Source organism: Eutrema salsugineum, unplaced genomic scaffold (assembly GCF_000478725.1).
Source record: "Eutrema salsugineum unplaced genomic scaffold, Eutsalg1_0 scaffold_6, whole genome shotgun sequence".
Lineage (NCBI taxonomy): Eukaryota > Viridiplantae > Streptophyta > Magnoliopsida > Brassicales > Brassicaceae > Eutrema > Eutrema salsugineum.
The window spans coordinates 10,976,166-11,120,344 of NW_006256547.1; the positions used below are offsets into that span (position 1 = coordinate 10,976,166).

Sequence of the window (144,179 nt, forward strand, 5' to 3'; positions counted from 1 at the left end):
CTATAACTGGACACAGAATGTGTATAGATTACAGGAAACTGAATGCAGCTTCTAGGAAATACCATTTCCCTCTCCCTTTTATTGATCAGATGTTAGAGAGACTAGCCAACCATCCCTTCTTTTTTTTCTAGATGGTTACTCTGGATTCTTTCAAATCCCAATAGATCCAAGAGACCAGGAGAAAACCACATTCACCTGTCCATATGGGACATTTGCTTATAGGCGCATGCCATTTGGGCTGTGCAATGCTCCTACTACTTTCCAACGTTGTATGATGTCTATTTTTCGGATCTGATTGAGGAGAAAGTAGAAGTCTTCATGGATGACTTCTCAGTCTATAGACACTCTTTCTCCTCTTGTTTATCTAACTTGTCTCAGGTCCTAGAGAGGTGTGAGGAGCACAGCTTGGTTCTTAACTGGGAGAAGTGCCATTTTATGGTACAAGCAGGCATTGTGCTGGGTCACAAGGTCTCAGAAGCTGGAATAGAAGTGGATAGAGCAAAGGTGGAAGTGATGGTGAATCTGCAAGCTTCAAATTCATTCAAGGGGATAAGAAGCTTTCTAGGCCATGCAGGGTTTTACAGAAGGTTCATTAAAGACTTTTCAAAGATAGCTAGACCTTTGACAAGGCTGTTGTGCAAGGAGGTTGAATTTGTCTTTGATGCTGAGTGTGAGGAAGCTTTCAAGAAGATCAAGGAGGCATTGATCAGTGCACCCATTGTTCGGGCTCTAGATTGGTCTCTCCCCTTTGAGGTGATGACTGACGCCTCAGACTATGCAGTTGGAGCTGTGCTTGGCCAGAGGAAGGACAGGAAACTTCATGTGATTTACTATGCCAGTAGGACCCTTGATTCTGCTCAAGAAAAGTATGCAACTACTGAGAAAGAGATGGTGGCCATAGTATTTGCATTTGACAAGTTTAGGAGCTATCTTGTGGGATCTAAGGTGATAGTTTATACTGATCATGCTGCACTCAGATACCTGATGACCAAAAAGGATGCTTAGCCAAGGTTGCTGAGGTGGGTTCTCCTTCTTCAAGAGTTTGATATGGAGGTCCAAGAAAAGAAAGGAATAGAAAATGGAGCTGCTGACCATCTTTCTAGATTAAGAGTGGATTCTGAGATCCCTCTTAACGACTCTCTTCCTGAGGAACAACTGATGGTGCTCAACCATTACTTGAATTTTGAAGAGGCTGAAAGCATAAGAGAGAGAAGGATGCCATGGTTTGCAGATATTGTAAACTTTCTGTCTTGTGGAGTTGAGCTACCTGAGCTAAGTGGCTATCAAAAGAAGAAATTTTTCAGGAAGATCAAGAGGTATTACTGGGATGAGCCATTTCTCTTTTTGCTCAACAATGATCACCTGACAGAAGGTGTTTGGCTGAAGAGGAAGTACAACCTGTGTTGCAAGAGTGTCATGGTTCTTCTTATGGAGGACACTTAGGTGTTTTAAAACGGTTGCCAAGGTGTTACAGTCAGGTTTCTGGTGGCCAAGTATGTTTAAAGATGCTCAGGGTGTTGTGTCAAGCTGTGATCAATGCCAAAGACAAGGATGTACAAGGATGTACTGATCATTCTTGAAGTGGAACTCTTTGACTGTTGGGGCATAGACTTCATGGGGCCTTTTGTGACTTCATATGGGAATCAGTACATCCTTGTAGCAGTTGATTATGTTTCAAAATGGGTTGAGGCTGTTGCTTCCCAAACCAATGACTCTAAGGTGGTGGTCAAGCTTTTCAAAAGCATCATCTTCCCAAGGTTTGGAGTTCCTAGAGTAGTGATAAGTGATGGGGGTTCTTATTTTGTGAACAAGACTCTAGAGGAGCTGCTAAGGAAGCATGGTGTCAAACACAAGATAGCTAGTCCATACCATCCCCAAACAAGTATGCAAGTAGAGATTTCTAATAGATAGATCAACGCCATCTTGGAAAGAACAGTTAGCAACTCAAGAAAGGATTGGAGCAAGAAGTTAGATGATGCTCTTTGGGCCTATAGGACTGCTTACAAGACTCCCATTGGAATCTCACCTTTTAATCTGTTGTATGGGAAGAGCTGCCATTTTCCAGTAGAACTTGAGTACAAAGCTCTTTGGACTGTTAAGATGTTGAACTTTGACATTAAAACAGCTCAAGAGAAAAAGGTACTTCAGTTGCATGAACTTGAAGAGATCAGACTCAATGCTTTTGAGAGTGCAAGGATATACAAGGAGAAGACCAAGATCTTGCATGATCAGAAAATTCCTAAAGGGGAGTTCAATGTGGGAGACCTGGTTCTTTTGTTTAACTCTAGGCTCAAACTCTTTCCTGAAAAGTTAAGGTCAAGATGGTCAGGACCATTCAGGGTTCTAAAGGTTAGAAGTTATGGAGCATTGGTCTTGGAAGGAAAGGATGGAAAGGGTTTTGTTGTGAATGGACAAAGGGTCAAGCATTACCTGGTTTCAGAAAAGAGAGAGGAAGCTACTACAGTTCCTCTTGATGATCCACCAGCCTGTTAAACAGGTTCTCAAAGTCAAACTTAGAGACTTTAAACAAAGTGCTCTTGGGAGACACCCCAAGCTTATCCTTTGTAAATACTCTTTTTAATGCTTTCTTTTGTTGTTTTTAGGATGTTTTGATGCTCTGCTCAAGTTTGTACAGGTTCTAAGGTGATTAGAGAGCTGTCTAAGAGGAATGTGGGTAGAAGGGAAAACGACTTGGTTCTGAGGAAATATCGACTTGCAACCAACTCGATATTCTGGTCGATAAAATGAAATTCTAAAGCCGAAGGAATATCGACCAAAATATCGAGTTGTTGAACCTCGGTATGGAGCTGGGTGGACAAAACTTAACAACGTACCGAGGTGGTTTTGGTCGATAAAATGAGAAAGAATCCCGAAATAATATCAACCAAAATATCGACCTATTGCATGTCGATAAAACCTCACGCGCACACATTACCCAGCGGTTCATAGCTAGTCTCGCTTCGATCGACCTAATCGGATGTTAGTTCTTGCGGATGAATTTGTAAGTTTTGGAGGTTTGAAAAGATTTACCGTATATATGTTTTAGGAATATATTTCTTAATTATTAATTTTTATAAACTGTGTAGGACAATCGCATCATGTCTACTATTCAATATGATATAATGGACAAATTCGAGTATGAATTGGTTGAAGGAGATTGGATTTTTCTTGGTAATTTTGAAGTTACTGACAGAGTGATTCGTCCAAGTATATCATCAAACAACTATCATATACAATTTCTCGAGGATACCATTGTTGAGAAAACCGATCCGAAGTCTTCCACAGAAATATACTCTTTTTGTGCATTCATGAATATTTTATAAAGATTTATTCATACAGATAGATATCTTGGTATGTTTCTTACAACTTTTTATTATCGTTTATCTAAAGAACTCCAACATGTATTTAAAGGCAGTCTTTTATTTTTGCAGTTGATCTTCTCGGTGTTGTCACATTTGTTCAGAAATTTCAGTTAGGAGTTCCTATGTCCAATACATCGGACACACCCACGCAACGTCCACTTATTCGTTTTAAAATTCAAAATTTCAGGTCTGTACAACTTATCCTCAAAACATATGTTATGTGTATATTGTTTACAAATTTTAAAGTATATTAATATTGTTATAAATGATTTAAATATACAGTGGAGAATCTTTGAAATGTATTGCTTGGGATAACTTGGCAAGAAAATTTGAAGAACTTTGGAGGAATCGTGAAAGGTCTTTTAGGCATATATTGCAATTTTTCTCTTTCACTAGATGGAGAGGTAACTAACTACCTCATTATTTGATATTTTTAATTAATTACAAGTTTTACATATATATTTTTTCCATATACTGAGGATGTCTATGTATTTAGATGAATGGATAGTTGAATCGGAAAGATTCATATATGATATTCTCAAGGATCTTCCTACCCCAGAAGTGGAAATAACAAGGTTGAGGTATGTTTATTCCATTTTGATATTGTATCCTATATTTTAATATTTATAAATATATATATATATATATATGTATAATGATAAAAAATCCTAATATTATTTCAGGTTTGCAACTTCAATTGATTTTCCTCCAGTCCACGATAAATATGAAGACCATTCTCTGTAAAAGAGATTGTTGTTTCCTATTTCTTATTTTTATAGTGTTAAACTTAAAAATCTTAACTTCTATATTATTCTGATTGAGATAACTTATCCAATGACAATATATATATAAATATATATATATATATATATATATATATATTTAAAACAATTTAATTGTGTTAGCATTTTTTCATGAATCGTACTCTATTTGTTTTCAACAAAAAATAACTATGATATTTAAAATTTGTATGGTCTGTGATTTGTGTCTGTATTAAAAAATAGAGTACATAAATTCCGGGATTGTACTCTCATTAGTTATTTGTAATTAATGAAATCAAGTAATTGACTTAAATAAAGAGAAGTAGTCAGTACAAGATATGACATTTTTCTACCATCTTTACATATTTTTCTATATATATTTAATCAATATAAAAGTCAAATTTACCTATGAATTGAATGTAACCAATTTGGTTTGTTCGTAAGTCACTTAGTGCAACAAATGTCAAAGGTTGCAATTTATTCTAATTTTACAAAACGACACAACCTTTCAAACCCTATACTTGCTTTGTTATACATATAAAGGACCAAGTAAAAAAACGTCTCGCCATCTTAACTAAAAAAAAAACCTAAAGACCCAGAAAACAACCACTTTCCTCAAACATGCCTCGCTATTGTACCCTTGAGTATCTTTCTCCCACAAAATCTGACTCCATAATTCTTATAAAAGTTCTACGAGTTGGGGAACACTTCAACTACCGTAATCAACGCCAGGAATTGCATCTTATCCTTGGTGACGAAAATGTAAATTCATCTTTTTGAATTTTTTTATTCTGTTGCATGTTATGAACATTTAAACACATGAATATCTGAAATGATTATTTGGTTCACGAATATAGGGCTACAAAATAAAGGCATCGATAGATTATGATCTTATCCCTTTGCTCGGTCCAAAGTTTAAAGAAGGAGAATGGAATTATGTCAAATTCTTCAACGTTGTCATTGCGTTCGGATCATTCAGAAATACTATAAAACTACCACTTCATCAACATGAACGCCGATACTGTTGTAGACAAGACCTTTCAAGTCAATCCTAAGCATATGATGAATTTTATGCCATTTCATGCCATTATCCGAGGGAACTTCCCTACTGAGTACTCTATCGGTTAGGCTTCTCACCTTTATTCAATTTAAGAATTATTATAAATATTGTGTAATGAAATTTTTTCTTTGTAGACTTGATCGGCGTAATCATCTATGTTGATGATGAACTAAGTACTGACATTGATGATCCGTACGAGATGATTTTTGGACCTTCTCACAAATTGGACATTCAGATAAGGGACATGAAGTAAGATGTTTTATATTATCATCTATATATGTAAAGGCCAATAATTTGTCTTATATTGTACATATGTATTTTTGTTAATGTTGTTGTATTATAATTTTTTAGTTATGTTGATATGGATATCGAACTCATTGGAAAGACTGCTCTGGATTTCTGGAAGAAGTGGGAAGACGTAGGTACTTATGAAACAGTCTTGACTTTGTGCATGTTTGTCTGACCTATGATTATGAAGGTTAGTAATTAAATTTTATAATCGAGTGGGAACATTCAATTCCACTTTGTTAATATGATAATTTGGCTTCTAACATGTGTGCCCTTTATATTTTAAAATCATACAGGGAGATATCACATAAGGAATGCTGGAGAACATTCTGAAATACTTTTCAATCCTCACATAAAAGAGGTTTCTGATTTTCTTGACTGGTAATTTTTCTAATTGGTTTTAATATATATAATATATTTTATGGTTTATTTTAATCTTTTTTCAATTGTTAACTTGAAATTATTTTTGGTCAGACTTTCTTTTATCGATATCCATGGAGATCCGAGCTGGCCATAAGTTTAATCCCTCTTATGTACTTACATTTTCTCGTAACTGTTAAACATTCCCATTATGTAATATTTTCCCATAAAACTGGGATGAATTTGAACCTACTTTCGTATATTTGTAATGAATTATTTAGTATTTATTTATGGTAATGTTTAATTTCTAATTTACTTATGTTATTTAATATCATTGTATTTATTATTTATATATTTTACATGTATATATGTATAGTTTTGGATATAACATATACCATCTATATAGAGAATCCATTTGATTTTAGAAAGGTTACTTCCTTTATAGATATTTTCTTCCATCGAATATTGCACATTTCCATAATAATAAGACATTGCCAAATTATACTACCACAATATAGTAACGGCCATTTTTCATATTATGCCAATTTTAGTACCATAACAATTTATGTAAGTAAACTTTGACATTACATTTATTGTGAACCTTTATGAATTTGCTTATATATAATTATGCCAAACGATGCAACTATAACGCTTCTTAGGGAATTTCATCCAATGCTCACTACTGATCTTTTCTTTCGTCCAATGCTCACTATTGATCTATTAACAACTTTACGTGTAAGAGTAAACTGAAATTAATTCCGATTGACGTTTTCATTTCAGTGCTGACAACTGACGTTAAGTTTGTCTCATAACATTTAGAGTTGGGTGTAAAATATTATATAAATTATCGATGTTTTAATGTTTGTGGATTATAATCAATGTAGCAGATGAGCTTATAATCTTACGAATCAATACACATATATGAGAAAGTGATTTGGGAAAATAAATATTTTTTTATTTGAATCAAGATAATACAATTTATTGTAGCAAACATGCTTAGATAATTCCAATAAAGAGAGATAATTAAAGTACAAAAAAAAACTGAGATAATTTTAGCTAAACTCCAAAGTTTCTCCTTCCACATTTATTCTTATGTGCCTATAAGATTCAAAAACATATAATGTTGTTAACTTCAAACATATTAGTTAAACAAATCAATGTATTAATGGAATATTAACAACTTACCCACGGAGATGTATCTAGGTAGTGGATCTCTGTCTTAACGAAGCAGCATTCTATACATTTCAAACCTATCTTCAGATCTAGATGGAGATCGTGTTTTCCGTTCTTGCAACGTTCCTTTGGATCATCAGTCGATATTTCTTCATCAGGCTGCAGATATTACATATTGATATAAACATCCAATAATACAGAAATCATCAATTAAACCAAATAATTTAAAGTTTAAATTACCTCAGAGGGAACCTTGATGGCATTCGCAGTTGATTTGCTCAGAAAGTCATTCATCTCTTCCCACATATCAGTTTCCTCCATCTCTGATTCAGAAATTGGAGGAGGTGATGGTGTTTCTTTCACACCAAATCTCATGTTCAATGGTGGTGGATTAATTTTCAGTAATCCGTTTTCATCATAACGTTTTTTTTTGTGATTCTCCATTTTTGTCTAATCTCTTATCAGGCGTTGAAGGTGGAAGAGAAAATTTAAGAAGTATGCTTATAATCGAAACAACTCTTATTTTATATAGGATAGGATAGTTATAAAATATTCAATGTCACCAAATTTCTATGTTATATTGGGAATACTGTTTCAACCAACCAGTTTGACTGTCTAACTTTTGCTTTTGATATATGGACATAATATTTACACAAGTCTTCTTCGTCCAATTCACACAAATTAACTCTTACAAAAATATTGAAAATTTTGAATTTTCTTCTTTACAATTTGATTTAAACCGCAATATATGGTAACATAATCTCAAATTTTGGAAATCTCTAATAAAATTAAACAACTTTTTAAATTTCAATTTTAACTGAAATACATAATATAGAAAAATGCGATATTTTGTTAGTTTAGATAATTGCAAATGAGAAATAATAATTCTAACAATCCTAGAAATTAGGAAAATCGTTATAGTTCAAATTAAAAAATCTCAATTAAAAAGTTTGTATTTCTTACACAATATTGGATCTCATTCGAGGTAAATAACAATTTTCTACATAATTAGAGTTTTTTCTAAAAATTCAAGTGAATAATAAAAAACTACAATATCAAAAACTTATAGAAAACGATATACATTTCTGTTTACCTACTGAGCAAAATTACTTGTATCTCACTCTACAAGAAGTACACCGTTAATACTTTATCCAGAATTTGGTATAAAGTACTAACAGTATACTTCCTGTCGAAAGTGAGCATTCACAAGTAATATAATTACAATAACTCTGTGGCGACACAATGAATAAAACTACTTCTTCTGATGTGATTCTTCACAAATGCACAAGAAATATTATGCAGGAAAAAATGTATTTTTTTCATGTAAACATATTTTTTGTACGTCTATGAGAGGATCACATCAGAAGAATAATTGTAGTATGGGTTGTGTTTGAGTGAGTAATTGTTTGCTTGGTTAGTTGATCAAAATTCTCTTCAGGTATATATTTATAGAATTCTTAGAGAGTGACTCCTCATTTTTCTTCCATGTGTTTCATATTCTCCAAAAGTCGTTTATAATTAAAACATATTAAATAACATTTGATTGATTTATCACAAATTCCGAAAGAAGATACATTTTGAAATAAATGAATAAATCTTATCATATAATCTATAAAAATATGTTCATAAATATCACATTTCGATGAATAACTTAAAATATAAAATTAATGTATGTATTCATAATTATATGTATTCTTCATCTACACTTTCTACGTAGAATTTATAACTGCAAATATGAGCCAATTTTAAGACACAATCCAATTCTTAAACTAATAACATATCATTTGGCCCAAAATTAAAATTGTACCCACACACACTGTCAATTATCAATATTGTAAAATTCGACCCAATAAACTTAACAATATACCCAATAAAATTAAAATATTAAAAAACATTCAAACGTTTAATTTAAATCACCTTGAAATAAATAAGTCTCATTTATCATACAGTATAATTATCCCTATTAAGTAGTTTAATTGTTCATCACATTTCTAACTGACAAAGCATATTCTCTTATATTTATGTTTGATAATGTTTCGTTTTTCGATATCAAAAACTATATTGATATCACTACTTAAGTAAAACAATGTACCTATATATTTGGTAGCTGTTTATATTTCCTATTTTAAATTGAAACAACGATTTTGTTAAATGAACAATATTAATTAGATTTGGTTCTTCATATTTATAACTACCGAAGTTAATGGTGTCATATATTTGTTTCCAACTTCTCCCACTTATTTTTATAGTTTTTTTATTAGGATATATTCGTATACAGTAAACAAATATTTCTTAACTAGTTGGTATTGTAGTTTCAAAACACTAGATAATACTAACTATATATAGGTATCAGACTGTGGACAAATGTTTATCATATTACTTCTTAATACAGTCCATTTGCTCAATCGTTTGTTTTGAAAACTAACATGCCAAGTTTTTTAGTTTTTCTCGATAATTTTAGTTTTACTAATTAAGGTTTACACTTACATATATTTTGTTTTTTGGGGTTTTTGCTAAAAATAACCTAAAACTTGACTTTGAATACAAAAGTAGACCTCTGAAAAATCATTTGGCAGAAATAAACAAAAGGAGTAGTGAAAAGACCATTTAATCATGTATGACTAAACAAAAAATGGATGTCCTAATTACCGTTTACACCCTGACGAAGTCTACTAAGTAATTAAATCTGGAAATTTAATTTTAAAATTTTAAAAAAATTATTTTGGTATCAAAATTACATTCATAAATTCTGTAATTGTAACCCAAATATACATAAATTATTTTTTCATATTGATAAATGGAAATTTATGTTTTTAAATTAAGAAGAATAAAATCTATTATTTAGGTTTTAAAATTTGTAGACTTCTATATTGAAGTCTGCTAAACCGAATAAATTAACCTAATTAAACCGGAAATAACTTCTCCTAACCAAGAAAAACTGCATGTAACCGGGTAAATTTACCTAGTCCCTGTAAAATTATTAACCCTAACCGAAAAAGACTTACCTGAACCAAACGGAATTACCAGACTAGACTATATAAAGGAATTTTACAGATCCCGTAAAAAAAAATCCGTCGAAAGTTCCTGTTTAAAAAAAAACGACGAAGGCGGTTTCTGTTTCTCTTCTCCGGCGCCGCCGACTTACACAACCGCCGCCGATAAACCCGTTCAGGCAAGTTTTCTTCCTCCACCATCACCCCCATGCTTCCCTACTCCTCCGTGTTCATCACCTTTCCGTTTTCGTAAGCACCAGTGTCCAGATCTGAAATTAGGGTTTTTTTTTTTTTTACAGATCTGCTTTCGCCGCTGGGGGTTAACGTCATTTCCTGCTTCGAAACAGTTAGTAGTTGTCCTTCCAAAGATATATACTTAGCTATTCCTCTATTTCTTCTATCTTCCTGTAATTTTGTCTGTCGGGTTTGAGAACATAGGTGTTTTTTTACAGATCTGGTTGCATTTTCTCGACGCCGGCTTTATCTAATCACGGCTGTAAACACTATTAACTTTGTAGATTCCATTTGGATGATTGGTTTTAGTAGACTTCATATACAATATTTATCATGTATTGATTGCTTCGGTTGGCTTCAGTAGACTTCATATGCAGTATTTATGATGTTTTGATTGCTTCATGTGGCTTCCGTAGACTTCATATACTGTATTTTTGATGTTTTGATTGCTTCGGTTGGTTTCAGTAGACTTCTCGAGTCGGATTGTACTTAGAATGTGAAAGTAGACTTCCTTTTGCAAAAGTAGACTTCATTTTGCAAAAAGTAGACTTCATTTTGCAAACGTAGACTTCATTCTGTAAAAATAGACTTCATGTTGCAAAAGTGGACTTCATGTTGTAAAAGTAGACTTCATGTTGCAAAAGTAGACTTCATTTTGTAAAAGTAGACTTCATTTTGTAAAAGTAGACTTCATTTGTAAAAGTATACTTCATGTTGCAAAAAGTAGACTTCATTTTGTAAAGTACACTTCATTCTTGTATACTTTCAAACCGTTAGTTATAACTAGTTTTCTCATTAGAGCTTTGTTACCGTTGATGCAGAAATCTGTGTTAGATAATGGTGGCCTCTGAATTCCCTAGAAGATTGTACACCAAAGGCGGTGAGCCAGCTCTGGATAAAAGCATCGGCTATTATGCTGATGATTATAGGCTGGTACCTGCACTACGGTCAGCTCTACAAGAGGACGAATGGGAAGAGATTTACGAGTCACCGTTGGGTGTCTTCTTAAAGTTCCACGACTTGCTTGGATTTTGGTTGGGCTTCTAGGCTGGTGCACCACATGCTGACCTTTCAGATAGTTTGCAAGCAGAGGTACGAGATATGGAGCCTGATTGGTACTACTCCAGTTCGGTTTTCATTGCATGAGTTTAAGGAGATCACCGGACTCAACTGCGGGTACGTGGATGACTTGGCTCTAGCTGATCTTGAGCTTTCTAATGAGATGCGGGCATTTTGGGAGCAAATTGGGGTCGATGTCGAGTCGGGCCCAAGCACTATCAAAATTATTGAAGCCTGCTCCAACTGCTCATCATGGTCTCGGGATGATAGGCTGTGTTTGGGATATCTTGGGATCTATGCTGGTTTCATAGTGGCAACGAGACCAGGCTTATTCACAAATGTCAACCATGACAGACTAGTGTTAGATCTCGAAGGTTTTAAGGAGTTCCCATGGGGAAGAATTTCTTTTCAGCATCTGATCAAGTCTGTTAAGGAGAAAGATCTCAGCAAAAACATTAATATAGAAGGATTTGTGCAAGCTCTTCAAGTGTGGGTGTATTATGCTCTGCCGGATTTTGCTGCTGAATTTGGCTAATCATTGCCATATGACCCTACACCTCTTCTGCTAGCTTACAAAGGATCAAGAGGACGAAAGAACTTCAAAGCCAACATGCTAAAACAGGTATTATTCATTCTCATTTAGCAGTCTTGTTCCGTAGTAGACTTCTATATAGTAATTAATTTACGAAGTAGACTTCAGGGGTAGACTTCATGTGTAGACTTCTATATAATAATCCTGTTAAAAGAAGACTTCAGTGGTAGACTTCAGTGGTAGACTTCAGTGGTAGACTTCAGTGGTAGACTTCTATATAGTAATTCATTTACGAATTGTGTTTTTCCAGGCTCGCATACAGTGCTGCGTGGCTAAGGACTCGGCGGATATGTTTCCAGTTTGGGATGATGAGCAACAGGATCCGGATATTGTCAAGATTGTCGATGCAATCCATGACCCCCAATTCAAGTTCTCAAAAAACCGCTGGCCTTTGGAAGGTGTTCTGGGTGCACACATCGTCAAGGCAGAAGCAGGAAAAAAGAGCCTTCCCTCAGATGACAAGTCGCAAGAGAACCTGCACAGCCTCTGCCTCTGCCGCCTCTTTCTTCGGTGATGAAGGGGTCGGAGTTGTCGCTACTATGAAAGCGCACTTCGACCAATGCTTCAAAAGCTTTTCAACCAAGATGCTGGTCTTGGTAGCTGTGAAAAGCAGATCAAACTTCTCACCGACAAGGTTGAATCTGTAGAAGGCGCGGTAGAGGAGTTGACTACTGGGTCGGCGAAGCAAACTGAGGAAGAGGTTAAAGACAATGTAGAGCCGACCCAGCAGCAGGTCACTGGATCCAAGAAGCATGAAGGGGTTAGTACCAAAAACCCTCCGCCTATACGAAAACATTTCATGCGAACAAGATCACGCAAAGATAGGAACACTTAATACTAATGTCATTTGAATTCAAATATGTTTAATAATGCTATGTACCGTGTGAGATTATTTACTTATGTTTTAAAAAATTGTGTTTCCATTTTCCAGACTATGATGAAACATGTTACTAAATTATAGCAATGGTGTTGTTATTTGTATATTCATGCCTGTTTGTGACAATAAACTGCAGAGTAATTCAGAGAAAGAAGATGCTCCGATGAAAGATTAATGTGAACGTTGGTGCGAGTGAGAGTGTTAATGCACCCGGGGATGCAAAAGGAAAGAAGGTTGCCTTGAAGGAAGAAGAGGACCCCAAGGCAAGCTTTTATGAAGTTGACCCGAAGACGTGTGATGCTGACTTCGACGCAGTTGCACTTGCCAAAAATACCAAAGCCAGAGCAGCGGCTCAGATAGTTGCCCGAGCAACGAGTGCCAAAAACCGACAGCTAGCTGCGACACAGAAGAGTCTTTTCTTAGGAAATAGCACCGCAAAGGCTATCATTCCAACGTCGGCCTCTCGTTCCGGCCGTGTCCGTGGATATGATCCTTTCGATCAAACCGGTGTTAAGGAGAAGCATACTACTCTAATGAACTTTTTGAAATCAAACCCGTAAGTAGACTTCTATACTTATGTAAGTATACTTCATCATATTCTTATTTTCCTGTCTGACTTGTTCACTTATATAGTGCTTATCCAAGACGTCCAAGAAACTCTTCGATCGAATGGTATTACACTCTACGGACACCGAAGAAATGGCTAGCTGATGCGGTTTGTGTTTTAATCTTTAATAGTAGACTTCATAGATAGACTTCATACGTAGAACTAATATGTAGACTTATGTAGTAGACTTCGTTTGCAGACTTCGCTCATGTCTTATTTTCATCAATGTGCAGCACATGGAAGCTTATATTAACTTACTCAGGCTGCGATTATCCAAGCATCCGGAGTGGTTTGTATCCGATCGGATTTGCTTCCTCAAATCCATGTTTGCTACGGTTTGGAGGCGTGACTACAATGACTTCAAAAAATCTGCCCCGAATGAAGATGGTTCTGGAAAACTTCTACCACCTAGCGTATCGTACTTCACAGGCGAATTACCTATCTACTCCCAGACTAAAAAGATGTGGGCCTATGAAGTCAACTATTTGTACTCAATGTTGCACATCAGGGGGGACCATTGGGTAGCTATCTGGGTTTCATTTCTGACAAAGCATATCACGATATGGGATAGTCATGCGGGAACCAAATATGCATCTGACGACCAAATTGATGAAGTGTGGAGCCTCTGACTGTTATGATACCCTACCTTCTTCAGATCTGTGCACCTAATGAAGACAAGTGGAGATTCCCCTACACGCCTTTCACACATTCGCGAGTACCAGGTACGGAGATACCTCAAAACCATCAGAGTGGTGATTGTGGAGTCTACTGCCTGAAGTACATTGAGTGTCATGCTTTGGATTTGCCATTTCCTCCGCAACTTTGTGATAAAAACATGCGACTAATCAGGAAGAAAATGGCTGCAGAGATCTTTGACGAAATAGGTGCTAAGGGCCATGATAAGTTAGATGCAACCGGGCTGGATCTCTATGATAGCAAAGTTTAGGGTATCCGTATTTAAAACTAACTTTTTTTTATGGAAAGTTTTGGGCTACTTGCATAAATGACCTTCAATGTGATTGCAGGTCATTTTAGCAATTGGTAGATGATAGGTGTGGAAGTTTTTTGGCCACCTATCATATAATTAAAATGCCAAATATGTTGTAATTTCATTTAGGATATTGTAATTGTACTGAATTCTACGACTGAAGTCTATGACTGAAGTCTACTAAGTTGTAATTGTAATTGTACTGAAGCCTACTAAGTAATTAACATGTTTGTATTTATAACTTTTGATTCTCTACGTAACACTGAATCCTGTAAAATATTATTGAATATGGACTACTGATAGTGTCTACAGAAAAAGTTTAGTAGAACTCATAAATATATTGCTTACAATAAATATGTCTACAAACGAAGTCTACTACATAAGTCTACTAATATCAATTAAACATAGAAGTAAACACAAAAACATAAAAAAAGGAGTCAACTAATTTCAACGCGGCCATTCATTTGCAAATCCAGTAATTGTTTTCCAGAATATGGCACATTCCAACTTCCAGAAGTAAGGACTGCATAGTTTGTCACCATATGAGTCGACAAGGCTCTCATCATTCATCCAGCACTGGTTTGGCAGATTCATACAAGCACAACTCCTTGATTGTGCCTTAGAAAAACCCTGGAAGACTGGTTCGTGAAACTCGTGAGGCTTCTTATAAGTATACGGAGACCTGTTGATATGCTGCATAGTCTTCCTCATCTCTGTTGCCTCTCCCGGAAGTAGACCATGAATGTGGTTAAATACATCATGGCTGCCATCCATGGTTAAAGAGAACATAACCATGGAGTAAGTAGCCATGAGGCATCCTCCATTTGATGACACCTTTATTAAATCAAACCCTGCTTGGATGCTGGATTCATACAAGATTAGAGAAACGCCTCGAAGGAATTGCGATGTAGGATTCCTACATGATAACACCGTATTTTGACCACTTTTATGGATCATTTTGAAATACTTTTTCTATGTTTTTAATTGCTTTTAAGTACTTTTATCACGTTTTTCTATTATTTGTAGTTCCAAGACTCTTTTCAGGTAACTTAGGGAAAAGCTTAACAAAATGGATAGAAAACCAGATTTTAGCTCAGAGTCAAACCGTCAGAAGTTCACCCCTGATTGAAGGCCTTCTCACCGTCTGATCCAGCTCAAATTTGGAGACCTTAAAGATGGAAGTATCAGCTTTCCAGCACACTTTACAGCTTGGCAATCCAACGGTTGAATCTAAAGATACGCGAAGAGCAAGATGTCCCGTAAACCAGCCGGCGAGCATTTCCACCAGCGGCCAACAGGCCATTTCCCGCGGTCAGAAGCATCCCGACCGCGGCAAACCACTCATTCTCCGCGGTCACAGCACTCCCGACCGCGGCAAGCCAACTCCGAGCCCAAAAGCCCATTTCTGAAACCCACAATGATTCCCTCATTTGGAGAAACCCTAAGTGACGTCCAGAGCACTATAAATACATGTTTTAGGAGCCCTAATCGATGAACCATCATAGAGAACCGAAATATTTTACTTCATATTTTTATTGTTTTTGCTTTAGCTTTTAGGGAGAGAGAGATTTGTTCTCTTGAACCCTTGTTCTTTCTTTTTCAATTTCGGTTTCTATTCTACTTCTTAATACTATGTCTTTGATTTCGTTCATCATGTCTGAGTAGTTTTATTGTTGGGATTAAGGGATTTTCGATGGGGATTTATATGTTCGATGAGGATTCCATGAGCTTTTGAGCTGTATCTTAGAACTTTTACTTCTGAATTCGTTTTTACTGCATGAGAGTAGCGTCATGAACTACAATCTGATCCAGATGCTTGGTGACACGAAAGTGTTCATCAGGTATCAGATCTAGTTTGGGAGAGCAAAACAAACATAGGAGTGGAAACCTACCTATGGGCGATTTGTGAATTAGGACGAGTCTTAAACATAATGCATCTCTTCTCTTCCAGGGCCAGAGTGGAAACCTACTGGTCAGGGTTGAGAGAGATAGTTGTCTATGATCACGACAGTGGCGTATTCATATGTCCGTGACTCCAGTTCGAAAAGTTTAAGCTAAGATTTTATCAATTTACTCTCTAGCAATGTTTTGAATCGTTCGTACCCCTGAGAAAACTTCCCTGAACCCCAACGCCTTCTTTCTCATTGATTTACACCGTTTTTTCTTTCAAGCTTTAGTTCAATATTGTCTTTCCTTTTTAGTTCATTTTCATTTAAGCAATTAGATATCCGTTTTTCTCATTTTTAGTCATTTTCATTAAGTTTAGTTATTACGCCATTTAATTCCCGTATTTTCTTTTAAGATTTCGTTTTTACATTTTAAACACACTACCAAACCCCCACAAAACCGTTTTGGTTCTAGACTTCCTTACTTAATACTTATTTCAAAGGCTTTTTGCAGGAAAAGATCCTCTTTTCCTGTGGATTCGATCCCTAAGTACTACAATTGATCAGTTGTGCACTTGCGGCTATTGATTTCATTTAGGGTAAAACTTGACAACACTCGACACACCAAGTCCACATCAAGTTTTTGGCGCCGTTGCCGGGGAAGGCACGCGTTTTCTTTTCTGCAAAACCCCGAGAAAGGTTAGTAAATCGACTCTAGAACCCCCTTTTCTGTAACTTTCCATTTTTTGGTTATTTTTTTTCCATTTCAGAAGATATGGATCCTATAAATCGAAATATACACTATGAGGAAGGTTTCTATAACACTCCTCAAGCCACCAGACGCAGAGAGAAGCATCTACGCGATCTCTACGAAGAAATTCAACCCGAAGACTACATAACGTTCCAGAAGGAGCCCTACGCACCTCAAATGGCAAACCCTAGATACTCTATGTATCGCCTACCTCACCAGGTTCTCCAGCAAGATGAGAACGTCCAGCTCAGCAACAGACTGAGTCAGCTCGAAGGCGTGATCAGACAGTTCATAGAAGCTCAAGCAACCGCAACAACTGCTCTAAACGAAAGGATTGATGGGATATCAAAACTTTTCAATGAAAAAATCGATAACCTAGCCTCACAAGTCAATTCAATAGAAGAACGTGCAACCAAGGATGCAGCTATGATTGCTAACAGGTTCAACAGCATGGAGGAAGAGCAAGCAAAGCACAACTTTGAGCTTCGCAACACCAAAAACAAAGTCATGGCCCTGGATTTCAAACTCGATGATGTGGAAAAAGCCCTAAACGAAGCTAAGAACGAGTCTTATGACTTTACAGTCGAAGTTTCAGAGAAGGTTTACAAAGTCATCGACAAAACCGAAGAGCTTGACTCAACCATGGACAAAGTAGTCTATGCTCTTGATGAAGTTGAAGAAAAGGTTAAGGAGATCATGCAAGGACTTGGAGAGCAGATTCCAGCAACCAAAACTAAAGACTCAAGTCCAGAGAGGAAGTACATCGAGCCAGAAGACCCAGGAGACCATTCAGGAAGCAACAGCAGCAGAGCAGCTCGGAGGCAAACTCCCGTGGTCGCGTTGGCTCCGACCGCGGCCAACAAGCGTTCTCCCGTGGTCGTGATGGGTCTACCCGCGGCCCATGGTCGTTTCCCCGCGGTCGCGTCACCTGCAGTCAAGGCCAACCGTAAAAACGTTCCAAAACAGCCCCGTTCAGCTCATACAAGCGTCTGTACGTCTGGTACACCTCCTGGGATGACTAAACCACTCCATCAACAACTGGTTTGCTCCATAAGCATCCAAAGATCTGAAGAAGAGGACAAGTCATGGCCTTGAAACATGGCTTTGTCTTGTGAAGATGAGTATGAAGAGCAATACTCTGAAGATGAAGAGTATGGGTTGTTTGTAGAAGATCCAAACGCAGGATATTCCTCAGAAGACGACTCAGGAGAAATTCAATGGATCACCAACAACATCAGTAGAGAGAAGCTAATGGAGTTCAACAACGTAGTCAGGTCATTCCCTGCTCATTTAAGCTTTGATGAAATCTGGAAACTTGGTCGTTTGCAAGTCTTTTTCAGGTACTGCAAGGAGTCTAAAGAGGATATCCATTGATACTTTATGAGAGCTCGATACATGACAACACCAGAAGCAGCTGTCTATGCGATTCACCTCAAAAATTCGGAAGAGGGCAGCCACTACACCAACAAAATCAGCAAAGAAAACCTCGATGAATTCAATGATGTGGTTCGAAATTTGCCTGAAGGAATCACGTTTGCCAGAGCTTGCAAGGACTTTATAATAGACCACTACTTCTGTGAGAGCAAAGAATCAATCCCTGAGATAGAAGACTTGTTCAATCATGTCAGAAAAGGTAAACCTGTTTGAACACTTCACAAAATCGATGGTGTAGGTCAGTTTCTTATCTCTTGTTCTATTAGAGGAGAAATGTTTAAAAACGTGCTTTGTGATTCTGGAGCTTGTCTTAACATGATGTCCAAGGCAATTGCTTTGAGACTTGGTATTAAACACCTACGCAGGACTAGAGCAAAGATTTGCCTAGCTGATGATTCAAATGCAACACCTCAAGGAATAGCTCATGAAATTCCTTTGAGAATAGGAGATTGCATAGTGCCTGTCGACTTCTACATTATCGAAACGAAATATGCAACATATCCAGTGATTCTCGGATGGTCTTTTCTAGCAACTTCCGGAGCTATAATGGACTGGCCAAACCGGAGGATTTCATTTGCTAATATCGACAAAGATGTCTTCACAGAAGCTGTCCCATACAACAGCAAAGCAGAAAAACGTTCTGCAGCAGAAGAGTTTGAAGAAGAACTTTGGAGTGACGAAGAACCTGCTAAGCAAAGCAAGGAGATGTCGAAAAAGACTTGTCTCAGGACAAGGTCTTCTTCATTGGAATAAGTCACGTCCAACACCCAAAGTCGAGCTAAACGACTTAAAACAGAAGCGCTTAATGGGAGGCAACCCATTTAGGTATTGCTTTCTTTAGAATTTTACTTTCTTTTTCTTTTGATCTTTTTCTTTTTATTAGTTTCAGGTGTTTCTTATAAAACAAAAAAGCCAAAAAAATCAAAAAACCAGAAAAAACCAAAAAGAAGGATGGTACCTGACTGCTCGGCCCAGCAGGAACCAAGGAGAAGCAGGAAGAGGCCGCGATGTAAGCCCCCGCGGACGCAGATGTTCTGACCACGGGAAACATACCGTCGGCCGCGGTCGCGTAATCCTGACCGCGGCCAAGTGCTTGTTTGCCGCGGTCGTGCAGCCCCTGACCGCGGCACTTGGTCGTTGACATCCAAACCCGACCCAAACCACCCCTTTCACCTCATTTGACCTCACCAATCACCCCCCACCTCATTCATCACCCTCCACCACCTTCATCACCACCTAATCACCTTCCCAAACCCCTTCGAATGAATCCGGTTCATCTCCACCAGCATCCCGGATCCAGGTAAGTTCTCTTTGTCCTTACCAATTATCTATGCATTTTTCTCATCTAATCTCGACTTGTTTCACACTGAGGACAGTGTGATTTAAGTCTGGGGGAGGATTTCATCCCTTTCTAACCACTTTTCTTTCATGAGTCTTGCATTATCTACACTTTTTGCATTTTCCTTAAAGTTTTTCAAAATCGGTTTTCAAAACAAAATACGTTTTAAAGGGAATGGTGAACATGAATCAATGATAGTTGACTGTATGCTTTTAGACTGTTCCTAGTGACATGCTCATTCATGATTCAGGACTAGACTAGGCGGTAGCTAAGCACATTTGAAACGAAGTACCCCAGAGGAATTTGAATGATTTCGATTTAGATGAAGGGATACACTAGCTCTGTTTTTATTTGGACTTAATTTGGACTTAATTTTCTCATTGAAGCCTTAGATCAGGGAAACGAATCATACATTCAGGACTCTTTTATCCTTTTACCACTCTCTGTTGATCCTGAATGGCTAGTTCATCTTTAGCTAGTTCCCCACCTTAACCAATCCTCTTTCAAACCACATGCACTCTTGTTTTCTATTGCCTTATATGCAGATAAGTGCAAAAACGTTGGAGAGAAAGAGGAACGACGCAGGTTTCAGTCACCAAGGACAGATACCTGCGATTTGCCGGAAGAGTTCCCGGAAGGATTCAACACAAGAAGAAGCTCAGTTTGCCTTAGAAAAATCTCAAATTTTGGTACAATCTCGTCCTCTAGTCTCTCTCTCTTTAAAAGGCATTTCCTTTTCAAAAAAAAAAAAAAATCCGAAAATAAGAAAAGAAAGGAAATAAAAGCCTTAGAGAGTCTAGAGAGGTCGAAATTTAAGTCCTAAGGCAACTGGAGTTTGATTTTATGGAGTTTTGGAGATTGTTTTCTGATTCCCGGAAAGGATCTAAGTCTGGGGGAACAGCTGTTTACAACAAAGGAGGAAGGATTATGCAACAACATTTGGCAAGAAGAAGTAACTGAAAACTGTGGTCATCAACAGGTCCTTATCTCTCTTGCGGTTTTGCATATTATCTTGCATCCTCCAGATCTTCTGGTAACCCGAAACACTTTAACTCCACCACTTAAATAGCCCTTTAATGCCAAACGCCGTCTACCCTGGATGATGTCTTTAATGAGAACTCACTATTGAACTTAATGAATGTAGAGAGCTAGTTGACTGGAATCAAGATTTAAATTGTTTAAGTTTTGCATGACGGAAAAAGTGGACTAGTATCTCTTGTGCATTGGTGAGAATTTTCTAGACTAAGTTGTGGATTGATGCACTATCTTTGGTCCTAGTTTAGGAGTTCATGTCTATGAGATTTGTGCATTCCCTATTTTTGTTTTCACTTAACCAGTTCAGGCTTTTGCTTTGTTTGAGGACAAACAAAGGTTTAAGTCTGGGGGAGTTGATAACACCGTATTTTGACCACTTTTATGGATCGTTTTGAAATACTTTTTCTATGTTTTTAATTGCTTTTAAGTACTTTTATCACGTTTTTATAGTATTTGTAGTTCCAAGACTCTTTTCAGGTAACTTAGGGAAAAGCTTAACAAAATGGATAGAAAACCAGATTTTAGCTCAGAGTCAAACCGTCAGAAGTTCACCCCTGATTGAAGGCCTTCTCACCGTCTGATCCAGTTCAAATTTAGAGACCTTAAAGATGGAAGTATCAGCTTTCCAGCACACTTTACAGCTTGGCAATCTAACGGTTCAATCAAAAGATATGCGAAGAGCAAGATGTCCCGTAAACCAGCCGGCGAGCATTTCCACCAGCGGCCAACAGGACATTTCCCGCGGTCAGAAGCATCCCGACCGCGGCAAATCACTCATTCCCCGCGGTCACAGCACTCCCGACCACGGCAAGCCAACTCCGAGCCCAAAAGCCCATTTCTGAAGCCCACAATGATTCCCTCATTTGGAGAAACCCTAAGTGACGTCCAGAGCACTATAAATACATGTTTTAGGAGCCCTATTCGATGAACCATCATAGAGAACCGAAATATTTTACTTCATATTTTTATTGTTTTTGCTTTAGCTTTTAGGGAGAGAGAGATTTGTTCTCTTGAACCCTTGTTCTTTCTTTTTCAATTTCGGTTTCTATTCTACTTCTTAATACTATGTCTTTGATTTCGTTCATCATGTCTGAGTAGTTTTATTGTTGGGATTAAGGGATTTTCGATGGGGATTTATATGTTCGATGAGGATTCCATGAGCTTTTGAGCCGAATCTTAGAACTTTTTCTTCTGAATTCGTTTTTACTGCATGAGAGTAGCGTCATGAACTACAATCTGATCCAGATGCTTGGTGACACGAAAGTGTTCATCAGGTATCAGATCTAGTTTGGGAGAGCAAAACAAACATAGGAGTGGGAACCTACCTATGGGCGATTTGTGAATTAGGACGAGTCTTAAACATAATGCATCTTTTCTCTTCCAGGGCCAGAGTGGAAACCTACTGGTCAGGGTTGAGAGAGATAGTTGTCTATGATCACGACAGTGGCGTATTCATACGTCCGTGACTCCAGTTCGAAAAGTTTAAGCTAAGATTTTATCAATTTACTCTCTAGCAATGTTTTGAATCGTTCGTACCCCTGAGAAAACTTCCCTGAACCCCAACGCCTTCTTTCTCATTGATTTACACCGTTTTTTCTTTCATGTTTTAGTTCAATATTGTCTTTCCTTTTTAGTTCATTTTCATTTAAGCAATTAGATATCCGTTTTTCTCATTTTTAGTCATTTTCATTAAGTTTAGTTATTACGCCATTTAATTCCCGTATTTTCTTTTAAGATTTCGTTTGTACATTTTAAACACACTACCAAACCCCCACAAAACCGTTTTGGTTCTAGACTTCCTTACTTAATACTTATTTCAAAGGCTTTTTGCAGGAAAAGATCCTCCTTCCCTGTGGATTCGATCCCTAAGTACTACAATTGATCAGCTGTGCACTTGCGGCTATTGATTTCATTTAGGGTAAAACTTGACAACCCTCGACACACCAAGTCCACATCACTACACTCCAAACAGCGCCTAAATAATGCGTCAACCCTTCCATGTTGATCCCAGACCCATGGAATGTTCAATGTTATTAGATCAACGGTTCTTAAAAAACCCTCTTCATTAGAAATCTCATTTAGATTTTTGGAAACAATCCTTGCTTTACAGAGAGCACCGTATGAATGTGATGTGATTTTGAAAAGAATATCCCACAGAATGTCGGAAGTGAGAGAGTTGAAGTTTATCAGGTTCGACATCTTGTGGGGTCTGGAATTAAACTATAATTCGTCTTCATCGAGAATTTATAAGCAGAAATACCGTAGACAAACAGGTACAACGGTTATATGTACCATTAAAGTCGTTAAAGCAGTTACTTAAATGAAGTTGTTTCAAATCTAACCGTAAACAAAATATCACATACATAGTAGATTTCGATAGTAGACTTCCAAAGTAGATTTCCGGACAACAATAGCAGCTTTGTCCTTCTATTCCGGAGCCTTCTTGTTATTGTCCATGTGAATCTTCGACGTCTAAGTGAGAGACATAAAGTTTAGTAAATAAATCTGTTAATATTGTATAGGACATTATTAGATGAGTTTAGCTCAACTTACACAATTCAGTAGGGTATGAACAGGTTGCTTGCATTGTGAGCAGTTGTATAGTTTGTGCAGCTTCCTTGGCTTCTTGCTTTTCCTCCTAGCAATTTCTAGCCATGATTGCCACCAAGACTTCTTCCGTATGCCTGGTTTGCGGCGAATGTCTGGTGGCAGACATATTGATAGTTGGACTCCTTGGACCTCTGAAATTTGGGGATATATGTTGGCGGAGTATGCAGTAAACAAGTAGTTTTTCGAGTAAGTAGGACATACAAGGGAATCCACAGCTATCCCACCGGCTAATGCAGCTGCAATAGCATGTGAACATGGGATTTTCTCGATATAAAATACACCAAATTCACACATTCCATGTTCCAAATCAACAATACAATTCCTGGTTCCTCCTTTCACATAGTATCTCCAACTGTCAATTCGGTCCACCTCCATTGCATCTGCATAATATCCACGAATCGCCAGCAAATACTCCACTCCCCGAGTATTATGTGTTGTGAGACTCAAAGCATTCTCTCTGCGTTTTAAAAACCACCGACCGAGCTTCTCTCGTATAAAATCCAAGAGGAATGATATGGGATAGCCACGGGCCTTCTTAAGTGCAGAATTTATAGACTCTGCGACATTGCTAGTCTTAATATTGTATCTGTCTCCAACAAAATGAACTCGGGACCAAAGGGAGACATCGGCTTCTTCCAAATATTCTGCAAGCTCAAGCTTGATCTATCTTAACTCCGCCATGTACCGGTTGTAGAGGTTGTAAGCTTAAGCCACACGTTTGACCAAGTACAGCAACTGCTTCCCCTTAAACTTTGTTACTATGTTATCATGATAGTAGCATATCCCTCGTTTTGCCCATGGGAAAACAGTTTGACAAGCTTTCTTAATAGAAAGATGTCTGTCAGAAACTATCACCAAAGGATAACCATCTGAGACACATTCACACAGTTTAGAAAAAAATCATTCCCATGAAGCATCATCTTCACTATCAACAATTCCAAAGGCCAAAGCAAAAATCTGAAAGTTTCCATCTTGTGAGATGGCCACCAAAAAAGTACCTTCGTATTTCCCTATTAGATGACATCCATCCACCACAATAACTCTTCTCATGTACTGAAAACCGGCAATCAATGCTCCAAATGCGAGAAATAAATATTTGAATTTGTTATTGGAATCTACATGAAGAGCTGATACTGTTCCCGGATTGGCTTTGTTAACTGAATGTAGGTAAGCTGGGAGACTCGCATATCCATCTTCAGCTGTTCCCCTGACCAATTGTTGGGCATATATCAAAGATCTGTATGAAGCAGTGTAATCCATCTTGATTCCAAACATATGCTTCATTGAATCCTTGACATGTTGTGGTGTAAGACCATCAATGATGCCCAAATGGCTTATAAACAGCTTGCCAATATACTTAGGAGTAGACTTCCCACGCTGAGCCATTCGCTGGCCTATTGAACATGTGTGGTCTTTCACATATTTTTTCACCCAAAACATGGATGCATCATTCTTCACACTCGCTCTAACCATCCAAGCACATCCTTCCACGCGACATTTAGCCACAAACAGGGTCTTCGTCGACTTCTCTCTTTTAAAAGCAAATTTTAAAATTATTGCAGTCAATCTAACCTCTGATAACAGCTTGTCCTTTGTAGGGAAACTTGCCCTAACATATATATTATCAGACCATAAGATGGGCGTGCTTCCTGTTTCACCATATCTGTTTCTGACATTATCAATACAGACTTCATCTTCATCATCATCTTCATCTTTCATTTTCCTGTAGACACTGTAATCTTCTCCGTCAGAGTAAGCTGCATCTTCCACATCTTCTCCATCCTCGTTCACATCAGAACTGGCTGTCTCATCATCGGTAGAATGTTCTGAATTTTCCTCCGACCCTTCACCTAAATCTTCATCTGATCCTTCTTGGTTCTCCTCAGTATTCATCTCCAGTCGACTGGGCACACAAAGACGTACCATATGCACTATGCTTAACGCAATCAAGCTTGAAACTTGTCTGTCATTGGTGACATGCATTGGAGGTGTATCTGCAGCAATAGTTTGCAACATTGAGTCTGGTAGTGAGTAGGTTAAATCGATGAGCTCAGTCTTCTTGCCCAAGTTATAGTCATCTCGCACCATGTCACTAAGCTCCCCCAAAGTGCAACCATCGTTCAAAAACCACATTATTCCACATTTGCCCATGTCAACCACAACATGCCATGAATTCTCCTCAATCATTTATTCCCCGTACACAACAGGAATTTGAGCCATTCTCTGAAAAAATAACCAGATAAACCATATTAGCAAACACTGCATAAAGACTTTTGTATCAAGAGTAGACTTCTCCCGAAAAGAACATTAGTAGACTACACGACGAAGTCTACTTTGATAAGTTAAGTAGCTTAAAAATTGAAACCTCTGATTCAACAATAAATATCGAATGAAATGAAATAAAATTCACTGGGTAGTTCAACCACTTACTAAAAAGCATTTCTAATCCAAAAAATTTCAAAAATATTTTATGAATTTGCCTAAAACGCGTTTTTTAAAAAACGGCAAAAAGTAGACTTCTACAGCAGACTTCAAATGTAGACTGGAGGAGAAGTCTACTTTTTCATAGTGAAGTCTGCTAAAGAAGTCTACTAAAAACAGGTCATTTTTGCAATTGACCAATCCGTTGACTTTTCCTTCAGTAGACTTCAGAAGTAGACTTCCGGCCAAAAAAGTTACTTTAGCATTTGACCGATGCATTGACTAACAAAGTAGACTTCTATTGTAGATTTCATGTAAGACTAAGTTTTTCTGACAGTCTACTTTTGAAGTCTACTTTTTTAATAGAAGTCTACGGAAAAAAATAGGTTATTTTTGCAATTGAATTTTTTGAGTAAACTTCACAGTGAAGTCTACTCAAAAAAAGATTCCTTCTAAGTTTGACCAGAAAATATAAGTAGACTTTCCAAAGAAGTCTACAGTTTTTAGACTTCTTTGGGAAGTCTACTGAAATTTTTCGGAATTTTTTGAATTTTTTAATTTTAAAAAAACTGTAGTCAAACACTAAAATGACCTATACATTTTTGGTCAAACTACAAAAATAACTTTAACGTAGACTTTTTCTGCAGACGTAAACAGTAGACTTCATACGGAAATCTATATTAAAAAGTCAAAATACGGTCAACTACAAAAATAACCTCTTTTCTTTAGTAGACTTCTTAAGCCTTCAAACGAAGTCTACTATGCTTTTTTTTGTTTTCAAAAGATATCGAGTAGACTTCTCGTGACGTTTAATGAAGTCTACTTTTAAGAAGTCAATTGCAAAAATAACCTTATGTTGACTAGTAGACTTCAGTATACTTCACGAGAAGTCTACTTTCGCGATATGAAAACTGAAATATGGAGAAATTGAAGTACGACGGTTACCTTTAACAAAATTGAGCTCGCCTACGGTTCTCTTAAGCACCCAGAACTCAGGATTTCACCGAAAATAAACAACCCAAGTGTCGAGTAACCAGAAATCACTGAAAATGCATGGTCTTACGCATTGTAACTTAGCCCAGATGTTTTGGAGAAGAAATTACGAAAGAATGAGCAATGTTAATGAGCTCAGATATTTACTTATTACAGCTTTAAAATTTGTTGAGAAGCATTTATTCCCATTTCGTGGTTGTTCATGGTGGTTGAATGAATTGAAGAAGATGGCATTTTCGTAATTAAATGGTCTTTAGGAGGACCAATGAGACTTTAGCCAAATTAAGGAAAAATCGAAATAATAGATGTATAATGGCATTTTCGTTAATATTTTAGGTGGGAAAGATAAAATTGTGACAAAATGGCAGAAGTTGGAGAGAGAAAAAAAAGAGGTTAGTTTGGTGTTTGACTTTAATTTTTAGGTTAAATCTGAAACTCACCCTTGTTTTTTTACCAGAAATTATGGGTTACCATCTTCCTTTATCTCTTGGCGAAACCGACGTTAGACACGGTAAAGTCATTACAAAAAGCAAATTTATGGCTTGGATGGAATGTAACCAGAAGTACGAAAATGGTCGACACATTCTATACACTGAAGTTCCTACCAAATTTGTGTGGAATGCCAGACTTAAAGAATGGAGACTTAGAAAACGTGGTGTTGGTCAATCTGGGGTACTTAAGAAGCGTCCCATTGAAGATTCCGAGCTTTTTTACTTGTGGTTATTGTTGCACATCGTAAGAGGTTCTACATTTTATGATGATATTAAGACTGTTGATGGTGTTACTCATCCCAAATTCAGAGAAGTTTGTCTTGCTAGAGCATTTGTCCCATTTGAAGATCAGTGATTTCTTTATCTTTTTAAGTATTCACTATTAAGTTTATTGATAATTATTTTTATTTTTCATAACATTTTGGTTTTTATATGTAGCCAAAATAATCAATAACGATGTGCATTTTACGAAAAGTGAAATGGAATAAAGCTTTTAATATTTCTTATTATTTGCACTTTATATATCCAAATTATTAACTAAATATTAGGGATTTTCTTGGTACAAAAGTTATAACTATATGACAGGACTTCAAATTACAACATACGGATATTTTGAATAGTAATTGTATACGGATAACAACAATCTTTATAGCTTTAATGGGCTGTCACATATATATTTGGTTGCTCATCTAATCATGAAAGTAATATAGTATGTAGGGTTTATATTAGCAAATCCAATCCATTTTTCGTCTAAGTATCATCTGTGTCTATTTATATATCATCTTCGCATATAATCTACATCTCCATGTTTAGAAGTAAACGCAGATTATATAATTTGGCCCATACAATATTATATGAATATATATTTGATAAACCCATAAAGATATAGGTAGTTATATAACAAATTCATTATATTGTTGTACGCTTTAATGATAAACTGACATTCTATATTTATTTCGGATGTTTGCTTTATGCAATAACTCATCGATACTTAATTTAAACATAGGATATTTTCATCAATACTATTAAGGTATGTGTAGAACTATAATGGAATATTTTTGTATATTTATAGTATTAAATGTAATAAGTGTTTAAAGGACATATATCTAAGTATTTATTAGTACGACATTTAACAATACCATATAAATTCCAAATTATGTTCTACTCTTCTTCAGTGATTTTTTAAATTTTCTTAAAATATTCTATGCGTTGTTATTATAATATTCACTTTACTATCCTGAGTATCTTACCTATATTCGCTAAATCCTACATCGTCGGAGATTAAAAATTTGTTCACCACTATTTAAGTAATATTTTAGAAGGCATACAGTAAAGTTGTAATTACTATTGTTTGATATTATGTTTGGCTACGACTACATTTCAGATTTGAACACTCATACCTCAGACTGTAAGTTTCGAGTTAAGATCGTTCGGAAGTGGAATGAATGGATTCAACATGACGATGTCACTCTAATGCTTATTTGTCTGATCCAAAGGGTACTTCAATATAATATCTTACTATATGAATTTATTGTTTTGTTGCGTATACTACTGAACTAATATTATATTTGCTCATAAACTTATTATTTGTATTGTGTTCGGGACATACTATAGAAGCAAGAGTGAACAAAAAATTCATTAATCATTTTGATTGTTTGCTGGTTGAAAATCAATGGTATGATATTGAAGATTTTGGAGTAATCCTTAGCCGTGAAGATAATTCAGCATCAACGAATATTCATATAATGTTATTTATTGTGTCTACAGTCGTCACAAATTTTGAGAAATTTTCAAGTTAGTTCACCTCCGTCTAATTTTGAATCTATTTAACTCCATATGCTTATGTATGAGAACTTTTTATTTAATTTGCAGCTATCCAAACAACGTTGATGGGAAGATGATGTATTTTTTTAGAATAAAATTAGAATTTTAATATTTATATTCTGTATTTTTCTGTTTTATGGTAACTTATTATGCTATAATTTCTCGATATAATGATTTCTGATTGATTCTCTCTTGTGTTATACCTATTATTTTAAAAATCAAATGATCACATACATATATATAATTACAATTTATGTTCAATTAATATAGTGTACGTTAACGTATATAGAACAAGTGTTCATAAGTGCACTACAAAGCGTATGCATGCTACGGAATAAATAGTCATAACGTCAGCTTTTTAACTTCTCAATACTAATGATTATTGTCTTGGTAATCGATTAGAGTTGCAATACTAATGAAACCATATAATAAATTGAATAAATATGATTTAATTTATAATTTGATGACGATAATAACCAGTAATTAGAATTATAAATATGCATTAATTTTGTTATATATATTTGATATTCTTTGATAGTATAGAAATATATAATGTTTAATTATTTTTGTTGTTGTTTAACTATAACAACTCTGTTTGTTTTTTTATTTAATAATTACTAAAAAAATTTATAGCCATATTCTGTAACTGATGCTACATAGATATGTGAGATACTAGACACTTTGTTTTTCTCCATGGTAATCATTACACTAAATATCAATGCATTTTATATTTCAATTTAAGATAACCAATATAATAAATGAATCGTCGCCATTTAAGATAATTTTATATTGTTAGGTGTGAAACGGTTATTATATAAGATATAAACTAAAAACGGTAATCATAAACTACTTTCACTCCTAACATATAATAACAAACTAAGTCTTATTTTATTTCAGTTATCGGAGTGATTTTTATTCGATATCTAAAATATATAACCAATAATTATACTATTTACTTTAATGTATTAAATGTGAAAATGAATTTTTGATTAAATGAAATATAAATTTTATATCATGTAAACTACTTTCAGTCCTAACATAGGAAAACGAATATTTATGTATATATTTTGGAATATGAATCTCAAAAAAAGATTTGTCATGAATTAATACAATATAGAAAGTATGTTGCATTCAATGTATATAAACGTTATTAGTTGCTACGATAGGTGTAATCGTTATTTTTGTTTTTTAAAAAGAAAACCAAACCGGTGCCAAAATTAATTCGAAGAAGTGCTCCTTTTCGTTTTTGACGACGGTTCCATTTTATTTGTATTCTATTTATACAGTTCGATCATAATTCAGTCTAACTTCGTGATTATCAGAGACTATTGCTTAACAGAACAAACAAAACTTCAAAACACGAACTTCTCGAATTATGTCTTACCATGACTTAGTTAGTAAGCTTACACCATGGGAAGAAAATCCGGTGATACATGTTGTTATTTACAAAAAAAATGGATTGAGAAAGACAGCAGTGGTCGGGATCGTGTCGAATTCATATTTACCGACGAAGAGGTAAATAAGTTGATCTTTTATGCTAGATGAATTTTTGGTGCATGCAAGTAAAAATTTTTGCCCTAATAGTTTTTGAATTTTACAATCTGTAATCATTCTAGGGCTGTAAAATTCATGCGTCTGCTCATAACTGGATCCATGAATATTTCAAGAATGAATGTCACGAAGGAGAATGGTTTGAAATTCGCAATTTTATTGTCAGATCTTCAGATTGGAATAATTGGAAAGAACGCCCAACTAAACATCCTTACAATATCGTTCCTACTCGAGATGCCACACTTGACTTTATATGCGAAGAGCCGGTATCTAATTGAAATTTCTTGAATTTAATCAAATTCGAAGATATTGTGAAGAGGAAAGTGGATCTTGTGTTTCCTATTGGTAATATTTTATTTTCATTATTGATTTATTTAGTTTATTTGTTTTTAATAATATTTAGTCCATTATATGTTAGGGAATCATAATGTTATTTTAACTTCTATTCTTTTTAAAAAAATAGACTTGGTTGGTGTGATCGATTTTGTTAGTGAAATATCCATTGGCAATGACTTTGACTCCATTTCAAGAATTCAGCCAAAGAAAGTTCTTGAATTTCATATAAGAGATCTCGAGTAAGTGTATTTTCTATATGTTATGAAATTTCATTTTTTTAAGTATTATTCATTGTTGTTATGTTTACTTTTAAATTTATGGATGTTGTTATCAAATGTTTTGCCTTTGATAACTGCGCAATTTGTTTTGATAATTCATGAAAATCAAGAAAGACTGATCGCATTTTCGTTCTGTTAACTGAGTGGAGACTTGTCTCTATAAAGGTTAGATACCCCATGTATATTATTATTGAATTTGGTATCTGAACTTCTACCAATATAACGGTGTCAAATGCTACAATTATATTTTTCTTTGTAGGTAAACACATTGTCAGAAATGGAGGAGGCTAGTCTCGATTTCTTTTCAACCCAGAAATAACTGAAGTTCAAGAGTTTGCGTACATGTAAGCCGTTTTATCTTTATTGTTAAATGAAATAATAATTTATAGTTTCTAACTATTCATATTTATATCAACAGGTTCGTTCTGGCTGACAAGAAGTCAAATATCAAACCAGATTATTAAGATGCGTAGATGAAACCGGACTACATTATAGCACATATTCGTTCAAAGGAGATATGCCCTCCTATTTATATTTATGTTATGAATCTAATATCTTGAACTTATTAATTTTTGTGGGGTTTTTACAATGGTTGTTTATGTATTTTCATAAACATATTTTATTTTTATATCTAAATTACTATCTGCTTACATATTTATCAATGATCGTCAATAATTTATAATCGTGTGATAGAAATATGGAAATTAAGTTATTAATTAAATTAATTTTATCATTATTATATATTCCTTATTATATGAAAGGATATTATCTTGTGATACAAATTGATGGGCTTTTAACTAGAATGTAAGTTATCATACCAAATGATTGTAATACAAATCGATGGGCTTTTATTGTTTAAAATCTGTAAAACTATCAACAATTTGGAAAATTCTTGGGTTCACCCCTAGGGGTGAATTCATTCATTCATCCTCTTTCATTTAAGTCAATGAGAATCTGCTATGTAATATTATCTTTAAAGAAAAATAAAAAATTAAAATTAAAAGATTAAATACTCAATCAAATATTTTGTTAATATTTATATATATATAATAAATAATATATATATATATATATATTAGAATTTAGGTTTAGTTTTTATTTTTATTTTTTTAAGGTTTATAGATTATGATTTAGAGTATAAAATTAGAATTTAGGATTGAAAAATTAGAATTTAGAGATTAGAGTTTAAAATTCCGAAAATAAAATATAATTATATATATATATATATAAATATTAAAAATAAATAAAACTAAAATTTTAATATACCTATTTCCAATTTATTTTTTAGTTTTTCTTTATTTAAAAATTCAAAAAAAAAAAATAATAATTATGTAAAAATATTTTTTTATTAAAACTAATTCTACATAAATTTCAATATTATGCTTGGGTTCAGTATTTACAAATTAGGATTTAGTTTTTTCCATTGGAAAAATAATTTAATATCATATTTGGGTTCACTATTTTCAATTTAGGGTTTAGTTTTTTTTATTTAAAACGAATAATTATGTAAAAATATATTTTATTAAAAATAATTCTACATAAACTTTAATATTATGTTTGGGTTCACTATTTCCAAATTAGGTTTTAGTTTTTTCCTATTTAAAAAAAAAATATTTAAAATGTGCTATTTTGGTAAGTTACTTTAATTGATTTTACTATATAGCAAATTCTTATTGGCTAAAATGAGAGAGGGTGAATGAATGAATTCACCCTTAGGGGTGAACCCAAGAATTGTCCCAACAATTTTGCTTTCTATACTATATATACACTTAGCAAATTTGCATTTTAATTTGCCCACTTGATTGCTAACATATACTTAAAATCTACATCTCCATATCATAAACATCATACGTATTGATGTTTAAACTCCACATATCATTCCATCCATAACATTCAACTCTATATATACACTGAACTAAACATTAATTGGATATAACTTATGATTTATTTTTCATTTTAGCCAACAAAAATCATTTCCGCCCACCAATGGGCGGGTTAGTATCTAGTTACAAGGCTAAAAAATATAACAAAATAAAAATAAAAAATTACACTCTCTCTCTTGTCTTTCTTTCTCTGCGATTATAGTATTTTTTTTCTTTATTTTTTTTCTCTTTCCTCTCTTTCCTCAAACTTCTATTTCTCATATTTTATTTTGTTTAATTTTATTATAAACAAATAATTTTGCAGTTATTTTTACACTATCAGTTATATCTATTTTATATCTATATTTTGATACCCATTTTACAATAGTTTACATAATTATATAATATATATATATATTATATAAAAATAATAGACATATCTATATAGTGTGTACATGTATACCATATTATCTTGAAGCAGCATGTATGTTCATGTAATTGCATTCACGTGTATCATATTATTGTGCAGCAGCATGTATGTTCATGTAATTACATCCACATGTACCATATGTGCGTAAATACGTTTATATATCCATGTAACTTCGTCCACATGGACCACATGTTCGTAGATACGTCTAAATATGGATACATGTACGTATCCACGTGTACACAACTAAATAACTATATGTATGTTTTATATAATTATACGTATTATATATAAGTAAATTAATGAAAAATATTACTCAAAATATAGATATAAAATAGATATAACTGGTTGACAAAAAAAATAGATATAACTGATAGTGTAAAAATAATTATAAAATTATTTAAAATAAAAAAATAAAAAAAATATAGAGAATATAATTATGAGGAAAAAAGAAAAAAAAAATGCCGCCAGAAAAAGGGACAAAAAAAAGAGTGTGACTTTTTATTTTTAATTTAATTTATCTTTAATCTAAAAAATATATAGAATAAAAGAAAGATAAATTATAATCTTTTTTTTTTCATCTATCCAATTACTTCAATCACATTTGGCCAATCCGCGGAGTGGTCCGAGAACCATCTAAGACTGGCTCGTTATGATCGATTTGGGAAAAGATAACTCCTTTAGCTCGAGCTTCTTTTGCAAGACTATCCGCCCGGACATTTAAACTTCTCGGAATATGGGATAAAGTGAACTCTGAGAAGCTATCGCGAAGGGTACGGAAGGAATCCAACTCTATCTTAAAAGACGGCCAATCCTCCGGAGATCCAGACATGCTCACGAGGTCCGAACAATCGGTCTGGAAATGCACAAATGACATCTGTTTATCTCTCAAGTATGACATAACCCATAAGAGACAGTCCATCTCGGCGTGAAGAGCCGAAAGGCTTCTACGGCATCCCTGTAGTCCGAACATTTCATTCCCTCTGCCATCCTCCAAACTCCAGCCCAGGCCACTAGTCTGTCCGTGGTTGGTCTAAGATGCATCAAACCGGCATATAGGGATATGCGGATCTTCGGGAGGCGCTAACAGGGGTAGAGGGGGAGCCAACACCTCAACCTGTGCGACATCGTCAACATCAGGTTGGTTTGCTAATCTCCAACATTCTGCTTCCACTTTTGCGTGGATCAAGGTATCTTGCGGGGAAATTTCTTTCCCGTTGAAGATTTTCTCGTTCCTTGCCTTCCAAATAAACCATAGGATCCAAGGATACACATCCTTTTGGGGATCTGACATGCCTATCTCTTTTGTTTTCCAAAAGAGAAAGCTCATATTTTGATAAATAAAAGTACTCGGAAAGAGACCCGGAAGGGACGGAAAGTCCGATAACGCCCAGACTTGTAAGGCCGGGGGACATAAAAACAGTAGATGGTTTATGGTTTCCTCAGGATCCCCACAGCCGGGGCAGCGTTTGTCGGAACCCATATGACGGTAAGTGAGATTCTGGCATGTCGCAACACACCCTGATAAAGATTGCCACATAAAGTGTTTCATCTTTCCAGGTGTACGAACTTTCCAAACATGTCGTTGTAAGGCCGTGATGCTTGGTTCCCTAAACGCTCCAGCTTCTCGTTCAATCTTTGTTCCTCTAATTAGATCATATCCCGACTTAACTGTATAAAGTCCCGATTTAGAGTGATTCCATGCATATCCATCTAAGTTACGAATACAACTAGGTCTCAACCCGAGGATAAGGGAAACATCCTCAGGATGGAATTCTCTAAGCAAGGGAGTGTCCCATTGCTTGGTATCTTGGCGAATGAAAGAGTATACCAGAATTCCTGGGTCTCGGAATCCGATCTGCGGGGCAGTTCTAGGCGGCCGAGCTCTAAGATCAGGAATCCATGGTTCGCTCCAAACTCTCGTATTTAGGCCCGATCCAATCGTCTTCCTCAATCCCATCTTTAGAAATGGTTTTGCGGCCATTATACTCTGTCACCCATAGGATGGTGAGTAGACGTTCCGGTCTTCAAGAGGATCAGATCGTCTGAAGTATCTGCCTCTTAAGACCCGGGCCAAGAGGGATGAGGGGTATTGGATCAGCCGCCATAGCTGCTTAGCTAGAAGGGCTAGGTTGAAGTCTTGTAAGTCTCGAAATCCGAGGCCTCCCATATCTTGGGGGACGCAAATCTTATCCCAAGCAATCCAGTGTATCCCGCTACTATTCTGCTTTGAACTCCACCAGAAGTTTGCAATGGCACTCTGCAGTTTGTCCGTCACTCCTTGGGGCAATAGAAAACATGACATGACGTACGTAGGAACGGCTTGTGCAACGGATTTTATTTGAATTTCTTTTCCACCTTTGGAAAGAAGTCTTGCAGACCAATTATTGACCCGGTTGCTCAGACGATCCTGAACATAAGAGAAGACTTTCTTCTTAGATCCACAGATTTGCTCTGGGAGACCCAGATACATCCCCATACCACCCTCTGATGATATTCCTACGGCATTCTTGATACCTTGCTTTAAATGCGGGTCCACCCTATTCCCGAACATGATGGATGATTTGCCCAAATTAAGTTGTTGTCCCGAAGCCGATCCATATGTATTAATAATCCTGAAAATCTCGGCACCTTGCTGGATTTCTGCTCTACAGAAGAAAAGACTATCATCGGCAAAGAGAAGATGTGAAACTGGTGGACTCGCTTGGGCTACCTTCAGCCCAGAAATACGGTTTTCCTCCTCTGCTCCATTGAGTAGCGAGATAAGAGCCTCAGTACACATGATAAAAAGAAAGGGAGAGAGAGGATCTCCTTGCCGCAGTCCTCTTGATGGGATGATCTTTCCTTTTGGTTCTCCATTTATAAGGACTTGGTATGAGACCGAGGAGATACAGAACATCAAGAGTCTGACCCATATCTCAGAAAATCCTAGCTTGGTCATTAGGGCTTCGAGGAAACTCCATTCAATCCGATCATAAGCTTTGCTCATGTCTGTCTTGATGGCCATGAAACAGTGTTGGTGCGGAGGGCATGAAAATTTTCTTGTGCCAACAGAATGTTGTCTGTAATAAGACGTCTAGCCATGAAGGCCGATTGAGTTTCCGAAATTAGATTTGGCAATGTCTTCTTTAGTCTTTTACACAGAAGCTTAGAAATAATTTTATAGCTTACGTTGCACAGGCTAATCGGACGGAGTTCCGTCATTGCTCTGGGTTTTTCTTTTTTGGGGATAAGACATATGTTAGTCTGATTAAGTCTAGGATCAAAGGATCCTGAAGCAAAAAAATCTTTGACCAATTTAACTATATCATGGCGGAAATCTTGCCAGAATTTTTGGTAGAATTTACTCGTCATCCCATCAGGTCCGGGGGCTTTGTCCGGGTTAATATCAAAAAGGGATTCCTTAATCTCTGCTTCCGAAGGATCCATTAGCAGGAGCTGATTAGAGGTATTTGTGACTTTCTCGGTAATAAACCGGAGTGCATTTTCTGGATCTGTAGGCTGTGACGAAGTGAAAAGGTCTTGAAAGTATTTGGAAGCCACCCGTTCAATACCCTTCGCATTCTCCACCAAATTCCCATTATCATCTTTTAAGGAAATGATGCGGTTCCGGCTTCTCCTTTGTTTGGTAAGGGCATGAAAAAATTTGGTGTTCACCATCCTTATGCCATCGCTCCCGACTCTTTTGTTGCCAATAGATTTCTTCCTCTCGAAGCGCTGAGCAGAGTTTCCTCCTAATCTCTTATATTTCTTCTGTCGAGGTATTCACATCATCTTGTGCAACATCTAGTTGAATCTTTAAGTCTTCAATTATTTTTTCCGAATTAGTGGGAAGAGATTTCTTCCAAATGGAGATACTCTTTCGACAGTTTGCAATTTTTTGATGGAAATCTCGACGAGAGATTCCATCAAAAGTGCCCCATCCAGAGATTACTGCCTCTTTGAAACCCGGCTTTCCCAGCCATCTTTTATCAAACCTAAAAGATTTTTTCCTCCGTTGGTTATCCACTCGTACCATAGCTAGAACTGGTTGGTGGTCCGAGCCCCATAGTTGCAAATACTCCACAGAAGTGTGGGAAAATTTGGATTGCCATTCTTCATTTCCAAGGGCCCTATCTAAACGGCATTTAACTTTACCCGAACGTCCTCTTCCAACCCATGAGAATGAGTTTCCCTTATACGGGAATTCTAGCATGCCACAATTATCCAACATAGTTCGAAAGGGGATAAATGAGTATTCCGATCTCCTACGCCCTCCTCGTTTTTCATGATTTCCGGTAATATCATTAAAGTCTCCTATCATAAACCATGCCTCTTTTCTAGAGAGACTCATCCGGGTGAGACGCTCCCAGACATTTTCTCGGTTTTTTATAACCGGATCTCCGTAGACGAAAGTCATAAAGATTTTATGTCCGTCTAGAGTAGTTTCTACATCAATCAAGTGCTTATCCGAATATGAAATAGAAACCGTAGGTTCATCCATATAAAAAAGAGCGAGACCACCGCTTCGACCTCTCGGTTCAACGGTACAAACATGGTCATAGCCAAAATACACTTGCATATCTTGCAGAAAATATCGATTGTTCTTTGTTTCTGATAAAAATAAAAAGCGAGGTTGAAAACAATAGTGAAGTTCTTCTAGGTGTTCTTTTGTCAGGTCGGCTCCCGCACCTTGACAGTTCCAACCAATTACATTCATTTTGGATGGTTTGTTGGCTTGGGCTCCACGAAAATCAGAGATTGTTATTTTGGGCTTTGGAAGTTTTTTCTTTTGGGCCTATCATTTTGTTTCTTACTTGGGCTTGGCCCAGATTTTTCCTTTTCCTTACTTTTTCCTTTTTGGGCGACACACAGCGCCACGCAAACCCTTTTTCTTTTTTTTTTCCGACCGATGAAACGGATCTGCCGTCGTCGTCTGAAAAATGGTGACTTTTGAAGATCTGGCGTTTTAGGAGCTATCCAGAACCATGTCGTCGATTGTGAACCTAACAAACCTTTGGGTTGATGACATTATTGGAGGAATTAGACAGAAATCTCAAAAACTTCCCGGGGTAAGTAATTAGGAGATTACGAAGCAGGTAGATTCTTAGCACAAGGCTAGATACAGGAAAAAAACTGGCTTCTTTCGGAAGGAGATTCAGTTCCTCAGAAGGCGAGGCTTGATCCTGAGATGAGCATCGCCGGTTAGAACCTGAGGAAGAAGACAGATCTGAGGGGAGGAGCAAGGAGACAGCAATCTCTACGGGAGCAAGGTTTCTGCCTTTCAGATCTGTCAGAATTCAGATCCAGATCTTCAAAGGAAGGAGGAGCAACAGATATCGCTGGGGCTGTCAGTTCGATACTGTCATGGAGGGGGAGCAGATGATGGGGAAGGCGAGCTAAGAAAAGGATCTTAGAGATCCAATATTTAATCCGTCGGAGAAGGCCAGAGAACGCCGCCGTCCGGATTCATTGTCGCTATTGTTAAACTTCACAAAAAAGCTTCCCAAATGGGAGAGGTCTTCAGGCTTGTTCGGTGAGGATCTTCCCATCTTGGCCGGAGGAGCTGATAATTTGCATCTGAAGGTGATGGCCGGAGAAGGAGATCCCAGGCACCGGAGCTGATACATATTCTATATTCGAATTCGCCTCTTTGGGAAAAAATTAAGTGGAGAATTCTAATCGGAGTTTTTACTTTTTTTTTCTTTTTTTTTTTGTTCAAACAACCGAAGTTGTAAACTTTCGAAACTTTTCAGATGAAATTTTTTTTTTTTTTTGAAAGTTTTAACCTTTTCGTTACATTGTTAGAAGTGTACAAGTCAACTAGTGCAAGAAGTTGATCTGCTGATAAATTATATCTAGTTAATGTAAAATATAAATAAGTGTTAAAATAGCAGAAAAAGTGATATTTTATGTAATAAAACGAAATAAAATGATATTTTGTATAATAGAACGAAATAAAGTGATATAAATTGTAAACAACTCTTTTAACAAACTTAAAAGTCGCATATTTACTGTGAAGTCTTAAGAACTACGAAAATTTCATAATCAATAGATTTTTTGTTTCGGTGGCATCCCCTAATATGATTGATATTTTATTTCTGCAATTATTAACAAATATCTTCATCCTCTGTCACCACATTTGATTGATTCAAAAGTCTCCAAACCCCTTGGAAGCTTAATATTACAAGCCCTTTCTCTACAAATTCCCCCAAACCAGACTTTTCCACAGAGAGATACGCAGAAACATTCTCATCAAAGTTTTCTTTCCTATACACTCAGATCAAGAACAAATCTTTCGATCATTAATCATTGATGGTAGATTCAATTGGATTTTACTGGGCAATTGCTTTTCTTGTATTATCTCTCTCTTTGATTGATTGATTTGGTTAATTCTGTTTCTCCGTACAGTTTCGAGATCGTTATAAGTTTGAGTTCTATAAGTTTGGGTAATCTCAGCCTCGCGCTAAACGTGAGACACTCTTTGTTCCCTAATCTTTTCCTGCGTTTTCTCGAATCTCTCTGAAACGGTTAAGATAAAGAGAAAATCCCAAATTTTCGATGTTCACTTTACTATATAATTCCGTTCTTCTTTTTCCTTTTTTTGTATAAAGTGCAGCTAACTTTCCTTGCCTGAGGATTGACTGGTTGGTTCAATCTCAGATTCGCCGCTTACAGCGTTTGGCAAGAGCCATTAGCATCTCTTGAGGGCGCATTGATTCGAATAAATGTCTGAATGGCGTTTCAGAATAGTGTGCAATAGTCTGTAACTCGCTGCGTTTTGGCTGCATAGAAGTTCCTCTGTGGAGTTTGTTTGATACATTTGTAGGTTTCATGTTTCAGAAGCTGATCTTGTCGGAGTTTAGAGCTGTTTAATTGGATTCGGTGATGGCGAGTAATGTAGTTAACCATCCATTGCAAGACTTAGACGACGTGATCAGGTCTCATAAGGATGATGATAAGGAGTTTTCTGATGAAGATAATGGTGTAAATAACGTGAAAGCGAATTTATTGGAAACATCTGGCTCTGTAGAGTCTGCTCCTGAAGGTTCTGGTCGTTCTTCCGAATGGCGTCGGGGTTAGTCTCTATTTAACATTATGTTATTCCACTTTCTGAACTAAATGTTGTCATATCTGCATGATTCAATCTTTGCCACCAAAAACCACAACTATAGGGGTATAGCTAAACTTTTGTCTGTTTTACTTTTTTACATTATGTTCCCAGTATAGAACGAAAGACAATGATTGTTTTCGTTTGATTCTGAAATAGAGCATAACAACTGATCAAGATTTTTTGTTCTTGAAGGATTAGACCACTGCATTACTGCACCCGTTGGTCTCTATGGAGATATGCTAGTTGATGGTAATGAGATCCAGTACTCTCGGTCCTTGACAGAGAAAGGGTCTCCGGCGAGTCATAATTCAAAATTGGATAGACTATCGGAGCGGGAAAAGGTAGGAAAACTAAACCCTCATGTCTTTAGATCTCTCTATGGCAATGGAGCTCGGCTCTTTGCTATCGGATATTACATCCTCTTCCAAAATGCCTCATCATCGTATTGATCTTGGATTTTATCAAGTGAAGATTCTCTTTTTGTGCTATAAGAATCACTAGGATATGTTTCTCTGTTGATTACACTTTTTGGTACATTGAAGAGATCGTTTAATTCTCATGAATCTCATGGTTATTTTTTTGTAATATCTTGTGAATCCAGCAAAAACTCATTGTTGAGCTAGTCAGAATACAAAACGACGGGACAGTGGAAGTTGATATAGATAAAGGTACACCAGTATCGGAGTTATTGGTGTTTCAGCCAACCAAAGGGCAGCCCCCGATCGCATATGAAAAGTCATATGTTGATTCCTTCAGAGCCATTCCAAGGTTAAAAATTGTGATACTTGTGGTTGGAACTCGAGGTGATGTTCAGCCTTTTTTAGCCATGGCAAAGCGCCTCCAGGTAATCTTAAAATAGTCCTCATTCCTAGAATCATATCGTGAACTTAAGAACTAAGCTTTGTGACCACATATATTTACTTTATGTCATGTCTTCTTGTCTGTTTAATTTGGTTTGATTTCTTCATCCATTCCTCGGATATGTTGTTGACTAATTGACCCTAGAGCTAGGATCTATGGTCATTGGCATTGAGAAAGGTTAAAGTTATATACTGTTTTTCCTCGTTGCAGGAATTTGGGCATCGTGTTAGGTTGGCAACTCATGCAAATTTCTGCTCCTTTGTACGGTCTGCTGGAGTGGAGTTCTACCCCTTGGGTGGTGATCCCCGGGAATTAGCTGGATGTAAGAAGTCCTCCATGAAAAGATTCATTTATATTTCCTGATGAAAGTCTAATGGATACACAGATAAGCTGTCAGATATTTTCGAGTCAGCTTCCTGTCAATATTTTATTCAATCATAGTTACCGGTATTTTCGAGTGTAGATATGGCTAGAAATAAAGGTCTCATTCCTTCTGGCCCTGGAGAAATAGCAAAGCAGAGAAAACAGTTGAAGGCAATTATAGAGTCTCTTCTTCCGGCATGCACAGAGCCTGATATGCAAACTGCTGCCTCTTTCAGAGCGCAAGCAATAATTGCAAATCCTCCTGCATATGGTAAAATCCCTCACCAAATTCAAAACTTTTTTGATTATTGTTTAAAGACTTTTCTTTAGCATATATACTTGTTTGTTTTCATTGTTCCTATGAAGCTAATGATATTGTTTTGGCTCTAATTGCAGGACATGTGCATGTTGCTGAAGCTCTTGGAGTACCAATTCACATTTTTTTCACAATGCCTTGGACGTGAGTTGACTTCTTTGCTTTTTAATCTCAAGCTCGATGCACCAGCCTTAACGTGTTATATGGTATCGTGTTTTCTTACATCCTCTTCCTGTAGGCAGGCCAACCCATGAATTTCCCCACCCTTTGGCGCGTGTTCCTCAGAGTGCTGCGTATTGGGTAATGTTATTTTTCAATGCAGCCTTAACTGGGTCTTTCTTATGAGTCTTTCTTCTGACTATCCATCCTCGAGATATGATTTAAGGATTGAGGCTGATTATTTCACAACATTGTACTTGTCTCAGCTATCATATATAGTTGTTGATCTGATGGTATGGTGGAGCATAAGGACATATATAAATGATTTTAGAAAGAGGAAGCTAAACCTTGCACCTATCGCATATTTCAGCACATACCATGGCTCAATTTCTCACTTGCCTACTGCTTACATGTGGAGTCCCCATGTTGTGCCAAAACCAAATGGTAAGAACACAGCTGCATCCTCAATTCATATATAGCCCATAGGTTTATCATATGTTTCCTTGTTTCCTATTTCCAATCAAGCTTCATTCTGGTCTCAAGGCTCGTGTTTTCACTTTGTCTAGGGCAAGAGTATTCAATCTTTGGACGTGTACTATTTTTTTAGTCTGTATATTTTCTTTGATTGATATCTGACAAATTACGCATTTGTTTGACTAATTTGCAGACTGGGGTCCTTTAGTTGATGTTGTTGGGTATTGTTTCATGAACCTTGGATCGAAGTACCAACCCCGTGAAGAATTTATCCACTGGATAGAAAGGGGATCACGGCCCATATATATTGGTTTTGGAAGCATGGTAAGCCGAAGACCCTTAATAGTCAGAAAATGTGTTCCTCTCTATGTTACTATTCAGTGATAATGGATAATACTGACAATGGATCTTGATAAGAAATAAGCATCAACTTTAAATCTTAGACTTTTATGAATCTAATTTCAGCATGAAATATTTATACCAACTTAAACGGCATCACACCAGTTATTCTTTGTCAAACTGATGATAATCTATCTAATGCATAGCTTTGTTGTTTCTTCTCTTTTACACAACCAGCCTCTTGACGATCCGAAAAAAACAATGGACATTATACTGGAAACTCTGAGAGATACAGAACAAAGAGGGATAGTTGATCGAGGTTGGGGTGGCCTTGGAAACCGTAAGCAGATTCTGTACCTTCTGTTTTTATTCTCTATGTCCTGAACTGGTTTCATATTTGCTTATACGGTTTCAGAATACATTTCCTTCTTCTAACATCTTGGAGTTGCTGAAGTTCCTGAAAATGTATTCCTCTTGGAAGACTGTCCTCACGATTGATTGATTCCTCAATGTTCAGCTGTGGTAAGCTTTTTTTTTAGATACCTAATGTATTACTACATTAATGTCTCTGAAGACATTATGTTCTAATTGAGGCATGTTTCTTGTGTTGTGTATATGAAGATTCATCATGGGGGTGCTGGAACAACAGCGACTGGACTAAAAGCTGGGGTAAAACGTTTTAACTTTTCATCTTTCAGCAAAGTGTCCTGTGGTGGATGCATTAGCAGTTTTCTTGACCACATGAAGCCTAATGGTTCCTATATTCACTTGAATTCCTTTTCTTGTCTGCAGTGTCCAACAACAATCGTGCCCTTCTTTGGTGATCAATTCTTCTGGGGTGAGAGGATCTATGAGAAAGGACTTGGGCCTACGCCAATACCGATAGCTCAGCTCAATGTCGAGAACCTATCCAATTCTATAAGATTCATGCTTCAGCCAGAGGTACACAATCTTTATTTCCCCTTTTTCATATATCTTCCATGTCTAGCTACGATATTACAGGAAAGAATGGCAATAGAAGCTACGCCTAAACGCTCTATTTATTACAAAATCAAATGAACCATGGTCAACCCAAAATGTAAAGCTTAGAGCTGATCAGCCCATAAACAAAGCTCAAACGCTTTTCCCTCTGTTGGAAACATACAAAACCTCCAAAACTTTCCTTAGCTTTGATTTGTCTCACAAGCGAGATCTCATCCTTATTTATACTAATATATATATAAAAGTAAAACACCCTCTAAATCAAGAAATGGAAAGAATATGTATCACAGGAAATGAACCGTGGTCTTTCAGGTGAAATCACGAGTGATGGAACTAGCAAAAGTACTAGAGAACGAGGATGGTGTAGCTGCAGCAGTTGATGTATTCCACAGGCATTTACCACCGGAGCTGCCATTGCCTGAGTCCTTGCCAGAGAAAAAGGACGAAGATGATCGACCAGACTTGTTACAGTGGTTCTTCATTCAGATTGGCAAAAAGTGTTGCCTTCCATGTGGTGGCGTGTGATATCAAACTTCCTTAGATGTTTTTACTTCCATAATCTTGTCTCTTCAAATCAATTCATTTCATTTAATTGTCAGGAATATGATTAGATTTTTTCGCAGTTACATAAAATAGATATAATAAAATTATTGGGATGGGTTTGGGCACCTTATAAATTTGTTGTTCAATGAGAATATAAGATAATGTGTGAGTTTGGAATCTGAAGTGTACGTTTAGTATTACTTTTCAGTTCATTTGATTTTGATCCGTTTCTTTTGTAGGTAGCTGAATAGTCACAACGTTGTATTGAAGAAAATATTTTAGCTCTAAACTAGAATAATCATAAAAAGAAAAAAAAAATGAAAAAAAAAAAAAATCATAGGTTTGTGTTAGATTGACAACGTTTTATTTTTCTTTTAATCTTAAACTAAGTGATAATTTGTCTTGCGCCGGTATACATCGGTCTTATGCTTACATTTGTTGCAAAATCATTGGATCACCAAATTGCGACCATTTAAGATCAGAAGTGGGATGGCTAATTCTTGATCCACCACACCCAGATGCGTCATTCATGATCTATTGATTTAAGTTGGAGATTCTTTGATGCCAGTCGATTTTCATGAGTGGAATATCAAAGACAAGGAAACTGTCTCTCTCATTCCTGGAAGAGGATTCTTTAACTACATCATCAACAATCATGGACTGCCCCAACCAAAGAATGTGTTTTTGCCAATACCAACAAAGGACGTATTGTACAAGCCTAGTTTGTATCATCAGTTGTTCCAAGATATCTCTCTATATCTTTCTAGAAACAAACTTAAAAACCTAGATTAACCACCAAATGGAAGAGAAGCAAAGTCAGGAGAGTCGAGAGATACTTGTTCTCCAACAATTTCTTCATCACAACTCACAAGGCAACAAAGTTAACTAAATACTTTAACCAAACATTGTATTGGAGGTAACTATCTATATTTCTTTTGAGTCTAGTTTATTCTACTTATCTTTTTATCTTTTTAGGATCAAATGAAGAGATATGAAGGCAACAAACAAACAAATGAAAACCGATATACAAAGATGATCAAAAGATGGAGTTGTCACTAGTCGAGCACTAGATCGGCCACTTCACTTTCTTTGCCAAGGGATTGACATTCCTCTGTTTAAGCGACTTTCAAGTCTTTAACACACCATCCACCTTCCCAGTTTTTTTTTTATTACTTAAATCTGATTGTTTGGAGAGGGGCCCATGGTATGGTTTCTAATTGGGCTTAGGAAAAAGGAACCTGTTGCTAAGTGGAAATTGAAATCAGGTTTGAGGCTTATATATACAAAAGTGTTTGGGGTTTATATAATATAAAGGAGAATTAGTTTTATAATGTTAATTGAATTAGCTATTGTCCCCTTAATTACCCTTTTAAATCAGTTATGAAAATAATAATTAAAATTAAATTTGAAACTATTGTTTAGAAAAATCTAAAATTCTAAAACTGGAAATAAAAATATTTCCGGATATCATTTAAAGAAACATAATATTTAATAAAAAAAATTAAAATTTGTTCTACGCATAGTAGAACGTTTGTTCTATGTTTTACATCTACGTAAAATCTCATTTCTCTAGTTCTTTATATTTTTTATCAACCAGTAGAATTCATTTTCTATAGTTCTTTTTATATTTTACGTTATGGTAGATTACAAGTTCTACCGGATAGATTATATTCTACGTGTTAGTAGAATATAACTTCTACTGAATAGAAAAGGTTATACGTTATTGTAGAACATTAATTCTACTTATTAGACCAAGTTCTACGTTACTGTAGAACATTTCTTCTACATATGGATTTCATTATACATGTTGGTAGAATATAACTTCTACCAAAATCTGAAAAAATTTAGGAAAATTAGTTAATTTCCAGATTTATATATTTTTGAAAATCTTTTTTTTCTCACGTTTTCTTCTATGTTTTTGACGTTTTTATTTCTTTTTTTGGACTTCATCGTTTTCTTCATCATCTTCCCATTGATAAAGGAGATTTTCTCTAGGTTTACGTATTTTCTGCTTCAAACATGCTATATATCTATGTCACTTGTGGTTTCTGGAAATTAAGGACAAATAAAAAGTGGATTTTTGTGGCTGATGAACAAAAACGAGCTAGGTTTGTTGCTGTTGAACCAACAAAATCCCCAAATCAATTGAGTATTTATAAATCCTAAACTCGAAAGTGAATGATAATAACAAAAGAAATAACGAACGAAGAAGATCGGTGGAGGAGAAAGAGGAGCGAAAAACGTTTTAGTTTATTGAAAATTGATTTTCCGGTGATTTTATTGCAGAAGAAATAGCAGTCCAGCGAAGACTGCCGATGGAGGAAAAATTGATTGTGTCGATGGGAACTATGTAGAATCTTTTTTCTACTGACTTTTTTAATTATAAAACATTATTATATATAATAATTTAACTAATTGAATAATCAAAATTAATGGGCATAATTGGAATAAATTTCAATAAAACATTATAAGGACAAATTTTTAAAAAAAAAATATTAGGGGGACAATTCCTAAATCAATTAGCATTACAAAACTAATTCTTCCTAAATATAAACATTTTGATATTAATGTCCACACCAAAATGTTTTGGCACACCTATCTACCTAATTTCGTTACTTTTTATCATTTTTTCTCTCTTCTTTTTTACATTACTAGATGGTTGCCCACACAATGCATGGGTTGTTTACTGAGTGGTCGTTTGTTATTTAGTTAGATATATATTTCTTCAACGCAATAAAAACTTATATTCATATAGAAAAAGACTAATAAAGAAGTGTTAGTGAATAACAAATTGTTTATAGATGTTACTAATAATATACTGAAACAATAATGATGAAATCTAATTCCGTATGTGATAACAAGAGTTTTTCAGGCTCTTTGGGTATTAATCCCCTTTGTCTGTTGTAACATAAAGGATTATCAATCCAGGGTGTGGTATTTACAGAATTGCAATTAAACAAGATTAAAAATTTAAACAGAGCAATAAACAAAAAAACAGCAAATGATTACGATGATATGAATATTCCAGACATGGTAGATGGCTAGGGTGCATCAGGGTTTAACTAGGGCGCTAGTAACAATGATGATGAATGATCTAATCAGCTCAGGATATCAAACAAGTCTTAATCTTTTCCAAGCATTAAAATACTAAACCAAACATTGCTCATACCTAATCATCATTAGAGACACAATGAAAATAATGTATTATAAAACAGTCTCAATATACCATCTATGCTCAAAACAACATTTTCACGTGAATCAAACAATAGACTCTTGACTTAGCTGGTTCAGGCGTTTCATCAAACACCTTTTGAGTGAATGAAATGCCAATGATCTGGGTTAGAGAGATCATCTAAAATCCAAAGATCAGCTTAAGCAAGAAGAAGATGCATAAATCTAGCCCTAAGCAACCTTAATCATACTCTTAAGCACTCTAACCTATATATCTAGAACCATAATGAGGTGAGTACTCACTAATCATATTTAACTCTCTATTTCTTTTGCAAGAAGAGAAGTTAAACATGATTAGTTGATGAAGAAATGTGGAAGATGGATTGATGACTAAACACTCAAGAACTCTTTTGGATTAAGCAAAGAAAGGAGATTTCTCTCACAAAGGTAAGTCTTAACACAAAAGAGGCAAAAATCTTAAGAGAATAAAGGATGATCCAAAGGGTAAAACCCTAAAATGTTTTTATAGTGATTCCCTAAGTTCAGGGTCAACTCGGGACAAACCAGGTGTTGACTCAGGGAAAACACAATAAAAAAACACTGACACAAAGACTCCGGGCATCATATGGCCGATGCTTTGGCCGGTGTGAATGTGTCATGAAATTGTCCTGAAAGTGTAAGCTGACTCCGGGGTTCATATGACCGATGTCCAAGCCGGAGTGAAGAAACAAGTTTCAGCGATGGAAAATGCACCGAGCACCATTTGGCCGATGTTGTGCCCAGTGTAAAGTGCGATGAAGTTTGCACCAGAGAACACATCTTCATAAGGTTGCTCGGTGTGGAGAAGAGTCTTGAACCGCAGAAAATTGCACCGGAGTGCTTTTGGGCGATGTTCATCCCGGTGTAAAAAGCGTTGTGAATTACACCGGGCATAGCATTGGGATAAACTTAGTCGGTGTGGATCTGAAGTAGATTGGTATAAGGTTTGGCTTACTCCGACCACAATCTTCCCAGTGCTCATCTTGGTGTAGACAAGGACCTCTTCGCACTTACATCTCCATAACTTATTTATGTTCAGTGATCCGGAACTCAATTTTCCAGCTCCAGGATAAAATCCACTCAAGCAGCTCCAACTTTGATGAAGGGACCATATGCATTCGGAGAGAGCAAGGCTTCCGTCTCACCGGTTCCTTGAGCCGCATCACGTCTTGATCGGCCGCGATACATTCCATCTGCGATATGTCTACCTCACAACTCCAAATCGTCTGATTCCAAGTGTTCTGGAAACTAAACTCAACCCTCTTGATTTTTGATGAAGACACTGTAGGCTGAATTGCAGTGAAGGTCCTCCGTCTCAGGTGATCTTGTAGAGGTAATGTAAGCTCCAAAGCACTTGTCCATCTTTAAGCTCAATGGTGAGGGGTTCCTCCATAGTCTCAGCTCCAGTCTGCTCCCAAATGACTCCAAATAACCTGAGAACACTCCAAAAATGCAGGACTCCCATGGAGCTAATTCAAAGTCCTAAAACTCTAAAACAAAGACAAAACATAAATAATCTATCTAAAATGCATGCATGAGACTCTATTCTTGGACCAAAAATGCATCATAAACATGCAATTATATGAATATATCGATTCTCCCCACTTATCCTTTGCTTGCCCTAAAGCAAACTAGAACAAAAACAGAGAGAGGTTTGGAGTTTGGGAGTTCACATTTCTTTAAAGAGAGAGAGTTGATCATCAAAAGAATTCAAGCTCATGGTCCTAGTTACTAGTTCTGAAATGCAATGCAAGGAATACTCTAAATGCAGCAAGTTCAAGCCCTGATCTACACAAACATTCTTATCCCTCAGCCTTTTAACATTTATTAAGTTTTAAACCATGTGGATCAAGTGATGCATACCCAAATGAACAAGCTTGGCTAAGGATAAGGTTATGAGATAAAAATGATCTCATTCAATGTATATGTGTGTTCAGTTCAGCACAAGGGATATCTCTATGAAGGAATGAACTTCAACAAAATGCTAAGAGTAAAAAGAAACTGATGCATACAAGAATAGACTCCCATCTATCCAATGCCCCCAATTGATTTTCACCTTAACTCTAAAGCCATGAAGAACACACCTAAGCTACCCTTTTTCCAAGGCTTTCTTTGCCTTCTTAACTCCTTCTCACTTTGCACTATCTAGCCTCTTTTCTTATCTCTTTAGACATTTGAGCCTTTTTGACTTCTTTTCTTTCTTTCTTTCTTTTCACTTAGAGGCTAGACTTTTCTTTTTAAAACCAAGAGCTTTCTTTTTCGTTGAACACCAGACCCCAATCCATCTTCTTTTCATTTCCATCCCTTAGCTCTCATCTCAATCTCTCTCTTCTCCACTCATTGATTTTCCAAAATCCCTTCCTAACCTACTCTAGTCTCATGATGCAGAGCTATATCTACATGAAAGCCTACTCTTGTTGCTCTAAACCCAACACTTTTTGTCAAGTTCATTCAAAACAAGGCCTCACATCGTTCACTAGAGTCTTTAGGCTTCAAAGATGGCTTAGTTAAGGGCAGGGAAAACTGTCTCAATGATGGAGATCAGCTACTTGGATTAACAAGAGTGGTAAAAAAGGAAAGATAATCGAAGTATGTATATGCTATCCACAAGTTCATCTAAGCAAGCATCACATGATAATTCAAAGTCAGTTTAAAAGTTCCACTTGCTAAGGCTGAGTTCAATTCAAAGCTTGTTTCAACCAAGGTCTAAAAAATGCCACACATATCATCAGTTGCAAGCATCAAAGAACTAATAACTAGGGCCATGAACTAAACTCTTAAGATGATGCTCTCTAAATGAAACCTGTCATTACTCCCATTAAAATGATGCAAACCTGTATGAAATGCAATATAGACCCAATCTTAAAATGTGAATGCAACTAAGTGAACATGTTTTTGTGAAATTTTTTCAGATTTTTCGATTTTTTTTTTGTTTTTCTATGCAATATAGATGCAGACCCAAAATCCAAAGTAAAATAAGATCAAAACAAACATGATTAGTAATACTAAACCCCTCCCCCACACTTAATAACACAGTCCCTTGTGTTATAAAAGCACAAGAGAAGAGTACAAATCAAAACAAAAATTGCAAAAGAGATAACAAACTAAATTAGATGCTATATACAAGTTGGAGACCCCAAGGAGTAGGATGGGTTTCTTGACTGGTCTGAGGGAGACTGCATGGCTGCTCTCCTTGCGTTGGCTTCATCATCAGGTGACTCTTGATCGCTGAACACCACCAGCTGGCCCTCTTGCTGAGAACTCTCTCCTACACCTTCTCTGGTTTTCAGCGGCTCAACATTGATGGGCTGTGAGCATTCTCCTTTCTGTCCCTTGCTGATAAGCTCTTTGATTTTGGTCTTCATCCCCTTATCAGTCTTCTTCAAACTCTTGACAGATTTCACCAGCTTCCTGATTGTCTTGTTTTGCCACTTGTTCCAGCCTTAGAGCATGCTGGTATGGTAATGAGCTTGAGCAATGGGCTCTGGGATGCTTTCATTATAAGGAGTGAAGAAATACATCTCACTACCATACTTTGGATCAGGAATAACTGGCTCATCTTCTTGAGGTTGTTGGGCTTCTTCATCATTGCTTAATGCTCTCTTCTCCTTGCTCACCTGCTTTTTGACACTAATGGTAGGAGGATGAATAGCTGGGTTGTAGTGGAGGTCCTTGGTGATATGAAAGGCAGTTTTCCTCTGGTCGGAGGTATTGGGCAGCAGCACCCTCACATCTCTCTCATTGAAGGTGAGATTATAAGGAAATAAGCCTCCTTACACATAGCCCTCAAGGAAAGTTGTCTTCATCAGATGTGCTGCATCCATCAACTTAAAGTGCTACTTCTCACCAAGCAGAGGTGCTCCTTTAGCAATCAGAAGAGGATTGATAAGACCTCCACAGCTCAGGCGTGGCCTCTACATCCTTGTGGTGTAAGCACATGTATTGATGTGTAGAAGATGCTTCATTAGAAGTGTTGCCATATAAGGATTTACCTCATCCCCTATAAATGGTGCAACACTCTAATAGTAAGGCATGAAAGCTTTCATCCCCATTATTACAATTCTCAGCTCTTCATAAGACACAGCACCAAACTCTTTCTTCCCAAAGAATATATGAGTTACAATCTTGTGAGCCATCCTTATCGCTGAGTTCCTCAAGTTTGAAGCCTTGCTTATTCCAGCAAGATAACCCCCATTAGCTGAGCTTTTCCAAAGTTCCTCCAGCTCCTCCTTAGTGATAGAAGCCTGCCAGTATCAGGCCTATTTTTCAGTGGCAAAACCAAAGACTTCAATTATTTGAGCAAAAGTCATTTCATATCTTTCCATCTCAATTTTGAAGTCTATAGAGCCATATCCTTCATCCTTACTCTCTTTATGGTAAGTGACAAGCAGTGAAGCAAGGAATTGGGTGGTGGAGTCACTGTAATCAGGATGAGGCATGTCCATCAAATTCCCAAGATCAGCTACTTGGAGAATGGTCTTCACATCTTGCAAAATCCTAAGCTTCTCAAGGAGCACACAATCAGGAAACCAAGTTGGCTCCATCTCCATCTTTCTCAGCTTCTTCAATTAATCAGCAAAATATGGTTCTTTGTTTCTCCTAGGCTTCTTGCTCTCTGTCTTTTTCTCTTTCCCAGCAGCTGTCTGAACAACCCTCTCATCATCGCCTCCTCCTTCACTCCTTTCAGGTCTTTTTCCTTTGGACTCGGAGGTTGAAGCTTCACCCTTTCTAAGAACGATGTACTTGTCTTTTTTTAGCAGCTTTCCTTGCTTTGTCTAGCTCATCAGATCTTCTGGTTTTTGACATTGTTCTTGTATACACAAATCTCACACAAGAAATGAGCATCTAAACCAAGGAAATACAGTTTATGCGATTTCAGGAAACCGAAAATGGTAAAATCAGTATGAATTTTTGAAAAAAAAATTTAACATTAAGAGCACATCCAGATCAATTCACAGCAATTTACCACATCAAAATCAAAAATCAGATCAGCCCAAAACAATTCATGCACCTTAAATCATTTCTTAAAGACAAATTTCTTACTAAATGCAAAACTCAACTCAATAACAGCAATTAAGCAGAGGGGTTTTTTTCTAACTCATTTTCAACCAGAATCCCAAGGCTCTAAGTTCCTCTAACAATACATTCACCGATTTCAAGAAAAATTTCATCAAGAAAACTCTATTCTCAAAATCGATTCTATTCTAGAACAAGAGGGATGCTTTTAATGAACATTTACCTTGGGATTATGTGACATGATAATATCAGAACTACTTAAGATCAAGAATAATAAAACTCACTTTTATTAAGCTTTAGGAAACTCTCTCAAAACCTAAAGATCCAAAACTCAAACTCATAAGTTATGCCACATCTCCTTATATAGATGTTTAGCTACTCCTAAATCTAATGGAATAAGGTAATTAGATAACTCCTAATTTCCTTTTCTCTAATCCTAACACTTTTAGGAAATATAACTTAAAGAAGAATCTAGAAGCGTGCTCTTCAAGCTTCTTTCAAGCTTACTCCAACACATGATGCCAGAAACGTGTGCAATATCAGAAAGAGGAAGGAAAATAGAGCTCTATGCACCAAGAATCTCAAGAAACGGACTCTAAATGACAGAGTTATGAAGAAATGAAGTTCAAGAATGGAGAGAACAAGCCTCCTCTCAAACCAAAATCAAATTTTTCTATTTCAATTGGTTTTATTTCTGATAACACTGTGTTTTTACCTGTTTTCATTAAGAATTTCTTATACAATTTCCTTAAATCATGTGTCATATATTGATTTAATGTGCCTCCTTTTCTTTTAAGTTTTTACCTTCTTTCTAGCAATTTGTTATGAAATTTTCTCCTGACTTTTTCCTGAAATTTAGAAGCTTTAATTTTCTTCATTTCTTGCTTTTTTATTTTTTGTTATGATGTTAAGCTCTGTTATGTCTGAGTATTTTAGTCATTGGGTTTAAAGTTTCATGAAAAGGTACAATTTCGATAGGCATTACATGCGATAACTTAGCCAAATTCAGTAACTCTTTTTTCTAAGTTTATTCTTACTACATGGAGATAGCGTCATGAACTAGTTTCTGTCTTAAGATTGATAAAACTGAAAGTGATGAATTTATTAACTTGACCTAGTTTGACAGGAGCAATTGTGTCATAAAGATACGAAAGCATACTAATAGGGCGTTGTGAGCATTGACAAACTTGAACTTATTTCATGATTTTCTGCATAGCAAGCAACAAAATTCCATGATTTAATTTCCAAGGTGATACAAGCACCAAGCGTCAAGGACTTGTATAGAATCGGAAGCAAAGCTTTAGGTCGATGGCCAAGGGTTGATTCAAATGAATGAGCAACTCTAGACAAGTGAATCGATGTGGTGGCTAAGTGACAAGGTGGATCGAAGTGTACCACACAAGTTGTGTAAGACTTGTGATAAAACACGAGAACTTTGATCTAGGAGGTACTGGTCTCAACTAGTGCAAAGGGTTAAACAAGTTTCTCTCAAAGAAAACTGGTTTGAAGAAAGTTCGATTTTTTATTGATATCAAAGGTGAAAAATTACAAGGCTGTAATGGGACCTTATATAATGGTCCTAGCAGCTTAGACTCAAAGAAATAAAAAGACTCAAAACAACAGGACTTTTAAAAGTAAAGACTCAAAACAACAGGACTTGTAAATTAAAAATGCTAAATTAAAGGACTCAAAAAAAGGAAATAAAAGACTAATTAAATCGTCTCTGCATAAGACCAAAGACAAGAGAAACTCATTAGTCAAAGAATTGAAATTTGATTGAACACTTACCTTATTTGGTGGCCGAGACTAGTGTGTCTTTGACTAGACTTGAATCTTCCCTCTTAAGTGTCTTGGTTCATTGGTGAGATAGTCAGCATGTAGACTTGGGCTTGATTTGGTAAAAGGGGCCAAATATCTTGACTCTTTGAAGCTGGACCGTTTGCTAGCTCTTGGCATTCTTCAAGTAGTCCGGTCCAAGCTTGTTGTTGATGGGCTTCATTATGCGGCTCCACTTGTTCATGGTCTTCTCTCGGCCTCTCTTGATCCACTTGAGACATTGCTTGTAGCATGCTTTGGTTGTACTTGTATTGAAGAATCTTAGCTCTTTGTCTTGTTATTGGGTCTTCATGAATGACTGGTATTTCGACATCTTGTAGTTGCGGCTCGAATAAGTCTGGCTCAGCTTGAATGGCCTCATCATTCCCTCCCTCTTCAAGAGGTTTTGACCTCAAAACTGGATCATCTGCAATATAGGGAGCTAGATCAGATACATTGAAAGTTGAGGATATGTTAAACTCACCTGGTAGTTCGAGTTTGTAGGCATTGTTGTTGATCTTCTCTAGTATCTTGAAAGGTCCATCTCCTCTTGGTGCTAGCTTTGAACTCCTTTGGTTTGGGAATCTTTCATGTCTCATGTGCAGCCATACCCAGTCTCCTGGTTCAAACACCACTTCTTAGCGTCCTTTGTTGGCGTGCTTCACATATTGTTCAGTTCTCTTCTCCAAGTTCTCCTTTGCCTTTTGATGTAGTTTATTTATGAGATCAGCTCTTCTTTCTCCATCTAAGCTCACGGCTTCAACTGGTGATAATGGTGTGAATTCCATTGGGGTCTTGGGGTTGAATCCATAGACTATTTCGAATGGCGACATCTTTGTAGCTGAATGCTGAGCTCTGTTGTAGGCGAATTCGATGAAGGGTATGCACTCCAACCAGTTCTTCATGTTCTTCCAAGAGTGGCCCTTAACAATGTAGATAAGGTTCTGTTCACCACCTCAGTTTGGCCATATGTTTGGGGATGACAAGTAGTAGAGAACAAAAGTTTAGTGCCAAGCTTCTTCCACAAAGTTCTCCAAAAGTGGCTCAAGAACTTGCTATCTCGGTCAGATACAATGGTTCTTGGCACTCCATGTAAACGCACAACCTCCTTGAAGAATAGATCCGCCGTTTGAGATGCATCATTAACCTTTGCACAAGGTATAAAATGTGCCATCTTGGAGAATCTGTCCACCACCACAAACATAGTCTTTGTGCTTGATCTTTGGCAACCCCAGCACAAAATCCATTGAAATATCAACCCATGGTGCTGTAGGAATCGGCAATGGCAAGTACAAGCCGTGAGGGTGTACTCTAGACTTGGCCTTCTTGCAGATCACGCATCGTGCACAATGAGCTTCTACAGCCTTTTTGAGGTGAGGCCAATAGAAGTGCTCTTTCACCACTGCAAGTGTCTTGTCTACTCCAAAGTGACCCATCAGTCCTCCTCCATGAGCTTCTCGGACAATAAGATTCCTAAGAGAACATTGCGGTATACAAAGTCTCTTGTCTCGAAACATAAAGCCTTCATAGATGTAGAACTTGCCATGAGTTCCCCTGCTACACTCCTCAAAGCTCTCTCCTAGCTCTGGATCTTCTTTGTAAAGGTCTTTGATGAACTTTGATGAACTCAAACCCCATAACTTTGGCCTCCATAGTTGCGATGAGTGCATGTCTTCGAGATAAAGCATCCGCCACTATGTTGTCTTTGCCCTTCTTGTACTTGATAATGTAGGGGAAAGTCTCAATGAACTCCATCCACCTGGCATGTCTCCTCTTGAGATGGGTTTGTCCTCGAAGGTGCTTAAGTGTTTCATGGTCAGTGTGGACCACAAACTCTCTTGACATCAGATAATGCTGCCAAGTCTCTAAAGCTCTAACTAGAGCATATAACTCTTTGTCATACGTTGGATAGTTAACCGTAGCTCCTCCAAGCTTCTCACTGAAAAACGCCGCTGGTTTTCCTCCTTGTGTCAGTACAGCTCCTATGCCAATGCCTGATGCATTGCACTCCACTTCAAACGTTTTGTTGAAGTCGGGTAGCACAAGAACCGGTGCATTGGTAAGCTTCTCCTTGAGAGTATCAAACGCCTTTTGTTGAGCTTCTCCCCATGTAAAACCAACACTTTTCTTCACCACAGCAGTGAGAGGTGCGGCTATACTACTGAAATCCTTGACAAAACGCCGATAGAAGCTTGCTAACCCATGGAAGCTCCTCACTTGGCTGATATTTGTTGGGACCGGCCAGTCTTTGATGGCTTTTATCTTTTCCTCATCAACCTGTAATCCCTGCGAGCTCACAACAAAACCTAGGAAAACCAACTTATCAGTGCAGAATGCGCACTTCTTTAAATTTGCATAAAGGCCTTCTTGTCGAAGAGTCTTTAAAACAAGCTCAAGATGTGACACATGATCAGGTAAACATTTGCTGTAAACTAAAATATCATCAAAATAAACAACAACAAACTTACTGATGTATGCTCTAAGAACTTGATTCATTAGACGCATAAAGGTACTTGGTGCATTGGTGAGGCCGAAGGGCATCACCATCCATTCATAGAGACCTTGCTTGGTCTTGAAGGCAGTCTTCCATTCATCACCTTCTTTCATCCTCACTTGATGGTATCCACTCTTGAGATCGATCTTTGAGAACAAGGTGGCTCCACTAAGCTCATCAAGCATGTCATCGAGTCTAGGAATTGGGTGTCTATACTTGATGGTGATGTTGTTGATAGCTCGGCAATCTACACACATGCGCCAGGAGCCATCTTTCTTTGGCACCAACAGGACAGGAACGGCACAAGGGCTGAGGCTCTCCCTCACATATCATTTGTCTAACAGCTCTTTGACTTGCCTCTCCAACTCCTTGGACTCCTCAGGGCTCATTCGGTAAGCTGGTTTGTTTGGTAAAGTTGCTCCCGGTATGAAGTCTATTTGGTGTTCTATGCCTCGAATTGGTGGCAATCCTTCAGGCATTTCTTCAGGGAACACATCTTTAAACCTGTCAAGTAAGTCAGTGATCTCCGGTGGTAGTTCAAGTTCACCTAAACCTGCGCTCAAAAGCTCCTTAAAGATCATTAGTAGCATTGTGTGTTTAGCAGCAAAAACTTTTCTAACATAGCTAGGCTGAACAAGAAAATTTGACTTAGAGATACTTTCTTTTTCTTTAAGCATTTGCATTTGTAGTTCATGCACTTGTGATGGTGTAAGAGGTGCTAAACTAACTTTTCTTTTGTTATGCATAAGAGTATACATATTAGTCCTACCATCATGCTTAGTTTCTCTATCAAATTGCCATGGCCTACCTAACAATAAATGACCAGCTTGCATAGGAACTACATCGCATAAAACTTGATCTTGATATTTTCCTATGCTAAATGGAATGGTGACTTGATCGGTAATCTTAAGCTCTACCTTATCATCGAGCCATCTCAGCCTATAGGGCCGTGGATGCTTAGTTCTCTCAAGGCCTAGCTTATCAACCATGTGAGCACTTGCAACATTAGTACAAGACCCACCATCAATAATAAGATTACATACCTTCCCCCTTTATAGTGCAACGGCTGTGAAAGATGTTCTCTCTTTGTATGGTCTCGGCTGGCTCCACCATTACACTTAATACACGTCTAGTGACAAGGAGCTCTCCTGTGTCTGGATAAGCTATGTCACCATACTCATCGTCTTGATCTTCTTGAACATCAGCTTCATCATGTGACTCATAGTCTCCAGCCTCGGTCATGAGCATCACTCGATTGTTTGGACACTCGTGAGACATATGACCTCTTCCCCTGCATTTGAAACAAGTAATATCTCTTGCACGCTGAGGGTTATTAGTCTTACCTGCCTCTGGTCTGGTGTCTTTGCTTGTTTCAACCGCCTTGCCTTTGAAACGTGAATCAATTTCCACACTCTTGCCTTTGTCGAGTGGTTTGTTGAAGTTGGTGTTCCAAGTGGTTTGCGGCTTGCTTCTAGTGTTGGAGATCTTCTTCTTGATGTGTTGTTCTGCCTGTATAGACAAATGGAAAAGATCTTTGAAGTCTTGATATACCTGTCTCTCCACTTTGCGGCTGATCCTCTCTTGTAAGCCATCAAGGAATTACGCCATTAGAGCTTCTTCATCATCATTGAGCTCTAATCGGTTCCTCAAGCGCTCAAACTCCTCATAGTATTCTTCTACGGTCCTGGTTCCCTGTTTAAGAGTTCGAAAACGATGCTGTAAGTCTCGGTAAAAATGAGGAGGGACATACCTTTGCCTCATTAGGTCTTTCATGTCGACCCATGTATCAATAGCTCTCAAGCGGCTTCTCTTTCGGTCTGATACTTCTCTATCCCACCATGTAAGTGCACCGTTGGTGAGCTGAGCCACTGCTAGTGCTACTCTCTTTGGACCAGGGTGATTGTAATAGTCGAAGATGTGATCCATCCTCTTCTCCCAATCTAGATAAGCCTCTGGATCAACTTTTCCAGCAAAGTTAGGTGCCGTCAGCTTGATGTGGTTCTGGTTCTGTCTAGAGTAGGGTGTATACTCTTCGTCATCAGCATCTCCATAATCATCTTGTGGCACACGTCGCCTTTGCCCGCAGTGTCTTTGATGCCTAGGGTTTGGCTCTTCATCTTGAGAAGAGTCGTCTTCGGTCATTTGTGGTTCGTTGATGCGCACTCCGTTGTGCCTTGGATTGGTTCCGGTGTTCTGAGTGGGGTTGGGGCCTTTTCCTAATCCTCCATTATGGCGAGTTGGCTGTAGAGTTACCCTTGGTGCTTGCTCCACACGGCTAAGTCTATCTCCAAAGTCTTGCCTTAAGGCCTTGATCTCGTCTCTCATAGAGATTATTAGTTGATGAAGAGGGTCTTGTGCATTGCTGCTCTCCTCTCCCATAGTTGCTTATGGATTTTGTTTCTCGCAAAACAAAAACACAAGATAAAGGGTATTTGCTTAGTTCTGATCAAAAAAAAAAAAAAATGGAAAGTCTTGTAATGTACTTTCTCTTTTTTTTTTTTTTTTTAACTTGGAATGACAACTAAACAAATAAGGAAATTGGTGCTGTCTAAATAATTAACAACTTAGCAAGAGAATGAATTTAAACGTGATTGAAACAAATAAGGAAAGTCTGACTTGATGCACCTAAACTTGGAATTCGACACAACAATTCAGGACAAATTTTTTTTTTTTTTGACTTTTCTCTGATGAAACAACTTAGACAATAATCAAAATGAATCAAATGACTAGTAAAATTATAATGCAGGAAGAACACAAAAATATATGATATGATTTTTTTTTTTTAATTTAATATGATGCAATGAAACAAATGACTAAATGGAAATGAAAAGATGTAAATAGATAGATAAAACCTGGGCTGAAGGAACTTCAGCTCTGATACCAAAAATGATACAAGCACCAAGCTGTCAAGGACTTGTATAGAATCGGAAGCAAAGCTTTAGGTCGATGGCCAAGGGTTGATTCAAATGAATGAGCAACTCTAGACAAGTGAATCGATGTGGTGGCTAAGTGACAAGGTGGATCGAAGTGTACCACACAAGTTGTGTAAGACTTGTGATAAAACACGAGAACTTTGATCTAGGAGGTACTGGTCTCAACTAGTGCAAAGGGTTAAACAAGTTTCTCTCAAAGAAAACTGGTTTGAAGAAAGTTCAATTTTTTATTGATATCAAAGGTGAAAAATTACAAGGCTGTAATGGGACCTTATATAATGGTCCTAGCAGCTTAGACTCAAAGAAATAAAAAGACTCAAAATAACATGACTTTAAAAGTAAAGACTCAAAACAACAGGACTTGTAAATTAAAAATGCTAAATTAAAGGACTCAAAAAAAAGGAAATAAAAGACTAATTAAATTGTCTCAGCATAAGACCAAAGACAAGAGAAACTCATTAGTCAAAGAATTGAAATTTGATTGAACACTTACCTTATTTGGTGGCCGAGACTAGTGTGTCTTTGACTAGACTTGAATCTTCCCTCTTAAGTGTCTTGGTTCATTGGTGAGATAGTCAGCATGTAGACTTGGGCTTGATTTGGTAAAAGGGGCCAAATATCTTGACTCTTTGAAGCTGGACCGTTTGTTAGCTCTTGGCATTCTTCAAGTAGTCCGGTCCAAGCTTGTTGTTGATGGGCTTCATTATGCGGCTCCACTTGTTCATGGTCTTCTCTCGGCCTCTCTTGATCCACTTGAGACATTGCTTGTAGCATGCTTTGGTTGTACTTGTATTGAAGAATCTTAGCTCTTTGTCTTGTTATTGGGCCTTCATGAATGACTGGTATTTCGACATTTTGTAGTTGTGGCTCGGTTAAGTCTGGCTCAGCTTGAATGGCCTCATCACAAGGGTTTTGCTAGAATCGGTTTTTGTAAAGATTTTATCGTGTTTTGAATCGAACATTCGCCAGAGATATCCCTGTCGACCGAACATTCATTTTAAATTGCTTCCGACCAATTTTTATATATTTGTTTTGCATTCTTTACAGTTTTGTTGACACCCAGAACCCTTTTAAACCCTTTTTTCTTTTAGACTTCCTTACTAATTCTCTTTCTAAAGTATTTTGTAGAAAAACATGTACTTCTTGTGGATTGACACGATAAGAACTATCGTACTAGTGCGCATTTACAGACGCCTAGGGTTCTATAAATTTATTACCTGAAGCTGAACTTAATCCGACAGCATCACAGCCAGACTAATGACGTCAAGGTAGTGCTTAAGCTATTCAAGATCACCATCTTCCCCAGGTTTGGAATTCCAAGAGTTTTGATAATTGATGGGGGTTTCTACTTCATTAACAAGATATTTGAAAGTCTCATGAAGAAACACGGAGTGAAAAACAAAGTGGCTACACCCTACCATCCCCAGACCTTAGGACAAGTAAAAGTCTCCAAGAGGCAGATTAAATTTATACTTGAAAAAACAGTTGGGAAAACAAGGAAATTTGGGCATTGAAACATGATGATGCTTTGTGGATATATAGAACTACCTACAAGACGCGTATTGGAACAACACTATTCAATCTTGTCTACAGAAAGTCTTGTCACTTACCTATTGAAATGGAACACAATGCGCTATGGGCAACCAAGTTCCTGAACTTCGATTTAAAAACCGCTTTGGAAAAGAGAATGGTATAACTGGATGAGCTTGAGGAAATATATAAGGCGTTCAAAGCTCTACAAGGAAAAGACCAAAGTCTTTCATGACAAGAAAATTGTAAAGAAGGACTTCAAGAGTCGGAGATATAGTCTTGTTGTTCAACTCAAGAGTGACGTTTCTCACTAGAAAGCTAAAGTAAAAATGGCCAAAATCGTTCAGCATGCAGGAGATACGACCTTATGGAGCACTGGTATTGAAAAAATCTTGTTTGGGAGAGCGAATGTATTTGGACAGTCCTTGTGAAACTGTAGTGTGTGTCGACAATTTGTACTGTTATACATAATGTAATAATTTGAATTTCAATATACTGCTTAAATTTATATTTCATAATTAAAATATGAAAATGTTATAGTTCTTTTGAAAATGTTGTGTCTCGACTACTGAAAATGTTATACAATGCTTTAAAATATTTAAATAATTTAAATTTCAATATACTACTGAAAATGTTATAGTTGTTTTAATTTTTCTCAATTGTTCTTCAGATGTTGACCAATTGCACCTCAAATGAACAATACTAGAAAAGAAAAATGTATGTTACATGGATGACTAAAAAAACAGATAAACAATGACATTAAACTTCATAAACTATAAAATGGAGGGAGTAATTAGTTTAACCGTAAACAAAAATAGAGTTAGCTGTAGTCAATTAAGTGGCTAATTTCAGACAAACCTGGTTTAAAGGAAAGACTTTCCTTTTCCCAGACATTATCCGTCAAATCCGGCATGATGGGGCGACTGTCGGCTTCTCGGATGTCCGGAGTCGGACTTGGTATCGCCGCGATGTCATATGTGGCGATTGATTACATGAGATACTTGTCTCCAGCTTGGCATTCTCGTCTTATGCCAGTTCTCTGGTCGGTCCTGGCTCTCGCCGTCGTCACACGTGTTCCGTTCTACAAGCACTGGTCTTCTGAGCTACGAGCAGCGATCCCTTTCCTCACTTCCATCGTCTTCTTGCTTTCTGCTCTTCTCTTCGAAGCTCTTTGTGTTCGCTCCGTCACGGCCGTTCTCGGCTTAGATTGGCACCGGTAAGTTCAAGATCCGTTTCAAATTTCATTAAAATTTTGATTTTTTTTACTGTAATTTGACTTTAGCTTAGCTGTATCAGATTTTACTCTACTGCTTCTGATTTGAGTAGAACATGGTTTGACTTGAATATCGATCATATTTCTAAGTGTGATTTAGAATCTTGATGTCAAAAAAGAAAAAAAAAAAGTGATTTAGAATCTCGATTGAAGTTTTAGTCGCAATCAAGTGAAATTTGAATATAGCTTCTCAAATTTCAATTGAGTATAGTTTATCAAAGTTGAAATTTTGTAAACTGTAATGTGTCACATGATAAAAGTTTATCAAAACTGGTTGATGAAAATCAATCAAGTGATATTTGAATATATCTTATCATCATTACTGTAATATTTGTTTTGAAGGTTTATGCATTTCTGTAACTATATCACTATCACTTTATCAGTATCGTATGAGAAATATTAGTAGGTATGTTCAAGTTTCGATTCGTTTATTCAATTGATGGAGCAATCAAGTGATCTTGCTTATCAACATTTTAGTAATCTTTTGTTGAATCTCTATGCAATTCTGTGGCTATATCATCATTATGAGAAATATTAGTTGGAATATTTAAGTTTTTATTCATTATTTTTTAATTGCTGGAACAATCAAGTGAACTTTGAAAAAAGCTTTTATCAACATTATAGTAATCCTATTTTTTAATATTTATGCATGTCTGTAATCATTATCATTTCGTAAAAGAACTATGTTAATAGGAATTTCTAAGTTTCCATTCATTTATTAAATTGATGGAGCAATAAAGTTTAAATTTGAATGTAGTTTTCCAACATTATAGTAAGCTTTTGTTGATTGTTTATGCATCTCTTATACTATACTATTATCATTATGAGTCTCGTATGAGAAATATATGTAGGAATGCGTAAGTTTCTATAAAAAGAATTCAATTGATGGAGCGGTCAAGTGAAACTTTCAATATAGCTTTATCAGTAACAATAATCTTCATTTGTATGTTTTGCATGTTTGTAACTATGTTTACATTATAAGAAATATTAGTATAAATGATAAATGATTTTATCTTTGATAGGGATACTTCTCCACTCCCTGACACAGGCCAATGGTTCCTACTTGCACTAAACGAGAGCCTTCCCAAGCCAATTGTGGAAATCCTGAGAGCTCATATCATCGGATTGCACCATTTTCTTATGCTGTTTGTGATGTTGGGTTTCTCGGTAGTGTTCGACTCAGTGAAAGCTCCGGGTCTAGGATTAGGCGCACGATACATATTTACCATGGGATTGGGCCGTCTTTTAAGAGCTATAACGTTTATATCTACTATCTTACCTTCAGCTCGACCTTGGTGCGCCTCAGCCCGGTTCAACAACGTTCCCTCTCATCCTCATCGCTGGGCTCAGAAATATTACGTCCCTTATGCTAAAGACCCTGCTGCTATACACCAGCTCCTCAATTGGGATGAGGCTTACGGTAATATCCAGTCTCAGTTCACTTACTACTTAGGCCTTGATTGCTTGTTTCTGTTTGCTTGCTTTTGCGTTCACATGTTACAATAGGCATATTTAGTACGTTATACAAAATTTCTATTTTGGCACTTCTTTGTCGTTGGCATTTACAACGAATGATTTGGTTTTTGAAAATGTGAATGCTTTTTCTCGTGTAAACCCAGTTTGAAACAAATGATTTGAAGAATTTATGGTTCACTTGAGTAAGTCTTTTTTTTTTTTTTGGTATTACCAGCTGATCCAGGAAAATACATTGGTGACTACAGACCTGATTGGGGTTCAATGAGCTTCCTCGGTGAGTTCTTGAGACCGAGTTATTCTGAAGGGTCTTCATGGTTTGGTCTACTAAAGAAAGCTGGAGGTGGTTGTAATGACCTCTTGTACAGTGGCCACATGCTTGTAGCTGTACTAACTGCTATGGCTTGGACGGTATATATCGTTTTCTTCCTTTCACATAAAATTCCACCACTTGTTAGCTTAATTGTGGTTGTATCAGTCAATGTTTCTTTTTCAATAGAGTCTCTATTTTACTTATTTCATAACTACTTACGATTTTAACTTAGTTCACGTTGGATGATTATTAATATGGATGTAGTTTAGTTTGTGAGATGGATCCAAGCCAGAGAGTGGTTTGGAGGTTTTGTCGGGTTAGGCCGAGAAGTAGAGAACATAGTTCTCTTGGGAATTTTTATTCTTGTTACATTATTATTAATATAGAGAGCTTCCTTTAACTCTTATCATTTTGTTAGATTTCTATGAGACCTAAACCATTATGCGGTAAAATCATTAACAGGAGGCTTACGGAGGTTTCTCTTCCGCATTGATATGGTTGCTCGTGGCACACAGCGCGCAGAGGGAGATACGAGAGCGCCACCACTACACAGTAGACTGCGTTGTGGCGATTTATGTTGGTATCCTTCTGTGGAAAATGACGGGTTTTATTTGGTCAGTCAAGAGAAAAACGAAGCAGACAACAAAACTAGAGAAGATTCAGAACAGGCTGATTCACGCTGCGAAGGATTCGGATATGGAGACTGTTAGGAGACTTGTTGAGGAGATAGAGGTAAGCCTCGGGGAAGACAAGCAGGGTAAAGTCGTCTCGAACCGGACAATGACAGTGTTTGCCTGTGCGACAGTAATCACAACACTCAGTATTGTGATTTTGGCGTTGACTTTGACCAGCGACGGTTAAAAAATAGATCAAACTTAAAGAGAGTTGAACTAAGATGGATCATGGATCCCTTGTCTTTTCCACGGTTTTATCTCTGTTATTTTTGCAAGTGTCACTAAAAATTTTGTGTTACTTTCTTGGCCTTAATGATATGATACTTTAGTGATTAAAACTAGTTCATTCCCAGCGGATGAGAATGAAAGTATAAATAATTGGTGAAATAAAAACTTGAAAATGTTTCATAGTCTTTCATTTCATGTATCTTATTGTTCGAGATCTTATTCTCATATTCGTCTTTCGTCTGAATTTCTTAACCTCAAGGATGTTCGTGGCCATGTGAAAATCTTGTGGAAGATCAATAAATGGCTGATTCATTGACGTAAAGATTCGAAAACCCAAGATCCAATTCAAAGAAAGTTAAACACTTAAACTTTTTAAATACTACTATAAACTTAACATAAAAGAATACAAATCCAATCGGACTCTAGAATAACATTCGAAAAGAATATTGTTGTAGTTGGAATTACAACAGTCAAAATTTGTAAATAAGAATAATCGAAGAATCAAGTGGCTTTTGAGCAATAAACATAATGATTATTTCTCAGAGTGTGCTGAATAGATCAAAAATGGTTTTCAACACAAAATGTGGGAGAAAATTAGTTTAGTATCTCATTCTAAAGAGCGTATACACAAAAAATGGATAATTATAATTGTAGTGCTAGTTGTGAGTGAAAAAGATTGTCATTTGCTTGTTCCTTTGCTCTGATTTTTATACTCTAAAAGCGTTTACATAAGAACAAGACCAAAATGGATAATTGTTTAAATGTAAGGGAGAATTACTAAACTATCCTCTAAACTTATGTTTATTAATAATTTGACACACTTTTATTTTTAGGGAAAAAACCTTAAAAGTACACCACCTATATAACATTTAGAAGAAAAATACATGAATTATTTTGGTTTCCTAAAAAATACATCAACTATTAATCATTGTGTATTTAATACTCAAACTATCAATCACTTCTTTTTTAATACCCGAATTATTAAATTTCCTGTATTTACATTGTGAAAATACGACTTTACCCTCTTTTGTTTTGAAAATTCGAATTTATCTCATACAAAATTAATAATTAAAAAAGTAAAAAAATAAAGATACGAAGAAAAAAAAACCTTCGTCTTCTCCACTGAAACCCTTTCCTCTTCCTCCTTCGTTTTCGGATCCATCAGCCGTTGAATGACGGCTTCATACTCCTCGTGCAAATGCATCTCTGGTTGACATAGATATTATATCACAATTCTTTCTGTGTTTATAGGTTTTTGAGCGATGTGGGTTTGATTTGAAAACTCCAGATTCATGGTTTTATGAACAGTAATGAATTTGAAATTTTGTTCTCAGTTCTTTGTATGCAATTAATTTTGGTTTCTTGTGATTAAAATTATTGAATTTCTATATCAACACCTTCTTCCAAAGAGAAAATCTCATTTTTCAAAGATCCAAATCACAAATTCATGAAGAAGAATTTCTTTTTTTGTTAATTAGTTCACTTTTCAATAAAATATTACTTTTTTAAAATGAAAGAAATCAAATTTAGAAAATAGAAAAGGGTAAAACTGGATTTCCATAATATAAATTATGTCAAATTGTTTAAAATTCACGAAATTTCATAGTTGGAGTATTAAAAAAGAAGTATTTGATAGTTTGAGTATTAAATACACAACGATTAATAATTTATGTATTTTTTGGGAAGCCAAAATAGTTCATATATTTTTCTTCCAAATGTTATATAGTTGGTGTATTTTTAAGGTTTTTTCCCTTATTTTTAATACTAGAGTAACCTCGTATACCGATCGTGCCCTTTTGGGCTTTGATGAAAAAAAATTATTACGAAAATGCCATTACTTTTTGTATGTCACGTAAGCAAAAAGTAGCGCGAAATTGGATATACGTCTACCAATATTTGTGGTAGACTTGTTAAAATTTGGTCAACGCAAGTTTTTGTTGGTAGATTTATTTGACAGAAGGTAGATTTGTTGAAGAAATTATTACATCCAAACCCACTTTCTGAGTTTATATTACAAACTTAGTGACTTCCTACTATTTGGTGACTTAACATGATCAAAATTACCTACATACCCTTACAATTCACAAACCTTTTTACCTGTAATTATTACAAAATCGATTTTTTTTTGTTAACCTCTCTCTCTCACAAATACACCAACAATAAACAAATCTTTTTATAAATTCTTAAATTTCGTTTTTATAATTTTGTTTTCTGATAAATTCTCTTTTTTTTTCTTTTAATTCATCAACATCGTAATTGTTAAAATCTAATATAGTTTTTTCTCTGATTTCATTAAAAATATTTGAAAGCAAAAAACGCCTTCAACATGTTCGATAAAATGCGTGAGAGAAGCATATGTAAAACGTAAAATATGTTTTAATGGACATGTGTGTATAGACAAGCTATCATGGATCTGATTAATAAATATATTTTAATAGACATGTTTGTATGGACAAGCTATCATGGATCTAAACCTTGTTCATACACATATAGTTAAATAACTTAAATCTTAGACTCTTTAATGTATTAGTGGACAAGTTAGTTTGGACAAATTTTGTATGGACACGTTTGTGTGAACAATACTAGTTTAATACTGAAGGTTTTTTACAAAAAGCATAGTTAGTACAAATACAAATACACATTTGTCCATAACTCGTCATCCATGTGAGACCGTCCATGCATGAATATATGAATGTCCACAATATGATATCCACGTCTACTTGTCCATATCACTCTTGTGTGGATTAATAGCCGAATTTCATCTGAGTTTTTGGAGATTCTGGGTACATCGCAAAATTAAAAAATCATGTTTAGTTCATGAACAAAAATTGTTAATTTCAAAGTTTGAAATTAAATTTATGATTCAATCTATAATATAATATTTTTTATATGAGTATATTGGATATGGTGAAGAGATGCAAAAGAAGAAGAAGATGAAGTACTAGAGATGAAGAGATTAAATTAATGTGAGATCAGTGAGAATGGAAAAGATGATGATATAAATTAGATCTAAGAAAAAAAGAAGAAAAAACGTGAATGTAGAAGAAAGAGAAGAAGTAAGAAAAAGAAGAAAGAGAAAGTCCAAAAATGTTTGTGGAATAACAGGGGTATTTTTGGCATAAACGAGCAATGAACAGTTGAAAAAGTCCCCTTCCTACAGAAAGTCACTTAACTTGTAATTTTAACTAAGAAAGTGGGTTAGTTTGTTACAAACTCTTTGTTGAAACTTAGTAGACTTGTTTTGGTAGATATATTTAAATAGAATGGTCGACTTATTTTTTGTTGGTAGACAAATTTTTTGATGGTAGATTTGTTATCTTTAATGGTAGATTTATGAATATTCTGTTGACTTATAGTAAGTGTTTGACTTTTTTGGTAGATATAAATAGTAATGACGACAGATTTATCTTAAAATTTGGTAGACTTATTTGTAATGGTGACAGATTTATTTCCTTTGATGTACAGTAGGCTTATTTATGTTGGTAGATTTATTACTATTTATGATAACTTTATTAGAATTTGGTATATTTATTAGTATTAATGGTAGATTTAAAACTGTCGAAATTCAGTAAATAATGTGGTAGGTTTAATTACAAGTATAGTAGACTTATTAATTCTTAGTAGATTTAATAATTCTGATTTACAATCATGGTAGACTTATAATTGTTTTTGGTACTTACTCAGATAACCTCTACTTGGAAAAATATTATTCAGTTTAGAAGACTTATAAGTATTTCCGAGGATGGTAGACTTATTAACATTTTTATGTGGTAGACATTTGACTTTTTAATTATAGGAAATGATATTTTTGCCCATATTTATTCTCAATTCTACGAAAAAATCAGACATCCAATTTTGCTAAGTATGAAGTGTTTTAGTGTTTTATGGTAGATTTATTGTAACGATGGTAGATTTATTTTCTTACATGAATTTTTTTTATTAACCTTTCTATTAACGTATATTTCAATGGATATATATTCAGTTGGCAAGTATTACATTGAAAGAAAAAATATGTACGTGGTAGGCTTGATCTTGATAAAATCTCTTGTGTACATGTTATAGCCACCGCCTAAGTAAGATAAACTTCACTCATATCTACCTATGCCATTCCTTTTACTAAACGAACTGCTTGCAACATGCTTATGCGAATAGTGTAATGCCAAGAAATGTACAACTTGTTTCGAAATCTCTTGTAATAATCGATCTATCGGACTTGTACGATTTTGTGCATTTTCGAACTCTCTTGTAATAATTATTCTATCGAACTTCTCGTATTTAATGTAAAATATTTTATGGTTTAGACAACAAATATACCAAACTTTCAAAGGACCAACATCATGCCAAAAAAGCATGGTCCTTTGAAAGTATAGTTACAGCAATAAGTCCTAATAACAACTGGCCAAAAAGTCTACCGTTTGATTTACAAAACAATATAAGTCTACCATCAGTAGAACTCGACATACATAACAAGTCTACCTTCGTCTACATAACAAGTCTACCATCAGTTTAAAAATAAATCTACCAAATCTGTATTAATAATCTGTATAATAACACGCCGGATCGATGCAACAAATTCCATCGGAGACTCGTCCGTTACAGCAAAGCATATAACCTGTTAGAGAAGAACAAACAAAAGTCATCATTCATATGCAAAGTTCAAATATACCATATTAAAAATCTACCATATTAAAACGATAAGTCTACAATCATTAACAACCAAATCTACTAAACTACACAGCAAATCTACTAAATAAAAGCAAGCTTACCTGAGAGTTGTTCATGATATCATTGAAAATTGTATCTCCAACTGCACTTCTCATGAGCCCGAATTCAGTCAGTTGGCAACAATTATGGAAACTCTTCTTCTGCAGAGGTGATCTCCCAGGCGGAAATAGCGTGGGTGGGTACTCATTCGTCTTGCTAGAAGAAGTCATCTCTGCATGGATGTAAATGTAATAAGAATTAGTCTACCATTTTTAATCATTTACGAACAAGTCTACCACTCTTTATACGAACAAGTCTACCTCTCTCAATCATTTACGAACAAGTCTACCACTCTCTATATGAACATGTCTACCACTCTCAATCATTTATGAACAAGTCTACAAATATCTATACGAACATGTCTACCACTCTCAATCATTTACGAACAAGTCTAATAAACTACACTCTATCATTACTGAACAAGTCTACTACTCTTTCTCATTTACGAAGAAGTCTACTACTCTTTCTCTTTACGAACAAATATACTACTCACCGGAAATTTCCTCTAACCCACCGGAAATTTCCCTAACACCTGCAAACAAAAAAATTAGGGTTATATTTTACGGAATCGAAGAAAACTAGCCATTATGTAATCCTCGCTGTCGCATACTAAAACTTCACCGCAAGGTGATCTTCGAAAAGTAATTCCTGCAACTCCTCTAAATCTGCAGATGACTCGAACCCTAGAAGTCGTCGTCGAACTCTGCAGATACTTTGAACGTTGCAGAAACTTCTGTAAACAAAGAGGGAAGAACAGAGAAGTGTGAGGAAGAAGATCTTACAGGAAAACCTTCAGTCTCCGCCGGAATCTGGTCGGAAAATTCGTTGGTTCCTTTTTGTCGCTTTCGTCGTCGCACACGTCGCCGCTATCGCTCCTTTTTTTTGAGAAACCAGCAAGACAATTTTAACTTAACCTATTTCCTTTTTTATTAATATCTCTTAAAAAATAAAACAAAATAATTAATAATGGCATTTCTGTAATACTTTCTAACCTTGGGTTAAAATGGACATTGACAAATTTTATAAGAATAGTCTAGCAAGGTAGACTTATCCAAAGATACTCTGGCAATAAACCATGCTTTCCTGCATTAACTCTAAATGTAATGCTAGTAATGAGTGAAAAAGATGGTCATTTGCTCTTTTACTTTTCTCTTATTTTTATACTCTGAGTCTGTGTTCCAACTATACTCCATCACAAGGCCACATGCAGATTATATTAATGCATTGCTAACTACACAAACTATATGATCTACATAACGACATATATGAATTGACAAAAATTATGTGATTCAATCACAGACATATCAGGAGTTGACAGAACAGTATACCGGAGGAAGAATTCTGGTGCGCTATAATTTCATGTATTAAGAACTACACAACTATATAATTAATATACCCAGAACTACACAATTTATAATTAATGTACTCATAACTACACGATGTATAATTATAATTAAACCTAATAATTAAATTATACTGCCTTTGTTCCTTAGTAATAGATGTTTTTAAAAAACACACATATTATGAAAATAAATTAAATTTCATTATTAAATTTATCAATTTTGTGATTAGAAATTTTCTATAACTTTAAACAATTAGAATTTCAATAAATCTAATTATTTTTTTTTGAAACTTACAAGTTATCATCATTAACTAACACACAAAATATATAGAAAACCTAAAATAATTATCTTTTAAAAACAATTTTTTCTATAAAATTTATTAATAAAGAATAAAGATTTCTAGCTATTTTACATTGGCTTGAAATTCTTTGATTTCATTTATTGTTTGTGTTTGTTTGTTATGTTTCTGATTGCTTTTATGCATTTCATCTAGAAAGCTCTCATCATGTCTGTTAAAGCAGCTGAGTCCTTTGTCCACCAAGTGTTCGTTGTGATTCCTGAATGAGTTTCATCGGTTTACGAATCTATAAATGGTGAGACTTCTTGACTTCATTTACATTTTGAATTGATGATTGTTGTAGGATCAGCTCTAATGTTCGTAAATGGGTTCTTTGTTACTCTTTATGTATATCATTGTCAAACTCATATCAACTGAATTTTAGTTTTGTTTTTGTGGTTTATATGTCCAGGTTATTTTTTATATATAGCATTGTCAATTGGTATTGTATTCAGCTACATATAACATTGTCGTATAGTTCTGGATACATTAATTATACATCATGTAGTTCAGGGTACATTAATTATATAGTCATATAGTTCTTGATACATGAATTTATAGTGTGCCGGAATCCTTCCTCCAGTACACTGTTTCGTCAACTCCTAATATACATTTGATGTTAATCACATAATTTTTGTTAATTCATACATGTCGTTATGTAGATCATATGGTTCGTGTAGTTAGTGATGCATTAATATAGTTTGCATGTGTAGCCATGTGATGGAGTATAGTTTGTGTAGCTAGCTTTCATTTTGCCTTTACTCTATTAGCAGTTGATTTTTTATGATTTGAAAAAACAAACACGTGATGAGAATAGATAAATTTTTCATTTAAATGTTTTTAATTAATATATATAATGAGATTTAAATTTTTAATTTTTTAGTGGCATTGGAATGCAAATTAAAAACTTTATCTTCTTTTACTTTCAATTAATATACATGATAGCTTTTAAATTGACTGAGTAACATATATAAATAGCTTTTAACCAAAATTGAAGTTATGAGTTGTCCATCAAAAGAATTTTAAAAATAATAAAAATTTACTTTTTAAGATTTTCTGCACAAAAAAAAACTTTCAACTAACAAAAATGCAGGTTAAATCTACGAAAATGTATTTAATCTTTACTATAATATGTCATCGTCATCATAATCATCAAATTTGTTAAATTATGATATATTATAGAGTCAACTACCTCAATATACCAAATTGAAGACGAATTTGGGAGAATGACCAAGTGTCCACCGAGAACTGAGCTTAATGTGTCAATAGTCATCGGCAAAGACGATGTTACTCCCAGATATTTCTTCCCAACTTGAACAAAAGTGTCTGACACGGCAGCGTATAATTTATAAGGTGCCACGTAATGCAGGTGTTTTCAACAATAGATACCATGATTTTGGGTAGGTTGGCTAAAGAAGTAGAGTAGGCAATATCTTTGTGCAGGAAATCACAGCTACACAAATGTTTTTCCCAGACGTGTCATATACATTATAATAACAAATTATATATTTTTTTTATAGATTGCCAGTTATTATATCATATATAAACATATAAATTTAGATATAACATTATGTTTTACACGATAAAGATAATGTTAGATTGATAACAATAATGAGTTATATAGATCATTAAAGATATTATTGATATTCTCAGCATGTTACATATAAATTAACTTCTAACATTATAATTTACTAGGTAAAAAATATGTTAGATTGATAACAATAATGAGTTATATAGATGATTAAAGATGTTATTGATATACTTAGCACTTTATATATAAATTAACGTCTAATCTTATAATTACTTAACTAGGTAAAAAATATGTTAGATTGATAACAATAATGAATTATCTAGATTGTTAAATGTGTTATTTTTGTAATTAGTGCGCTATAAACATATAACACTTTATATGTATTGTTAGCAGTAACAATAGAATTATAAGAGTAATTCAGTTAGATACACACTATTATATATGTTAGCATCAATCTAATAGGATCATCGTTTGTTGAAGCAGTTGAATAGGAAGTTGTTTTTCCTTACAAAAAAACCAGAAAAGAAACTAATTTGATCAATGATGGAGAAGGCATGGTGACTATACCAGTGTGCAACCAAATTCAGATAGATATACACTCATTGTCGTCTAAGGCGCTAAGAATGTTGTTAATCGCTTTGGATTTGTGGTAGCAGTTAACCTTTTTGCTGACAGGTTCTTCTCCGGCGGCGAAAATTCTTCATTGGCAACGACGGTTCTATCTTCGCTGTATTACAAAATTACAATTTGATTAAAATGAGTACTGAACATTCGCCGGTTTAGATATATGTGTATGAAATGGTCTCTTAATAAAACGTCGGCTCGGTTTTTCGAAAGAAACACGCCGTATGAAAAATTTGTCCGCAGAGGTGTTAGCATTGAACAGTGGTAACAATTTATGTCATAAATAAAAAATGCATATTTTATTCCATCGAATCTGACATAATGTCTCCCTATGTTATAGCTACTCCTATAGATATGTAGGGATGAAAGTGTATTAAAAAAATGTACAGTATCATTTCACACGCTTGGTCATTTTTGCAAATTATGATGGCGCGCTGGTCATTTGTTATAATTACTAGAAAAATACCCAGCGTAGTCACGCAGGCTCTTTTTCTACCAATTTTCTCTTTTTCTACCAATTTTCTAACATCTGTTATTTAACATTTGAAACTTATATTCTGTAGTGTTTCTGTTGTTGTTACATTTCCTATAGTTTACTAAAAAATCACCTAAGATTTGGCCATACTTTAGATTTTAAATTCAATTTAAAATTCCACCAAGTTTTTTAATCAAAAAAAACTTTTTTATTCATATAACTCTAAAGATCATAGATAAATTTTAAATTATTATATACATAACACCACCAAAAATAAAATAGATTTATCGTCATTTTCCCTTGCGTATTTGTGTGTTCGTCGGTGTGGTAATCTGATTCTAAAATTTGGCAATGAAACCATACAAAAAACGCACATGCTCATAAATCCTTCTTATCCTTTTCTCCAACAAATTCTTTTTATCTTTCCATCACAATGTTTCAATATCCTACATCTTAGATGACACATTTATCTACTTCCTTGTCTTTTCTTCTTTCTGTATTAGGCTTTCTTTTTTTTATACTTGCAGTCAAACACAAACACAAACACAGATTTAATAAGTTTCACAACCACAATATTCCACAATCACAATCAGATGAACTATATATGCATAACTTATCGAATTTTTTTATTATTTTGTTTATGTCAATCATCGATCACATGCTAATAGATTTAACAAAGTTAGCATATGATCGTTTAAGTTTCACGTTCATAGATTTTATCTATAACCAGATGACCAAAAAAAAGTAAAACCTAACCAACTTGAGTTGATTATGACTCAAAAGTAACAGATAACATAAGCAGTGTTTCCTCTGAGTCCTCTCCACAGAGAAAGGAACTCGCCATCCTCGATTGTCTTGCCTAAACAGTCACCAATACTCTAGTGGGAATCAGAAAGCCTGTCAACTTTGAGCATCTGCAAGGCTACATCTAAGCCTGGTTTTGAATCACAATCTTCATACACTCAATAGACGCAGCACCAGTCTTATTGATGCAGTGGATTTCAGATTCAATATCGAGATCAGTCAGTGTGTGCAGAGCCAATAGAAAGTCCAACAGCAATAACAGTCAAGGCCCATAGAATTTAACGATTTTTAAACATCAATTTAAAGATTGGTTTAGAAAAAAAATCTTAAAGTTATATACTTACATCCTCATTTCTTTACATATTCTATAAACCGCATCGATAATTATCAACATCAAGGGAATGCACACATCATGTTTATACTTTGTTTTCTTTGTATAGGTGGAGTCAGATCCAACGTTCAACTCCAAGCTCAGTTGCTCAAAAGACAACGATTCATAATTGTGGTTTTTCAAGTTTAGAATCATTGGTAGATGAATTTCTTAATAAAAGAGTGAATCTTTTCATTCATACGACAAAAATTTGTTGTATTTATTTTATATATTGCCTACAGGTTTATAAATTCATGCTTTTGTGGAGTTAGCTCTATCTAAATATATGCTTAAGATTGTGATAAAGGATTTTAAGTTTTCTTTAATAAAAAACTTCTGTGAGAACACAATAATTTTTTTATTGAAGAAAATGTGAACCTACAAAGACTCCAAAAATCATAGCAAAAGCAAAAGCCATGACACAAGATCAATTAATAGTTTCACCAACGGAGAAAGAGGGATGACGTGGCTCAATTAAAGAGGAATGGATGATAGATGATATTAAGATGATGTAAGATAGCTGACAACAATTAGCGACAACCACCAGCTTCAACGGCTTTTTAAATGACAACCAAACCTTCTAAATTGTCTTCACCACAACAAAGTGTGTCGAACACAACGTATGTTTACTGTCATACTGGTCGTTTTCTATGGATGAGATACATTTTTGTTTCCACTGGCCAAGAAATACAGGTTTACATAGTGCAAATTAGAGCGTGAATGAGTTTTGCGGCCAACTCCATTCTTTTTCAAGCAGAGAGTTCTGAAATTCTCGGTTGTTGGACTGTTGCCAAAATACAGTCAAAGAAGCGTGTTCTTATAGAGAAAGTGGAAGTGGCCCTTTCGAATAGTCAAATTTGGGATTTGGGAACATCAATGTTTTAATAAGAGCTTAAATTAAGAAAATACTTAATGTGATATTTGAATGTTTAGTAATAGTAATCAAGTTTAATACACACGTGAATACAAAAGATAAATAGAAAATATATACTTTGGCTGATGTGTCGAAATAGTAGGTGGTGATGTGTCACCTTGTGAGACTATGTAGTACATAGTATGTACAATAGTTTTCTTTTTCAACACCTTTTTTTTTCTCATTCAACACTCCACATCATCTTCTCTCTCTTCCACCTAATCATTCAACACACAATTCAACTTTTATATTTTACAATGGTTTTGTTTAATAAAAAATTCAACACTCTACCCCCACTATTTTTACTTTATATTTTTATATATAATAGAAATAAAATTAATTTTTAATAAAATTAAATTAAATACTTAAATTTTTTTAAAAAATTTGAAAAATATTTCTTTTTATTTTACATTTTAAATATTTTTAATCATTAAAACAAGTAAAATTATGAAAAGCTTAAAATACAATACAATACATGAATAAGCAGACGACATAACTACATAAACACACATATAACTTAATTATTACAATAGGTTTAACTCACAAACAATAAAAATTCTTAAATCACACACAAAGACTTTAACATCTCTTTAATTATGGAACATTTCAAATTTTGTCCATATGTGTTTGACCAGATCTGCTTGCAATTCGTGATATACATTTTTGAATCATGCAACTCGGATCTAGCACTAATTGAATAAAGATTGGATAACAATGTTGGATAAGACAACTTATAAGAGTTTATAAAATAACTAATAAGAGTTTATAAAATTACTTATAAGGATTTATAAGATAACTTATAAGGGTTTATAAAATTACTTATAAGGGTTTACAAAATAACTTATAAGGATAGTTAAATGGATAATTAGAAGAGTTTTGGAAGCTAAAAGTATTATTCGGATCCATTCCACTAAAAAGACGAGTAAAGAAATAAACAAGAGTTTTTGGAGACTAAATATAGTAAAAAAATATTTTTTTTTCTATGTCCAAATGAAGTGAAACAAGTCTCTATTTATAGAGCTTGAAAAATGATGAATTTTGGTATAAAAAATAAATCGAATATATTTTTCTATAAAATAATTGATCTCGAATGATTTGGGAAAAAAAATATCAAGAATCTCAGCAACCAATAAGAATTGAACACATGTCATTATCTATATATTATTATTTGATTATTTTTGTCAAAAAATTAAAGCTTACCAAGTGTCATGAGAATACCCACATTTTTTTTTCACGCTTGTTAAAAAGATTCAATAATTATGAATCCACATCATTTTTTATTTTTATTCAACACTTCATTGTGGAGATTCAGCAGTTGAATAGACAACCATTATAACTAGTCTGAGATACAAAGATTTTATATTATATATCAAACTGAAGTCCTTACAACGAAAAGTCAAAAATCTTTTACAAAAATTAAAATGTAAAACTCTATTATATATATGTAACCGTAAAAGCTCTTAAAACCACATACACACAGTTCTCTTACAAGTTTTTTTTTTGTCGCAGTTCTATTACAATTTAAGTTCAATTTCGTAGGTTTGACATGTATTTTTGCTAGTTAAGGGTAAACTTGCAAAAATTATCATCTAGAGATTTTTCTTTTGTTGTTAGAAATCCTAATTTTTCAATAAATTCTCATCTGTTGCAAAGTCAAAACTTTGTGTAAGAATTTGATGATGGAGCCCGTTTACTTATCTCTTACAGTAATATTTGTCTGATTTTCTTTTATATATAGCACGCACTCGTCCATTGTAAGACGCACCAAAAAATCAAAGACAAAATCTCTCTCTCCCTCTTTGGTACACATCTATCTCCATTTTTCTTATTACATTTTAATAATAACCATATTGATATTATTCACATATTTATGCTGATATATTATACGATATACGATATAATTAAAACATGTTATCAGCACGATCAAGTCTACATCTATACTTTATAATTTTAATTATATAATTATTATAATTGGAGTGCAGCACTGCCGCCCCATTATTATTTACTGCTTTCATTATTTATTGTTTTTTTATCATGGTTGCTTAACGCACCATAATGGACGGTTCAACCGCCTAAATAATTTATCTTATTTCATATGGATGATTCTGTCACCATATATTTATTTACTCGCACTGTTTAATTATTATGCTTATATAGATTTTAAGTCACCATAATTTATTTATTTATTGTTTTAATATGGATGACTCAGTCACCATACATTTATTTACCATGCTCCTATGGATGACTTAAGTTACCATTGTATATTTATTTACTGTTTTAATATAGATGATATAGTCACCATATATTTATTTTTAAATTAACTTTTCTACTATAATTATAAATATATTTATACCACCAATGTATAATTATAGAGATATATATATATATAAACTAGTAAATTATTTTTTGTTTAAATTATTAGTCTGATTTTACCTTATTTTCTTTGAAAATCCAATGGCAAACGTTGAGAAGCTCCAATTCCCGGCTTTAGACATCACTGGTGCTAATTACATATCTTGGACCACCAACATTGAACTTCACCTCGAATCTCTGGGTTTAACGGAAACCATCAAAGAGAAGAATACCTCAACGGCCCAAAAAAAAAAAGCAAAATTGGTGATCTTCCTAGAAGACACCTAGATGAAAGTATCATCTATGATTACACATACATGAGAGATCTCCAAGAGCTTTGGAAGTCCCTTAAGGATCGTTTCGATCATCAAAAGAACATAACACTTCCACTAGCTCGGGATGAGTGGCAAAATCTGAGGTTTCAAGACTTTGACAAAGTGATGAACTACAATTTCGCAGTGTTATGAATTGTAGCTAAATTAAGGTATTGTGGTTAAACCATTACGGAGTCTCAAATGCTTGAGAAAAAACATACACCACATTCCATAAAAACCACATCACTCTGCAACAACAATACCGGTTGCGTGGGTATACCAAATTTTTGGATTTGATTGTGGCACTATTGATAGCTGAGAAGAATAACGAGCTCCTTATTAAGAATCACATGACACGACCTACTGGATCTAAAGCGTTCCCTGAAGCGAACGCATTGGATGTTAAGAATCTAATTAAAGAGAACAAAGCATCTCGAGGACGTGGCCGTCGAAACTACCGTGGACATGGGAGAAACTACAGCCCACAGTATAAGAAGTCATTCTAGTGGACTTGTTCTGAACAACCCCCAAAGGGAAAAGAACACCAAGAAAGTATCTCACAGAAACGAGAGGATGCTTGTTTCCGATGCGGTACCAAGGGACATTGGTCTCGTGTGTGTCGTACTCCTGCACATCTTTGTACATTGTACAAACAATCCGCCAAAGGCAAGGGAAAGGAAGTCACTCTTGGGGAGCATTTGAGGGTACAACGCACCTCGATGCGTCTGACTTTGCAGATGATTTTGACGAAACTGCCCTTACGGAAGCCTGAAATATCCATCATGTGACTCTTGAAGTTCCAACAAATGTGCCATAAATAATTGTTGCTTATGTAAAATATAATGTATAATTAATGTTGCTTTGCATTACCTAATTATGTATAATTATTGTGTGATATTTTCTTATTAATGTATAATTATTGCATGATATTTGCTTTATGAATAAAAATATTTTATTATTATTAATTATTTTTGTTTATTACAAAAATGGATTACGATACAAACAAAACTTCATCCAAGACATATACTAAAGATATGTGTATACCAGATAGTGGAACAACACACACTATTCTGAAATATAGAAGATATTTCTCGGATTTGAGAACGGCAAAAATTGTTGTCAACACAATATCAGGTCCTGCAGATCTGATTGAAGGGACTGGTAAGGCTAATTTTGCATTACCTAATGGGACAAAGTTCTCGATAAATCATGCACTATTTTCTCCAAATTCAAAAAGTAATTTGTTGAGTTTTAAAGATATATATCTTCAATGTTTTGATACTCAGTTTGCAACTGAATATGGGAACAAATATATGTACATAACTTCTGAAAAATCGGGAAAAAGACATGTATTAGAAAAGTTACCAGAACTCCCTTCTGATTTACATCATATATACATAAATGTGATATAATCAAACCTTGTGATCAAGAAAAATTCTGAAGATTTCACACTATGGCATGATCGTCTTGGTCATCTAGGCACCACTATGATGCAAAAAATCATAGAACATTGACATGGACATTCATTGAAAATCCAGAATATTTGTCAAGGAAAAGGAATGACATGTGCTGCATGCTCTCTCGGAAAATTGATCATAAGACCATCGCCAACAAAAATTGATAAAGAGTTATCAAAATTCCTTGAACGGATTTAAGGCGATATTAGTGGACCTATACATCCACCATGTGGACCATTCTACAATTTTATGGTAATGATTGACGCGTCAAGTAGATGGTCACATGTTTCTCTATTATCATCTCGAAATATGGCATTTGCGAGATTTCTAACTCAAATAATCAAACTAGGAGCTCAATTCCCTGATTATTCAATAAAGAGAGTTAGACTAGACAACACTGGTGAATTTACATCCCATGCATTTGATGATTATTGTATGGTAACTGGAATCGAGGTTGAACATCCTGTAGCTCATGTTCACACACAGAATGGTTTGGCAGAATCATTAATAAAACGTTTGCAACTTATTGCAAGACCATTGATCATGAGATCAAAACTCCCGACCTCTGTATGGGGACATGCTATTTTTCATGTAGAAACGCTTATTCGGGTAAGGCCAAGTGCTATCATAAATATTCCCCATTACAGTTGGCATTTGGTCGAGAACCAAATATTTCCCATCTAAGAATCTTTGGTTGTGCGGTATATGTACCAATAGCACTACCACAACGTACAAAGATGGGACCACAAAGAAGGTTATGGATATATGTTGGTTATGATTCTCCATCAATCATACAATACTTAGAACCGCAAACTGGTGAAGTCTTTACGGCACGGTTGGCAGATTTTCATTTTGATGAAAAGTATTCGTGGTTCTAGGGGGAGAAAACAAAAATATAGAAAGAGATATCAAATGGAGTGTACCATCTCTGTTACACCTTGATCCCCCTTCTAAACATTCAGAACTAGAATTTCGACGAATTATGCATTTACAAAGCATAACTAATCAACTACCTGATGCATTTGTGGATACCAAAACGGTGACAAAATCACATATACCAGCCGCAAATGTTCCTGCTCGTGTAGAAATACCACAAGAACGCGAAAAAGCAGATAATACACGTGAGGCTAGAACATGTTTGAAGCGTGGTAGACCTCTTGGTTCCAAAGACAAAAATCCTAGAAAACGGTAGGAAGTTGAGAAACATAATGATCCTAAAATAATAGAATATGTTCCAGAAGAAACAAATCATGAATCAGAAAATAATGTCGAACATTATGAATTTGAAGAAAATCATGAGATTTCTATTAACTACATTCATAATGGAAAGATATGGAATTGAAATGATATGGGTGATGTTGATGATGTTTTCTCATACATTGTATCAAAGGAAGTAGAAGAAGAGACTGAAGATCCAGAACCTAAGTCTGTATTAGAATGTCAAAAGAGACATGACTGGATAAAATGGAAAAGTGCAATTCAAGTCGAACATGATTCACTTAATAAACGAGAAGTATTCGGACCAATTGTACTCACACCGAAAGCTGTAAGACCAGTAGGATACAAATGAGTTTTTGTTTGGAAACGAAATGAGAAAAACGAGGTTATGAGATACAAGGCTTGCCTCGTAGCTCAGGGTTTTTCTCAAAGACCTGGGATCGATTACGAGGAAACATACTCTTCAGTTATGGATGCGATCACATTCAGATTTTTAATGAGTCTAGCGGCTAATGAAAATCTGGAGATGCATCTTATGGACGTCGTTACAGCATACATATATGGATCATTAGATAATAATATTTATATGAGAATTCCTGAAGGATTTAAGATGCCAAAAGCATTAACTTCCAAACCAAAAGAGTTATGTGCAATAAAATTGCAAAGATCATTATATGGATTAAAGCAGTCTGGACGCATGTAGTATAATTGTCTTAGTGAGCACTTAACAAAAGAAGGATATGTGAACAATCCTATATGCCCATGTGTTTTTATCAAGAAAGCAATATCCAGATTTGTAATTATTGCGGTATATGTTGATGATCTAAACATTATTGGAACTAAAGAGGAAATACAGGTAGCATCGGATTACTTAAAAGGAGAATTTGAGATGAAAGATCTCGGACAGACAAAGTATTTTCTCGGTTTACAAATTGAGCATTCCCAAAAAGTTATATTTGTACATCAATCTACATACACAAAAAGAGTGTTAAAACATGGATAAAGCAATTCCTCTTAGTACTCCTATGGTCGTTAGATCACTTAGTGTTAAAAAGGATCCTTTCCGACCACATGAAGAAAATGAAGACTTACTCGGTCCTGAAGTACCATATTTAAGTGCAATTGGAGCTCTTTTGTATCTCGTAAATTGAATTTAACCTGATATATCATTTGCCATTAACCTTTTGGCTAGATTCAGCTCATCTCCTACACAGAGACATTGGAACGGAATTAAACATGTTTTTCGTTATCTTCAATGGACAGTTGATTTAGGATTATTTTATCCTAAAAGCTCAAATGGACAAATGATTGGCTTTGCTGATGCAGTGTATCTATCTGATACTCACAAAGCCCGTTCACAAACTGGATACGTTTTCACAGTCGGGGGAACTGCTATATCATGGCGCTCTCAGAAACAAACACTTGTGGCTACTTCCTCAAACCATGCTGAAATCATTTCCCTTCACGAGGCAAGTAGAGAAAGTGTATGGCTTAGATCAATGAGGAAGCATATCAAATCAAGTAGTGGACTTTGTGTTAGTACAGAACCGACCATCTTATATGAGGATAATGCTGCATGTGTTGCCCAAACAAAGGAAGGATATATCAAAAGTGACAGGACTAGACATATTCCACCGAAGTTTTTCTCATATACCCAAGAGCTTGAGAAGAATAAATAAATTGAAGTGAAATATGTTCGATCATCTGACAATGCTGCAGACCTTTTCACAAAGTCTAGTCACTCGAGGGGGAGAATGTGAGGTTGTACTCTTTTTACCTTTACTATAGTCAAACTTTGCGTAAAAATTTGATGATGGAGCCCATTTACTTGTCTCTTACAGTAATATTTGTCTGATTTTCTTCTATATATAGTATGCACTCGTCCATTGTAAGATACACCAAAAAATCAAATACAAAATCTCTCTCTCCCGCTTTGGTACACATCTATCTCCATTTTTATTATTACGTTCTATTAAAGTAATCATATTAATATTATTAATACTAGGTCTCGAGCCCCAGCGAAATCGCAGGAGAAATAAGGTATATTTAACTCTTAATTATTTTAAATATTTATAAGTAAACATACATATAATAAAAAATGATGATACTTAGATATAAATATCCAATTTTTTGAAAAAATAACTACTATTATAAAAATTAAATAGATATGACTTTCAACAATATAAAGATACAAAGATGAGCGAAATCATACAAGACATTTATATTTGAGTTTATAGTTTACAATTAATGTAACAATGTAAAACTCAAGATATATATCCATATAAAAGACAATTATAAAATTGACATTAAGAAGAAGTTAAACAATGATTATAACCAACATGATCAATTTTATCGATAAGACTCAATTGTTGATAGATATTTTTTACAATGAGAAGTTTTTAACATTATCATGATATGAAATGTTAAATCTCCCAACAAAGAGAATAAAATTCTAGTAGAAATTCTAATTGATAGACCTGAGTCTCTCTTCGCATGAGTATTTAAGGGATGATACTTCAGGAGTACTAGTCCTTTAGACTCGGTACGGTCTTATTCACCATCCTATAGATGGCGAAGCATAATCTCGGCTAGATCTCTGGTTATTAAAGGGCTAATAAAAAAATTGAATCAGGGTGTTCTATCTCAGTATGGAATGATCCTTGGATACCTTCTTCTCGCCCGAGATCAGCCATTTGTAAGGGTTATAATTAGTACCCAAAACTTATGGTTAATCATTTGATTGATCCTGTGACAAACTCTTGGAACCTGGGACTAATAACGGCAATTATTGACCCAAAAGATGTGGAAACTATTAAAGGTATGCCCATTAGTAGATCTTACAGACCGGACTGTCTGGTCTGACATTTCACAAAGACCAGAAAATATACGGTAAAATCAGGATACCAAATTGAACACTCTGCAAGAGAGAGAGAGAGAGAGAGAGAGAGAGAGAGAGAGAGAGAGAGAGAGAGAGAGAGAGAGAGAGAGAGAGAGAGAGAGAGAGAGAGAGAGAGGAGGTATATGGGCCAGACATCAGGGCACTACAGGCCTTTACCTGGAAACTGAAATGTTCCCCAAAGTTAAGACATTTTATTTGGCAAGCAATATCTGGCTGTCTCTCAATATCGATTAGGTTAATCACTCGAGGAATTCAGTGTGATACACAATGTGCACGGTGTAGAGTGGAGGAAGAAACGATCAATCATATTCTTTTTGAATGTCCCGCTGCCATACAAACATGGGCATTATCGCAGATACCCACACCCCCGGCATATTCTCCATGCCATCGGTTTATTCAAACTTTGATCATCTATTTTGGAGAATCCCAAAAGATATGAATTCTACACAATTTCCCTAGATTGTGTGGTATATTTGGAAGGCACGGAATGAGAAAATGTATTCAAATATAGATATGGGTCCACAAGTGACCTTAAAGATAGCAGAAACTGAAGCGGCTCTATGGGAGGAGGCTCAAAGCTCCGAACAGGAATTAATACACTCACATCCTGGCAAAATTACAGACCACTTGATACCAGTTCTTCACAATGGCTGGTGGTGTTATATTGATGGATCTTGGAAGGAAACATACTTAGTTGCTGGTCTAGGCTGGTATTATTTTAAAGAAGGGACTCAGGAAACCGTAATAGGTGCACAAAATGTAAGGCGGAACCTAACTCCCCTACATGTAGAACTGGAAGCCCTTATATGGGCTATGCATTGTATGCTGGAAAATCAAAAGACTTCTGTAGCTTTTGCAATAGACTGTTTGGAGGTGGTGAAGATGGTGTCTACACCCGATGACTGGTCAGCATTTGATCTATATTTGGAGGAGATTGTGAAGATGAAGAACAGGTTTAGTTTTTTCTCTATTTCGCACATCCCACGCGAAAAAATTCAAGTGCTCAAGTCTACCCTCAAGATATTAGTTATGTAAATTCAGTACCACCAGTTTGGCTTGTCGAACTTTTTAGGTACTTAGACTGTAGACAAAAAAAAAATAAAAAATTCAAATTTGTCATGATCTGTAAAAAATATGGAAAATATTTGGATTTTAAACTATTAGAAATAATTTTGATATATTTAAATTAACATTATCTTTCGGAAACCTAAAATTGTCTTGAATTTATAACATCATATAGCATTGGACATATTATATTGGCTTAAAAAATTCTTAATTGTGTGATATTTAGCGCTTTTTTAACACATTAGCTATATCAAAAATATACATTTGAGAGAAGTTTGGTGGCTTACCATCATATGGTAGTACAGACCCAATAAGATGATAATTTTCACCATGGACCTTGAAACAATACATCCCATGTGTATTTTGAACAGAATAATCAATTTATGCACACATAGAAGTAAAAACTATGATAGAATTATATGCTCTTATATATCGGAGAACAAAGACTCACTTAAAAGCTTAACTAATAATGGTGGAGGCTCACAAGCAGTAGGGAGTAAAACACAACTTTGTTTAAAATAAATTGAGAACAATTGTCATTTACTAACTGCATCTGTTCAGTACATTCTAATGACCAAACCCAAACATGACAATCAGGGACATTGCATTAAGCTATTATTATTTGGTTCCTTTTTTCGTGGTCTTCATCCTTTTATTTTAAATTTTTAATATTATTAGTTCTAATATATTTAAAAACAGTTATAATATTATGACTAGCAATAAAAATACTCACTATTCTAACTTTTTTTGAGATAATGCTATCGTTTGATATTGGTTGAAAATCACCATCTATTCAAAATAAAATTTTAATTAATATATGTAAATTAACATTCCAAAAGTATATTTTTATAAATATATAATTTAAGTGACATACTGTTAATCAAAGATTGTTGTTGGGAGAACATTTTTTATTCTATTTAATTTCAAGTGTTCATTGATTTTTTTTACTTTCCTGCAAGCAATATATTTTTAAAATTATATTATATCAATTTTATATTAACTTTTACATAATTAATAACACAATTACAATATAAACATTATCAGCCAAGTTTTAATTACATCATTCAAGAGTAAATTTTAAAAAATGATAAAGCCAATACAGAATAACTCAATTTGATCATATTATTGAATAGATAAAACCTTCTTTGTTTAAGAATATTGAACTTGTAGATCTTATGCCAATAGTATTAGAAAAATTTGTAACTATAATAAATACTTTAACTTATGGTGTTGAACAAGTAAATTGTATGCTTGATAAATAGAATGTTTACCCATCTCTAAATAAAAACAAAAACAAAAACTGTGTCTATACTTCTTAATGAAAAGTTGTGCATCTTTAATAAGTAATCATGTCTTTATTTTGAAAAGATGCAATGCTTCAATATTGAAAAATAAATTGTTTAAATTTTTAACAATTGCAATCGTTTAATAACTATTAACTCAAGAGATGTAATGGTTGATAAATTAACCTTAATTTCAAGGGTTGCAATGTTTAGTAGATAACTATATACTCAAGAGTTACAATGGTTGATAAAATGACTATAATCTCTAGAATTGCAATGTCTAGTAAAATAATCATTACTCAATAACCATTAACTCAAAAAGTGCAATGATTGATAAATTAACTTTAATTTTAGAAGTTACAATGTTTAGTAAATACCTATAAACTCAAGAGTTGCAATGGTTGATAAAATGACCATAATCTCCATAATTGCAATGTCTAGTAAAATAACCATCAATAGTTGCAATTGTTCACCAAAACAACCATAACATTTAAATCTCCAACATTCATTTCCTATTAAAAAGTAATCATAGATTCACTAAATAAACAACACATATACAAATAAAAAACCAAAAGACATAACCATACAATGGCTAGAAGTTATATAAAAAATATATACAGTTAAAAGTATATTTAATAAAAGACACAACGGTTCATTCGTAGTTTTTCACAGAAATGTATAATTAAAAAAAACAAACGAAAAAGACACAACTTTATAATAATGATACCTTTCATATTAATAACTGTTATACACAAAAATTACTATTAATTTAAAAATAATAATAATACAAAGAAAAAATGGTTCATTCATAGCTTTTCATATCATTATTTTCTTCACATATTTAGGTTTTTGTTTGGTTCTTCCTAGCCTTTTCTTTTATCTTGAAACTTTTTTGTGATTTTTCATTTTCTTATTTTCAAGACTAAAATATTCATCACTTTCACATAAATTGGCTTCTTCTTTGTCTTTGTTTTTTTACTTCACATCTAAACCTATTAGTTGCATTATCTATTTTAGAAAGTACATCTTTAATCCTCATTATAGTTTGGTATATTATGTTTTCTATGTCAAATAAATTATATAACTATTATAGTATAACCAAAATAGTGCTACACTTGCATATTTAATAATAAAATAAATTTTAAAATCAGATTTGAAAATATAACTAATAAAATTATAGGACAAAAGATGATGTTTCCTTCTAAAATTAGTGATACACTAGCCAAAAGAATTATCATTTTTCTGTTTAGTCTTAATTTTTTGAATTTTCTTCCAAAACTATTTTTCTGGATATTGAGCGGATGTGACACCCTCTAATTTATCTATAGCTGAATATAATTTAAAACAAATTTTAAAATAGGATTAAAAACTCATAGGAAAAATATTATATTTCCTTTTAATATTAGTACTATAATTGCCAAAAGAATTACCAGTTTTAGTCCAAATTATTTGGCTTTTGTTCCAAATATATTTTCTTGGAGAATGAGCAGATCTTTCACGTTCCACTTCAAGTTTCTCTTTATTCATGGCTAACCATATACTAAAAAAAAAAATCTAACACCATTTTAGTAAAAATTAGAATTAAGTTAATTTGAGCTTTTTCAACAAAAAATTTGTGTATAAGGTGTTGTTTTTCAAAATTATAGAGCATTATTAAAAAACAATCAATAAAAAAATAATAAAGAATGTAACAAAATATATACAATCTTGAAAAGAAATAAGCATTAAAAGAAATAAACTTTAATAATCAGTGGTTATGTACCAAATGGTACAGTTAATAAAATTAAACGAAAAACACATATGTAGAATTGTAATCATTGAATAAATTAGCAGTTATACACAAAAATATATAATTAATTAAAAATAAAAAAAATAAACAGAAAAACACGATGGTCCACTCATAGTTTTTATTTTATAGAATTTCAAGGGTACAAATTAATAGTTGCAATAGTTTAGAAGAAGCATAATTTCAACAGTTGCAATGGTTTATTAACTATTAACTCAATAGGTGCAATGTTTGGTAAAATAACCTTAAACTCAATAGTTGCAATGTTTAGTAAATAATATATATTCAAGAGTTGCAATGGTTGGTAAAATAACTATAATCTCTAGAATCAATGTTTAGAGAAATAACCATAAAATCAATAGTTGCAATGGTTCACTCAAAAAAAGGTAACACTTAAATCTCCAACATTCATTTCTCACTAAAATGTAATCATAGATTAACTAAATAAACAACACATATACTAATAACAAAATAAAATACACAACCATAGCAAGCAGTTATATACATATATAAAATTACAATTTAAAAATTATTAATGGAATGGCATAATGGTTCATTCGTAGTTTTTAACAGAAATATATAATTAAAAAAAATAAACAAAAAGACACAACTTCATAATAATGATAACTTTTTCATATTAATAACTATTATACACATAAAAATTAATAAAAAAAGATAAAATAGTTCATTCATAGTTATTTATATCTTTATTTTCTTCATAGATTTAGGTTTTCTTTTGTTCTTCCTAGCCTTTTCTTTTGCCTTGAATTTTTTTTGTGATTTTTTATTTTCTTATTTTCAAGACTAAAATCTTCATCACTTTCATATAAATTAGCTTCTTTTTGTCTTCTTTTTTCAGTTCACATCCAAATCTATTAATTGTATTATCTACTTTAGAAAGTGCATCTTTATCTCCATAATAGTTTGGTATATCATTTTTTATGTGTCAAATAAATAATATAACTATTATAGTATAACCAAAAGTAGTGCTACACTTGCATATTTAATGATATATTAAAAATCAGATTTTAAAATATAACTAATAAGCTCCTAGGAAAGAAGATTATGTTGACTTCTAAAATTAGTGATAAACTTGTCAAAGAATTCTCATTTTTCCGTTTAGTCCTAATATTTTGAATTTTTTCTAAAAACATTTTCTGGATATTGAGAGGATGTGAGACCCTCCAATTTAAGATCTTCTTTATTCATAGCTAAATAGAACTAAAAAATAATTAAAATAGAACTAAAAAAAACATAAGAAAAAATAGTATGTTGCTTTTTAAGATTAGTAAAATAATTTCCAAGAGAATTACAATTTTTTTGTTTAGTCCAAATTTTTTAGCTTTTGTTCCAAAAATATTTTCTTGGGAAATGAGCAGATCTTTCATCTTTCATTTTGAAGTTTTTCTTTATTCATAGCTAACATCTAATAAAAAATCTTTCTTGTAACACCATTTCGGTAACAATTGCTTACAAATGAATAATTTTATGATAAAAGAATTTTAAGTTTATTTGAAGTTTATCTATTATAAGTTAATATATAAGGTGTTTTTTTTTAAATTAAGAGATCATTATAAAAAAATTTCAATAAAAAATAATAAAGAATGAAACAAAATATATATAATCTTGAAAAGACATAAGTATTAAAAGAAGCAATCTTTGATAATCAATGGTTATATATGAAATGGTACTATTAATAAAATAAAACAAAAAAGACATAACTGTAGAATGATAAATTTTATATAATTTAGTAGTTATACATGAAAATGTACAATTAATTAAAATAAATTAGAAAGACACAATAGTTCAGTGGTTCATTCATAAAAGCAACTTTTATAATCAGCGAATAGATATGAAATATTACAATTAATAAAATAAAACGAAAAGACATAACCATGAAATAATAACATTTATATAAATTAGCAGTTATACATGAAAAATTACAATTAATTAAAACAAATAATAATTAGAAAGATACAATGATTCAATGGTTCTTTCATAGAAGCAACCTTTGATAATCAGCGGTTATATACGAAATGATACAATTAATAAATAAAACGAAAAGACACAACCTTAGAATAATAACCTTTATATAAATTAACAGTTATATATGAAAAGGTACAATAAAAAAAACACAATGGTTCAGTGGTTCATTATATGAAATGATATAATTAAAAATAAAATGAAAAGACACAATCGTATAATGATAACCTTTATATAAATTAACAGTTATAAATGAAATGAAAAAGTACAATAGAAAGACAATGATTCAATGCTTCATTAGTAATTTTTTATTTTTTTATTATTAATAAATATTTGTGTTGATATAATAATATACGATATACAATTTAATAATTAAAAGACAATCAACTTTCTCCAGTTGCTTGACACGTCAGCACTGGAGAAAGTGACACGTGTCTTCCAAAAAAAAAAACAAAACAATTTTCCCATCTCGCCTCTTCCTATCCCTCTAGACTTCTCGCCTTCTGCCGTTACCTCCCATCTCAGCCTAAACCCATCGAAAATCCTGTCCCAATTTCTTCTTCCTCAACTTCTCCCAATTTTTGCGGTCCTCTGGCTTGCTTCATCCTCCCCAGCTCTCAATTTTTACGCTAAGTCAGTCTCTCTCCATCGTCATGCTTCTTTTGCTGATATCTACTTTCGGATTTCCGGCAAAGTATAAGGTATTTGGTTCTATGTTTTCCTGAGTTCTGGGTTGAACTGGTTTTTCGATTTTCGATCTAGGTTCTCTCGATTTTATTTCCACAAGCTTAATTTCAGCGCAGCTTCACAGAAACTGACGACTCACGGTAGCAGTGGATTAAGCACGAGATGACTCATACTTTAAAGCCGGCCAGAGACTTGGTGGCATATTGGGTTGTTCATCTCTCGGAAAACTAGAACAATACCTCCTCATATTTTGCCCACCGAAAATCTTCATCATAATCACTGAAAATGGAAGTAGAAATTGAGGATCGCCGAACGCATAAACCATATGTACGTTTCTTGAGGTTTTGAATTTTGTCATTAATATCTTGATGATCTGTAGTGGATTCATTTCTTTAGTTTTGGCCTGACGTTTTGATAGAATGAAGAAACTGATACAAAACTTGCTGCTTCTGGTGAGATGGAACTTAACATTGCTCCAATTCTCAACAGGATTGATAGCTTCACGCATACTGTAAGCTGTGATGATAATTTCCCTACGTTAAGGCATTTTCTTAAGTTCAGGAAGAATTCAATATGCCTATCAAGTTTATGCTATTCATCAAGTGTCCTTCTTCTGTAAATCAGGGAAAACAATGCTCAAGGAACTCAATAACTAATTTCTCAGAACACATGATCATGTGAGTTTAAAGAGATCCTTTACTTTTTTTGTATGTACGATGTTATTACATTCCCATGAATATATCATTTCAAACATGATCAGGATACACAAGGAACATGTTGAGAAATGGCAGGAGGAGATCAAGGACTCGCTATCCGATTTTGATCTGGACAGATATTCTTCTTGGAATCTGTCATCACCTATCAAGGCTATTTGCATTTTTCACTAAGTGGAATTGCGATTCCCAGTCTACATGGGGGAAATGCCGTGTTATGAAAAACAACGTGATAGTTACACAACCACAGCAACAGGCAATGCCTTTGACGAGAATTTACAAGAAAATCAAGAGGAGCTACAAGCCCATGCTGGAAACAGGACTGCTTCGAATATAACAACAGAAGAGCCAGCTGTGGTTGACCTCAGCACAAAAAAAAAAAACAAAAAACGGAATAAGCAGACAGTCAGGTGTGTATTCTGGCTTAGCGTTTCCAAGATTTTCTCGATTTGTTATCAATAAATACTAACCAATTCTATTTAAATATATGGCTTGTAGGTAGTCTAGAAAAAAGGTTGAACCTGTAGCACCTTTTACGAAAGAGTCTCTTGCTGAAGCTAATATAAAATTAGAGCCTTGAACAAGAAAGATAGGGAAAGAAGAATGGCTGAGATAAAAACAATCTTGAATCTTATATTTATGCTACAAAAGCGAATGTGTGTGCTTTTATATAAATCTCTTATCCCGGCTACTTCATGGTTTTGTTGTTGCTATATAGACTTTTTTTTCCCTATACCTATATATCGTCTCAGTTGGCATTCTTCTCAAAACTCAAAGCTTTGGTTTTCTTTTGGTCATTGTACAGCTAGAGACACCTGAGTTTGAATAGATATCCACCCAACAAAAGCCAAAGGCGTTTGTTGAGAAGCTCGATGAGGCAATGCATTATTTTACTTTTGATCTATATATACCATTGAGTTCCAATGATGAGTGTAAGCGTATTACAGTAAGGAGGGTCTGGGTGCTTTAGGTGCAAGCTTAGTTTTACATGGACGGCCAGGATGCAAATGCCACAGAGTACAAGGAACGGCTTGACTCACTAAAACCATTGGCAGTCCCTTATCTTTGTGGTTTGTTCTCTGCTCATTTTATTGAACTGGACCTTAATGAACATATTCTTATAAACCATTTGTTATACATATGCACAGTTCAGATGAGCTTATAGCACGGTCAGTAGCAGTATTATACGCTTAAAAATACCAAATGAAAGTGAAGGAGGTACGCTGACTGACATATCATGATTTTTGCAGTTTTCTCATTACCAAAAAAACAAAACAATCCGGCTGTTGGAGAATCTCTGGAAGCTCCACTTGTGGTTGCCACTCCTCGGAAAGTCAGCTCCTCTCGGGAAGACAACTGTGATGATAAACATTTTGTATCTGAAACTTTCGATGTTTCTTTTGTAATGAAGTTGGCTTGAGTAACGTTTGACTTCGTTGTCTTTATGTGAAGGTTTGTGTTGAAATGACATTTGGCTTTGCTCAACTATGAGTCCTTCAAAAGTGTCGTATGTGGTTTGAATGAAATTGGGTATGACTTGGTTTCAGAATTCTTCATGACATATCATACATATATTGAACACCAAACTTTAGATTTAATATAAGTTAACGTCAAAAAAAGATTTAATACAAGTTAAAAAAACATACAAATGAGTCTAAGTAAGATCTTTTAATATTTTTTTATACTAACTTAATATTTTTTCTTCTGGCTTATTCTTACTATGAACACTTTTTCCAAATGTTGTTCTATAAAAGAATGTAAAGATGTACGTAACAATGTAAATAATGTAAAGATTGTTTTCAAGCAATACAACCTAAAAAATAAAGCTTTTATCTATGTATTTTTTACTCATATCATGTTTATAATTTCTAGAATGGTAGAATAATTCTTCTATTTACCCTACTTCTAAACTTAAAAGAAATTTTTTTTGATAAAGATTTTGTTTTTAATAAACTAATACTAAACAGTTAAGCAAATTACTAACTATATGTATATATTAACACAAACATATTTTTAAAAATATTATATGAAATAAAATTTTTGCGTATGCGGGTATAAACCTAGTATAATTAAAACATCCTCTTATTTTTAACGGGAATTGTTTTTTTTCCTCGTCTTCTCTTTCTCCTTACAAATTGGATTGTTATCCAATGCCAAAATGTCCGTCCACTTTTAACTTAATACTACCGTTTTCCCGGCTTCTTCAATGGCGATTTCTCTCCCCTCCTCCTATGCCTCTCCGCTTTTCTCCCCGGAATCACGTAACTCCATTTCAGCATCGTCGATGCTAACTTCTCTTTCATCACTGCGCTTACCGTCTCAGATTCGCCGCTTCGGAATCCGCCACGAGAGGCTTAACTCGCCGTTATCGTCTCGCTTTGCCCGGCTCACTGTGAGTTCTCCATCCACTTTCACCACTTCTTGATTCGAGATGTAGAATTTCTTACTATTTCCAAAACAGTCCTGTGATTTGGGGACGAATTCTATTTTATTTCATGTTTAGTTTCTTAGAAAGAAGCAGTATGTGTAATTACGATTAGAACAAGAAGACAGAGAATGAAACACTTGATTTTAATGTTTTTAATATTGTAATAATCAGGATATACAGCATTAGATTGCGATTATAAGTTCTAAGCTAATAATAAATTTGCTCAGAAGGAGAATTCTTCAAGATTTTATATGGTGTGAGATTTTAAATATCTATATTGTGTGAGATATTATGTGTTTATAGCTTCATATCAGTTTCTGTAATTACAAAAATGTGCACTGATATTCATTCCCGGTGGAACAAGAGTAGATGGTTCTGTACTTTTGACAATAGCCAACTGATACTAACATTAAACTTTAAGAATTTAGTGACAGTAAACTTTATCTGGTCAAAGTCTGTCAGTGGATTGTTCTGATGTAATGTTGAGAAGTATGGCAAATTCGTTCATCTTTTTCTCTGGAAGCTTTTCCATATTGACACTCTTTTGTTTCGTGGGTAATGATTCTATGCAGGTTAGCGCAAAGAAGCAAACGTTCAATTCTTTTGATGATTTGTTAAAGAACTCTGATAAACCTTTACTGGTAGACTTCTATGCAACATGGTGAGTTAGGTTCAGGTTATATTATTTTATTTCTGATGAAGCCAGCACCAATAGTTGTGTCCTGCAGGTGTGGTCCATGCCAGCTTATGGTACCTATACTCAATGAAGTGAGTGAAACTCTGAAAGATAAGATTGCAGTTGTGAAAATAGATACTGAGAAGTACCCAACTCTTGCTAACAAATATCAGATTGAGGCTTTACCTACATTCATCTTATTCAAAGATGGAAAACTCTGGGACCGTTTCGTAAGTTTACGCATATAATTGTATCAACCAGATTTAGATAGAGCTGTTTTGTTTTTTTTTTGTTCTGTATACCAGAAAGTCCATAACTTTTCATGACAAGTTTTGCATTTTGGGTTCTCGCAGGAGGGTGCGTTGCCAGCGAACCAACTCGTTGAACGGATCGAGAATTCTTTGCAAGTGAAGCAGTAGATATGCAAAGTCAAGAAAAACTTGTCGTCTATGAACAAACAATCCGTTGTGACAAAGATTCATTGTTTATTGATTGCTCGGCACCTATTCATACATGACATCATGATATGCAGAGATAACTCCATTTTCCTTGTTTTGAGTGACAAATTCCTTATGATATGCAGATACTTTTCGGTCTCTACTCTGTTCAGTTTGTTGAAAGTTGTAAGTTATTCAGTTTTTATATTTTTCTTAAACATCGTAACTTGGTCTGTTCATTTCGGGTACGAATCAATTATGATATCAAAGAAACAGTTTATTTAAATAATAAAATAGGAGTGCGTAAAAATAAGGAATAAATGATACAACTCTCTATTGAAGTCGAGCATATCCTTCAGCTTCACTGGCATCAAAAACAAGAAAACTCCACAAACAATGTCTTACTTGCCCAGTTCGTCACAAAAGCAACTGACACATGCTCACATTGCTTCTTTACCATGTATGTAAGTAGATTGCTCCATAAGTTGTGGATGATTTTTTAGCAAATATGTTTCATAGTGACTAAACATCAACCTAAGAGCTCTTAGGAGATGTGATCATTAACATGGAACAAGAAGAGCTTGTATCTGAGGAGCCACTGCTTGTGTCAGCCGGTCTTATGACTCGATCTAAGACAAAGAAGCTTAAGAGAAGCTGTTGGAAGTTTTCTTATTCATCTATGGAGCCAACATGAAGCTGTGATCCAAGAAAAAGATATTCAAAACACTTTGGTATCAATCCAAGCCTAAGATGACTAACACATGAAGATGTGATCCATTATACTCTTATATCTTTGGGTTGGTTTTATCCCAATGATTTTTCCAACCAAGGTTTTTAACGAGGTAATGACTCACATCCTGCAGCCCATTGTGTTAGCTTCTAAAGTCCATTCGGCCAATCAAAAAAGCAGCTCAAGAATTATGCGGAAATGGACTTGAAGAGTCATTCAAATTTTCATTTATTTATTTCTTTTTTTCGAGTTGTTAAATCTTTATTTCCAAGTTCTTTATAAATCTGTGTAGATCATCACTTTGATCATACACCTTTCCTTTTATCAAACTTTATTCAGAGAAGTGTTCTCTGTGAACTTCTTTCTCTTGTTGGGTTACTTTAAAAGTTCTTCGGTTAATCAGGTGATTCCACCTCACTTGACGCAGCTATATGCTTGCAGAGATCCTTTGAAACGTTTTAAGTCGAGTCTAGGGCATAAGGCTTTACATACCTAATCATCTGGCTCCGTGGATTCACTTGATCAACGTTCCACCGCCTTGTTCTTCTTTGGATCGCTTACAAGTTGATTGTGGGACTTAGAGTTTCATATACTCTATCATCTTTCTCCACGAGCCATCTAGAATCAAGGATTATCCATTTACTAATCCTTTGAGTGACGATAATCATATCAGAATGTCCTAATAGCTTTTCAATTTAAAAACAATTGATCAAGTTCTTAAAGGAAATCATTAGAAACAAAATCATGTGGAGAGAAGATTATTGAATTAACTGATGAGTATCCAAACTTTAATTTAATTAATATCGATGTATATCAAACAGTTACGATGGTTGTTTCTAATCACAATATTTTATGTGATGTTGCAAAAGCTTAGGATGCTTGTAGCGGTAATAGTGAACAAAGTTAAGCTGGCATATGCATTTTTAGATTAGCACTAGATCTATATTATTATTTGCGAAGTTAAAAATTCTACTATTATTTGCGAAGTCAAAAATTTTATGTGTCAGTCTATACAGCGATTCGTTTATGTGTCATTATTAAAAAAAAATATGCGGCGTTTTAATTAATTTTGATAGGACAATCATTAATCCTACATGTCAATATATGTGACATGACTTTTTTTCATCGATCATCGGCCATCGAGTTTGTTCACGGTCTAACAATTTTGTTCTCGGTCATAGTCACCGAATCTGTTAAATGGGCCACCAACATAGAAACCCTAAACCCTAAAGCATTTATCTTACTCTATATATAGTTATATACCCGTATCGTCTATATATTTTTTTAACCTATGTGTCGTCTCGACAGCGATTCGCTTATGTGTCATTATTAAAAAAAATTATGTGTCGTTTTAATTAGTTCTGATAGGACAATTATTAATCCTACATGTCAATATATGTGATATGACTTTTTTATCGATCATGGGCCCATCGAATTTGTTCACAATCCAACAATTTTGTTCTCGGTCATAGTCACTGAATCTGTTAAATAGGCCACCAACATAGAAACCCTAAACCCTAAAGCATTTATCCTACTCTATATATAGTTATATACCCATATCGTCTACATATTTTTTTAATATACAACGACTGTCACTGTCTTCTTAGGTCGTGTTCCTCTTCTTTATTGTTCGTAAACGTCTTTTTATATATTCGTGTTCGTAAAAAGATATTTAGGAAATGTGCTATCATATCTCGTATGTAATTACATTTAGGAGTAATCAGTTATTGTTCGTAAATATAGATTGACCTGAGCTTCTTTATTGTTTTCCTTAAACCTAGAGTTCATCCCGCAAACAATAGCTGATTGACTCGAAGTTTTGGAATCATATATTCCAATGGATCTAACAGGTAATTGTAAATAAGAATTATTGTTAATTAGTTTTTTTTATAAATACAAAAATTAGTTAACTTGTTATACTATCCTACTCACAAATTCTCTAATTTATTATTTTGATCACTCTAATTCATTATATTGATCTTTTTAGTAGGAAATCACGTTTTACCTTACCATCTCCATTCGTCACAAATTATGTGGTTTGACAATGGTAACTCAAAAAATATATAGGAAAAGCATAACAAGTTTTTGACTTGGATGGAAATGCAATCAAATGTCTCAAGAAGCACAGTTGCTATTTTATACCGAGTTTCCATCCAAATGGGTTTGGCATCCTAGAATCCAACAATGGAAACTCCGTATGAGAGGTACCTCCCGAAATTGTGTTCTAGAGCCATTTCCCGAGCAGGCTGGAGAAGAAAACGAGCAAAGTCGAGACGAGGATTGCAGAGGTGTTAACCAAGTCCCATTTGAAGAGCACAACTCCAGGTGGGTTAAGTCATGGCATTAGAGACAACAAGAAGAAGACAGTAAACAGCGTTGTCTTCCACATCAATTTCCATTCAGTATAAAGAGTATTATTTTAAGAGACCTATATTGTTTAAGCCTCAATCAAAGTAAAGAGAGAGAGATTCCTACGCTAGGGCAGTCCAATAATATTGTTGCTGAAGATTAGATCAGAGGATTTTTTTGATGGCACTAGTATAATCCAAGCAAGAGCAACCAATGCAGAAAACAAATTTAATTCTAGATCGGTTACCCTCGTGATGGCCACACCTAGGGATACTAGGGCTAATGCCACAATTTGGGAAAGAACAAACCCTAAAACAAGGTTAAAAAAAAACATGTAATGAGAATTTTTAATTGATCAGATGAAATTTCACAAAAAACCAGCACAACTCTGTGGAAGAAATGGTTTTTTTTTTTAAAGAACAAACTCTGCAAGGGCATATGCTGGTGTCAGTGATCTTAGCCATTTGATAGAATCCAACTGGATAAAAACAAAATCTATCAAAGTGTAGGATAAGAATATAAAACAGAGCACACACTTTTTATCTTTTCAATGTCTGAACTTCGATCTACACAGTTTGATTAATGCTATCAAAGGTCAATTTACAGCTTGAGCTATGAATCTTGATGCAATCATTACAGATTGAGATATGAACATGTTGTGTTTGAGGCTGGTATTAGCGAGACCAGAAGAAAATGTCATGACAGCTTTAAAAGAGAGGAGAGATGAGTACGGTGTTGTCTTTGGTGTAGGAGACATTGGAAGTAATTAGAGAGTCTTTAAGAAAACTAGAAGTATCCAAGCAACAGAATGTGAATCAATCATTTTTCATAAAAGTATTTTGGATACTTTGGTGGATCCCATATTTATTTTGTGATTTTGAGATAATATAGTTGAGAATGTGACATGGAAGGGCTCTCTTTTTAGAAGATGTCTCTCTGTAGGGTATTTCAGAAGGACCATTTTTATAAAAGCCAATTTAGGGGGGGGGAGTTATTGGGAGTTGGATTTATAAAGATTTTGGTTGATTTTAAAAGTCATGAAATTTGTCAAATCTTCAAGAGTTTTGTTAGATTTGTAAAAGTTGCAAAATTTTTTGTAGATTTAACAATAGATTTGATATGGCAGACTTAGAGAATCCAAGGGATAAAAGTAGTATTTTGAAAATCATGATTTATGAGTTAAATTATAAAGAATCATTATCCCAATAACACTATATTATAGCAGAATCATAGAATCATTAAAATACAAATTTTTTTAATAACAATAGATTTTGATTAGATTATAGAAATCATCAAACCAATAACAATTGATTTTTACGAATAACAGTTAAATCTATTAAGAATATAAAAATTCACAAACCAATAACCATAAAATCTTAAACTCTAAAAATCTTCATAAATTAACCTCCCAATAACACCTCTTTAAAGTAGACTTGGATCTTTGAAAAGTTACATTGATTCCAAGAGAGTTAATCATATCTGTTGGATTGGATCTTATAATCTCTTATGACATTGTATTATCACTGAGTGCTTTATACGCTAACAAATACTAACTCAAACTAGAACTTGATGCAAATATATTAAAAGTACTCAACTTCAAATGAAACAATTTAGTTCCATTTTGTTTATATGAAGCTACATGATTATTATGGAAAACAAAAGTTGGAATATTTGTGACGTAAATCACATTTTGGAGTTAATTAACTTTTTTTTTATTGTTCAAAAGTATGAAAGGATCTGATGTTTTCAGCAGCAAACAAAAATGGATATCATATTATGAGGGGGTACTTAGCGAATTATGTAAGTATTAGTAAGTATGTGAAACACATGTATCTATGAAATGGTCCTTGCTTTGTATCACTTCTCCGGCTACATTTACCTTTCATGAAGCTGAGGAAGAATAAGAACATAGTGAAGGTCCATTTAGTTGTTTTAATGTTACATGTGCAATGGCATGTGGTTCCTTTTTTTTGATGCGGCTAATTAATTTGCTTTCATCTTTTTAGGGTTTTCATGGTCTGCTGTACATTAATCTTCCTTAAATGCTGGTTTCGTTTTCTGACTATACATATATATTTGGATAGTCAGAATCGACCGATAAATTTTTTTCTTGGCTGGAATGTAATCGTATGTTTCCCGAAGCTTATATGTCTCCATTATTCAGAAATACCTTCTAAGTTTGTTTGGAATTGTAAAGATGGTTGATGTTTTGATGAAAAAGCTAATTGATTTGTCTGATGGAAGAATAAAAGCTAATTGATTTGTCGAATGGAAGAATAAAAACATGGAAGTATAAAAAGATGGGAAAGACAAAGATGATCATGAATAAGAAGAGAGAGGGATAGAATTAGAAGAATAAAACCGGTATAAGAAGACAAAGAAAAATTCTAAGACCAAAAAAAAATCATAGGAAAAGAAGAAGACGATGAAGGAAGATAGAAGAAGTCGAAGATGATGAAGTAAAAGAAAGATCGGAAGGTGAAGGAGAAGGTTACAAATCAGAAGAAGAAGAAGATAATGCAGGAAAAGGAAGAAGAGAACCCGAAAGAATAATAAGCTAGAGAAGAAAAAGACGAGAAATAAGTGAATTTGAAAGATATAGAAGAGGAATAAAAAAGAAAAATCCAAAATGGATGAAGAAGAAGTATGAAAACAGGATATGACGAAGAAAAAATAAATAAATAACCAGAAAAGTAATAAAAAGACAGATGAGACGAAGATGTTGAAGTAGAAAAAGACAAAGTAGAAGTAGAAGAAAATTGGATTATTACACGAATTGGAAGAAGGATAAGACAGGGAAAAATAAACATAGATGAAGAAAAAATACTAAGAGGGCCCGAAGATGAAAAATAAGAAGTTGAAGAAGACAGAAATGAAGAATAAGACAAAGAAAAACCATAAAGAAATCATAGAATATGAAGAAGACAACAATAATGAAAAAGAGATCTAAGAAGAAGAAAAAGAAAGAAATAAAAAGTCAGAGAAGGCAAAGATCATGAGAAAAACAAGTGAAAAACGATAGAGAAAAGGAAAAAAGTGAGAAAGAACATAATTTAACAATTTTTTATTATTAAATATTCTTAATCGGAGATAAGATATATTGAATAATAGTTTTTATATATAATTAAAAAACTATGTTGTAGTCTATATAATATATTTTTTAATGCATTATTGTTTTCAAATTTAGATCTACAATTTTAATAAGTGATTTCGTACTTGCTTAGGAGAAATATAAGAACCGACAAGAAAGAGAAACAATTCTGGCGAAACAGGAAGAGAGTTCCGACGATAAAAAGAGATAGTCGTTTGTAATTACAATGTTTGAGACAACAAAAAATTATTTATTAAATTATCGAGCAATATGAATTTCATTTATCGATGATACAACCCCATATGAGAAACACTGTGTGCAATCATATGTAAATGAAGATACGGATTGAGTGTATAAAAAAATTTCATATAAGCAATAAATTTTGTTGTTGCTGATGAACATGAAGTATTTTTGGTGTCTTATTAATAATGTTGGCAGAAAACATTTCATTTCAAAACAATAAGTATATCTTGAGAGAAATGAGTAATCGAAACTCTAGATACTTTTTATGTTATTGTATAATATATTTGATTTTTAGCGAATGAATTAACTGACTTCATAATCGAAATGAAATTTGATGAAAAGAATAATTTTAAAAACTTATTGGTCTATTTGGATCATAGCTACTGAAAAATCTAATTAAAAAAATAATAATCATAAGAAGAAATCGGAGAAAAAAACTAATATATAGTAGATGAAGTGGAAGATAATAATATTTCTGATCAGTATTTCCTTCTTGATTTTTTTTTTTTGGTATGAAGTATTTCCTTCTTGATGTGCCAGCTAATGGATTATTTGTGCCACTGATAAATATAAATATTTTTTAGCTATAAAGATAATGATATTTCTGATTAAGATTTTTTTTTCGATGTGTCTCCCAATAGATTATTTTCTTAAGCAAAACTTTTTGACATGACATGAAAAAAGGAATATTTTCTTAAAACTATACTTATCAATATTCGATTTCTATAATTTTGTAATTAGTTTTGTATATATCGCATTGCGCTTGGCGTGGATCCCCACGTAATATCATATTATCAAGTTCTAAAAAACTGAAGGTAAAAGTCAAAACCATCTACATAAAAAAAGCTCTATGCCTTAATACAAAGAAAGCTAAACAAACAAATAGTATTGCTATTTTATAATTCTTTATGTTTATTATACTAATACTAATTTCATAACATGTGACCTTTCTAATCATCAAGAATTATAATAGAGAAATTTACACTGCTTAGTTCTTTTTGAGTTTATATTTACATTTCTTGGTACTTTCATTATGAGTAGCACTTTTTTAACAATTTGCCTAGTGAAAAGACAACATGAACCCCTTATTAACTTTCACATTCTAAACCGGCTAATATTAATCAATATAAACCGACAACTGTAATTTATACGATGAATTGATGTTGTCTCGGAATGGAAGAATAACCTTTATAGAAAAACTGTCACCATCGACACCCAGTTCAATTGTTATACATGTCCTCCACCGATATGTCCTCTTGTTTGACCTTTCTCGTTCATTTTCTCTATCCAATCGAAGAAAAGAGATTAACGAATCGAACTTGCAGACGAAAACTTTCCCGAGAAAATTCTAGAAACCAGCTAGAAAATGTGCGAGCCCGATGATAATACCGCCAGAAACGGCGTCACTCCTCAAGCGTCAAGGTCAAGGGAGCTTCTGATGGATGTTGATGACTTGGATCTCGACGGTTCATGGCCGCTGGATCAGATCCCTTACCTCTCCTCAGCCAGTCGCATGATATCTCTGATTTTCGTCTCCTTTTCCTCTGAGCAGCCTTGCTCACCTCTCTGGGCTTTCTCCGACGGTGGAGGAAATAATCACGCGACCGCCAGTGGCGACGATGAGAAGAACAGCTCCGCCTCCGGTGTTACTTCCTTCCGTCTGGCGGACTATCCTCTCTTCCTCCCTTGTTAGTCTCGCTGAGCTTTTATTTCCTTTTCCGATGTGAAAATATATCATTTCCTTTTTGAGATTATAGGAATTTCGATACATATTGATCATAGGCTCGATTTTTGAATTTTTTTATTCTCATGGGATGCCTTAAACTTGAATTTCCTGTTAATTATTTCAGTTTAAACGTCATATTTCTTTTTTAAATTGCTTCTGTTTGAGTCAGTGACCCCCGAACCTCACCAGAATCTGGGTACGAACAATACTCCAATAAAAAAAAAATTCATTTGGATACGCAATCGGCATGATTCTGGGTATGAATCAAACAAGGCAAAAATCTGGGTACGACACCGGCATGAATCCATATGCCGCTAAGTTTGTTGTTCATCCACACCAAATACACCACACCCATTTATGCTCCATCCATCACTTAGCCAACTGGGTATATCCATATGCGATTACGAAATTATCACTTGCACTTTGTCTTCTGATGTTCATAGTCTCCATTCATCACTTACTATCCACTCCCACAAAATCAATATGTACACGTAAGTGGGTATATCCATACTCTTTCCCAAAATCGTTTCCCAAAATACACACAATGATGCTCCGTAAATCATTTTTCCATCTAGACCACATTAATACCCATCATATGATATACCCTTTACATATTCCGGGAAATTATTTCATAAATCCTATAGATATATCCATAATGAGGGAAAAAATTGCATTGCATGGTGGTCCTACTGATCTAAACATGCTAAAATTCACATTGATTTTCAAAATTCACGTTGACCTTTTCCCGTCTTGTATTCATTGTCTCTATACATCTTTTAGGATGTCTTCCAATGCAAAAACGTGTAATGGATATACCCAGATATACTCACAACGTATCATAAAACATGATTACATTCTATCTATACGTACATATCTATAAAGTTAAAACGTGAGTATGAAAAGGATATGACCATAATTTTCCAAAGTTCACACTACAAAATGTTGTATTTGTATTCAGTCATACATATCCATAAATCTAAATGGTCACGTCTAATCCGTATAATTAATACGTTCATAGTTTAGCCGGAATTGATAATGACTCTGTGGCTATGTCCATAACTCTGCCAAATTCACAATTCACGTTCACTAACCACATGGATATGTAGTATAACAACAAATTACGTGTCCACACACTCAGACTCAAGTTACGACGAATTATTTGTATACATCCACCCGATATTCATAGTTTAACCCCTGTTAAACTGGCTATGTCCATAGTTTTTCCATAATCACATTGCTCGTTGCCGTATTAAAAATCACATTATTCATAGTTTAGTCTCCTATGAAACTGGCTATATCCACTGTCTCTATACAGTGATGTATAGTGGATATCTCCATATATATCCGCAGCGGCCATGTCCATAGCACGTTAAATTCGTACAATTCATATGTTCATAGTTTAGCCGGATTGATAATGACTTTGTGGCTATGTCCATAATTCTGCCAAATTCATATTTAACGTTTACTAACGACCTATTTATCACTATCCATTTATTCATGGACTCATAAAGTTAATATGGTCTGGTACACATGTCTACACACCTTTTGGCATGCACACGTAATGATTGTGTGGATATACAATTACAGACACTTGATAACAGATTAATTAGTTTTCTATGCATAACAGCCTAATTCGTTACATGGAGATGTACACGCCACCTGACTATTACTACCATTTTCGTCGTAGCCATCTATCACATGGATACGTACACTTTATCAGATTACAAAGCATTCAAAGAAGTTACATCAATTTAATAATCAATACTGACCCCCAACTTTGACTAAAGCTTCCGGCCATATTAGACCACACAAGTTACATCAACGACCATAATTAATAGCCGCCGCCGTTCGCTTAGTACATTAATGATCTTGCCGGCAAATTTAATCGATACTCGGAATAGATACGCCGAATCGATCCCGCTGTTGTAGCGACCCATAGATGTCTAACGATTATTCATCTAACGTTCCTTATTTAGATCAATCATAATATCTTAATCGGAAATGAAAACGTTCTAATATGGCGACTGGAGAACTGCTTCTTCCAAAAAATGACTTAAAAAGGGTTTCGAGTGAGATGCTGTAACAAGAACCGGTATACACACTTATATTAAACCAGTATTTCTATCGTCTTGGTAAGGATTGCATTGGAGTTTCACAAACTTGCACTAAAAAAAGCTACTTAAAAGTAAAGTGCTAAATTTTGTAAATAGAAACTTGTAAACGCCTCATTATAATAACATTCGATTTGACTTAAGAAAAATATTGAATTAATTATTTTACCTGAAAAAAAAAAAAACTAATATAGCCTGGATATCCTTAAACGACGTAGGTTGCAGCCGATATCCTTCCTCATATTGTTCCAAAACAACGTCATAGTGAAGCCAGAAAAAATTGAACCAGTGACGACATCGCCGGAGATGGAGATTATGGCGGCGGATGATATCGGCATCGGCGTAGATTTATTCCCGCCGCTCTCTCCTCTCACCTTCTCTCTCTACGACTCGTTCTTCACCTCTCATTGCTCTTGCTGCTTTTCTCTCCTTTCCCCAGCTCCACCGCAGTCTCCGGCCTCTCTCTACTGCTCCGCCGCTTGTTCTCTCACCGATTCTCCCATCGTTTCCCAAATAATTCCGGACCATTCCCTAATTCTCTCCTCCGACATCCGAGCCGCCCTCCGTCTCCTCAATTCCATCCCCTCCTACGCCGTCGTCGCTGCTTCGTTGCCGCACCGATTCGGTGGTCTTCTTACCAATCACCACCGCCTAATGGCTGATTCCTCCTTCTCTGTCGCTATCCAATGCGCCGCCAATTTCATCGCTGTCGTTCTGAGGTCTGATCGGAAAAACACCGAGTTAGAGGAAGCGGCTATCTGCTCTGTGCTAACGAACGCTGTAGAGCTGCAAGATAGCTCCGGACGCGCTCTAGGAATCGCAGTTTATGACACGCGATTCTCCTGGATCAACCATAGCTGCTCTCCAAACGCCTGTTACCGTTTCGTGATCTCTCCTCACAGCACCACGACGCCGTCGTTTCAGGATTATCCGAAAATGCTTCCTCACACCACCAACACAGAGAAGGTTATCCTAAGACACATACATTCTCATTTTTGACACTATACAACTTAGAAATTGAAGAGCTTTTTTTGCTTCTTGCAGGAACAAATTGGTGTTTGCAGCCGCATCACCTCCCTCTGGGAAGGTTGTGTCTTCATTTTGAATGTTACAAAGATATCAATTTTTATATTTGTCCATTTTATTTTTAATAATTTGTACAGGAAAAACAGTGAGATATGGTCCAAAGGTAGTTGCGAGAAGTATCAAGAGGATCAAGAGTGGTGAGGAGATTACTATATCATATATCGACCTAATGCAACCGACGGTTCGTTTTTGAGAAACCCGAGAATTGAGTTTCTCTTGTTTCTCCAAATTCATATGCTTTTGAGAAATCCTTCTATGTAGATAGGTTCATAGGTACATGGTTTATCTTGTCTAAAAAGTGTGTTCCTTTTTTATCATTAGGGACTGAGGCAGTCAGATTTGTGGTCGAAATATCGATTTATATGTAGCTGTCGACGATGTACAGCATCACCTCCGGATTATGTGGACTCTATTTTAGAGGTATCAATACAACAGAGGCCTCACAACATGTAAAAAGTTACTCCTCTATCACTGTTTTTTGGTGTAGTTGCTCAGTCGCCGTAATTTCAGATCAAAAGCTATCCAATTGTCAACTTATTAATCTGTTTGCGTAATCATCTTTTTTGTCTATACGTTGCAGGTACAGCAACTTTGTTTAGATAGCTCCTTAAAATAGCTAATGTTTATAATGCGTCTATCTAGGGATTTGTTGCGTTGGAGCCTGAAAAAACAACCGTTGGCCATTATCACGGAGCCACCAACAAAGATGAAGCAGTGAGAAAGATGACTGATCACATCGAAGAAGCCATAGGCGATTTTCTATTAGACAACATAAATCCCGAAACATGTTGTGAAAAGATTGAGAGTGTGCTGCATCACGGTATCCAGATCAAAACAAATTCACAGCCATCTCAACATCTGCGGTTACATCCGAGTCACCATGTCGCTCTTCATGCCTACATTACTCTGGCTACTGCTTACAGAATCCGTTCGGTCGATTCTGAAGCTGATATGAGGAAGGCTTTTGACATGAGCAGGATAAGTGCAGCATACTCTCTCCTTCTTTCAGGTGTTTCTCACCATCTCTTCTCCGCAGAACCTTCTTTTGCTATTTCCGCCGCAAATTTCTGGAAAAGTGCTGGAGAATCCTTGTTAGATCTGGCCAGGAAGTTTTCGATGGAATCCTATAGAGAATATGATGTCAAATGCACCAAATGTCTTATGCTGGAAACCGGTAATTCACACAGTGAAATCATAGAAAACTGTAGGCAGATTCTGAGGTGTCTCAGTGACATCTCACAACACGCGTGGAGTTTTCTCAATCGCGATTGCCCTTACCTCCAAAATTTTAAGAGTCCTGTTGATTTCAGCTTTAAGATGACAAATGGCGAGAGAGAAGAATCGAGTGAGGACCAAAGGATAAGTGTTCTCCTACTCTCTTTTCATTGCTTACTCTATGCAGACCTTCTGACTGGTTTATGTTACGATCGGAAGTCACATTTGGTCTCTCAATCGATAGTGTGATATGCGGGTGAGGAATAGGTATTCTAGAAGCCATATAATTTTATAGACTTTGCCCAAGGGAGTTGTTATGATGTAGTTAAGTGCCAAAACATGTACGAATATATTTTGACTCATGCTGCGCGCAAGATAGTTTTTATATATTTTTTTCTTAGATGAATTTTGTTAAAAAAAAATATGTAAACCAAGCACTTTGCGTAACAATTAGTGAAAAACTTTTTTTCTTCTTTTTTCTCTTACCCCAAGTGTAATTAGTTTTAAATGATTGTTTTATTTAAATCAAATACAACCTACAATATGGCAGAATAATGGATATATTTACTTAATTTTAAGCCAGACTTCGTACTCTGTTACTGGTTTTATCATTTTGATCATTTATATTAACCCTATTAATTTGCAAGCAATTTTGAAAACAACCTTATTTTATTATTAATGATGTGTTATTAAAATTTCGACTCATAACATCTTATACTAATAAAAGTGAAGCTATATGCTTTTAAGAGGTCCACATAGGATTTAAAAGACTAATTTTATTGGTCCACATCAGCATTCAAAATTAAGGAAAATTTTCAATTTTTAATATTATTGTTGAATAAGAAAATTAAGAAAGTTTACAAATTCTAATATTATTTCTGAATAAAGAATTCTGTATAATTTTTTTATTGGTCCACCTCAACATTGAAAATTAAAGAGTTTCCAATTTAATTATTGTTTTTAAAATTCTTAAAGATAAATAAATATTAAAAACTAAAATAAATAATATTAACATAAGAAATATTAAATTCAAATTAGATATATATACACAATATTTAGAGGCTCTTACAGTAGCATCCAAATTTTTGTCACATAACTATAATAATTTTTAAGTTTTTTTTCTATATGTTCAACCATTTCAAAAAAAAAGAAAAAAAAAATAAAGTCAGATTTCATTTAAGAATGAGTCATTAAAAAGAGAGTGTAAAATCTCCAAATCTTTGCCACCGAATTTAAAAAGAATGATAAATTTCAAATAATCCGAGAATCATGTCAAGTGATTGATATGCGACACTTTTGAAAAACGAAGCACTGAAAATAGAAAAAAAGTTTCTTCATTAAGACGAAAGAGACTGAGGTACCCAAAGAAATTTTTTGAAATAACATAACATCTGATGGGGTTTTAACAACTCAACCTGAACCACAAAGATTACAATTAGCTGACTAAGCAGCATTAGAATACATTCGGTAAGCCTCAAAACAAGGAGGAGAGACCAAAATCATTTGCCGCAATGGGCCTCGTGTGGGATCTTCCACCTTTGATTTATAAATCTATTACTAATAAAAGTTAAAGTTATATGCCGCTAAAAATGCCCACATATGATTTAAAAGTTTAATTTTATTTATCAACATCAATTTCTAAAATTAAAGAATTTCCAAATTTTAAAATTATATCATTAAAAAAAATGTATAATACAAAATAAAAGTTGAAGCTATATGCCTTTAGAATATCCACATTATATTTAAAAGATCAATTTTATTAATACACATTAATAACTAAAATTAAAAAGTTTCTAAATTATAAAATTACATTGTTAATACAAACAATATAGAAAAAATTGTTAATTAAAATTATTCTATTATTAATAACAGTTAAATATACATTATTATCAAGACATCCTTATCAGTATTTAAAATTTTAATTTTGTTTATATATATCAAAATTGTAAATTAAAAAAGTTTTATAATTCTAATATTATGATTAGGAAAATAAATTAAAAATAAAGAAATCTCTATTAACAGAAAAAACAACATGATATTAAAATTTCTTCTAACTTACAAATTTAATTTTTTTTCTATTAAAAATACATGCTACTTATACAAACTTAGGTTACTTGATTATAAGGTTTTTCACCAAGAATTTCAAATAATAATAATTATTTAAAATTTTTAATATATGCAAAACATATTTCCACATAATCTCATGTAATATATTATGCAAAAATGATCAAAAAAATTATATTATATATATTCGACTTGGAATTGCAATAGATTAATGTAAAAATTCTTAGTTTTTAGTTATTCAATTAGTTATTTCATTTTTCTAAATTTGTATGTATTAAAATGTACCAGTTTTGCCTACTTAATTATAATTAGAAAAAGTGAGAATGATATGATGAAACTGAATGTAATCATAAAAAATTATTAAATTAAATAAATATGATATATTCAATGAAAAACAGATATAACAATAATAATAATGAACATAATGAAAAACAAAATTTCATTCTTATTAGAAGAGATGACGTATAATCATTGAAAAATTATTTAAAAGTTTACACAACCAATTGACTGTTCGGATCTAGTGCGTATGACTGAGGTTCCAGCTGATTGGCCGTCCTTTAATGCATAGCTAGATACCTTTCGCCTCCTTCAAAAGAGCTTCTCAGAGAACACTTTATCTCATATTCCAAGGGATCTAAATGTCCGGGCGGATAATTTTGCGCAAGGAGTTCGAGCAAGAGGCGTTATCTTTTCCCAAATCGATCATAACGAGCTCACCGATGGTGATCCGCGGATCACTAATACGATGGACCAAATGTGATTGTACTAGATGGGTAGTGAAAAAAAAAAACCAATTGACATAAATATATTCAATTCATAAAGTTTGTGTAATTTTATTCATTTCATATTAATTCAACCATTGTTTTGATTTCAATTTTAAAGTTTGTTATTAATCTCAAAACAAACATTTTATTTATTAGTTTGTTTTTTAAATTAATATATCAAAATAAAAATTTGTATTGGTTAAACAAGAGAAGAAAAAATATTAAATTTTAAATTTAATTGTTTTTAATTGTTTAAAAAAATACATCTATAATTGGGAAAAAAGTGAAAAATGATTAAAAAGTTTATCTTCTTGATTTATGAAAGTGAATGTATAATATTTTATCATCATGTCAATAATATATTTAAAATGTAGCAATTGATTAATTTGTAAAAAAATTAATTGGTTTGGGTATATTAACTTAAAAATGTTTGACAAAATAATACGTTTTTGAAATATGACATATTGTATATAGATTTAAAACAAAACAGTTTAAAACTTCACAATTTACATAAAAATTATTAAATTAACACCATAATATTTTTAATATTTCTATCTCTGCTCTGTTTTCGTCTTATCGAGGACGATCTGGCGCATGTAGTTGTGGAGCTTACAATGAGAGAATCATCAAAATCTCTGTGAGAATCTGGAGCTTTTACTTGCAGAATAAATAAAATACGTACAGAAGTGGCTGTACGGAAAGGAGAGCTCAGGCCTCAGCGTCTCCCAGCCCTCACAATGCTGTTTCGTGTTGTTTTCCATATGGCCAAAAGATATCTCATATCAAATATCGAAAACACTAGCCGTTGCAAATGCGATAAATAGTGATTCTGCATAAGAAAGAGATAGTAAAATCTCAGTTTATAGAATGATTGAGAAAAGCATGACAACGACAAGATACATATACTTACTTCAATGAAACTGAACGATAATTTCCATCAAAATGTGACTAGGTGCGAGGTTTTGTTGAAATACGTACCAACTAAAATCCCGTCTGTGAGATGTAAAAGGCATAAATAAGAATCCATGATGGCTTGCAGCCTCGATTACTACAATAAAGATCTTTGCATCAATCCTTCGATATGATAATAATCGTTGTCCCCATCTATCAAAACAAAGTACACTTCTCATAGAGGTAAGACTAAATTTAACTACTATGGCAAGAACACAGCAAGAATCATCACTTCCAATGTTAGAAGAAGGTATACATACTGTTTTCACTAAAAGTGTGCACAATCAAACTCACTTGCAAGATCTGTCTTACTTTCATCGGCTCTAAAAAAGAACAGAACACAATAGAGAATCTTTTTTCTTCTGCCTCTTCTTCTTTAACATGTCCAATTCTGCCCTCAAAAGTCAAAAACCTTGATCCTTGCGCACAAGACGCTCAGCATCCCCAAGCTCGACTTCACTGCCTTTCGTTTCCAGCCCGACCTGAAACATCAGCTCTATTTGCTCCAGCGACTTCCCACTAGTCTCTGGAACTAGCACGTACACAAAAATAACCGATAGCGCAGACACGAGGGAGAAGACGAAGAAGGTTCCTCCGACAGTGATGGCACGTGACACAGAGAGGAAGGACATAGCCACAAGACCGCTGCAGACCCTATTCCCGACAGCTCCAAGCGCTGATGCCTGAGCTCTTAGCCGTAACGGGAAGATCTCTGACGTCAAGACCCAGCAAACAGGTCCCATCCCAATAGAGAAGAAGGCAACATTCCCACAAACAAAGAGAAGCGCCAACGTTATGCCAAGCGTTCCTTGGCCTAGAAATGTGAGAGTGAAGCTGAGACTAAAGAGACACAGAGTCATTCCGACTGTGCTCACATAAAGCAGTGGTTTACGGCCGATGCTATCGATCATGAAGGTGGCGAAGAGTATGAACACCGTTTTGGTGACCCCAACAGCGACAGTCGCAGCTAGCAGCTTGGTCTCATCTTGTATCCCAGCCTCTTTCAAGATCTCTGGGCTATAGTAGACGGTAGCGTCGATTCCTGTGATCTGCTGGAAACACTGGATCCCAAAACCAACGATGAGCATTTTCCGTACAGCAGGAGATGGGCTTAGAAGCTCACGCCACACGGGTCTGTCCTCGCTGCCTTGTGTCTTTGCAGCCGCCAGTTGTATCTCTGCGAGCCGCTCTTCCACTTCGTCATCTCGCTCGTTAGTCTTCATGAGCACCTCTCGTGCTCTGTCCACTTGGCCTTTCATCACCAGCCACCTAGGCGATTCAGGGATCACGCACAGCGCAAATCCTATGAAGACCGAAGGAAGAATCCCGACTGCAAGCATGATCCTCCAGCTAATATGCACGGCAAGCCCCGAGAAGGCGTAGTTGGAGACATAACCTAGCAAGATCCCTAAGTTTATAAAGATCTCAGGGAATGAAGTGAGAAAGCCTCTGGCCACGGTGGGGGATATCTCAGCGATGTAGACCGGAGCAATCACGACGCCGAGTCCGATCCCAATTCCGGCTAAAGTTCTTCCGATCATCAGAACCTCGAAGGAAGGAGCAATAGCCATGACGGCCGCGCCGGTCTGGAAGACGAGAGCAGCCAAAGCCATGGTCCATTTCCTGCCGATGGAGTCGGAGGTTCTGCCGCCGGCTAAGCTGCCGAAGAGAGAGATGATGCTGAGGCTGCCGATGAGGATTTCCGTCTGCACTTCCGTTATTTTGAGATCCTGCTGTATGAACAACACCGCACCGCTCATTACCCCAACATCTGGACATGAATCACGATACCAACCAAAACAAAGGACGCCTTTCGTAAGCCAAAAAGTAAAAGAAAAATCCGAATCCGATCCCGATTCAGATAATTATAAGCTCACCGTATCCGAGAAGAACATTGTTCAAAGATGCAAAAAAGGCGCAGGCCATAACGTATTTTCTGGTTCTGTTGCTTCTGGTCTCTCTGTCGCGATGATTCTGCGATTGAGTTCCCTCCGCGTCGGAGTCCATTCTCTGATACTTGTTCCTCTTGTCTCCGACAGAGACAGCCGGAAAACTCGATCCATAGCCATTTCCTACCGCCGGCAGATTCATTTCTCTCTCGACGAGAAATAGAGCAGAACCGGTTCGGAAAGAAAATTCAGACAAAGGGTTGGAGAAGAAAGCCGTAGATCTGAGCCGGAGGGAAGACGGAGACTAAAAAATCTCCTCTTTTTCTTGTTTGACCAAATTGGTGAATTTTCAAAACACAACTTGACCCCAAAACGTAAGTTATTCATTGTCCACCTTTGTTTGTGTTTGCATTAAACTAAAGTCATTAATTTAAACATTACGTTTTCACGATAAAAAAAGACAAAAAAGATTTAAAGGACAGAGAGAGAAATTTAGAACCTATAATATTAGTTTGGTCAGAAGAATCTTTAATTAAAATTAAAATTAAGAATTTAAGATTGAATGGAGCTGTCTGGGGTTTGAACCAAAAAAAAAAGATAAAATGGAACTGTCAAGGTAACAACAACTAATCTTCTTACTTACCATAGTCATTCAAACTCTTTTTGAAAACTAATGGTCTATTATTTTTTTGGTGAGCTTAAGCAGTTAAATGAGTTTTATTTTATGAAATTTCACTAGCAGATCATATACCTAATCAAATCCGATCAGAATTTCAAAAATACCCGATAGTCCAAAATACTTAAAATCTGAAATATCCAATCCCAATATCCGAATACCCAAACCTATTGGTAGTTACTTAGCAGTTGGACATACCATATACTTATTTCACATAGGGGGCACTTTCCTTCTTGGACTGTACACAATAGTGCCTTATTGGCTTATTGTCACATGTTCCATGCTAGAAAAACACCATCTTTTTTTTTTTTTTTGTGAAGAACAACAACAATATACAGATTCACTACGCGGCAAAAAAAAGAAAAGAAAGGACCATCAATGCTTTCATACTTTTAGTGATTACAAACTCGAGAAATCCAAAAAAATATGGGAATTAATTACACAGCAGCGGCTGATGGAGCCTTCCCCAGTGTGTTCCACAATATATATTCCCCAGAAGTCACCTGTTATTATGTAATTCATACATTTTAGCCTCAATTTATCATATATCTTGGTTCAAACATTTCCATGTCTCTTAGTCCTAGGAACTGATATACTACTTTTTTTATGCTGACAGTGTCTTACCTGAGCAGAAAACTCGACCGGCGACTTTGTGGTTGGGTAGATATTGACCTAGCAAAACAAAAGGGAGGCGATGATCAGAGCGTAAGAACCCTTGTTAACTTGTAAAAGCCGAGGCTAACACTGCAACCTAATCACCTAACCGGCTTACCGATTTCGTATCAATTAACATTCGAGATACAGAAGCCCCTACAATCTTGAACGAGACCTGGAAAACCACAAGACATATTTGAACAACAACCAAGCCCAGAAGATCTCAAAAGGCAAGCAAATGACATGCATACCTTAGCATAGTCATAGGCTTGCCAGCAGAAGGGTTCCTCCACCTCAACTGCTGGGAGATCCTTGTTCATTTTCTGCACCAATAACTCCTCCACGTTCATCACATTCTCTGTACCCTCACCGCTCTCACTCTCGCTCTCTTCATCATCTCCGTCTCCTCTTCTCTTGTTCTGTAATGGACTAAACTTAATTGTCCCAGGGAAAGTTGCCTCAAGGCTTTTTCCAGAAAGATTACGTCCAGTGCCCAAAACCCTCCACTCAACAGAGTGTTCCGTGGTCAAAATAGTCCCAGCTGATGGAGTCCCATCAAATGCCACAATCCGTCTCCGTGGAAAGGGCATAGTAATAGTGCAAAATTCCATTGACAGAGGAGACTTGTAACCTTCCATGAGGCGCACCTTGAAGAGGAATGCGCCTTCGTCTTCTGAGACCATTGACAGCTGATAGAACCCTTTCACTGGTGGTCCAAGCCCACAACCCGCCTGGTATCTCATGAGAACAAAGTTTCCCAAGGGAGGCTGGAAAACGATGTTCTGCTTGTCAATCCCATGTGCTGGAACTTGGGCGCATGGATGAAAAGATATAGCCTCAATGTGGGCTGTACTCAACCCTGCTAGAGGAAACGACACGTCAGGCAGTCCTTCTAGCTCTGCCCGACAGTTTATCTGTCCCGCGACAGATACACTATCAGGAATTTCATCACGGTCGTACAATGCAGCGTTAACCGTCTCATGGATTGTGAACAATAGCCTTTGCTTTCCTTTATACAGGTATGGCTTCCATGCTGGTTGCTTAAGTTCTTGAGGAGGAGGCTCGGCAGAGGAAAATCCATTCGCCTTAATAGCAAATATATTAGAAAGGCTGAGGTCTAATGGGGTACCTACAAAATTGATTAAAGGATGTCATGGTTTCACACCAGACAAATAGGGAACAAATGGTCTGGTAAAAGTAAGAAAATAAACAATCTATGAGATAGGGAAAGAACGAACCAAACGGCATAGCACTAGCAATAAAATTTCTAAGTATATCTCTATCCAATGGAGCTGCTTTGGTAGCATCTGATGCCGCAGCTCCAGTTGTTGGTGCTCCAGAGAGGGAAGAAGATGCAACGGGTGCAGCTACGGGTTTTGGCCTTGATGAGATACCAATGCTTCCAGTTAGTGAATCAAACAATCCCCCAACTGATGGTGACGCACTCACAACAACCTCAGGTTCTGATATATCACCAGAAATGATGTCACCAAACGCATGAGCCACCATGAAAGCCCTACAGCATGAGTGAAGAATGCAATCAAGGAGTGAAAAAAGACCACGAGATTGAACATCCGCCTCTTAGGCTATGCCGTATTAGATGAAAAGCATATAACTACTACCCTATAAATTATCCAAGAAATTGAGAGATGAAAAACCCAGCATTACCATCGTCTGTACTCGTAGCACTGATTTCATACGCATATGAAACCAAAAAAAAAAAACAACACAACACAGTGATAAGCTTGAGAAAGGAGATGAAGTTATAAGTACCCAGTGATGGATGAAATGTTAAGCAAGAGGGATGACAAACTCAGATCTTCACCCACAGCTGGTCCGCAATCAGGTCTCATACATAACTTGACGAATTCCTTCATCTCCCTTGGTTCAACCAAAGGCAAGACAAGGATGGAATAGAGGGCTTTGGTGTGCAGGACAATGGGCCAAAGAATATCCCTCTCATTTTTGTTAGATTCATCATCACCTTCTTCGGTTAAACAAAGGCTGATAACATGACGAGTGATGGGATCATCAATCCAGGAATCCGATCCTTTGATCGATTGAGCTACACGTATGCCATATCCACGAGTAGAGCCTTCCCTAATTGGATTAGCAATACATTTTACATTTCCAGAAAACGAAAAATAAGAAGCAGAACAAATCCAGCATTGGAGAAATTCTACCTTCTCTTTCTTAGAGCAAAAGCATTGGCGAGCTGTTGATCAGTCGGAAGTCGAGGAAGATCCAAGCCACCGTTTCCGTTCTCCGTCTTGAAAGCAGAGCACCACTGTTTCTCAACGACGGAAAATCTCCTGAATTTGCATTGCAATTACGAGTAGAATTAAGAATAGAGATGTTGAAAGAAAGAAACAGGCATGAAATCGGTTGACTTTAAATCAGACCTGGAGAAAACAACAGCGTCCAGATTGTTGACTATCCAGAGAGCCCTGATACTGCAACCAGAGGGCATAATTGTGCAGCTGCTGAAAAATAAATATCCCACTGATCAACAGCTAGCCAATCCTATGCTACTATTCTTTCTCAATCCTAATCAGATCACAGAGGCTTGCAATCGAGCAACTTCAACTCTTTTTTTCAAATACACATTACTTTCACTAAATAACCACCACAATCTAATAGTTTTATCGATTCATGGAAGAGCGCATAATCAAATCGATGCTTGAATGATACAAGCCCAGAATTTCCTAGCTAAGAAGACACTAGGAATCTACCATAGTCACAATCAGAGACGGAGAATGGAAGACTGACCGGCGGCGTTGGAAACCCTCCTCCCGCATCTCGTTTGGGTATGGAACAACAGGTCCGCCGGAGGCGAAGATCGCGTCGCCGCCGTCTCCGTTGGCATCGTTCACGGAAGGCGAGGAGAAGTCATGGTTAGGGGAGGAAGTGTCGGGATAAGTTTGTCTCATCAAATTGAAGGAGAAGAAGAATCAATTGATGAAGCTTTGGTTCTTTGAGATTACAAAGTCTCTCGTCTTTGACTTATCATCGCTGGTTTAATTCAGAAGAACGAAGAGAAGGTATGTCCGGAGAGTCGGAGACCCGAGAAGAGGCTCGGAGCATTAAACGTCGTCGTTGGGTGTTTGGCGTAGATCGGATTTACAACTCTTCTTTTCTTTTGCTTATTCAGTTACGGTGTCCTTTTCGCTAAACGACGTCATTTCTTCGATAATGCGGCAATTTGATTTTGAGCTAACACAAAACGACTTTGTTAGATGAACTTTCTCAACCATGTCTTTGTTTTTCAGGTTTCTCATCACCGTAATAACTCAAATCATATTCAGCGTTGAGCCAAAAATCAGATATTTCAGTAAGTCTTCTTCACTTAGAACACTATGTGTTCTTTATAGTGAGCCTACGATATGTTCAAAATATCGCTAAGCGCTAGTTGGGCTCGAGATGCGCCTAGCCATTAATGAAAAAAATTGATAATTAATTAGTAATTAATCAGTAGTTAGTTTTTGATTTTTTGAAAATATATTATTATAAAAATATTATGTATCAAAATTAAATAAATCTAACTTAGTCCAGACGAATAAAATTTCATTTTATATGTAGGAGATAGTTTAAGTACAACCGATTGTTATTAGTGATTTTTAAGCTTTTATAAAACAAGAGTAAAAACGTCATTTCATCATCATCTTCTTGCTACGAATCTGCAACCCTAAAACGACGGCTACCATTTATTTTCTGCATATTTCTTTGATTTTGCTTTGTTTTACTATTGTATTATACCATAATTTTGTAGATCCAGCATATTTTAATTAATTTCGACCATAATAACTAAAAAATACGAGTTTTAAAATTGACACTGATTTTTCCGATTATGGCATAGTCGCGGCGGTTTAATCCCCGCCTAGGCGGCCGTAGAGACCGCTTTTTTGAAGAATCAAATTAGCAACCAAGACTTTTCAACTTCTTGAAATTTTGCTCCTAATCTATGTTGTCTATATGTAAATAACAACCTCTTTGATCTTATCCCTCAGATTCTTTGAGTTGATTCATTGGTTTATTTTTTTCTGACTTCGAGTTAGCGCCGAAAAATGCTGAAGAAGGCTACTTGATCCCGTCCGGAATCAATCTTCTGGTCTTGGAAATTCTTCATCACCGGTTAATCATCGTTCTTCTTCTGTTTCTGAGGAGCACGATCAAAACCGATGGTTCTTGCTCGTCGCACCTCTGGTCCCAAAGTTCACAACAGAGCTTATGTTCCTCTAGGTTCCGACTCTATCGATTTTATTCAAAGTCCATATTTTCTTTATTCTAGAGATCACCCCAGAATGGCCATAGTTTCAGAAGTCTTGAATGGAGAGATGGAGTATTGCAATGACTACCAGTATCAAAGCTAAGAACAAGATTAGGCATTTATCAATGGATCTCTTCATTTGCTTGATGAATCTGATCCTTTATATCCGATCTGGTGTCTTTGCGACAGCATGGTTAAAGATTAGATTTCTCAATATTGTTTCCAAACAGATCTATGCTATTATATTGTACTTTCAGGAAGCTCATGAAATATGGAAAGATCTCGCAAAGCGTTTCCATAAGAGGAATTTGTCTCTGATTTAATGGTTGGAAACTGATATTGTTTTGCTTCGCCAAGGATCTATGGATCTTGCTACCTATTATACTGTGAAAGTAACTATATGGGAGAGGTTAGCTAGCACCAAACCTACTATTGTTGCTGAGGATGGTGATAGTCCAAAGGTGAAGATGCTTCTAACCGATCAAGAAACAAGCAAGATTGTCCAGTTCTTGATGGGATTTTAAATGATAATTTTTCTTTCAGTGAACTATTTTCATATTGATGATGGGAAGCTACAACCAAGGGCAAAGAAATGAATATTTCTCATTTATCTTGTAGGGGTTAAAGGTTACAAGGTCTGCAAGAGATGCATCATCAGCAGAAATATTACTTTCAAGGAAGTTGAATGCTATAAGAATTCGGTAAACGGCATGGCGGTTCAATAGAAAATAATACTGCTTTTCTGGATATTGAACTTGGATTGACCTCAAAAGAGATACTAGTTCAGGAGGAGACACTTAGGAGGACGCTCAGGTTGATGACTCTGGTACAGAAGATGATCAAGACGATCAGAGTTCCAAAGGTGATGTCTCAGGAGATGATTCAAACCAACATGAGCCAGGAACAAAAAGCTATAATATAGCAAGAGACAGACAGAGAAGGGAGATCATATTTTTTTAACATATATGATGATAGTGTGTACATGGATTTTCTTGCTTCAGAAGATGGAGATCCACTTGAACCCAGTGATTACGAAAAAGCAATGAGAGATCCACAAAGTAATAAGTGGAGAGGTGCGTCTGATGAAGAGATGGAGTTTATGTCAAAGAACTTCACATGGGATTTGGTCCAAAAACCAATGTGGAGAAAAATCATAGGTTGCAAGTGGATATTCAAAAGAAAACTTGGTATTCTGGGAGTGGAATCACCAAGGTTCAAAGCACAGTTGGTCGCAAAGGGTTATGCATAAAAGGAATGAGTTGACTATAATGAAATCTTTTCAGAAGTGGTCAGACATGTCTCAACCAGATTTCTTATGTCAATTGTGGTAAATGAGGACTTAGAGCTGGAACATCTAGATGTAAAACAACATTCCTACATGGTGAGCTTGAAGAAGAGATTTATATGCGTTAGCTGGAAGGTTATGTGGTGCAAGGGAAAGAAGACTGGGTGTGTCATCTGAAAAGAACTCTGTATGGACTTAAACACATTCCTAGATAGTGGAATCAGAAGTTTAACGACTTTATGATGGAGAATGGGTTCTTGAGAAGCAAACGTGATAGTAGTGTTTACATCAAGAACATCTCAGGTACATATTTCTATCTTCTTTTATAGTTGATGACATGTTGGTTACTTGAAAAGATATGGAGGCTATATCGGATTTGAAGAAGCAACTGAGTTCAAAGTTTGAAATGAAAGACCTGGGAGCAGCTAAGAAGATTCTTGGTATTGATATAATCAGAGACAGAAATGCAGGGACATAAGGTTATCTCAAAAGAGTTATGTGGAAAAGGTTTTGAGAAACTTCAATATGGACCAAGCAAAGACAGTCCATACTCCATTGGGGATTCATTTCAAGCTTAAAGTGCTGTAAGAATATAGAGATTAATGCGGAATAAGAGAATGAGTGTGGGAGATTAGCGAGTAATTAGAGAGAGATTAGAGGGAAATTAACAAGAGAATCAGAGAGAATAAGAGAAAGAGATTCTTCTCATTTCTTACTAAAAGAGTTTCCTAGATACAGACTATTTAAGGACATACAGAATGAATAAACAATGCAAGATATTATACACAACAAACAAGGATGAAAGTGACAGGATATAACGGTTATGTGCCTTAGGGACACCTGTGACTCTTGCTTCCTTTCCATACTCCAACGGCTATAAGTCTTCTAGAAGGTCTCTCTTACTTGTATTGATATCCCCTGATGGATCAGACTCTTCAATATACGAGTAAGTCCTTGACCTTCATAAGCATGAATGCACTTAGTCTCGGCTTAGTTTCACACCCCCCCTCAAGCTAAAATGTAACGACTCTGAAATTTTAGCTTGGAAGTGCCGAGACCCACCTCATCAAAAACCTGAGTATAGAAAAAACACATGGGAGAAAACTATACCCAGGGAAAAGGAGTATGAACCTCTTTACTTAGGGGCTTAAGATTTTGACAGGCTGATGAGTTCCAACTTCTCGTGAATGAACTCACAAGTCTTCAAGCTTGCGGTTTTGGTGAATATGTCAATCGACTTCTATATATGCTTTGTTATAACAAGGCAAGATAACTCATAGCTGCATTTGTTCCCTCACTTTATAACAATCGACTTCTATATGCTTTGTTCTCTCGTGAAATACCGAGTTTTAGGAAATGTGAATTGCTGACTGATTATCACATGGTGAATGGTGTTGGTGTCTCGATTCCTAAATCTTTGAGGAGCATCTTGAGCCATATTAGTTCAGTAGTGAGTCTTCTCATGGCCCTATATTCTGCTTCAGCACTTGAACATGATATTTACTTGTCTGGATATCCCTTGATGGATCAGACGCTTCAATATACGACTAAGTCCTTGGCCTTCATAAGCATAAATGCACTTAGTTTCGGCTTAGTTTCACAGTAGCAACTCCAGAGCAGATGTAAGAAGAGGCTCAGTATATGAAGTCGGTTCCATACTCTAATGCAAATTCAGTTGGAATGATAAGTCGTTATATAAACAATCTAATAAAGGATGACTGGAATGATGTGAAGTAGCTGTTTAGATAAGTCAAGGGATCAGTTCAAGTGAATATATCTGAAGTTTAAGAGAAATGCAAAGTTCAAAGTTTATGGAATTTGTGATGCAGATTTTGCAACTGATTTGGATAAGAGAAGAGCAATGTCAGGATATGCGTTCTTGGCAAGAGGGAATGTTATAAGTTGGAAGCCTACACTGCAGAAGGTGGTAGCCTTATCAACAACAGAATCTGAGTACACCTCAATGTCAGAAGCATCTAAAGAAATTTTGTATCTCAGAGGTTTGAGCGTAAAGTTTGGCTATCCATAGAAGAGTGTAGGGATATTCTGTGACTCGCATAGTGCCTTAGGATTTGTTAAAAAACAATGTGTTTCATGAGAGGATTAAGCATGTTGCAGTCAAGTATCATAACATCTGTGACAGAATTGAAGTTGGGATAGTCAAAGTGACGAAGTTTCACACTATCCAGAATCCATCTGATGTTTTCATTAAGGTTTTGCCTACTATGTGTCTCTGAAATGTAGACAAGGAAAAAATCAGAGGATCTGGATTCGGCTAAGAACAGGATTGAATGAAAAATTAACCCAAGGAGGAGTTTGTCAAGATTGGTTTAATCTTATGCCATTCAGAAAATCAATTGGTATGAGCTAAATTGATTTAAACCGTGATTTGAAGTTCGGTTCAGTCTTTTGATTATCACGGGTACAAAGTAAACGTAAAGCGTCGTCCTTTCAAGCTTCAAAGACTTAAGATCAGAGAGAACAAGAAGCTTTAGTGACCATTAGAGCCGGTGAAATCAACACAAAAAAGTTGTTATAGGTTGTTATGATTGGTGGATGGATAAGGTTCAGGATCAGTCATTGATTGTGGGTGTGGGATTAAATTGTATTCTTCAGGAGAGAGAAAAGAGAATGAGTTGGTAAGAAAGAAACACAAATAGAGATTTTCCGGTGAGTGAAAACCTCGAGAGCTCTGTATCCATAGTGAGTTAATGCCAGCAATCATTCACTTCTGTTCTTAGTGAATTCCGAGGATATTCTCAGCCAGACGTAGGGTCGCAGTTAAGCAAACAGGGAAAATTGTCTCCTGCTCCTTCGTTTCCTGTTTTTTGTTTCAAAGTGTTTGATCGGAGTAATCAAACAAAAGAGAGCAATCGCATGAGGGATCGGAGATGAATTACAACACCTCTTTTAGCTATAGATGTTTTCCCTTGACTTCATCACTTCCATCTCTGCTTTTGTCAATCTTCCTTTTCCTCACATATACTCTTATAATCTTATCAGAAATCCTAAGTAACCTCTAGCCCAAAGTCTAACTATCAAGTTTTGATGATATTTACATCGAATACTAATACTGATAACACCATAATTTTACCCATTGTCAATAAGTATTTCTTATGCTATTTCAAAGGTTTTATTTACTTTTAAATATTTTTTTATGATTTTCCTATATTTGTAGTTTCGAGATTTTTTTTAGGTTACTTAGGCAAAAGCATTTCAAAATGGAGAAAATCATATTTTTAGCTCAGAGTCAAACTGTCAGAAGTTCAATCTCTAATGAAGACCTTCTCATTATCTGATCTAGCTCAAATTTGGAGTCATTTAAGAGAATCCAGCTGACTTTCCATTGCATTTTACTTGAGGACAATCTCACAGTTCGATCAAAAGATACATGAAGAGCAAGATGTCCTGTCAACCAGCCTGATATTCAGCTGACCCACGGCAAACACCTGTTTGGTCGTGCCTCACGCCTCTCACCCGCGGTTGACCTTCACTCCACCAGTCCCAGAAAACTGTCACTCGTGGCACAGCTCATCTCGGCCTTGAGGCCCAACATCAAGCCCATTTGCAGTTTATGCGTATATCTGTTATGTTTTTTTTTCTTGCATCATGTTAAAGTAGTTTAGTAGTTGGATTTAAAGGATCCTTCGATGGGGATCTACATGTTCAATTAGGATTGTTATTTTCTTAGCCATATTTTAGATCTCATCTCTTCTAAGTTGTACTTAATATATGAGATTAAAGTCATAAACTAATCTCTGAATCTAGGTTTAATCAGATTGCCATACATAGCTTTAGAAGAACATAGTCGCTGTAGGAGACGAGCTACCTACATAGAAGATGTGAGCAAAAATGAATTCAGTTTAGTTTAGAAAAATGGTAGCCAGCTACACAAACTATATCTTATCACATGACCACATATACAGACTAATCTAATGCATCTCTAACTACACAAATTATATGATATACATGACGACATGTATCAATTAACAAAAATTATGTGATTAACATCATAAGAACTTTGAGAGTTGACGGAATAGTGTACCGGAGGAAGGACTGTGGCACCGTATAAATTCATGTATCAAGAACTACATGATTATATGATTGATGTGCTCAAACTACAGGATGTATAATAAATGTATCTAGAACTACACGATCTATAATTAATGGTTCCACAACTAAATAATAAAGTTATATATAGCCGGATGCAACACCAAATTGGATCACAACATAACAATCCAGAAGAATAGACATGGTGATGCTAGCTAATATTAACGAAATCCCATAAATCAAAGTAAAAACCCAATAAATAAAAAGACACACTGTATTACATGGTTCTTCCAAAAATATGTAAAAACATCACATGGTTTCAAAAATATATTAATTAAAGGAACCACTTACCCAAAAACATCACATAGTTAATGCATGATATATCTCTCATGGCCAGAGACGAAAGTTACTGGTCGAGTTTAAGTGATTAGTTGGTTAGGGTGATGACAGTTGGCCAGCCATATAAGTGTATATTCTAGTTCCATGCAGATACTTAGAAATCGATTAGACATACAATTGTAGGTTAATTATGAGATACTTTGATATTGATGAGGACATTCAGAAGTAGGCTAATCATCATATGAGCTTTAGAACCCTAGCATAAATCGAGCATCCCTTGAGATATCCTTGTCTGCCCAAATTTTCTTTTATTTTTAAGCCCATATTGATTATGTCTAGGAAGTTTCTTTATTTTTATTTTACTTTTGCTTTTCTGTGACACCAAAAACCTATAAAAACTCATTTGGTCTATAAATCCGTTTACTAATCCCAGTTTGAAGTTTTTGCAGAATAGACAACCTCCCTGTGGATTGATACCCTAAGTACTACTTCGCATAGCTGTGCATTTGCAGGAACTAAGGTTTATAAATTTAAAACTTAATCTGCGACCTCTAACCCTAGCAGCTTTAAATCATTATCAAAGGTTTCGCGACTGATTCCACTTGGATGCTTTGTTTCTGATTTGATCTTCTTGTGTTTGTCAGCAGCACTATTCTATTTATAGATTTATTACATATAATGTGAAAATAAAATTTTTAATGAGTTTTCGATAACCTTCAACAATGTTCCACTTTGCTATAAATACTCACTCTCCTCAACCTCCTATGACTGTGCAGATCTTCAAAAGTGTCTATTTAAGTACATAGGAGTCCCCCAAGATCCTAAAAAAATAAAAGATGATATCTCTGTGATTGATAGATGATGCTGCTAGGGTTGATATTGCAGGAGAAGTTTTAAATTTGTAAACCTAGTATCTGCAAGTGCACAATAGTGCGATGTAGTACTTAAGGTGTCGATCTACAGTGAGAGTTGTTTTTTCTGCAAAAACTTCAAACTGGGTTAGTAATCGATTTCAAAGAACAATGGGGGTTTTTGTGGGGTTTTTGTGTCACGAATTCTAAGTAAACTAAGCAGGAAATAAAACTAAAAAAATAGATAAAAGAAATAGATAAAAGTGCTGGGTATTAGGATTTCTCTCTAGGGTTCATGATCTATAACATAAGGAGATTAGATAAGATTCTGGAACTAGAATAGACAGTTGTAAGATTAGCCAACTCTTCTCACCCTAATCATCTAATCATTCAAACTTGATAAGTAACTTTCGTCTCTTGCCACGATTGAGTCATGTATTAATTGAACGGAATTCATCTCAGCTAACGTCCCCTCTGTAGGTAGCTTTCGTCTCCTACGATGGTTACGTCCATAAAATCCAGTTCAGGCAATCTGATACATCACTCTCGTGGCTCTGATTAACTGTAGATCAGATGCTAGGTGATCAGTCCAGCATACAACATTGGGAACAAGATGAATAAGAGAATCATCTAAAAAACAAAATCCTTAATCTAAGAAACCTAGGTATTTTTGATCATGGGATCTCTTTTGATGGACCCTTTTATCCAACAATGTAACTACTCAGATATAGTTGAGTTTAACATCATCATTGGTTTTAAAACAGAAAGTAGTAAAGTAAAGAGATAGCATAAACTGAATAGATAGATGAAAAGAAATAACAAGGGTTCAAGAGAAGAATCTATATCTCCCTAAACCAAATTTGAACCTAAGAGAAAAAATTTTGGTGGCTCCTAAACAAGGGTAAAGGAGCACACAAAAAATTAGGTCTTCTAAAACACATATTTATAGGTCTTCAAGTCTATTTGGTCATTTTTAGGCCTTGAAAATAGGCCTTAGGGCCGAGAATGGGCTTGCCGTGGATGAAGATTCTCCCAGGTTGGTAAATGATGGTTCCACCACGGGTGAAGGCTTGGAGGCCCGGCCAAGAGGTTGTCTACCACGGTCACGACCCTCTTAAAACGCGGTGATTGGCCTATGAGGTCAAATCTTCAACCATTCTCTTGCTTCTTTCGTGAGACTACAAAACATGTCTTTAGTATATTGGAGATATCTTATGATCCAACCGTTGGATTTCATCTTTTTTAATTGCATTAAAAATATGATTGTCTCCTCTATCATGTATCTAAAGTTGAGCTTGATCAAACGGTGAGAAAGTCTTCATCGGATGTGAAAATTTTGACGATCCAAAATTGGCAAAAATTGATTTTTTTCCAATTTGCATTGTTTTTGCCTAAGTAACCTGAAAAGAGTCTTGAATTTAATGCATGAGGTTAGATCTCATTTTTTCACCATATTCTAGATCTCATTTGTTCTAAGTTGAATTTAATGCATGAGGTTAGAGTAATGAACTAATCTCTGAACCAAGGATTGATCAGAGCCACGAGAGTGATGTATCAGATCGCCTTACATAGCTTCGGAAGAACATAGTCGTTGTAGGAGACAAAAGCTACCTATAGAGAATATGTGAGCAAAAACGAATTCAGTTCAGTTAATGCGTGATCTTAGTCGCGGCAAGAGATGAAAAGTACTTGTCGAGTTTAAGTGATTAATTGGTTAAAGTGAAGAGAGTTGCTTAGCCATATAAGTGCCTATTCTAATTCCATGCAGATACTAGGAATAGATTAAGACATTTTACTTGAGACTTGATACGATCTCCCTAGGATTTGCACTTGCTTGCTTGGTAGGGGTTGATAAACTCGGCCAAAGTCGGTTTGATCGGAGAGATGCTAAGGGGTGAGAGGTTATCTCGAAGGTCCTTAGGCCCAGCTCGCGAGAAACAGAAACTGATCAAGGGAATGGAAACACCAAGTGTAGATCTCGCGGGTAAAGGATGAACAGGCGTGAGACTTGGTCTCGAAAATCCTGTTGCCCCTAAACTACTTTGAACGAAATCGAACAAGATGTCAACAAAGGCTGCGTCAAATCCTATGGATTGAATTCGATAAACCAAATAAAACTTTCAAGGCTAACCACCTAAGAAAGAAGAACTCATAAAAAACAAGAGAAAATCTCGATTTTAAATGATGAAAAGTGAATGAATAAGTACAAGGGAGTTTGGCTCTTTATATAGAGCCGCATAGAAGTGCAAAAGACAAGAAAATTAAATGAAAGCATTAAATAAGTTGAATGACCACTCGGCTCCCTTTGAATGTCCCTTCGGCTCCTTTCGCGAGTGATCGTTTGGCTTCTCGTAACGGCTAATGACTAACTTCGGATAAGAATGATGTGGCCCCTTAACCTCATTAAAATCCCATCCGGTAAACCCAGTGGGACAAACCCGGATGCAAGGAAAAAGAGTATTAAGGAGCTACACCGTCCGAGTAGGTCAAGAGCGTTACAGCTCGGTCAGTTAGTGTAGCGTCCGCATTCTTGGCCATCAGCTCGGTGCATGACCTCCAAACGGCCATAGATAACTTCTTGGCTCGTGACCGCGTCATTGGACCGGCCGGCACGGACAAGACTTCATCCAGGTCGGCCACCTCGTCTGGCTTCCCGTCCTGAACCTCGACTTCGCTTAGGTCGGCCACTTGGTCTTGATTCCCGACCTGAACTAGTTCTTCGGCCTGACCCTCAGTTCGCACCTCGTCCATTCTCGTATCATTCCCCCCCTCTTGAAAAGGACTTGTCCTCAAGTCTGGTCCATCTGGAAGATAGGGAACTAAGTCAAAAATATTAAAACTCGAGCTGACCGTGTACTTACCTCGGAGGTCGATCTGGTAGGCATTGTCATTGATGCGGTACAAAACCGTGAATGGTCCATCGACTCGGGGCAAGAGCTTGGACTTCCGTTCCTCAGGAAAACGTTCTTTCCGTAGATAAATCCATACTTGGTCACCTGGCTCGAACGTTCGTTTGCTTCTTCCTTTGTTTGCTTTCCTTTGAAATTGACCGGTTTTCTTTTGAATGTTTTCCTTGGCCTTCTCGTGCATCTGGTTGATCAATTCGGCCTTTTTCTTGCCATCTAGGTTAAGTCTTTCAATCATAGGCAAAGGGGTTAGATCAAGCGGAGTAAGCGGATTAAACCCATACACAAGTTGGAAAGGAGAAAACATTGTAGTCGAATGAACCGAATGATTATAAGCAAACTCAACATGTGGCAAGCAATCTTCCCAAGTTCTAAGATTCTTCTTAATCACAGATCGCAACAAAGCTGATAAGGTCCGATTAACTACTTCAGTTTGTCCATCAGTTTGAGGGTGACAAGTAGTTGAGAAACACAGCTTAGTTCCTAGTTTCGACCGAAGGGTTTTCCAAAAATAGCTAAGGAACTTAGTGTCCCGATCTGAAACAATGGTTCTAGGAACCCCATGCAATCAGACAATCTCCCTAAAGAACAGGTCGGCCACATTCGAAGCATCATCGGTCTTATGACATGGAATGAAGTGAGCCATTTTAGAAAACCTATCTACGACCACAAAGACCGAATCTCTACCTCTCCTAGTTCGTGGCAACCCTAAAACAAAGTCCATGGAAATATCGGTCCAGGGCTCACTAGGAATGGAAGTGGGGTATACATACCTGGGCCTTGACTTCGGGTTTTGGCCATTTTGCAGACCGTGCATCGGCCACAAATTCGCTCCACGTCGCGTCTGAGGTGCGGCCAGAAGAAGTGGTCTTGCACCACGCTCAGAGTTTTAGCTACTCCAAAATGCCCCATTAGTCCACCTCCATGTGCTTCCCTAACAAGTAAATCACGAAGAGATGTGTTAGGTATGCATAAACGATGTTCATAAAAGAGATAGCCGTCACTTTGGTAATATTTGCCGTGGGCAAATTTCGAGCTGGCTCGGTAGACTTCCTGGAAGTCTGGGTCGGTGAGGTAGGCGTCCTTTATCATTTCGAATCCCAGCACCTTAGCTTCCAAGGTGGTAATCAAGGTGTATCGGCGAGATAACGCGTCGGCCACTATGTTCTCTTTGTCCTGCTTATACTAGATGACATAGGGAAAGGTTTCGATGAATTCCATCCATCTGGCATGCCTCTTGTTAAGCTTCTGCTGGCCCTTTAAGTGCTTGAGCGACTGGTGGTCCGTATGGATGACGAACTCCTTTGGCCACAGGTAGTGCTGCCAAGTTTGTAGGGCTCGGACCAAGGCGTATAGTTCCTTGTCATACGTCGGGTAGTTCAAGGTCGCTCCACCTAGCTTCTCGCTGAAGAAAGCCACAGGTTTCTTCTCTTGCATCAGCACGGCTCCAATTCCAACTCCCGAGGCCTCGCACTCGATCTAAAATTTTTTGAGAAAGTCAGGTAACACCAGCAATGGAGCATGAGTGAGTTTGTGTTTCAAGAGTTGGAAGGCTTCCTCCTGCGGTTGTTCCCATTTGAACCCGACCTCTTTTTTGATAATCTCGGTCAAAGGCGCGGCTATGGTACTGAAATCTCGGACAAAACGTCGGTAGAACCCAGCTAGTCCATAGAAGCTCCGAACTTTAGTAACAGTCTTTGGGCTCGGCCAGTCCCGGATTGCCTTGATCTTTTCTTCATCGACCTGGATTCCCTGCGAACTCACCACAAAACCTAGGAAGACAATGTTATCCGTACAAAAAGAACATTTCTTAAGGTTCCCAAAGAGACGTTCTTTCCTAAGCAGTTCTAACACCTTTTTTAAATGCAACACATGTTCATCTAAGGTCTTGCTGTAAATCAAAATATCATCGAAGTAAACTACCAAGAAAACACCTATGAACGACCTAAGAACGTGATTCATCAAACGCATGAAAGTGCTAGGTGAATTAGTGAGTCCAAAAGGCATAACAAGCCACTCATAAAGACCATGCTTAGTTTTAAAGGCCGTTTTCCATTCATCACCTTCTTTCATCCTAATCTGGTGATAGCCGCTTTTTAAATCAACTTTAGAAAATATGCATGCACCATACAGCTCATCTAACATATCATCTAGCCTAGGAATAGGGTGGCGATACTTAACCGTGATGTTGTTGATGGCCCGGCAATCAACACACATCCTCCAAGTTCCATCCTTCTTAGACACAAGCAACACCGGTACGGCGCATGGACTCATGCTCTCGCAAATATATCCCTTAGCCAGAAGCTCATCCACCTGTCTTTGAAGCTCCTTGGTTTCGACTGGATTAGTGCGGTATGCTGGTCGGTTAGGAAGGGTGGCTCCGGGTACGAAGTCGATTTGGTGCTCAATTCCTCGGATGGGTGGTAAACCACCTGGGTCGTCTTCCGGGAAGACATCGGCGAACTCCTGCAAAACATGAGAGATTCTGCTCGGTAAGACCGGTTCGGGGTTAGTATGGCTAGCCAAAGCATCTTTAAAGATGAGTAAAACAAAAGATTGCTTTGTAGCCAAAGCATATTTCACCTCGCTAGGCCTCACAAGAAATGATTCTTTGCTCACGAGATTTCCCTCACAGGCCATTTCTAGGTTTTTCTCAGACTCTCTCTTTTGATGTGAAGTGTTTTGGGGATCACTCAAGACGTTTTTACCCTTGGAATTTTGCTCCAGCTTAACTTGATCAAGATAGACTTCGTGTGGTGACAAGGGTGCTAGGACAATCTTACGGCCTTGGTGCTCAAAGGTATGTTTGTTTGTAAAACCGTCATGGATCGCCTTCTTGTCGAACTGCCACGGCCGTCCTAGAAGTAAATGACCGGCCTCCATGGGTAGAACATCGCAAACGACCTCGTCCTCGTATCATCCGATGGCAATTGGTATGGTGACTTGCTTAGATACTTTGAGTTGCCTCTGGTTATTGAGCCACCGTAGGTTGTAAGGGTGAGGGTGTTTACGGGTTTCTAAACCTAGCTTGTCGACCATACTAGTACTGGCCACGTTGGTGCAACTCCCTCCATCGATTATCAAGCTGCACACCTTTCCTTGGACCAAGCACCGGGTGTGGAACAAGTTTTCCCTCTGATCTTCCTCCTTGATCCGTTCTTGTGCTATTAGAACGCGCCGAGCTACAAGCAGCTCTCCTGATACAGCTCACTCCTCGGTCTCTTCCTCGTCATAGACCGGCTCGGTCCCCTCCTCGTGATCGGACACAATTTCTCCGGTGTCGAGCAAAAGCATTGCCCGCTGGTTTGGGCACTTGTTGGCATAGTGTCCTTTTCCACGACACTTGAAACACTCGATGTCACGCGTCTTGGATGAGTTGACCTCGGTCTTGCCTGTGTTCTGGTTCGGTCTGGTGTCCGTCCTCGGTTGGTTGTTAGATCCCGAGGGGTAGGTTGCCTTGTCGTCTTGGTTGGTCGGTCGCGAACTGGTTCCAGGTGTATAGCGATTGGTACCCTTTCATTTGAGCTATTGCTCCACCAGAATGGCCTTGTGTAGCATCTCGGCCATGTCATTATACTCTTGTAACTCCATACGATCCTGCAAATCCCGGTTCAAGCCACTTAGAAACCTGGCGTCTTCCGGCTCGAATACGTCGGCTTTGAGCATTAAGCGCTCCATTTCTTGATGGTAATCCTCCACGGATTTGGTTCCTTGCGTGAGTCTCCGAAGCTTGGTATGCAACTCCCGATGATAGTGGGATGGCACGAACCGCTGTTGCATGAGAGTGGCCATCTCATCCCAAGTCTCCACCGGCTGGTCTCCATTTCGATGGCGACAGGTCACGATCTGGTCCCACCAGTCTATGGCATAGCCATTAAACTCGGAAGCCGCCAAGTTGATCTTCTTCCTCTCCGATAGATCCTGGCAATTGAACACGATATCCACTTTCTTTTCCCATTCCAGGAAAGCATCTGGGTCGTTTTTCCCGTAGAAAGGGGGAATCCGTAGTTTCATGCCTCGGTCGTTGTCATTACGCCCTCGAGCCTGTTCGGCTTCTCGTCGTTCATGGACTGGTCGCTGAGGTCGTCCTCCTTCACGTCGATAATTTCTGGCAGGAAAAAGATTGCCTCGGTCGCGGTCTCCTCCAGGTCGGCCTCGGTGTGCACCGCGGTTGCCTCGCGGCCTGACTCGACTGCTACCGGATGAGTGGTTATCCGCGTAGAATGGATTTTCCATCTCTTGCTCAAAGTTCCGATCCCGGCGGACATGCATTGGCTCCTCGCGGTTCTGATTGTTAGCCTCCTCTTGCCTTGGCTGAACTCAAGCTGATCCATCCTTTGACATTAACGCTCCATCATTTCGGTGATCTGGTTGATTTTGGCCTCCATTTCTTTGGGAGTATACCAGCGAACGTGGTTACCGTCTCTGAATGTGTAGAAATCGCACTCGCTCAGAGAAAAGTCAGATGACATGCACGTACCTCGCAAAAAGAACAAACTTGTTAGTAAAAATCCTTACTAGTGTTTCCCTCTTTGATTCACTCACTCTCTTATTAATCTCACAAACCCACAAGAGATTTTCTTCCGGTTCTAAAGGAGTTAATCGAATCACGATGACTGCCTCTAGGTTCCTTTGGATTATCAAGCGTTTGAAAGGAGAAGAATAAGGAAAGATAGATAGAAAAGAATACGGTTTTCTTTTTTTTTTGACTTTTGATCTTCCTTTTTTTTTTTTTTAAAATAGACTTTTCGATTCTCTTTTTTTTTTTTTTAATAACGTAAGTAGAAAGAAGAGATGAGAAAAGACGGAAGTTAAAGAGATAGATAAACACTACCGATTAAGCAAGTGGGCTCTGATACCACTTGATACGATCTCCCTAGGATTTGCACTTGCTTGCTTGGTAGGGGTTGATAAACTCGGCCAAAGTCGGTTTGATCGGAGAGATGCTAAGGGGTGAGAGGTTATCTCGAAGGTCCTTAGGCCCAGCTCGCGAGAAACAGAAACTGATCGAGGGAATGGAAACACCAAGTGTAGATCTCGCGGGTAAAGGATGAACAGGCGTGAGACTTGGTCTCGAAAATCCTGTTGCCCCTAAACTACTTTGAACGAAATCGAACAAGATGTAAACGAAGACTGCGTTGAATCCTATGGATTGAATTCGATAAACCAAATAAAACTTTCAAGGCTACCACCTAAGAAAGAAGAACTCAGAAAGAACAAGAGAAAATCTCGATTTTAAATGATGAAAAGTGAATGAATAAGTACAAGGGAGTTTGGCTCTTTATATAGATTCGCATAGAAGTGCAAAAGACAAGAAAATTAAATGAAAGCATTAACTAAGTTGAATGACCACTAGGCTTCCTTTGAATGTTCCTTCGGCTCCTTTCACGAGTGATCGTTTGGCTTCTCGTAACGGCTAATGACTAACTTCGGATAAGAATGATGTGGCCCCTAAACCTCATTAAAACCCCATCCGGTAAACCCTGTGGGACAAACCCGGATGCAAGGAAAAAAAGTATTAAGGAGCTACACCGTCCGAGTAGGTCAAGAGCGTTACAGCTCGGTCAGTTAGTGTAGCGTCCGCATTCTTGGCCATAACCTCCAAACGGCCATAGATAACTTCTTGGCTCGTGACCGCGTCATTGGACCGGCCGGCATGGACAAGACTTCATCCAGGTCGGCCACCTCATCTGGCTTCCCGTCCTGAACCTCGACTTCGCTTAGGTCGACCACTTGGTCTTGATTCCCGACCTGAACTAGTTCTTCGGCCTGACCCTCAGTTCGCACCTCGTCCATGCTCGTATCAAGACTAGTTGGAAGATACTTTGATATGGACTAGGGTAAACAGGAGAAGTATGCGTCAAACCCTATGAGTTTAGAACCATAGTTTGAATCGGGCATCCCCTAGATTTTCCTTACCAACTAAACCTTATTGCATTTTAGTCCCCAATCGATTTAGTTTAAGATTAGATTTAGTTTTATTTTATCTTTTCTTTTCCCATATAACCAAAAACTTACAAACCCCCACCCCCCCTGAGTTTATTATTTCGCTTACTTATCCTAATTTTAAATTTTTGCAGATTAAACAACCTTCTTTCAGATCGACACCGTAAGTACTTCATCACACGACTATGCACTTGCTTGATATAAGAGTTTTATAAATTTAAAACTATTTGCAATCTGATAATCTAGCACGCATCAGTATTCAAAACATGCTAAAGAGTAAATAAAAAGATCCTAGATAAAACTCTTAGATCTCGAGCACAGATTTATGACTACGTCACTCTCGTGATCATAACAAACTGTCACCCATGACCCGGACCAGTAGTTTTCGATTCTGGTCACGGTAACAGGTGCACGCAATATATTGTACAAGACTCGTCTACATTCACCACTCACCCATAGGTATCTTTCATCTCTTATGGCAGATTTTCTCTTCTCAAACTAGATCAGGCAGATAATGAAAACTCTAGCAACACTAAGGACCTAAATTAAATTATAGTTCATGATGCTACTCTCATGCATTAAAAATAAGTGTAGAAGAAAAAATTCTAGGATTCGGCTTAATATCTCATGCAATCCTCATCGAACATATTGATCCCCATCAAAAATTTCCTTAAACCCAACAAGTAAACTACTCAGACATAAGTAATGAAAGCAAAAACATTGTATATGAAAGCTGTAAAGAAACCGATATTTAAAGATAAAAAAGAATTCAAGAGATAGATCTTTATCTCCCTAAACCTAAAAACTATTAAGTATGAAAATTTTAAACAAAATTTGGGTACTAAGAGATATATTCTGAGCACACGGTTTAGAATTCTTACAACATGTATTTATAGGTCTTCAGCGCCTGCTTCGTCACCACTTAAAAGTTTCTTTGAAGACAGGAATCAAATGGGCTTGAAATTGGGATTCTGGGGTCGGACATTGATTCTCCATGGTCAGGAGCTCTCTGGCCGTGGTATATCATGTGTTGGCTGCAGTCTGGATGGCAGGCCATATGCTTGACTGGACTTCTTGATCTTCGCATAACTTTTGATTGAACCGTTGGATTGTCCTCATGTCAATTACTTTGGAAAGCTAGCTGATCCATCTTTAAGGTCTCCAAATTTGACTGGATCAGAGGGTGAGAAGGTCTTCATTTGAGGGTGAACTTCTGACGGTTTTACTCTGAGCTAAAAAATCTGGTCTTATATCTAATTTGCAAAGCTTTTATCTAAGTTTCCTGAAAAGAGTCTTGAGACTACAAATACTGGAAAACTATAATAAAAACACTTAAAAAAAAAAACATTAGAAAAATCGTTTAAAAACAATCCATAAAAGTAGTTAAAATACAATGTTATCAACTTCCCTAGACTTAAACTTTTGTTTGTCCTCAAATAAAGCAAAAATCAAAGTAAGGAAAAGTGAAAAAAAAAAAAATAGGAAATGCCTAAATCTCAGAGACATGAACCTCTAAATTATGACCATCGATCGTACATCAATCAAAACATAGTCTAGAAAATTCTCACCAAAACATAAAAGATACTAGTCCGCAATTTTCGTCATGCAAAATCTAAACAATCTAGATATCGAATCCAGTCAACTAGCTCTCTACATTCATTAAGTGTATGGCATGAACTTCTCATCAAAGACATCATTCAGGGTAGACGGAGTTTGGTATTAAAGACTATTTAGGTGGTGGAGTTAAAGTGTTTAGGGTTACCTGAAGATTTGGAAGATGTTAGATATTATGAAAAACCACAAGAGAGAATGGACCTATTGATAACACCATATTTTGACCACTTTTATGGATCGTTTTGAAATACTTTTTTCTATGTTTTTAATTGCTTTTAAGTACTTTATCACATTTTTCTAGTATTTGTAGTTCCAAGACTCTTTTCAGGTAACTTAGGGAAAAGCTTAACAAAATGGATAGAAAACCAGATTTCAGCTCAGAGTCAAACCGTCAGAAGTTCACCCCTGATTGAAGGCCTTCTCACCGTCTGATCCAGCTCAAATTTGGAGACCTTAAAGAAGGAAGTATCAGCTTTCCAGCACACTTTACAGCTTGGCAATCCAACGGTTCAATCAAAAGATACGCGAAGAGCAAGATGTCCCGTAAACCAGCCGGCAAGCACTTCCACCCGCGGCCAAACACTCATTCCCCACGGTCAGGAGCATCCCGACCGCGGCAAACCACTCATTCCCCGCGGTCACACTTATCCCGACCGCGGCCATCAACCTCCATGCCCAAAAAGCTCATTTCTGAAGCCCACATTTGGAGAAACCTTAAGTGACGTCCAGAGAGGTCTTGAGCACTATAAATACATGTCTTAGGAACCCTAAACGAGGGCATATCGAATAACCTCATATCATCTATCATTACTTCATACTTTTATTGTTTTTGCTTTAGCTTTTAGGGAGAGAGAGATTTGTTCTCTTGAACCCTTGTTCTTTCTTTTTCAATTTCGGTTTCTATTATACTTATTAATACTATTTTTTTTGATTTCGTTCACTATTTGTTGGGATTAAGGGATTTTCGATGGGGATTTATATGTTCGATGAGAATTCCATGAGCTTTTGAGTCGAATCTTAGAACTTTTTCTTCTGAATTCGTTTTTACTGCATGAGAGTAGCGTCATGAACTACAATCTGATCCAGATGCTTGGTGACACGAAAGTGTTCATCAGGTATCAGATCTAGTTTGGGAGAGCAAAACAAACATAGGAGTGGAAACCTACCTATGAGCGATTTGTGAATTAGGACGAGTCTTAAACATAATGCATCTCTTCTCTTCCAGGCCAGAGTGGAAACCTACTGGTCAGGGTTGAGAGAGATAGTTGTCTATGATCACGACAGTGGCGTTCATACGTCTGTGACTCCAGTTCGAAAATTTTAAGCTAAGATCTTATCAAATTTACTTTCTAGCAATGTTTTGAATCGTTCGTACCCCTGAGAAAACTTCCCTGAAGCCCACCGCCTTCTTTCCCATTGATTTACACCAATTTTCTTTCAAGCTTTAGTTCAATATTGTCTTTTCCTTTTTAGTTCATTTTCATTTAAGCAATTAGATATCCGTTTTTTACATTTTTAGTCATTTTCGTTAAGTTTAGTTATTACGTCATTTAATTCCCGTATTCTCTTTTAATATTTCGTTTTTATATTTTAAACACACTACCAAACCCCCACAAAACCGTTTGGTTCTAGACTTCCTTACTTTATACTTATTTCAAAGGCTTTTTGCAGGAAAAGATCCTCCTTCCCTGTGGATTCGATCCATAAGTACTACAATCGATCAGCTGTGCACTTGCGGCTATTGATTTCATTTAGGGTAAAACTTGACAACCCTCGACACAACCACATCAAGTCACCACACCATCATGTTTTTGGCGCTGTTGCCGGGGAAGGCACGCGTTTTCTTTTCTGCAAAACCCCGAGAAAAGTTAGTAAATCGACTCTAGAACCCATTTTCTGCAACTTTCCATTTTTCGGTTAATTTGTTTCCATTTCAGAAGATATGGATCCTATAAATCAAAATATACACTATGAGGAAAGTTTCTATAACACTCCTCAAGGCACCAGACGCAGAGAGAAGCATCTACGCGATCTCTACGAAAAAACTCAAAGCGAAGACTACAGAACGTTCCAGAAGGAGCCCTACGCGCCTCAAATGGCAAACCCTAGATACTCTATGTATCGCCTACCTCACCAAGTTCTCCAGCAAGATGAGAACGTCCAGCTCAGCAACAGACTGAGTCAGCTCGAAGACGTGATCAGACAGTTCATAGAAGCTCAAGCAACCGCTACAACTGCTCTAAACGAAAGGATTGATGGGATATCGAAAATTTTCAATGAAAAAATCGATAACCTAGCCTCACAAGTCAATTCAATAAAAGAACGTGCAACCAAGGACGCAGCTATGATCGCTAACAGGTTCAACATCATGGAGGAAGAGCAAGCAAAGCACAACTATGAGCTTCGCAACACCAAAAACAAAGTCATGGACCTGGATTTCAAACTCGATGATGTGGACAAAGCCCTAAACGAAGCTAAGAACGAGTCTTATGACTTTACAGTCGAAGTTTCAGAGAAGGTTTACAAAGTCATCGACAAAACCGAAGAGCTTGACTCAACCATGGACAATGTAGTCTATGCTCTTGATGAAGTTGAAGAAAAGGTTGAGGAGATCATGCAAGGACTTGGAGAGCATATCCCAGCAACCAAAACTAAAGACTCAAGTTCATAGATGAAGTACATCAAGCCAGAAGACCCAGGAGACCATCCAGGAAGCAAAGGAGGAAGCAACAACAGCAGAGCAACTCGGAGACGAATCCCCGCGGTCGCGTCGGCTCTGACCGCGGCCAACAAGCGCTCTCCAGCGGTCGTGTTAGGCCTTCCCGCGGCCCATGGTCGCTTCCCCGCGGTCACGTCACCTGCAGTCAAGGCCAACCGTAAAAACGCCCCAAAACAGCCCCGTTCAGCTCATACAAGCATCTGTACGTCTGGTACACCTCCTGGGATGACTAAACCGCTCCATCAACAACTGGTTTGCTCAATAAGCACCCAAAGATCTGAAGAAGAGGACAAGTCATGGCCTTGCAACATGGCTTTGTCTTGTGAAGATGAGTATGAAGAACAATACTCTGAAGATGAAGAGTATGGGTTGTTTGTAGAAGATCCAAACGCAGGATATTCCTCAGAGGACGACTCAGGAGAAATTCAATGGATCACCAACAACATCAGTAGAGAAAAACTAATGGAGTTTAACAACGTAGTCAGGTCATTCCCTGCTCATTTAAGCTTTGATGAAATCTGGAAACTTGGTCGTTTGCAAGTCTTTTTCAGGTACTGCAAGGAGTCTAAAGAGGATATCCATAGATACTTTATGAGAGCTCGATACATGACAACACCAGAAGCAGCTGTCTATGCGATTCACCTCAAAAATCCGGAAGACTGCAGCCACTACACCAACAAAATCAGCAAGGAAAAGCTCGACGAATTCAATGATGTGGTTCGAAATTTGCCTGAAGGAATCACGTTTGCCAGAGCTTGCAAGGACTTCATGATAGGCCACTACTTCTGTGAGAGCAAAGAATCAATCCCTGAGATAGAAGACTTGTTCAATCATGCCAGAAGAGGTAAACCTGTTCGAACACTTCACAAAATCGAAGGTACAGGTCAGTTTCTTATCTCTTGTTCTATTAGAGGAGAAATGTTTAAAAACGTGCTTTGCGATTCTGGAGCTTGTCTTAACATGATGTCCAAGGCAATTGCTTTGAGACTTGATATTAAACACCTGCGCAGGACTAGAGCAAAGATTAGCCTAGCTGATGATTCAAATGCAACACCTCAAGGAATAGCTCATGAAATTCCTTTGAGAATAGGAGATTGCATAGTGCCTGTCGACTTCTACATTGTCGAGACGAGAGATGCAACATATCCAGTGATTCTCTGATGGTATTTTCTAGCAACTTCCGGAGCTATAATGGACTGGCCAAACCGGATGATTTCATTTGCTAATATTGACAAAGATGTCTTCACAGAAGCTGTTCCATACAACAGCAAAGCAGGAAAACGTTTTGCAGCAGAAGAGTTTGAAGAAGAACTTTGGAGTGACGAAGAACCTGCTAAGCAAAGCAAGGAGATGTCGAAAAAGACTTGTCTCAGAACAAGGTCTTCTTCATTGGAATAAGTCACGTCCAACACCAAAAGTCGAGCTAAACGACTTAAAATAGAAGCGCTTAATGGGAGGCAACCCATTTAGGTATTGTTTTCTTTAGAATTTTTCTTTCTTTTTCTTTTGATCTTTTTTTTTTCTTAGTTTCAGGTGCTTCTTATAAAACAAAAAAAGCCAAAAAAATCAAAAAACCAGAAAAAACCAAAAAGAAGGATGGTACCTGACTGCTCGGCCCAACAGGAACCAAGGAGAAGCAGGAAGAGGCCGCGATATAAGCCCCCGCGGTCGCAGACGTTCTGACCGCGGGAAACCTACCATCGACCGCGGTCGCGTGATCCTGACCGCGACCAAGTACTTGTTTGCCGCGGTCGTATGGCCCCTGACCGCGGCACTTGGTCGTTGAGATCCAAACCTGACCCAAACCACCCACTTCACCCCATTCCACCTCACCAATCACCCTCCACCTCATTCATCACCCTCCACCACCTTCATCACCACCAATCACCTTCCCAAACCTCTTCGAATGAATCCGGTTCATCACCACCAGCATGTATTTATACACTCTTAAAAGTGAAACCTCCATCGCAAGTAGAGGCTTTGAAACACTTATCCCATTTTCTGATAACTCTCTACAAATCGCAGAACAAGCTTCAATCAATCCCAGTTTAAAATCAGACCGATCTTCAAACATAAATTGAATCATACATATAGCTTTCCTTCAACAGTCTCCACATTTATTCAAGTTTATTCCTTCTCCTTATCAATAATGAACTTTACTTATTTTGAATTTAGCCTCTAGCAATAAATGATTTTCATCAACTTTAGAAGCTCTAAAGCTGATCTGAATTTGGTAACAGTGATAAACTTGGTGAGAATATCTGTGCGATTTCTAGAAGTATGAATCTAAGAACTTCAACCTCTCTCGATTCAGATACTTCCCTGATGTAGTTGTAATTCACATCCACATGATTGGTTCTCTCATGATACATATTGTTTTTAGATAAGCAAATTGCCTACTGTGAATAACACCAAATCAGTCGCTTCTTGGGTTCAAATCCAATATCATGCAGCAGATCTTTGATCCAAACTGCTTCTTTTGCAGCCTCATGTATTGCAATATATAATTCAGCTTCAATAGTAGACAAGGCTACAACATGTTGTAGAACTGCTTATAGTGTTACCTCCTACTACGAACACATACCCACTAATCGATTTTTTCCTGTCAATATATGGCCCAAAATCAGAATCACAAAAGCCTTGAACACTGAAATCTTTATATTTTTTGTAGACAAGACTCAGATCTAATGATCTTTTGATGTACCCCAACAAGCATTGGTTGTTGCCCAATGCATAACTCCTAGTATACGCATAAATCTGCTTATTAGTCCCATGACATATGCTGTATCAGGTTTTGTACTAACTATTGCGTACATCAAACTTTCTACAACACTTTTTATGTCAACACATTTTGTAATGTCTCAAACTGAAGATAACGTAAAGTGGGCACCCATTGGATGAGTAGTAGATTTCGAATCACCTATATTGAACCTCTGCAACACTTTCTTTAAATAACTTTTCTTAGACAAATACAAAACCCTTTTTTTCATTTCCCTCTTAATGTCAATCTCGAGAATTCGAGTAGTAGCTTCCATGTCCTTCTTTCCGAATTCCAGGCTGAGCACTTCCTTTACTGTGTTGATCATAGACATATAACAGCAAATTGATGTAGCTTTGATCGCTTTGCTTCACATATACTGTTGATTGTTGAAAATCACACAAAGGAATTATTGCTCAGAAGCGTTCTTTTATTGAATCGACAATCGAATTACAATGAGAAGATTAGAGAACTAGGGTAATGCTCTTAACTCACTAACTTCACGAGTATTTTGCGTGGATTAATTTTTAGGAATCCCTTCCTTTATATACAATGTCTAAGTCCATAAGCTAAAAGATTTCCTTTTCCCTCTTGAATCTCGAAAAGGAAATCGTCTTCCGAGTTTTTAGGAAATCTTCCTAAAAACTTGGAGGTCGGTGCCGACTTTAATCCAAGTCATTTCTTCATTGTAAATGGACTTAGCTCGGCCCAGTATATCTCATCATAAACCATCGTTAATCAGGTTCAATTAGGCCGGTCTTGGTTCATGCCGAGTTAAACTGGGGGTACGGAACATACACATGAGTCATGCTGTTTTTGTTTGCATTTTTTTATTAGACATGAACTTATCGACTATCTTGTTCCACTACCTAGGCGATTGTTTTAGACTGTATATAATTTTTTTTTACATTTTCTACTTCAACGGTTCACAACTGAAAAAAAAAAATATATCACAACATCATATCAATCTCCTCACTACAAACTCCCCCATTATGATTACCCTTACCCCCCATATGTAGATGTATCAAAAATCGAATCAGGTTCATGTCCATCTGCTTAAGTTCATAACTAAGTCAAAACAGTAAGTAGACAAGACTAATGCAAATATCTGATGAGGCAACTTACTTGTCGACATGATCCATATAAGAATGGCATTTGTTTCCTGGAGAGTAATGCAATCTTCAGCAGGCAGATGAACTGTGGATGTGTTAGAGTCCACAGGAAGCCCAGTTGATCTGACACATAGGCGTTCTTTGTTTCCTCAGCAATAGTTTCCGTATTTCGTAGTCTATTCACAGCATCAGATGAGAAATTTCTACTCATATCCTCACAGCCAAAACTTTACACCACTAGTCTCAACTTTTATCGATGGGAAATGTGCCTAGAATTCCCAGATGATCTCAGGTACATATGGTTTGATATTCCAGACAGTTGAGAATAAACCAACAAACTCTAATGTAGTCATCTATCTGTTTAGGATAATTTGAATTTCAACTCCCTCTTATTAATGAAATTGTGAGTGGTGAACTTATCATATCTGTCTTAAGACTCTGTTGAGAGGAATCATGTCCTATTAAAGAGATTTCACGAGGATGACTGAACCCTACGTTGTTGCTTTTGAGAGGGTTCAGGTTTGGATGAATCCATTGTTTCTATGGGGACCTTTTGCTTCCTAATATGTTGAAGTTTGACAAGATTTTCCCAATGTCTCACCTTTGAGAACAAAATTTTGGCGGAGCTTTTGATTTTGGTTTGG

General features: G+C 35.9%; 9 protein-coding genes across 15 annotated transcripts; 6 read left to right on the forward strand and 3 right to left on the reverse strand.

Moving 5' to 3' along the window:
• The first annotated feature begins 12,441 nt into the window (after nucleotides 1-12,441).
• On the forward strand, nucleotides 12,442-14,312 carry LOC18012531. The gene is made up of 5 exons (XM_024151507.1): nucleotides 12,442-12,642; nucleotides 12,930-13,315; nucleotides 13,393-13,474; nucleotides 13,600-13,887; nucleotides 14,022-14,312. The coding sequence occupies exons 1-5, from the start codon at nucleotides 12,442-12,444 to the stop codon at nucleotides 14,310-14,312; spliced, it is 1,248 nt and encodes a 415-aa protein (XP_024007275.1).
• A 9,997-nt stretch (nucleotides 14,313-24,309) lies between these two features.
• Nucleotides 24,310-25,596, reverse strand: LOC112083480. Its single transcript, XM_024151508.1, has one exon. It carries the CDS (start codon nucleotides 25,594-25,596, stop codon nucleotides 24,310-24,312), a length of 1,287 nt encoding a protein of 428 aa, XP_024007276.1.
• Nucleotides 25,597-39,698: 14,102 nt separating this feature from the next.
• LOC18012532 (sterol 3-beta-glucosyltransferase UGT80B1) lies at nucleotides 39,699-44,946 on the forward strand. Its single transcript, XM_024151082.1, is given in 15 exon segments — nucleotides 39,699-39,889; nucleotides 39,983-40,649; nucleotides 40,878-41,026; nucleotides 41,287-41,529; nucleotides 41,757-41,868; nucleotides 42,010-42,180; nucleotides 42,306-42,369; nucleotides 42,468-42,525; nucleotides 42,651-42,828; nucleotides 43,052-43,182; nucleotides 43,435-43,537; nucleotides 43,643-43,719; nucleotides 43,819-43,866; nucleotides 43,990-44,139; nucleotides 44,491-44,946. Coding segments are annotated over 14 exon segments (1,887 nt in total). The 5' UTR covers nucleotides 39,699-39,889; nucleotides 39,983-40,459; the 3' UTR covers nucleotides 44,704-44,946.
• Nucleotides 44,947-62,599: 17,653 nt separating this feature from the next.
• LOC18012497 lies at nucleotides 62,600-65,790 on the forward strand. The gene is made up of 4 exons (XM_024151866.1): nucleotides 62,600-62,935; nucleotides 64,015-64,412; nucleotides 64,683-64,876; nucleotides 65,241-65,790. The coding sequence occupies exons 1-4, from the start codon at nucleotides 62,631-62,633 to the stop codon at nucleotides 65,637-65,639; spliced, it is 1,296 nt and encodes a 431-aa protein (XP_024007634.1). The 5' UTR covers nucleotides 62,600-62,630; the 3' UTR covers nucleotides 65,640-65,790.
• A 25,889-nt stretch (nucleotides 65,791-91,679) lies between these two features.
• On the forward strand, nucleotides 91,680-92,988 carry LOC112083539. Of its 3 annotated transcripts, none has more exons than XM_024151701.1 (5): nucleotides 91,680-91,899; nucleotides 92,002-92,212; nucleotides 92,304-92,396; nucleotides 92,510-92,562; nucleotides 92,646-92,988. In XM_024151701.1, exons 2-5 carry the CDS (start codon nucleotides 92,171-92,173, stop codon nucleotides 92,770-92,772), a joined length of 315 nt encoding a protein of 104 aa, XP_024007469.1. In that variant the 5' UTR covers nucleotides 91,680-91,899; nucleotides 92,002-92,170; the 3' UTR covers nucleotides 92,773-92,988. The 3 variants fall into 3 exon arrangements, with proteins under 3 accessions (XP_024007469.1, XP_024007471.1, XP_024007470.1); XM_024151703.1 differs by having other exon boundaries at nucleotides 91,687-91,899; nucleotides 92,010-92,212; XM_024151702.1 differs by having other exon boundaries at nucleotides 91,697-91,899; nucleotides 91,997-92,212.
• A 1,700-nt stretch (nucleotides 92,989-94,688) lies between these two features.
• On the forward strand, nucleotides 94,689-96,365 carry LOC18012429 (thioredoxin Y2, chloroplastic). Its single transcript, XM_006395927.2, has 4 exons — nucleotides 94,689-94,990; nucleotides 95,599-95,687; nucleotides 95,755-95,932; nucleotides 96,056-96,365. Exons 1-4 carry the CDS (start codon nucleotides 94,805-94,807, stop codon nucleotides 96,119-96,121), a joined length of 519 nt encoding a protein of 172 aa, XP_006395989.1. The 5' UTR covers nucleotides 94,689-94,804; the 3' UTR covers nucleotides 96,122-96,365.
• Nucleotides 96,366-106,617: 10,252 nt separating this feature from the next.
• LOC18012430 (protein SET DOMAIN GROUP 41) lies at nucleotides 106,618-109,092 on the forward strand. Of its 2 annotated transcripts, none has more exons than XM_006395929.2 (5): nucleotides 106,618-107,355; nucleotides 107,434-107,476; nucleotides 107,553-107,656; nucleotides 107,797-107,895; nucleotides 108,118-109,092. In XM_006395929.2, the coding sequence occupies exons 1-5, from the start codon at nucleotides 106,696-106,698 to the stop codon at nucleotides 108,937-108,939; spliced, it is 1,728 nt and encodes a 575-aa protein (XP_006395991.1). In that variant the 5' UTR covers nucleotides 106,618-106,695; the 3' UTR covers nucleotides 108,940-109,092. The 2 variants fall into 2 exon arrangements, with proteins under 2 accessions (XP_006395991.1, XP_006395990.1); XM_006395928.2 differs by having other exon boundaries at nucleotides 107,562-107,656.
• A 2,959-nt stretch (nucleotides 109,093-112,051) lies between these two features.
• On the reverse strand, nucleotides 112,052-114,737 carry LOC18012192 (probable polyol transporter 4). 3 transcript variants are annotated; one of them, XR_002897640.1, is made up of 4 exons: nucleotides 114,347-114,737; nucleotides 112,764-114,240; nucleotides 112,497-112,566; nucleotides 112,052-112,347 (listed from the first exon to the last, which is right to left on the reverse strand). XR_002897640.1 is itself a non-coding variant. In XM_006395931.2 (2 exons), exons 1-2 carry the CDS (start codon nucleotides 114,558-114,560, stop codon nucleotides 112,874-112,876), a joined length of 1,581 nt encoding a protein of 526 aa, XP_006395993.1. In that variant the 5' UTR covers nucleotides 114,561-114,736; the 3' UTR covers nucleotides 112,664-112,873. The 3 variants fall into 3 exon arrangements, 1 of the variants encoding a protein (XP_006395993.1); XR_002897641.1 differs by having other exon boundaries at nucleotides 112,429-112,566; XM_006395931.2 differs by lacking the exons at nucleotides 112,052-112,347; nucleotides 112,497-112,566 and having other exon boundaries at nucleotides 112,664-114,240; nucleotides 114,347-114,736.
• Nucleotides 114,738-115,318: 581 nt separating this feature from the next.
• Nucleotides 115,319-118,883, reverse strand: LOC18012155 (AP-5 complex subunit mu). 2 transcript variants are annotated; one of them, XM_006395932.2, is made up of 9 exons: nucleotides 118,458-118,883; nucleotides 118,091-118,168; nucleotides 117,872-118,000; nucleotides 117,462-117,788; nucleotides 116,927-117,204; nucleotides 115,940-116,817; nucleotides 115,807-115,863; nucleotides 115,659-115,706; nucleotides 115,319-115,537 (listed from the first exon to the last, which is right to left on the reverse strand). In XM_006395932.2, exons 1-9 carry the CDS (start codon nucleotides 118,616-118,618, stop codon nucleotides 115,472-115,474), a joined length of 2,022 nt encoding a protein of 673 aa, XP_006395994.1. In that variant the 5' UTR covers nucleotides 118,619-118,883; the 3' UTR covers nucleotides 115,319-115,471. The 2 variants fall into 2 exon arrangements, with proteins under 2 accessions (XP_006395994.1, XP_024007387.1); XM_024151619.1 differs by having other exon boundaries at nucleotides 118,091-118,171.
• Nucleotides 118,884-144,179: the final 25,296 nt, after the last annotated feature.

Excerpts from the sequence above, each read along its gene's own strand:
- LOC18012531 (XM_024151507.1), top strand. The coding sequence starts at position 12,442 with ATGCTTCAAAAGCTTTTCAACCAAGATGCTGGTCTTGGTAGCTGTGAA. Across the intron at positions 13,316-13,392 it reads AACTTTTTGAAATCAAACCC|TGCTTATCCAAGACGTCCAA; the intron begins GTAAGTAGACTT and ends TCACTTATATAG. Across the intron at positions 13,475-13,599 it reads AGAAATGGCTAGCTGATGCG|CACATGGAAGCTTATATTAA; the intron begins GTTTGTGTTTTA and ends ATCAATGTGCAG.
- LOC112083480 (XM_024151508.1), bottom strand. The coding sequence starts at position 25,596 with ATGATTGAGGAGAATTCATGGCATGTTGTGGTTGACATGGGCAAATGT.
- LOC18012497 (XM_024151866.1), top strand. The coding sequence starts at position 62,631 with ATGATGGGGCGACTGTCGGCTTCTCGGATGTCCGGAGTCGGACTTGGT. Across the intron at positions 64,413-64,682 it reads CAATTGGGATGAGGCTTACG|CTGATCCAGGAAAATACATT; the intron begins GTAATATCCAGT and ends TGGTATTACCAG. Across the intron at positions 64,877-65,240 it reads TAACTGCTATGGCTTGGACG|GAGGCTTACGGAGGTTTCTC; the intron begins GTATATATCGTT and ends AATCATTAACAG.
- LOC112083539 (XM_024151701.1), top strand. The coding sequence starts at position 92,171 with ATGGAAGTAGAAATTGAGGATCGCCGAACGCATAAACCATAT. Across the intron at positions 92,213-92,303 it reads GCCGAACGCATAAACCATAT|AATGAAGAAACTGATACAAA; the intron begins GTACGTTTCTTG and ends ACGTTTTGATAG. Across the intron at positions 92,397-92,509 it reads TTGATAGCTTCACGCATACT|GGAAAACAATGCTCAAGGAA; the intron begins GTAAGCTGTGAT and ends TCTGTAAATCAG.
- LOC18012429 (XM_006395927.2), top strand. The coding sequence starts at position 94,805 with ATGGCGATTTCTCTCCCCTCCTCCTATGCCTCTCCGCTTTTCTCCCCG. Across the intron at positions 95,688-95,754 it reads GTAGACTTCTATGCAACATG|GTGTGGTCCATGCCAGCTTA; the intron begins GTGAGTTAGGTT and ends TGTGTCCTGCAG. Across the intron at positions 95,933-96,055 it reads GAAAACTCTGGGACCGTTTC|GAGGGTGCGTTGCCAGCGAA; the intron begins GTAAGTTTACGC and ends GGGTTCTCGCAG.
- LOC18012430 (XM_006395929.2), top strand. The coding sequence starts at position 106,696 with ATGGAGATTATGGCGGCGGATGATATCGGCATCGGCGTAGATTTATTC. Across the intron at positions 107,477-107,552 it reads CATCACCTCCCTCTGGGAAG|GAAAAACAGTGAGATATGGT; the intron begins GTTGTGTCTTCA and ends TAATTTGTACAG. Across the intron at positions 107,657-107,796 it reads TCGACCTAATGCAACCGACG|GGACTGAGGCAGTCAGATTT; the intron begins GTTCGTTTTTGA and ends TTTTATCATTAG.
- LOC18012192 (XM_006395931.2), bottom strand. The coding sequence starts at position 114,560 with ATGAATCTGCCGGCGGTAGGAAATGGCTATGGATCGAGTTTTCCGGCT. Across the intron at positions 114,241-114,346 it reads CAATGTTCTTCTCGGATACG|ATGTTGGGGTAATGAGCGGT; the intron begins GTGAGCTTATAA and ends ATTCATGTCCAG.
- LOC18012155 (XM_024151619.1), bottom strand. The coding sequence starts at position 118,618 with ATGAGACAAACTTATCCCGACACTTCCTCCCCTAACCATGACTTCTCC. Across the intron at positions 118,172-118,457 it reads GAGGGTTTCCAACGCCGCCG|CAGCTGCACAATTATGCCCT; the intron begins GTCAGTCTTCCA and ends TTTATTTTTCAG. Across the intron at positions 117,205-117,461 it reads AACATTTCATCCATCACTGG|GGCTTTCATGGTGGCTCATG; the intron begins GTACTTATAACT and ends CTCATGCTGTAG.